This window comes from Phacochoerus africanus, chromosome 9 (assembly GCF_016906955.1).
Source record: "Phacochoerus africanus isolate WHEZ1 chromosome 9, ROS_Pafr_v1, whole genome shotgun sequence".
Classification (NCBI taxonomy): Eukaryota; Metazoa; Chordata; class Mammalia; order Artiodactyla; family Suidae; genus Phacochoerus; species Phacochoerus africanus.
This window is the reverse complement of record NC_062552.1, coordinates 117,214,446-117,358,624: the sequence shown is the minus strand read 5'-3', so window position 1 is coordinate 117,358,624 and position 144,179 is coordinate 117,214,446. Positions and strand designations below refer to the sequence as shown.

General features: G+C 41.4%; 4 protein-coding genes across 5 annotated transcripts in view; 2 read left to right on the top strand and 2 right to left on the bottom strand.

The window, feature by feature from the left end:
* Positions 1-101, bottom strand: part of LOC125135341 (cytochrome c oxidase subunit 8C, mitochondrial) — a 915-nt gene extending 814 nt beyond the window's left edge. Inside the window, exon 1 of the mRNA XM_047795366.1 lies at positions 1-101. This exon is cut by the window's left edge and continues 70 nt beyond it. Coding sequence (XP_047651322.1) covers positions 1-50 — 50 coding nt within the window. The 5' untranslated portion in view covers positions 51-101.
* A 51,012-nt stretch (positions 102-51,113) lies between these two features.
* BTBD7 (BTB domain containing 7) lies at positions 51,114-109,945 on the top strand. Of its 2 annotated transcripts, XM_047794682.1 has the most exons (10): positions 51,114-51,303; positions 52,020-53,099; positions 80,271-80,479; positions 83,324-83,399; positions 88,106-88,266; positions 92,674-92,817; positions 94,944-95,133; positions 98,580-98,758; positions 101,383-101,826; positions 104,647-109,945. In XM_047794682.1, exons 1-10 carry the CDS (start codon positions 51,222-51,224, stop codon positions 105,460-105,462), a joined length of 3,381 nt encoding a protein of 1,126 aa, XP_047650638.1. In that variant the 5' UTR covers positions 51,114-51,221; the 3' UTR covers positions 105,463-109,945. The 2 variants fall into 2 exon arrangements, with proteins under 2 accessions (XP_047650638.1, XP_047650639.1); XM_047794683.1 differs by lacking the exons at positions 80,271-80,479; positions 83,324-83,399; positions 88,106-88,266; ... (3 more) ...; positions 101,383-101,826; positions 104,647-109,945 and adding an exon at positions 58,079-58,788.
* A 9,466-nt stretch (positions 109,946-119,411) lies between these two features.
* Positions 119,412-136,787, bottom strand: UBR7 (ubiquitin protein ligase E3 component n-recognin 7). Its single transcript, XM_047795700.1, has 11 exons — positions 136,428-136,787; positions 132,828-132,961; positions 132,027-132,087; positions 131,206-131,301; positions 129,793-129,846; positions 129,478-129,583; positions 126,769-126,977; positions 126,443-126,592; positions 125,706-125,868; positions 124,474-124,535; positions 119,412-119,834 (listed from the first exon to the last, which is right to left on the bottom strand). The coding sequence occupies exons 1-11, from the start codon at positions 136,575-136,577 to the stop codon at positions 119,742-119,744; spliced, it is 1,278 nt and encodes a 425-aa protein (XP_047651656.1). The 5' UTR covers positions 136,578-136,787; the 3' UTR covers positions 119,412-119,741.
* On the top strand, positions 136,762-141,166 carry GON7 (GON7 subunit of KEOPS complex). Its single transcript, XM_047795701.1, has 2 exons — positions 136,762-137,042; positions 140,895-141,166. The coding sequence occupies exons 1-2, from the start codon at positions 136,832-136,834 to the stop codon at positions 140,987-140,989; spliced, it is 306 nt and encodes a 101-aa protein (XP_047651657.1). The 5' UTR covers positions 136,762-136,831; the 3' UTR covers positions 140,990-141,166.
* Positions 141,167-144,179: the final 3,013 nt, after the last annotated feature.

The following is a 144,179-nucleotide window of genomic DNA, read 5'->3' as shown; positions in this document are numbered from 1 at the left end:
AGGGTCACACGGCGGCGAGGCAGCAGGCAGACAACAGGCAGGCGCGGCATGACGGCTCCGGGGAGGTGAAGGGAGGCGAAGTCGCGAGGTGCTGCGAGACAGGTGAGGCGAAGTGAAGTGAGGCAACGCGAGGCTTCACTGTGTGAGCGCCTGAGCTGGGCGGGTGACTGGTCTGCGCAGGCGTCAGGGCCACGGCGGGGGGGGGGGGGGGGGGCTGCTCCCCTTCCTGCCGCTAAGCCCCGCCCCTGCCCCACCCCTTCCGCTCAGCACCCCACTATGTCAGGCCCTCACGGGAGTACCCTCCAGTGCGCGCGGGTCTCCTCTGGTTCCACCTACGGTATTCCCAGCCCTGTGCCTCTGGGCTCTGCTTTCTACCCCCCCACAATGCCTCCCGCAGGACCGCCCTACTCAACACCCCCCAACCCTACGACGGCGGTCTATCAATTTTCTGCTGAATAAGGCAAGGTACTGCCCACCCCTACACTTCCTTCCCTTTATCTTTCTTCCATACCTGTACCTCTCGGCATGCCATTACTTCTTGTTGGCAGAATTTATAGCATTTATACTCTGTTCTCTAATGTTTTCTGTTGCTTTTTAAAAAATTTTTTTTTTTTTTTTGCTTTTTAAGGCCGCACCTGTGGCATATGGAGGTTCCCAGGCTAGGGCTCTAATCGGCCTACACCGCAGCCACAGCAACTCGGGATCTGAGCCCTTGTCTGCGACCTACACCACAGCTCATGGCAAGCCAGATCCTTAACCCACTGAACGAGGCCAAGGATCTAAGCCCCAACCTCTGGTTCCTAGTCAGATTCGTTTCCACTGGGCCACAACAGGAATTCCCTGTTCTCTAATGTTAATTACATTTTCCATACATTGTGTATCACTTAATTCCCAACATTGAAAACCCCAAAGTATTTTCAGTGTGTTGATGATATAAAAATATGCATGGCAGGATGACATAGAGTGTTTGGATCCACTAAAACAGGTATAAGTATGTCACTAATCTTGTAGCTCAAAAGAAAATGGAATATATTGTGATTTTCAAATTTAATGCTATAATAAATGTCTATCCACTTTAAAATGGTCTAATCGCTTCACACTATTTCGTGTTTAGGCTTATGCCACAACTAGCTTTCTAGGATTTCTTTTGATTGCCGCTTGTACTTTTTTGGATTCCTATTTCATTTTGCTGTAATGCATCCTTAAGCAATTCTTTCAGAAAGGGTCTGTTGGCAATGAATTTCCTCAGTCCTTGGAAGTCAAAAAAATAATCTTGCTCCACACTTAAACGCTAATTTGGTTAGGTATAGAACTCTAGGCTCAAAATCATTTTCCTTTAGGAATTTTAAAGGCATTGTTCCCTTGTTTTCTAGCACACCTAGTGTAACTCATAAAAAGTGTAGTCCAGTATTTCCCCTTGTGCCTCAGCAGGTGATGAACCCAAATAGTATCCATGAGGATATGGGTTCAATCCCTGGCCTTGCTCAGTGGGTTAAGGATCCAGCCTTGCATTGAGCTGTGGTGTAGGTCGTAGACATGGCTTGGATCCCTCGTTGCTGTGGCTGTGGCATAGGATGGCACCTGCAGCTGTGATTCAACCCCTAGCCTGGGAACTTCCATGTGCCCCAGGTTCAGCCCAAAAAAGAAAAAAAAAATGTAGTCCAATATAATTCTCATTTCTTTGGTGTGGCCTCTTTTTTTTTTTTTTAAATCATTTTTGCCTTTGGATTTGTGAGGTTTCTTTAAGTTATGGCTAAATATAGTTCTTTATTCATATAGATCAGCAGTGGGTAAGATTTTTCACTTTGAACACTTGGATCTTTCTTTAGGTTTGGGAGATCTACTCCTATGTATTATTTATGTCCTTTCCTCTATTTTCTCCAGTCTGTCTTCTTCCTTGTAGGGTGGAAGGGGAAAGGGAGCTCACTGTGTTCTTTTTATAAGGCAGTAATACCATTCACCAGGACTCTCCTCTTTGACCTAATTACCTCCCAGAAGCTACACCTCCTAATACCAGCACATTGAGATTTAGAATTTCAACATATGAATCTGGAGGGAACATGAATATTCAGTCCATTGCACTTAGTAAGAAAAAAGAGTGCAAAACATCTCATTAATAAAGTTTTCGGGAGTTCCCGTCGTGGCGCAGTGGTTAACGAATCCGACTAGGAACCATGAGGTTGCGGGTTCGGTCCCTGCCCTTGCTCAGTGGGTTAAGGATCCGGTGTTGCCGTGAGCTGTGGTGTAGGTTGCAGACGCGGCTCGGATGCGCGTTGCTGTGGCTTTGGCGTAGGCCGGTGGCTGCAGCTCGGATTCAACCCCTAGCCTGGGAACCTCCATATGCCGCGGGAGCGGCCCAAGAAATAGCAACAACAATAACAACAACAACGAAAGACAAAAAAAAAAAAAAGTTTTCGTAGAGTTCTCATTGTGGCTCAGCAGTAACAAACCTGACTAGTATCCATGAGGATGTGGGTTCAATCCCTGGCCCTGCTCATTGGGTTAAGGATCCAGAATTGCCATGAGCAGTGGTATATGCAGATGCGGCTTGGATCTGGCGTTGTTGTGGGTGAGGCAAGGCTGGCAGCTGCAGCTCCAATTTGATTCCTAGCTTAGGAACTTACATACGCCAGGGGTGCAGCCCTGAAAAAGCAAAAACAGAAAAGAAATTAAAAAAAAATTTTTTTTAATTATAGAAAAAATAAAGTTTTAGTTTTTTCATTTATTTATTTTGCTTTTTTAGTAAAGTTTTAGTTCTTAAAAATTATCGCAAGAAAAAAAATTTTGTAGCTGTGTATGATAGCAGATGTTGATTACACTTATTGTAGGGATCATTTCTCAATATAGACAAATAATAAATCATTATACACCTGAAAATAAAATGTTATATGTCAGTTATACCTTAATTAATTTTTTTATTTTTACTTTTAATTAAGGTATACTTTTTTTTTTTTGTCTTGCCTTTTCTAGGGCCGCTTCCTGCGGCATATGGAGGTTCCCAGGCTAGGGGTCCAATTGGAGCTGTAGCCACTGGCCTACGCCAGAGCCACAGCAACGCGGGATCCGAGCCGCATCTGCAACCTACACCACAGCTCATGGCAACACCGGATCCTTAACCCACTGAGCAAGGCCAGGGACCGAACCCACCACCTCATGGCTCCTAGTGGGATTTGGTAACCACTGTGCCACGACGGGAACTCCTCCTGATTTTTAATATTACACTAGTTTCAGGTGTACAACATAGTGAATCAAAATTTTTATGGATTGTATTCCATTTAAAGTTATCATGGAGTTCCCGTTGTAGCACAGTGGAAACAAACCCAACTAGTATCCATGAGGATTCAGGTTCGATCCCTGGCCTCTCTCAATGGGTCGAGGATCTGGCATTGCCATGAGCTGTGGTGTAGGTCACAGACACAGTTTGGATCCCATGTTGCTGTCGCTATGGGATAGGCCAGCGGCCGTAGCTCCAATTTGACCCCAGCCTGGGAACTTCCATAAAAAGAAAAAAAAAGTTATAAAATATTGGCCGTATTCTTTGTGCTGTGTAATAGATCCTTGTTGCTTATTTATTTTATACGTAATAGTTTGTCCTCTTAATCCTCTACTCCTATCTTGTCCCTCACTTTTTTGCCCTCTCCCCAGGGGTAACCACTAGTTTGTTCTATCTGTGAATCCGTTTCTTTTTTGTTATATTCACAAATTTGTTTCATTTTTTAGATTCCACACATAAGCGATATACAGAATTTGTCTTTGACTTATTTCATTTAGCATAATGCCCCACAAGTCCATACATGTTGTTGGAAATGGCGAAATTTCATTCTTTTTATGACTGAGTAGTATTCCATTGTGCATATATACTACATCTTCTTTATCCTTCCACCTCTTAATGAATATTTAGGTTGCTTCCATATCTTGGCAATTGTAAATAATGCTGTGTGAACATTAGGGTGCATGTATCTTTTTTAATTTAGTGTTTTCATTTTTTTCAGATACATATCCAAGAATATATATCTGGGTCATATGGTAGTTCTAGTTTTAGTTTTTTGTCATATGGGTCATATGGTAGTTCTGGGTCATGTGGTGGTTCTATTTTTAATTTTTTCGAGAAATCGCTATGCGGTTTTCCACAGTGGCTGCATCAATTTACATTCCCACCAATAGTGTACAAGTCTTCCCTTTTCCTGCATCCCTGCCAAGATTTATTATTTGTGGTTTTGTTGATGATAGCCGTTCTGACAGGTATGAGCCATTCTGACAGATATATTATTGTGGGTTTTGTTTTTTGTTGTTGTTGTTGTCTTTTTAGAGCCACACCCGCAGCATATGGAAGTTCCCAGGCTAGGGGTCGAATGGGAGCTGCAGCTGCCGGCCAGTGCCATAGCCACAGCAACTCTGGATCCAAGCCACATCTGCAGCCTACACCACAGCTCATGGCAATGTCAATCCTTAACCCACTGAGCGAGGCCAGGGATCGAACCTGCATCCTCATGGATAACAGTTGGGTTTTACTGAGCCATAGTGGGAACTCCTCATTGTGGTTTTGGTTTTCATTTCTCTGATGATTATTGATGTTGAGCATCTTTTCATATGTCTGTTGAACATCTATCTGTATGTCTTCTTTGTAAAAATGTTCAGATCTTTGCTCACTTTTTAATCAGGTTGTTTCTTTTTTTGATATTGAGTTGTATAAAGTGTTTACATATTTTGGATATTAGTCCCTTATCAGTCATATAATTTGAAAATATTTTCTCCCATACAGTAGGTTGTCTTTTCGTTTTGTCAGTGGTTTCCTTTGCTGTGAAAAAGCTTTTAAGTTTAATTATCTGTATTTTTGTTATTTCCATTACTTTAAGGAGGTAGATCCAAAAAGATATTGCTGTGATTTATGTCAAAGAGTGTTCTGCCTATGTTTTTCTTCTAGGAGTTTTATGGTTTCCAGTCTCACATTTAGGTCTTTAATCTGTTTTGAATTTGTTTTTGTAGATTGTGTCAGAAAATGCTCCAGTTTTATTCTTTTACATGTAGCTATCCAGGTTATTGAAGAGACTGTCTTTTCTCCATTTTACATTTTTGCCTGCTTCGCCGTAGTTTAGTTAACCATAAGTTTGTGGGTTTATGTCTGGGCTCTCTATTCTGTTCCATTGACATATGTGTCTGTTTTTGTGTCAGTACTGTTTTAATGACTGTGGCTTTGTAGTATGGTCTGAAGTCAAAGAATGTGATACCTCTGGTTGTATTCTTCTTGAGATTTTTTGTTTGTTGTTGTTTTTTGTTTTTTGTTTTTTTGTCTTTTTGCCATTTCTTGGGCCACTCCCGTGGCATATGGAGGTTCCCAGGCTAGGGGTCGAATCGGAGCTGTAGCTGCCAGCCTACCCCACAGCCACAGCAACGTGGGATCTGAGCCACGTCTGCAACCTACACCACAGCTCATGGCAATGCCAGATCGTTAACCCACTGAGCAAGGGCAGGGATCAAACCCACAACCTCATGGTTCCTAGTCGGATTCGTTAACCACTGCACCACGATGGGAACTCCTAAGATTGTTTTGACTAATTATACCTCAATTTAAAAAGAAAAAGGAAGAAAGGAGTTCCTACTGTGGCACAGTGGGTTAAGATTCCAGCATTGTCTCTGCAGCAGCTCAGTTCACTGCTGAGGTGCAAGTTCAATCTCTGGCCTGGCACAGTGGATCAAGAATGCAGTGTTGCCACAGCTGTGGTATAGGTTGCAGTTGCAGCTCAGAATCAATCCTTGGTCCAGGAATTTCCCTATGAGGCCAAAAATAAATAAATAAAAAACTTAAAAAACAAAAAAAGACTATCAACAAACTCTGGCCCACAGCCTGTTTTTCTAAACCCTGAAGTTTTATTGAAACACACACAAAATAAGCTTTTACATCAATTGCATATTGAAATGATACAATTTTGGAATATCTGGTAGAAAACAATGCACTATAAAAAATAATTGTACCCAATTCTTTTTAGTTCTTTTAACATATTGACAGAAAGTTTGAAGTTACACATATGGTTCATATTAATATTTCTCTTGGACAGCTCTGCTCTAGTATCTTATCCCAACCAATCAGGTCCTGCATGAATGTGCCTGGCTACCTCCCTAAACTCATCTCCTTGTCTACACTCTCCCCTTTGATCATCATACTGAGTTACGTCAGTCTCTTGAATCCACCTAGCTTTGTTCTGTCTCACTTTCTGGTCCTTGCCTGAGACATCTCCACTGGACATTCCAACACTTCACTCCCTTACATCATTCTATTCCTGGACTACTCTGCAAATTAGAGCCGTTGTCCCATTCCCCATTGCTCCCTTTCCCCTTCTCTGCATTTTTTTCTTCATGGGCCATAAGGACCATCTAAACTTACACATTTTGTTTGGTAATTGTGTGTCTCCTCACTAGGAGGTGGACACTGCAAGAGCAGTAGTCTTATCTGAATTGTTCATCCCAAAGCATCACAAGGAGCACCTCAAACATAGTAGGTACCCAATAAATATTTGTTGGATGAATGAATAATGAATGCACACTTCTTTGTGCTTTCTTTTCCTTTCCAAACTAAAGACACAGTCTGGAGAGAGTATCTTCTCCCACATAGCAGGAACTGACAGCGTAGGCAAAGGAGGCACTAGATTATGAAAAAAGGAAATGAATGCAGGATGGCATGATTAAATGTAAGCTGTTTGTAGCCATGAGATTATGGGAAAGCACAGCTGGACAAGAGATATTCATGCATAATTTTTCCCAGACGTTTCTCTCCTCTATGCGCCAAAGAGGACTAGTTTTGCCTATTCAGTTTCTTTCTCTCCCTCACCCTTCAAGAGGGGGAAGTGGGTGTCAGAACTATCTCTTTGAACTTTTGTAATGCAGAATCAAGAGGAAACAGGAGAGGCAAAGGACAGGAAGCTCAAGACACCATTGGGTGCAATTTTCTGAAGCCTTGGAAAAAAAGAATTGTACTGTGTAAGGTAGAAGGGAAAATAAAGGGACATTTTGAAAAGGATTGCTGTAGTCTGTGTATCCTGACTACAGAATATCTGAAAAATTGAAATAAAAAACTTGAAAATTTGAAACTCTTTAGGAGGAGTTCCCGTCATGGCGCAGTGGTTAACGAATCCGACTAGGAACCATGAGGTTGCGGGTTTGGTCCCTGCCCTTGCTCAGTGGGTTAAGGATCCGGCGTTGCCGTGAGCTGTGGTGTAGGTTGCAGATGCGGCTCGGATCCTGCATTGCTGTGGCTCTGGCGTAGGCCAGTGGCTACAGCTCCGATTCGACCCCTAGCCTGGGAACCTCCATATGCTGCGGAAGCGGCCCAAGAAATAGCTAAAAAAAAAAAAAGAAAGAAAAAGAAACTCTTTAGGGGTTGTGAAAAGTAACATATGTCTTTTCTATCAAAGGAAGTCTTGGTTACTCCATTTTACTCCAGTTTCGGCTGAGTGGCCCTCCCAGGACCCCCTCCTCTTTACCTCTTCTCCCAGCCACAGTTTGTTTCAGTTAGCCAACCGAGCAGAATGTGCTCCCGAGAAGAATGTGCTCCCTGGATAAATAGGGAGGGTCTTTTCTTCCTCACGTTCACCCGCTTTTTGAATACCTGCGCCCTTCTGCAGAGGTAGAGCCTTGTCAAGACCTCCCCGTGTTCACGTGTCTCACTTTCCGACACTGATGATCCAAGCCAGAGCCATTTTTTTCTCCAACAGGGTGACAAATTATATATCCCAATTGATACATCTGGACCACATGATTGATGATGATATGTTTAGACCATTTATATTAAACATAAAAAAATGTAAGACGAGGCAAAGGTTGTCAGATTTTTAAGGGTCCAACTATATACTGCCTTTAAGTATCTATACTTATAGATAGACTAAAAGTAAAAAATGGAAAAAGATACCATATAAATACTAGTTACAGAAAGCTGGAGTCGCTGTACAATCAAGACAAAGTAAACATCTCACAAACAATTTTAGCATAGATGAAGAGAGACATTTTGTAAGGATTAAGGGATCAATTCATTAAAGGACATTAAATTCCTAAATGCTTATGCACTTTAATAACAAAGCTTCAGACTACTGAAAAAACTGATAGAAGCAAAAGAAAAAATAGACAAATCTAAAATTATAGTTGGAGGAGTTCCCGTCGTGGCTCAGTGGAGACGAATCTGACTGGAACCATGAGATTGTGAGTTCGATCCCTGGCCTCGCTCAGTGGGTTAAGGATCTGGCGTTGCCATGAGCTGTGGAGGATGTCACAGACTCAGCTAGGATCTGGCGTGGCTGTGGTGTAGGCCAGCAGTTGTAGCTCCAATTCGACCCCTAGTCTAGGAACCCCTATGTGCCGAGAGTATGGCCCGAAAAGCAAATAAAAAATAAAATTATAGTTGGAGAATTTAAAACTCCTCTTTCAGGAGTTCCCACCACGGCTCAGCAGGAGCAATCTGACTAGTAAGCAAGAGGACGCAGGTTCGATCCCTGGCCTCACTTAGTGGGTTAAGGATCTGAAACTGCTGTGAGCTGTGGTGTAAGTCAGGCTTGGCTTGGATCTGGGGTTGCCGTGGTGTAGGCCAGTGGCTACAGCTCCAATTCAACCCCTAGCCTGGGAACCTTCATATGCTGTGGATGCAGCCCTAAAAAGCCAAAAATAAATAGAATCTGCCTTAAAAATAAATAAATAAAATAAAACTCCTCTTTCAATAATGTTTGTTTGCAATAAAACAGGTAGACAGAAAATCAGTGACGGTATGGAAGACTTGAACAATGCCATCATATCAAAGTAACTGGTGTTTATTGAACATTCCATTTTGCAGTACCCAGACACACATTCTTTCCAACCAAGATATGACGATATATTCTGTGTTGTAAAACAAATCACAATAATTTGAAATGATTGAACTCGTACACAGTGCATCCTTTGACAACAATGGAATTAAATTAGAAATCACAACCATGGACTTGCCATCGTGGCTCAGTGGTTAACAAATCCGACTAGGAACCATGAGGTTGCGGGTTCGGTCCCTGCCCTTGCTCAGTGGGTTAACGGTCCGGCGTTGCCATGAGCTATGGTGTAGGTTGCAGACTCGGGTCAGATCCCGCGTTGCTGTGGCTCTGGCGTAGGCTGACAGCTACAGCTCCAATTCGACCCCTAGCCTGGGAACCTCCATATGCCATGGGAGCGGCCCAAAGAAATAGCAAAAAGACAAAAAAAAAAAAATCCTCAAATATTTGGAAATTGAACATTACACTTCTAAGTAACCCATGAGTCAAAGGAGAAATCACAGGAGACATTAGAAAATATTTTCAAATGAATGAAAATTGAAACACAACACATCAAATTTTGCAGGATGCAGCTGAAGCGGTACTCAAAGGGAAATTTTGGCATTAAATACATGTATTAGAAAAGAGGAGAGATAAAATTGAGCCTTTCATCTCTAATCGTGAGATGAGAGACTTTGTTTATTATCAAAGCCTTTCTTTCTATCTAGGTAGGAGACCATGTGGAATCTGGAAAAATATTGGACTTTACAATCCTAAGAATCTAAGTTCAGGAGTTCCCGTCATGGCTCAGTGGACATGAATCTGACTAGCATCCATGAGGACACAGTTTCAATCTCTGGCTTCCTTCAGGGTTAGATTGGTGGACCGTGGGCTGTGGTGTAAGTCACAGATGAGGCTCGGATCTGGAGTTGCCATGGCTGTGGTGTAGGCCAGCAGCTGTAGCTCCCATTTGACCCCTAGCCTGGGAACCTCCATATGCTGCTGGCGCGGCCCTAAAAAACAAAAATAAAGAAAAGAAAAGAGTCATTTCCTGGTCTTGCTATTTTTTGACTGTGAAAAAAAAATTTTTTTTTCAAAAAGGAGAACCAGGGAGTTCCCATCGTGGCTCAGTTGTTAACGAATCCGACTAGGAACCGTGAGGTTGTGGGTTTGATCCCTGGCCTTGCTCAGTGGATTAAGGATCCCATGTTGCCATGAGCTGTGGTGTAGATTGCACACGCGGCTTGGATCCTGAGTTGGTGTGTCTCTGGTGTAGGCGGGTGGCTTCGGCTCCTATTCCACCCCTAGCCTGGGAACCTCCATATGCTGTGGGAGAAGCCCTAGAAAAGGCAAAAAGACAAAAAAATAATAATAATAAAATAAATAAATAAATAAGGAGAGCCATGTAGGAAAAGTTGCTAACCTTTGATAATCAGTTATCAAATGGTTAGAGAAATTCAAACTACTGAATGACGTAAATTAAGATATATACCGCCCAAGTAATGAGATAATTTTTACCCTTGCACTTTCCTGACTTAATATGAAATCCTAGACATATTCATAACATCCTAGACAATTTTCTCTGATTGGTTACTTTTTGGTTCCGATGTTGTTGACATCTGGCATAGCCTGTGAACTTCTTTTTCTGGAAACTGCCTCTCCCTCCCTCATTTACATGATGGTGGCAGCAGTTGTTATTATTATAATTAGTAGTAGTAGTAGCAGTACTTAACCCTTCTAAAGCACCTATTATGTGCCCAGAACTGCTCTAAGCACTTCACAAAGTATTAACTCTCTTAATCTTCCCACCCCTAAGAGGCACTGTTACTGTTACTCTCTCCATTTACAGGTGAAGAAACTGAGGCATAGAAAAATCAAGCAAGTTGCACACAGTTACACTAGTGTTTCATAAACTTTTTTTTTCTTTTTTCCTTTTATGGCTGAGCCTCTGGCATATGGAATTTCCCAGGTTAGGGATCAAATTGGAGCTGTAGCTTCCAGGCTACATTACAGCCACAGCAAAGCAAGATCCACATCTTCAACCTAAACTGCAGCTTTCAGCAACACCAGATCCTTAACCCACTGAGCAGGGCCAGGGATTGAACCCATATCCTCATGAACACTGCGTTGGATTCTTAACCCGCTGAGTCACAGCGGGAACTCCCACATAAACTTTTTTAATCTCAGAAACTCCTTAGAGATTATTGATGGCTCTAAAGTGCTTTTGTTTAATAGGTTATAACTACTGTTTACTATACTAGAAGTACATAAATATTTAAAATATTTATTTATTAATTCACTTAAAAGTAGCAGTAACAAACCCATCACATACTAACATAAATAATATTTTTATGAAATACAAATACATATGTTTTTAAAGAGTGAGACAAGTGGCACTGTTTTACATTTTTTAATTTCTTTACTGTCAGGCTTAATAGAAGATTAAGCTACCTGGATGCCCGCATGTTTTTGTGTTCAATCTATTGTGATGTCCCATTTCATACAGTCTCTGGAAAATTCCACCCTACACTTTCCAGAGAATGAGTGAAAAAGTCAAATATCTCATTGTTATGAAGATAATTTTTTGTCTTTTGTCATTTTAGGGCTGCGCCCGTGGCATATTGAGGTTTCCAGGCTGTGGGTCGAATTGGAGCTACAGCTGCCGCCCTACGCCAGAGCCACAGCAACGCCGGATCCCTAACCCACTGAGCAAGGTCAGGGATTGAATCCTCATGGATGCTAGTCAGATTCGTTTCCACTGAGCCATGACAGAAATTCCATTATGAAACCAATTTTTGTTTAATTGTTTATTTTATTATTTATTAATGAAAATAATCCTGACATGGTGAGGCCCCTAAAAGCGTCCAGGGAACTCTAAATCTCCAGCATTTGAGCACTGTGGGTTAAGGAGTCCCATAAGAACTGACTTAATACAGCCTATTCTCATTTCCTGGCCACTGTGGATTGGTTTAAAATTCGGCTCCTGACTCAAATATTGGACCCAAGGGCCCCTCTCTAGGGACATTAGGCTTGGGCCCAGCAGGTTAAAACTTCGATTCTTTTATGTGATGAATCCTCTAACTTGGGAGCCATATTTTTTTTCCTACCCACGGAGAAAACCCTTCTTCCACTGTGAGTTAATAATGAAGCCAAGCTGTTGAAAGAAGCAGAGATAAGCAACAGAAGGACATCCTGACCATGTTCAAATCCCTGGTTCTCACTGTTCCTGAAGCTCACTTTCCTGTCCTTGAGTTCAGGGCCACTCTCTATTTTCTTTATAATAAATCCTGTTTTTGGCTTAAACTAGTCAGAGCTGGGTTTCTATCACTTGCAACCAAAAGAGTCTTAACAAAGACTATGTTCCTCAGGTCTTTTTTCCCTCAGGTTTTCCACCCCTTTTTGATTTTAAAAAGGTAGCAAAAATGCTGAAGTAAGCTTCTAAGAAAGAGCTGACTGAGAGACAAGCCTGACTGAGCTAATCCCAATCATGAAAAGTTTAGACTGGGGTGCAGCTGATGTGAGAAGCAAGCATTTTAGGTCGTTCTCTGTGACAAAAACCTTAAATTACTTTTGACAGTGTCAGTAAATCTGACTCCAAATTCAGCCACAACACAATTAAGTTCCCTGCCACCCACCCCTACCCCAGGAGGTGACACTTTTAGCTTCTCAAATTACAGGTACGAACAATCTTCCTCAGTTTAATTTCTCCAAGTCACAAAAGACTAGCACTGTTACCTCAGCCCTTTCCAATTTTCAATAAAGGGCTTAGTAGGCCCCGGATTCAGTGTATTCTCAGTGACCTACAATGTGGAACCTTCCTGCTGCCGTTATATAAAAGGGCATAATTAGAGCTACAGCCCAGAGATCAGGTTTTTGAGCTCTATGTATACAATGAAAAAGGCATGCTCGCCCACTTCTTTCTTTTTAATGTGATTTTTATAAACATTCATGCTCTAAATAAACTAGTGTTAGGGTTCTAGAAAATTATATAATGTATTAAGACTGCAGTACCTCGGGTTCCAACATCTCCAATTCTCTCCTCTCTAGAAAACACATGTAATTGCTGTTCAAGGACCAAAGGTCCTGGAGGAAGGCAGTGCCTCTCTCTGGGTCTATTTGTGTCTATCTTTACAATTGCTTGACCTCAAAGAGAAAGTCAAGATAAGCAAGCAGCAAGAGCAGAGTTGCAAAGGTGGGGAAAACATTCAGCGATATGCAGCTGGTAACATCAGTAACACACTTCTCAATTGAAAGCGCAATGCTAATGTAAGATCGAAGAAAAGCTGCCCTCCATTATTCCAAAGAATCCTGAGAATTGCCCTTCTGCAGTTTAGAAGATAATTTTGGTGTTCCAAGTCCACTCTTTTAAATTTGCACAACATTATTTTTTAAGTCTTCCTTAAAAATATGTAGACAGGTGACGAAAACGGTTTTAGCTCTCTCACCTCATTTTTTCATCTTTAAAACTGGCATTCCTCTTCCTCTCCTTAACTACATCCAGATATTCTTCAGTGGGTTTCTGTTATGCTGAAGTGAGGAGAGATTAGCAGTTGGAGCCAACAGATCAAAGGTCAGACCTCAGCACTATCCTTTACTAGCTACAGAGACTCAGACAAATAAAGTAAATATAATAATGCCTCTCTTAGAATGCTGATATAGAGATTATATGAGGTGGTAGATGTACAGCCTACAATTATTTTGGATAAATGTTTCCCATTCAGTGTTACAGAAAACCTAATAATAGATGAAATTGATTGAGTCACATAATTGGAAAGGCCAGAGGTAGGACTGACTTTAGGTGAAGCTTGATAAAACATCTCTAATGATGCCACCAGGGACTCATTTTTTCTTAGTTGTACCCTATTTTTTTCTTAGCCATACCCTAACACAGGCTCCCCTCTAGTAGTAGAATGGTTGCCAAGAGCTCCTGGGGCTACATTCTTTTTCAGTCATATTCAATAGAAGAAGGGACTCTTCCAGCATCTTCTGCAGAAGAGATTTTCTTTTTCTTTTTCTTTTTTTTGGCAACATATGGAAGTTCCCAGGCCAGGGATCCAATGTGAACCACAGCTTCGACCTGTGCTACAGCTACAGCAACTCCGGATCCTTAACCTACCGAAACAGGCTGGGGATTGAAACTGTGCTGCCACAGAGACAATGCCAGGTCCTCAACTTGCTGTGCTACAGCGGGAACTCTGAGATTTTCTTTTTCAGAAATCATAGCAAACATTTCACCACATCCTGGCTCTTGATGAATTTATATATCTTCCCCTGGATCCATCTTAAAATCTAGGAGAGTAGCAGTTGCTGAAATCAAATCAAGCAACCAAGTGTAAAATATGGAATCAATCCCACCCAAACCACTCAATTGGGAAAGTGAGGAATTGTGAGGAGGAAAGAAAGGGAAAGAATGGTTGAGGGACCATGACAATGTAAGAGAATGTGCCTTGGAGTAGGATGCTAAGTAAATTGAGTCGAATTCCATCTCTAGCAGTTCCTAAAGGATTAGGGTCTCTGGCCAGGACTGAGAATAAATTGACATAAACAGATTAACAAAGAACGACATACAGATTTTTACATGTGCATGGGAGTCCTTATAGGAAATCAAGGGCCCAAAGAAACAGAGCTAATGGCTTCTACACCAAATAGTACCAAGAGCAATAAACTGTGAAAATGACAAGACAATGGGGCTTGAGCCAGAGCAGATAATAATGGAGAAATGATTATGAAGATAAGGATTAGTTTAACAAGGTGCATTTGTAAAAGTTTCCCTCATCCAGAGTTCCCATCGTGGCTCAGTGGCTAACCAACCCAAGTAGTATCCATGAGGATGTGGATTTGATCCCTGACCTTGCTCAGTGGGTTAAGGATCCAGTGTTGCTGTGAGCTGTGGTGTAGGTTGCAGACACAGCTCAGATCTGGCGTGGCTGTGGCTATGGTGTAGGCTGGCAGCTACAGCTCTGATTCGACCCCTATCCTGGGAACCTCCATATGCCTTAAAAAACCATAAAAAAAAAAATTCATTCATCCTTGATTCCTGTCTCAGGTGATAAGACTCTTTCCTTCTGGTATGAGGAAGATCTCTTTCGCATCTTTCAAGATCACTGTCCTGGGCACTTTGACGTAATGTGTTTTCATTCCCTTCACTTTTTAAACTCCAGGAGTTACGGACAAATGCTTGGAAACAATATCATTATATGCAAAGCACTGAAGGAATAGAATTTTCCTTTTCTTTTTTTTTTATGTTTTCAAAAACCCCACTTTTATATTATATTTCCAGAAAGATGAGCCTAGAGAGGGATTTTGGTGGATGGTTATGGATGGTAGAAAGAGAAGGAACAGATTGGAGTTACAGAAAATGAAATACATAGTTAGCATAGAAAAGGACTCAAGTTTTCAGCTTAAGAGACCCGGTGGATGGGGTGACATTCACTGATGGAGGGAGCAAGGAGAGGAAGGACAGAACACAAATTCAGGATTCTTGTTTGCAAGTGGCTGAAAAACATACTGCTTTTATCCATCTCCAACAAGTTTAAGATGAAAAAAGGGGAGCTAGGACAACGTAATGGTTCATAAAACTGACAAAATCAGGGGTGGATTGGATTAAGGCACAGCTGTGCACAGGAGTTCAAATAATGCCACGGTTTCCCTTTTTTTTCTCACTTTCTCTGTTTCTCTCTACTTGTGGTCTCCATTTTCTCCTACTGCTCATGTCTTTCACCTCATAGCTAAGGAAGACAATTTTACATTGTCCTTTAAAGTTATAATTTCAGAAAAATAGATGAAGAGGAAACATCTCCTAGGATAGCCTGGCGTACATTTTCAGAATAGGTTCTATTAGCTGCCTTGTCTTCTTCCATATCTGTCTAATTCTGGAACCCATACTCTTCACCACTACTGAATATTATCTTAGTGTATTTTTTTTTTTTTTTTGGTCTTTTTAGGGCCGAACGTGCAGCATATGGAGGTTCCCAGGCTAGGGGGTCGAATCAGAGCTATAGCTGCCAGCCTACACCACAGCCACAACAATGCCAGATCTGAGCTGAGTCTGTGACCTACACCACAGCTCACAGCAACGCTGGATCCTTAACCCACTGAGCAAAGCCAGGGATCGAACCTGCATCCTCATGGATACTAATCAGATTCATTTCCACTGAGCCACAATGGGAACTCTCGCACTTTTTTTTTTTTTGTCTTTTTGCCTTTTTCTTGGGCCGCTCCCATGGCATATGGAGGTTCCCAGGCTAGGGGTTGAATCGGAGCTGTAGCCAACTGGCCTACGCCACAGCCACAGCAACGCGGGATCTGAGCCGCATCTGCAACCCACACCACAGCTTATGGCAACGCCGGATCCTTAACCCACTAAGCAAGGTCAGGGATCAAACCTGCAACCTCATGGTTCCAAGTCGGATTCGTTAACCACTGTGCCACAACGGGAACTCCTCTCGCACATTTTTTTAAAAATTATTTTTTAGTCTGTCTTCCTGGTAGAGTCTAAACTCCTCAGGAGCAAAGAATCATTTATTTTTTACTCCGAGTATTAAGCACTGCACTTGGCACATGGTTTAGATGCTTTAAAAAAATGTGTGTAGGACTAAATTGAAATAGACAGATCTAATGATATTTAAACTGAGTTAATTCAGTATCTCACATGTACAGTAAATGGTATAGTAAGAAAACAAATAAACAAAAAATAATAAGAAAGCACAAGGTAAATGAATTAAAGGGTAGAAAAAAATCATGGAACACTTACACATGGTTTCTATGAAGGTAAATCTCACCCAGTTAGTCCACTAGAGTTCTCCAAACGTGTAGACAGACAAAAGGACAAGGTGAAATCATTAGACCTTACTTGACTTTTCAAAAAACCTTTGATAGATTTCCACACCAAAAAATTTTAGAAAAATGGTGTTACCCTGGGATTTTATTTATTTATTTTTTATTTTTTTGCTTTTTAGGGCCACGCTTGTGGCACATGGAAGTTCCTAGCCTAGGGGTCACATCAGAGCTGCAGCTGCTGGTCTATGCCACAACCACAGCATCACAGGATCTGAGGCCACAGATCACAGATCCTTAACCCACTGAGTGAGGCCATGTATCAAACCCGCATCCTCATGGATCCTACTCCGGTTTGTTGCTGCTGAGCCACAATAGGAACTCCCTACCCTGGGATTTTAGAATGCTATTGTTGTTATTGTTTTAATTTCCTTTGTTAAATTGTGTCTAGGAAATAAAATCAAAAGTCAAGCAACGGAAGGTTAGGAATCAATTACCAAGTATAAATAGTGAGGACTGATCTTATTTACTGTTTAATAAATTATCAAGAGGTGGTTTGAGAGTTCCCATCGTGGCAAAGCCGAAACGAATCCAACTAGGAGCCATGAAGTTTCGGGTTCAATCTCTGGCCTCACTCAGTGGGTTAAGGATCCGGTGTTGCCGTGAGCTGTGGTGTAGGTCACAGATGGGGCTCAGATCCTGCATTGCTCTGGCCGTGGTGTAGGCAGCAGCTGTAGCTCTGATTGGACCCCTAGTTTGGAAACCTCCATATGCCACAGGTGTGGCCCTAAAAAAAAGAAAAAGAAAAAGGAGAAAAAAAAAAAGAGGTGGTTTGGAAAATGGAATTTTTTTTTTTATACGACCACACCTGTGGCATATGGACGTTCCCAGACTAGGGGTTGAATCGGAGCTGTAGTCTCTGGCCTACGCTACAGCCATAGCAATGCCGGATGGAAGATGGCTCCCTGGACAATGGTATTTTTAAATTTGCTTATAGCACCTCTTTCAGTTAATGTAATATTTAGTTGAAGACAAAGGCAAAATAATAGAAAATAATGGTAGGTTTCTTTTTCTTTTTTTTTGTACAACAATCATCACAACCCAATTCCATAGCATTTCCACCCCAAACCCCCGGCTCACCCCTCACCCCCCAACCTGTCTCATTTGGAAACCATGTTTTTCAAAGTCTGTGAGTCAGTATCTGTTCTGCAAAGAAGTTCATTGGGTCCTTTTTTTAGATTCCACATGTAAGTGATAGCATGTGACATTGGTGTCTCACTGTCTGGCTAACTTCACTTAGCATGATAATTTCTAGGTCTACCCATGTTGCTGAAAATGCCATTATTTCTTTCCTTTTAATAGCTGAGTAATATTCCATTGTGTATATGTACTACGTCTTCTTTATCCACTCCTCTGTGATGAACATTTAGCTTGTTTCCGTGTCCTGGCTATTGTGTATAATGCTGCAATGAACATTGGGGTACATATATCTTTTTGAGTCATGGTTTTCTCTGGGTAGATACCCAGGAGTGGGATTCCTGGATCAAACGGTATTTCTAATTTTAGTTTTCCGAGGAATCTCCATACTGCTTTCCACAGTGGTTGCACCAATTTACATTCCCACCAACAGTGTAATAGGACTCTCTTTTCTCCACACCCTCTCCAGCATTTGTTTGTAGACTTTTTGGTGATGGCCATTCTGGCCAGTGTAAGGTTGTACCTCATAGTGGTTTTGATTCACATTTCTCTAATAATTAGTGATGTTGAACATCTTTTCATGTGTTTTTGGCCATCTGTATGTCTTCTTTGGAGAACCGTCTATCTAGATCTTCTGCCCATTTTTTTGATGGGGTTGTTTGTTTTTTGGTATTGAGCTGCAGGCAGTGTTTATAAATTTTGGAGATTAATCCCTTGTCAGTTGCTTCACTTGCAAAATATTTTCTCCCATTCTGTGGGGGTTTCCTTTGCTGTGCAGAAACTTTTAAGTTAATTAAGTCCCATTTGTTTATTTTTGTTTTTATTGTCATTACTCTAGGAGGTGGATCTGAGAAGATATTGCTGTGGTTTATGTCAGAGAGTGTTTGGCCTGTGTTTTCCTCTAAGAGTTTTATATTATCCAGTCTTACATTTAGGTCTTTAATCCATTTTGAGGTGTTTTTTTGTTTTGTTTTGTTTTGTTTTTGTCTTTTTGACTTTTTAGGGCCGCACTCGAGGCATAGGGAGATTCCCAGGCTAGGGGTCCAATTGGAGCTGTTGCTGCCGGCCTACACCGCAGCCACAGCAATGCTGGATCCTTAACCCACTGAGCAAGGCCAGGGATGGAACCTGTAACCTCATGGTTCTTAGTCAGATTTGTTTCCACTGCGCCACAATAGGAACTTCTATTTTGAATTTATTTTTGTGTATCTTGTTAGAAAGTGTTCTAATTTCATTCTTTTACATGTAGCTGTCCAGGTGTCCCAGCATGATTTATTGAAGGGAATGGTAGGTTTCTTTAATTTAGAAAAGATTCAATTATGCATTTAGTGGAAGTGGAATAGGAGATGGGCACCCAGAGCCAAAACTTCGCTCCAACTAGATGGGCCTGTTTCTTTTGTATTTTCCATTTTTCTGTGCACTTCTTGTCTCCTGTCCATGCATGGTTGCTCAGTTGAAGAGACCTTTACCAGCTAGAGGGGATCCTTTTTCTTTCTTTTTTTTTTTTTTTGTCTTTTTTGCTATTTCTTGGGCCACTCCCGCGGCATATGGAGGTTCCCAGGCTAGGGGTCGAATTGGAGCTGTAGCTGTCAGCCTACGCCAGAGCCACAGCAACGCGGGATCCGAGCCACATCTGCAACCTATCCCACAGCTCACGGCAACACTGGATCGTCAACCCACTGAGCAAGGGCAGGGACCGAACCCGCAACCTCATGGTTCCTAGTCGGATTCGTTAACCACTGCGCCACGATGGGAACTCCGGGATCCTTTTTCAGATAAGAGAATGCTACAAGCTCTGCTCCAATCTCCAGACCTTCAAGGATTGGGGTTGGAGGGAGATGCATGGGATGAAAGGGGAAAAAATGAAATAATACAAATTGGAAAGAAATATCTTTCCAAGGAAGTAAGAAGGTAATGAATGAGTATAAGAAATATATGTCGACTCTGAAGAAAGTCCAGAGAAAAGCAACAATATATTCAGAGATAAAGTCCTCCTATTGAGGAGGTCCCTTGTGGCACAGAGAGTTAAGGATCCAGCCTTGATGCTGCTGTGTCATGGGTTCAATCCCGGGGCAAGGAACTGCCACATGCTTTGGGTGCAGAAAAAAAAAAAAAAAAAATCCTCCCATTGAAGGATGTAAAAAAAAGAGACAGAAATAAATAAACGTAAATCTTCCAATTAAATGGGAAATGTATGAAGTAATAAAGGACCAGCGTTCCCTAGAGGCTCAGCAGGTTAAGGATTCAGCATCGTCACTGCTGTGGCTGTGGTTAGTGCGGTAGCAAGGTTCCATCCCTCCCCTGGGAACTTCTGCATGCCACAGGTACAGCCAAAAAATAAAAATAAGAAATAAAATTAAAATAATAATGAAAGATGAAGAAATTTAAAACATCCGCAAATTAGAAATTGCTATTATTCTTTTAAGCTCAGAGGTAGTTTGAGAGCAATAAAAAGTCTCGGAATGACTTAGAAAACTTGTTTCTCAAAGAATGGGTAGAGATGGAAAGTGCAAATCCTTTAAAGAGGGTTTTAAATAAATTCCCAGAGGACAAATACATGAGGTATTGCCAAGGCCTGTCGGAGAACTGCAGGGGTAAGGTACCCGGTGACCAGGGTCAGAATGTCTGGGTTCCAGTCTCGGCTCGCCTTACTAATGCTGCATGTAAGCCCCGGGGCAAACGACTTAGTATTTTTAAGCCTATTTCCTTAGCTGTAAAATGTCGATAATAATACCTGTCCCGACTACCTCAAAAAGTCGTTTTGGTGTTCAAAGGGAGCCATGTATTTAACGGTGTTTTGCAAACTGTAAGGTGCTCCACAAATATGTGTTTTTGTTAGTGCATCGCTGAAATTATTGCCAACTCCCAGACTCCATCTAGGGAGAGCGATTTCACTCTCCTGTGTGGCGACTGTGTGTTTCCATCCATTCTTATCCCTCGTTTATGGGGGTATCTTTCCGAGGAAAACTTCTTATTGTCTTTTTCGGTGGCGTTTGCGAAAGTACTACAGAGACAGGGCTTAAGACAAACTGCTAAGAAGCCACCAAAACCCCAAGACTGTTTCAGCGGAAGCGCAGTCTTCGTTTTTTAGAAAGATGCCTCGTGAGCGATAATAGATGGGGATGCTGGCCGCGGAATATAAACATGAATTGGTAGAACTGGTCTTCAGGCAACCTAGTAATAATAATTCCATTCTGACATATTTAATGATTTGCCACAACTCCCTGGAATAAGCAGTACGCTACAACCTGCTTCAAACTCAGAGCGGGAATAATGCGCGCGCACCCGGCCCCGACCGCTCCCGGGTTCTCGCGAACGCGCCTCCCCTGCCAGCCCCAGCGCGCGCGCCCCCCGGCCCCCGCCGCCGACCCACGTGACCCCGGGCGCGGCGTCGGCCGGGATGGGCGGGGCTCGGGCCGGCTCCGCAACGCCGCGCAGGCGCCCCAGGCCCGCGCCGAGCCGAGCCCCTCCTGCTCGCTCTAGGCGTCAAAATGGCGGCGAGGGGCACCTGGAGAAGCCCTGGAGCCTGAGCCATTGACAAGAGCCGAGACGGAAGCGGCGGCGGCGGCGGCGGCTGGAGGAGGATGGCCGGAGGCGCTGGCGCCGGTGCGGACGGCGGTGCTGGTGGCGGCGGCGGCGGGGGCGACGGCCGCGGTCCCAGCGGCGGCAGCAGCAGCGGCGGGAGGAGCCTCTGGGGTGAGTGTCCCTCGGTGTCTGAGGCTGTGAGCGGAGGCTGTGCCCAGAGCGGCGCTGGGCGTCCCAGCGAGGAAGGCGGCGGGGGTGCAGGGCTGGGGCCGGGCCGCCGCGGGAGGCGCGGGGCGGCGGGCATGGACGGAACAGTGGTCCGGCTGAGGCGGCGGCGGCGGGGGCCGGCTGACCGGTCCCAGTGCGCTCTGAGGGGCGGGCTGGGCTGTGTGCCGCCGTCCGGGCGGCGGAGGCGCGAGGTGTGGCGTTTGGGGCGGGGAGAGCGGCCCGAGGTGGCCGAGGCGGCGGCCGGGCCGGCTCCCGGCTCGCGGCTCCAAGGGGCGGGACCCGCCGCTCCCAGGACGCCGGGAAACCCCTCCCGACACTCGGGCGCGCTTTTACCGGGCTGCAATCGCCCCGGGGTGGGCGTGAGAGCGGCCGGACGGAATTAGGAGTCGGGGCAGCGGGCCTGTGGATGTTTGCTCCCAGGGGGAGAAGTTAGATTGTCCGGGTAAGTTACTGTTTGGGGCACAGAATTGCGCTTTGACAGGTTGGGAGACAATACCGAGTGTTTGATAAAGGAGTCTGTGTTTGGAGTACTTGAAAGGCTAAAAGCGTGCATTTTTCCGTGTCTCATCATTTGCACAGCTGTTTACTAGCCTTACCCCGAGGATGAGAACTTTCTCACCGTTTGGAGGAGAAGCACTGAGTGTTGCTTCTGCTTTGAACTACAATAGCACCTCTTCACATGCCGGCACAGATAATCAGTGCTCGGGATTAGGCCTAATTTGCAGAAGCAGTCTTGGTTTTCTTTACCAGAGAACAGTTTCCTCTGCTAACACATCTTTCTGTAATGAGGAAATAGGCATTTGTACAGCATTACTTTGTTCAGCTAACAGAGTGTTTGGTCTCTGAATAGCATCATTTCTTTTAGATTGCTGAAATCAATTACTTTCTTCCGGAAATGTAGAAGATTTGAAATTGCCAAGAAGCGTACATGTTAAAGGCAGCTGTAATTAATCTTGTCCTGGAATTTTGGAGTCAGAAAAATCTTTAGCGATCTGGTGTGACTTGTTTTAGAGCCGGGAAACTAGGCCCAGGGAGATGAGCTACTACTTGCTGTGAGTCGGACAGCTGGCCAGGGATTGGACCAAAACTAGGATCTAGGCCTCTCTCCGCCCCATTTAGAGAGCTCTTTTCACTCCACTCCACTGATTGCACTCTTCACCACCAGTACGCATCCTCACCCCTGGGTCTTTGTGCAGTAAAGTTGAAAGGAGAAATGAGGGAGAACGCCTCTTTCTGACCTTTGACAGTTACTGTAAATTACCACAAGTAACTGATGAAGATTAAATTCAGTAACTGACCTGAATTTAATAAAAACTTACATTTCTTTTAGAGTTTTCATAAGTCTGTGACTGTATTTCTGTCCAGGTACGTAGCATTGCTCATTTTTGCATGCATTCAGTAAAAGCATAGGTCATTATTCTGTCCCACAAAACCTAACTGCTCTATTTGGTGCCTCAGCAGCAGCATTTAAACAGGTTCTTGGCATCAGACTCTAATTTTAGGATTTAAAACACCTGTGTTGTGTTGGCCAGGTTGTAGCACCTGATTTCCACAAAGCTACTTGAGTCACGGCACTTTTCAGTGTTGTGTCACAGGATAACCTTCAAAAATACAGTCGTGTCAAATGATTCTGATTTCATATTTTAGTCATTAAAACTCATACACCAAAAGCTGTACCTAGTGTTCATTTACACAGGTGATTATTGAAAATCTGCTTTGTATATTGCAGTAGTAGGTGCTACAGCAGAAAATAAGCAAGTGTGGTATGTAGACTTTGCCCTCAGGAAAGCTAAGATTTACCCCCTATGAGTCTGAAGAACAATAAATTAAGTTCTATCAATACAAAGAATGCTGTAGGTGTTCTGGTTAGACATGAGCAAGGCCTCAGGAGTCTAAAGAACTTCCTGGAACACTTGGGACTTGAGCTAGCTGCTGTGAGGGTTTAGATTTACAGAGAGATTGAAGCAGTTGACTGTGAGGTGAAAAGCAAGAGTATATTGTGGAGAGAGATAAGCTTTGGAGGAGGGGACTAGAGAGGGAAACCAGGATGAGCTGACAACTGAATTAACTTGGGAAGACATTAGGCAGTTGAAAGGATATCTGTCTGTAGAAGGGTTTGAGGAGATTTGGATTTTATCCTCTTGTGCAAGATACGCAGAGTCTTTGAAAGTTTGGAGGCCAAACATTAATGTGATAAAACAGCAAGACGCACCTGTCAGTGATCTATTGGTTGAGTTAGAAATGAGGAGAGAGGAGTTCCTGTCATGGCTCAGTGGTGAATGAATCCGACTAGGAACCATTAGGTTTTGGGTTTGATCCCTGGCCTTGCTCAGTGGACTAAGGATCCTGCGTTGCCGTGAGCTGTGGTGTAGGTCGAAGTTGCAGAAGCGGCTCGAATTCAGCGTTGCCGTGGCTCTGGCGTAGGCTGATAGCTACAGCTCAGATTAGACCCCTAGCCTGGGAACCTCCATATGCCACGGGAGAGGCCCTAGAAAAGGCAAAACAAAGAAATGAGGAGAGAGTGGAATGAACCAGGCCAGTAGTAGCTGTTGCAGTTACTTGGGTATGGAGAGATGGGGATATGGTAGGAAAGGTGCATACATAGCAGGTATTATTTTTATTGTGCTAAAATATGCAGAACAGGAGTTCCCGTCGTGGCGCAGTGGTTAACGAATCCGACTAGGAACCATAAGGTTGCAGGTTCGATCCCTGACCTTGCTCAGTGGGTTAAGGATCCAGCATTGCTGTGAGCTGTGGTGTAGGTCGCAGATGCGGCTCAGATCCCATGTTGCTGTGGCTCTGGCGTGGGTCAGTGGCTGCAGCTCCAATTCGACCCCTGGCCAAGGAACCTCCATATGCCACGGGAAGAGGCCCTAGAAAGGGCAAAAAGACAAAATAAATAAATAAATTAATTAATTAAAATAAAATATGCATAACAGAGTTTGCCATTTTAACCAGTTTTAAGAGTACAGTTCTGTGGTATTAAGTGCATTCCTACTGTTGTGTATCCTTCACCACCATTCAGCTCCAGAATTCTATTTATATCATCTTCCCCAACTGAAACTCTGTACCCGCTAAACACTAACTTCCCACTTCCCTTTACTCCTAAGGGAACCAGCAACCACCAGTCTACTTTCTGCCTCTATGAATTTGACTATTCTAGGTATTTCATATGAGTTGTACAGTATTTTCTTTATATGACTGGCTTTTTTTACTTAACGTAATGTTCATCCACATTGTACCATTTGTCAGAATTTCCTTCATTTTTAAGGGTGAATAAAATACCATTCCATGTATATACTACATTTTGTTTATTTATCTGTCAGTTGATAGGTGATATGCTTCCACTCTTTGGCTTTTAGAATAATGTTGCCATAAACATGGGTGTACAAATATCTGTTTTGAGTCCGTGCTTTCATTTCTTTTGAGTATACATATCCAGAAAATTTTACCCAGCCTGTGCAAGGGTTCCAGTTTCTCCATATCCTCACCAGCACTTGTTATTTTTATTATTTTGATAACAGCTGTCATGATAGGTATAAAGTGATAGCTCACTGTGGTTTTCACTTGCATTTCTCTAATGATTAGTGATGTTACCTTCTCTTGTGCTTATCAGCCATTTCTGTATTTTCTTTGAAGAAATAATCTATTTAAGTTTTCTGCCCATTTTTTAATCAAGTAGTTTGGGGTTTTTTTTGGTTGAGTTGTAGTTCTTTTTATGTTCTGAGTATCAATCCCTTATCAGATATATGATCTGCAAATATTTTTGTATTGCCATGTGTTCATTGCCTTTTCATTCTGTCTAGTGCACTTTGATGCACAAGAGTTTTTATTTTTATTTTTAATTTTTAAAAAATTTTTGGCCGCCCCATGGCATATGGAGTTCCCTGGCCGGGGATCAGATCCGAGCCACATTTGCACCCTAAGCTGCAGCTGTGGCAATGCTGAATCCTTTACCCACTGTGCCAGGCCAGGGATCGAACCCGTGTCTCAGTGTTCCTTAGATGCCACCGATCCCGTTGTGACACAGTGGGAGCTCCATGATGCACAAAAGTTTTTAATTTTAATGAAGTTGAGCTGATCTAGTTTTTCTTTTGTTTGGTGTCATATCCAAGAAATTATTGCCAAAATAATTATACATTTGGTGTCATATCCAAGAAATTATTGCCAAATCCAGTGCCACGAAGCCTATCCCCTTTAAAACTCTTCTAAGAGTTTTCCCCCTAAAAAACTCTTACCTTTAAATCTTTGCATGTGGATATCCAGTTTTCCCAATACCATTTGTACAAAGACTCTTTTTTTCATTGAATGGTTTGGCATCCTTGTCAAAAATCACTTGATCATACATTTGAGCGTTTATTTCTGAACTCCCTGTTCTTTTACAATGGTCTAACTAACAGTCTGTCTTTATGCCAGTACCATACCATTTTGATTACTCTAGCTTTATGGTAAGTTTTGAAATCAGAAGTGTGAAGCTTCCAACATTGTTCTTTTTCAAAGTTATTTTAGCTATTTGGGGTCCCTCGAGATTCCAGATGAATTTTAGGGTAGATTTTTCTGTTTCTGCAAAAAAAATGCCATTGGGATTGTTTTTGGTACAGGTTGCATTGAACGTATAGATTGTTTGGAATAGTGTTCACATGTCTTCCAGTCCATGGACCCCAGATGTTTTTCTTTTTGTGTTTAATCTCTCCTGTAACATTTAGTAGTTTTCAGTGTAAAAGTCTTTCATCTCTTTGGTTAAGTTTACTCCTCAGTATTTTATTCTTTTTGGTACTATTGTAAATGGGATTGATTTTTTTTAATTTCTTTTTTCATATTGTTCATTGTTATTGTATAGAATATAACTCATTTTTGTGTTTTCATTTTGTGTCCTGTAATTTTACTGAATTCATTTATTCTAACAGGTTTTTTTAGTGTGTACATAGAAACTTTAGAGTTTTGTGCATATAAGATAATGTTGCCTTTGAAGAAGGATAAAATGTACTACTTCATTTCCAATTTGAATACCTTTACTTTCTTTTTCTTGCCTAATTGCTCTGGCTAGGACTTCTAGTATTATACTGGACAGAAATGTCAAAATACACATTTCAGAGGGAAGGCTTTCAATCTTTCACCATTGAGCATGATGTTAGCTGTGGATTTTTCATATATAAGCTTTATTATGTTGAGCTAGTTTCCTTATATTCCTGGTTTGTTGAGTGTTTTAACAGATGTTTTGAGAAAAAAGTACAGTTATGGGTTCTAAGTTTCTAACCTGGTGAAAGAAAATTCTTGTGTCATTGGCACATTAATATTTTATTGTCAAGTTGATGTTTTAGGCATCATCTTTGTTTGCAGTCATGCTTTGACTGAAGAAAAATAGTGCTATAGTTCTTCAATGGGGAAGACTGACACTAATCAAATAATCCCACAAACATGTGCCTTAATAACCATAGTACAGTTCTGCTTTCAGTATCTAAGCATAGTGCCAGGCCCATAGGTACTCATTAAAGTTATTAATTGAATTTAGAAGTAGAAGCCTAAGATTTACCCCAATAAGCTAAAAAGTATATTATTTATAATTTTTATTTAAAAATTTTTTTCTTTTGCTTTTTAGGGCTGCGCTTGCAGCATATGGAAATTCCCAAACTAGGGGTCGAATTGGAGCTGCAGTTGCTGGCCTACACCACAGCCACAGCAATGTAGGGTTCAAGCCTCATCTGCAGCCTACACCACAGCTCATAGCAACTCCAGATCCTTAACCCACTGAGCGAGGCCAGGGATCGAACCCTCATCTTCATGGATACTAGTCGGGTTTGGTACTACAGAACCACAACAGGAATTACTATTTACAGTTTTTAATGGAAGGTGTTTATTCTCTTTTAAACCATCTTCCTTGTTAACCCAACCTTGGTACAAAGGTAATAAAACTTCTCCATTCTGAGAAGAACAAAACAAAACAAAAACATGCAAATGGCTTTTTCTAAAACAAGTATCTTTTTAAAAGTGAGATATTTTTCTTTTTAAGTTGATGGTAATGGAAGCTGGTTATCAGAATCTGAAATTTCAGAGGGAGTCATAATTTAAAAGAAACACCATAAACTGGTAAGGGATTTCAAGTCTAAAGCCTTACCTAGGAGTTCCCGTCGTGGCGCAGTAGTTAACGAATCTGACTAAGAACCATGAGGTTGCGGGTTCAGTCCCTGCCCTTGCTCAGTGGGTTAAGGATCCAGCATTACCATGAGCTGTGGTGTAGGTGGCAGACGCGGCTCGGATCCCACCTTGCTGTGGCTGTGGCGTAGGCTAAAGCTCCGATTCGACCCCTAGCCTGGCAACCTCCATATGCCGCGGGAGCGACCCCCAAGAAATGGCAAAAAATTTAAAAAATAAAAAATAAACCCTTACCTAAACGCTGCGTTTGCAAGGTAAGTGGTGAATGGGTACATGGTCAGAAAAATTATTCGGAGGCAAAATTTCCTTCCTTCCTGATACAATTTATTTATTTTTATTTTTTAACTGCCAAAGTTTTGGTGTTTAATAGCACAATTGACCAAGGTCCAAGATATGAAATTACCATGTTCAGGAAACACGGGGGGTAGGAGAGAGGTCACTGTATAAACTAACTCTGTAGCATGTGCAAGAAAACTGCACACTAGTGGTTACCAGTTGTGGGGGGCATATAAGAGTGGAGAAGTGGGAGGTACAGATTATTTGTAAGATAGCTATAGGCATGTGTTATACAACATAGAAAATATAGCCAATATTTTGTAATAAGTGTAAGTTCCGTGTAACTTTTAAAAATTTTATAAAAAATTAAATTACAAACTTTAAAATGAAAAACAAAAGGAAACTTAAAAAATTTTGATGCAGGAGTTCCCGTCGTGGCGCAGTGGTTAACGAATCCGACTAGGAACCATGAGGTTGCGGGTTCGGTCCCTGCCCGTGCTCAGTGGGTTAACGATCCGGCATTGCCGTGAGCTGTGGTGTAGGTTGCAGATGCGGCTCGGATCGTGCGTTGCTGTGGCTCTGGCGTAGGCCGGTGGCTACAGCTCCGATTCAACCCCTAGCCTGGGAACCTCCATATGCCGCGGGAGCGGCCCAAGAAATAGCAACAACAACAACAAAAATAAATTAAAAAAAATTTTTTTTGATGCAAGTTTCAGTTTTTTTATTTTTAAAATTTTGGCAGTCTAAATTAGACATTACAAATTGATTTTTCACATCTTTACTATCACAATACAGAAACTTCAAAAATATATGAGATACTAAGTTTTATAAGTTGACATTAAATCCATATAATGGACATTAAGTTAAAGTTGGAATAAATAAGAATCACTTTAATTCAATGCGTAGAACATCTTTTAAATCGTAAGATTCAAAAGTCTCCTTTTTTAAGCATTGTTGAAGTTTTTAGATACAGTTGTGATATAATAGAAAACTGGAGTAGGAAGCAAACTACTATTCAGATTCTGATTACAATGTATAGTCTTTTTGCCTTTTCTAGGGCTACTCCCTCGGCATATGGAGGTTCCCAGGCTTGGGGTCGAATCGGAGCTGTAGCTGCTGGCCTATGCCGGAGCCACAGCAACACGGGATCTGAGCCGCGTCTGCAACCTACACCACAGCTCATGGCAACGCCAGATCCTTAACCCACTGAGCCAGATCCCTAACCCACTGAGCAAGGCCAGGGATCGAACCCGCAACCTCACAGTTCCTAGTCGGATTCGTTAACGACGGCGCCACGATGGGAACTCCCACTGTTTACAGTCTTGCAATCTTAAGCCATTTAACCTGTCTGAGGCTTAATTTTCCTCATCTGTAAGTGGGAAAAAAATGTACACGTGATGTTTTACATAGCAGCTTTACCACCTTGTATTCTTTATTCAATTCTTTCCCTCCCAATTACCACCTCCTTGCTAGTCTGGATACTTATTGAACAGCCTACCAGTTGAGTCTCTCCCTTTTGTTCTCCTACTTTTCCTCTCCTCTATATTGCTACCACACTTTTTTTAAAAATCCAAGTGGAGCATGTTACTTCCCTACTTAAAAAACTTGTGTTGACTTCCCATTGTCTGTTGAATAAAGTCCAAACTCAAAAAAGTTTGTAGACTGCGTCGAACTTTAGATTTCCCATCACTCCAGCCCTACTAAGCCGTTTCTTATTCTCTGTACTTCTGTTTATCATGTGTTTATCCCAGTGCTTTGAGTTCTCCTTATTCTTTGCCATTTGGGAGACTGAGATGACTCATCGCCCATTCCAGGAGTAAATTTTACTTACTCCAAGCCAGTCAGTTCAAGGCATTTCCCTGTAAACTATTATTTGTCCCAGTTAGATAAAAAAAGGAGACGTTCTATTTCTGAGGGAGTGGATTTTTTTCCCCTATTGTATGTGAACAAGAGAACATGTAGCCCCAGTTGCCATGTGCAACTGTCTTTTGGCAGCATGCCCTGAAGATGGCACAAGAAAGAGGTAGAATGGACCCATCGTGAACCTTGGTAAGTCCATGATAACATGATTTAGACACATTGTACTGGGCCTTCGGCTTTCCCTACTGTGGGATTTCTCCTCATGAATAAATTCCTATTGTTTAAGCCAATTCCTTGGAGTTATTTGCCATCAAAAATCTCCTTATTCCCATTGTGGCTTAGCAGTAATGAACCCAACTAGTAGCCATGAAGTTTCCATCCCTGGCCTCGCTCAGTGGGTTAAGAATCCAGCATTACTGTGATGTGTGGTGTAGGTCGCAGGCACAGCTTGGATCTGGTATTGCTGTGGCTGTGGTATAGGCCGGTGGCTTCAGCTCCACTTCAGCCCTAACCTAGGAACTTCCATATGCCACAGGTGCAGCCCTAAAAAGACAAAAAAAAAAAAAAGAGAGAGAAATCTCCTTATTTTTATAGTCATCTTTATTTTTCAAGACCCAGTTCAAAAGTTACCTTTACTAGTAGTCATAAACTCACTCTCTTAGTACTTTGGACCTTTCTTGCAGCACTTATTATGCTGTTATCATAGCTTGCTTGTAGCCTGACCCCTCCACATAACTCTTTGTACTTTGAGTCAAAGCCTACAGGATATAGCACAGTGTCTGGTACACTATAGATACTTGGTAAGTGTGTTGTTAGGATGAAATAATAACATGAGAATGTGCTCTGTAAATTTTTAATAAATTTGAGGTATGAAAATGTATACATGTATGTGTAACTTGGTCCCCATGCTGTACAGTGGAAAAAATAAGAGAAAGGGAAAAAAATAATAATAAATTTGAGGTATGTTATTGTATTTAAAACTAAAGTGAAATGGAAAAATCAATTAGATCAAGCATGCAAAGTGTTCTTTGCTTGCCCTTAATTGTTTTCTAAAAATATTCATTTAGATAAAAAGTTCGACACTCTCCTCTGGCTACAATCCCTTAAATTTTATGAACAATCTTACCTACTAAAGCAGGAATTTGGGGAGGAACGGCAATGACTTGAGGTGTTACTATGCAGTTGCCTTCTTCTTTAGGCGGAGACTGAATGCCAGAATAACTTCAGGTATGGTGTGTGTCCTTCTTTTCCCCCCTATATTTTGAAATTATACATACTAATTTCTTTTTTATCTAAAACTTGTGAGTTCTTTAGAGAAAAATTCCATAATGTGCTTCATAATACTTAGTTTTTCTTTCCCGAAATATTTCTTGCTTGAGACGAGGCATAAGAATTTTCTGGTAAGCAAAAAAGCTTTGTGGCAGAGCTAGATGAGTTTGTAGTGAATGTTGGTAATAGCTTATGACAGAGAGATCTCATTATAGCCCTAATTACAAAGTCATAGTTCTGCAAATGCTTCAACAATAAAGTCTGACAAACAGGGAAGGATGTTGGGAGTTAAAATTCCCAACTCAGTATACTTCATTTCTTGACTTCAGTCAAATAAAACTTTGACTTAGTAATTTGTAGTTTTTTGTTTTTTTTTTTTGCCATTTCTTTGGGCCACTCCCGCGGCATATGGAGGTTCCCAGGCTAGGGGTCGAATCGGAGCTGTAGCCACCGGCCTACGCCAGAGCCCCAGGAACGCGCGATGTGAGCCGCGTCTGCAACCTACACCACAGCTCACGGCAACGCCGGACCGTTAACCCACTGAGCAAGGGCAGGGACCGAACCCGCAACCTCATGGTTCCTAGTCGGATTCGTTAACCACTGCGCCACGACGGGAACTCCTGTAGTTATTTTTAAAACAAGGTAAAGAGGAATACAGTACACACACACACATTAAATATTATGAGGAGTTCCCGTCGTGGCGCAGTGGTTAACGAATCCGACTAGGAACCATGAGGTTGGGGGTTCGGTCCCTGCCCTTGCTCAGTGGGTTAAGGGTCCGGCGTAGCCGTGAGCTGTAGTGTAGGTCGCAGATGTGGCTCGGATCCCTTGTTGCTATGGCTCTGGCGTAGGCCGGTGGCTACAGCTCCGATTCAACCCCTAGCCTGGGAACCTCCATATGCCGCGGGAGCGGCCCAAGAAATAGCAAAAAGACAAAAAATAAATAAATAAATAAATAAATATTATGATATCATGTATTGGGATGATTATGAAAAGCCACATTTGTCCATGATGTTGCCTTCTTTTCTGATGTCTAGTTATTTGTTCCTTTTGTACTTTGGACAAGGTAACCTTCCTGTACCTAAGTTTCCAAATCTGTGAAAATGAATAGTATCACCCTCTTTAGGGTGATACTGTTAATTTGATTACTTTGATTAATTAAGGTAATCTATGTGAAAACACAATATAGTGTTCCAAATATAGATGCTCAGGTATTCCTTTTTTCTCCATCAACTTTTCTAGATTAAGTAAATGCCTTAAATTATGTTTGGATTTCAACTTTTGAGAATTTGATCCAAGATCTCTCGTCTATACATGTGCATTCTTTCTGTCTTGTGGGCTTATTAATTCCTCAATGAAAAGAAGCCTGTCAGTTCACAAAGGTTTATGTGTGTGTGTTAATTAAACAAAAAACTATCTAGAATAAAGTTCAAACTCGCTTTCATGGATCATATGACTTTTTGTTATTTAGCATCTCCTGCTTCTCTGAGCTCATTCCTTTCTACTGCCAAACTCTTCCCCCTACACTTTGCATATAAAATTGCTTTTTATTTATTTGGTGAACCAGGTTTTGTTCTTTCCTTGGACCTTCATGTTTAGAGTTCCCTCTGCTGTTGAGAGTATTATTTTGGCATCCCAACCCTTCCCCCCATTACCTTCACCAAGAGAAGAGAAAAGTTCACACTTACTGTCAGTCTTTGATCTTATCTCAGATGTCACTTTCTCAACAACCTCATAAGGTAAATACTTTTATTGTCATCAGATAGGGAGAAGATAAACAATTTGCCTGAGTCACAAAGCTTCTAAATGGCAGAGCTGGATTCAAACCTAGACATTTTGGCTGCAGAGTTCATCTTCACTAATCTGTGCTTCCTCTGCATTGTAATTGTATTTACCAGCTTGTCCGTAAGCGATTTAAAAGCAAAAATTATATCTGTCTTATTCATTGTTATATCCTCATGTGCCTATTATTAGCACATAGTAGGTGCTCATAAAATGTTTAAATGAATGAAAATTCTTATTTGAGAGCAGAATATTTGATCAGTTCTTCTCAGTAGCTTTCACTAATACACATGTCAGTAAATAGTCTTTTCATGCTTATGATACCACATGAAATTTATAGATCAACTTAACTGTGGCTTTGAAATACATTGCACTACTAGCCAGAGATAGTTATAGCCCTATTTTTATAAACACTGTTAGCTACTTTTAGTCTTTTACAACAATATTACTTGGCATCTTAAACTGATGCTTAGGGGGATGATAATAGGGGGACCATGTGAAAAGTAGGCCTCCTTTTCACATGGTTCCCCTATTAACTGTTAAAATATAGGATAACTGGTTTCTAAAAGGTCCATAGGAAATTTTATAAAATAAAATTACACTAGTATGTGAACTTTGATCGTTTAGTAACTTTTTAATGGATGTGATTACTGTACCTATATGGAACTTAAAAAAAAAATTGAAGTACCCACGTTTAAACTTTGACGGTATCCCAAAAGATAAACGGTATATCCATATCGAATAGTCACAAGGTAAATAATGATTTAAGGCATGCATATTATTTTTCATGTTTACAGGAGAATTTGGAATGTCATTATATTTCAGTACAATTTTCAAATGAGTAATGCCTTGAAGCTACTTCCAGCATCATGCTGTAATCAGGGTCAGTAGGTTAGAGAACCAACAAAGTCTTCCTCCTCCATGAATGTTCTCACTTTGCCAAAGACTTTGCTGCTTTGGTTAATCATTCTCTCTCTGTATTCCTTATGCTGTAGTACATAGTTTCTCGATTTTGGCACTATTGATATGTTGAGCCAGATAATTCTCTGTTGTGGGGGACTGGCCTGTGCATTGCAAAATGTTTAGCTTTTACCCACTGGATGCCAGGAGTAACTTTCTTCAACCCTAGTTGTGGCAACCCAGAGTATCTTCAGGTTTTGCCAAATGTCTCTAGGGAAGCAAAGTCACTTGGTTGAAAACTGATGCCTTACCACATCATCCCTATTCATTTGTTACAATATCTCCCTCTCTTTCAGACACACACCTTTCCGCACTTTCACATCCTCTCTACTATTGCCTCACTTCTCCATACCTTTTTGCAGTATTTTGAGCAGAGTTTTAGGAGTTCCCTGGTGGTTCAGTGGGTTAAGGATCCAGCATTGCTGCTGTTGTGGCAAGAACTTCTGCATTCTGCATACTGTGGGCAATTCAAAAAAGAAGAGAAAAAAATAAAAGAATTATAAAACATTTGTTCTCTCCAAATTTTTACTTCAGTTTCCTCTCTTTCAGTTCTCTGAGATCACATTTTTCTGATTTTCCTTTACATCTCTGGTTGCTCCATTTTGGTCTCTTTAACAGCTCTATGCACTTGGACGTGGCATAATCTTTGCTTCTCTCTTTTTCTTATCTAGACAACTTCTGTCTGTCTTACCTCATTTCTTTGTATATTTCCCTTATTAATTCTTAAGCTGTTCTCTCTATTGAAATGCCCTCACCTATATTTCTCCAAGTTTAAATTCTAACATCCTTCAAGAACCAAAGCAGATATCATCTTTCCATGAAAGCCTTTTCTAATCACCCTGCTCTAACTTTGATGCCATGTTACTCTTCTTTCTCTCTGCATTCCACTTGCAGTGTTGTTTATGTATTGGAATATGTCCTGTACCAGACAGTAAGTGCATTTTTGTATCCCTGACAGTACCTGGCTAAGTTTCCTGCACATAGTTGGGGTTTAGATAGTTGTTGAAGCAATGATGAGGAGGTAGCAGTAGTGTGGAAAGGATTTAGTAAAAACAGGGATGACTTGAAAGGTTGCTAAAGGTAGGGAAAAAAGAAAAATCAAGAAAATTTAGAACTGATCATGGAAATCTTTACAGTCTTTCCTTTCATGGTTTCTGTATCAGCCTTTCCTGATTTCATTCTCCATTTCTCAGTGCCTTATTTATTAAGGACCCATTATGAGCCAGGTATTCTTCAAGGCACTTGGAACATATAGTTACTGGAAAAGAACAGTTTCCGTATTTTAGGAACTTAGTCTCTTTGAAGATGTAGAAATCTTAACAATTAATTGCCCCTTTAGAGTGATAAGTACTGAAATTCAAGTGTATACAAAACTTTCTGGCAGCACAGAGGAAAGAGGTGACTTCTCAATTTGAAGTAAACCTCATTCAGTTGCCATTTCTTACATGCAGCCTGTTCTGGTCACTGCCCAGCCTGATTATTGTTTTCCATGCTTTCCATTACTCAGTTCTTCTCCAACTCCCAAATCATAAGCATTTCCTGTGCCTCACTACTGAGCCTTCCGTTCATTCTTTTACATCCTTTTCTTTAGGAAATGGATTTAGTTTCAAGGCTTCAGCTGACAACTTTCAAATCTGTACCAACTACAACAAAACATTTTTTGTTGTGAAATAATACACATGCAAGGAAGCATATTAAACAAATTAACTGATTTTTTTAACAAATTATTTTAAAGCTGACACCGCCTTTGTCATGAAATAGAACAGTATAAGCTTGCCCAAAGCCCCACTTATGCCTCTTTTCCGTCACAACTACCCTCTTTTCTCCTCCCTTAAAAGCCACTACTCTGCTTTTTACAGTCTTCTAAGATTAAAAAAAGAATAGCTTCTTTATACCTGAATACCAACTAGATGTTTATTCCAAAATAATGTAGTTTCATTTGGGGAAACTGAAAGACAGAGGTGGAGGAAGACATTACACAGTATTCCATTTTGTTCTTGCATTGGAATCCCCAAGAACATCCCCGGGTTTGCTAGGAGGACTCACAGGACTGAGCATGTAGTCATACCCATGGATATTATTTATTACAACACAGGATACAGAGCAAAATCAGGAAAGAAAAAAGGCGCATGAGGCAAAGTCCAAAGGAAAACGGGCAAATTTCCAAGAATTCTCTTTCATTGGAATCTCGCAGGATGAACTTAATTCCTCCAGCATCAACTTGTGATAGCACAAATGAAATGTCTGCTAGGGAAGCTCATAAGAGACTCTGCACCCAGGGTTTTTACTGCTGGCTAGTTACATAGGTATCTACTACCTAACATGCATTAAAATTCCAGACTCCCAGAAGGAAAGCAAATATTTAGTATAAAACATAATTGTTTGCACGAATGGTTTAGGTACAGTGAGCTATCCTTATCAGTTAAGGAATGGTAAAAACACAAGTCCAAGTTCCAAAAGACCAGCCAGGGCCAACCTGTCAAGCAGGCTTTCTAAGGATAATAATTTCAGGCCTGCTCTGCTAACTTTATTCTGTGTAATCCTTTTTTCATTCAAAACTTAAATAAAAGCTCAATTTTCACATTGTATTATTTTCTCTATGTTATTTTCACATCGTGCTATTTTCTCACAGGCACTAGCCAAGCGCAAACCTTCACTTCACACCTCCTATCATATGACTAAAAGTGTGTTCTGTGGAGTATGGTGCATGGCCTGTTACTGATTTTTCTTATAAATGTTCTCATGGTTAAGTGTGAAAAGACTGAATTAAGCAAAGTTAAGTTACTTAGCTGCAGGACTCTCGGCCTTTTGCAGTGATTTGTGTGAGCTGGTTTCCACCTACCTGTCGTGCCTCATCTTACATTATCTTTCTTTTTAGCCTCCCCTCTTACTCTACATCAGCCACCTTGGTCTTCTTGCTGTTTGTAGAATTGGCTAAACTGTTGACTATGCCTTAAATTCCCAGCATTATGTCACTACCACCTCTGTCCATAAATAAAATCAAGCATTATTTATGTTTATGTATTATTTATTTTTATGTATGTGTTTAAGAGCTCTCTTCTGTGTACTTATTATTTATGTCTTATGGGCTTATTAATGTCAATAAATCAGCTTATTCTTTCTCATAGTAGCCCATGCTTTTCATGGCATGTATCCCAGTGTATAATTTTATTTTTGTAATTATTTATTTAAATGTCCATTTCTCTCACTTGATTGTAAGCAGCATGAGAAACAAAAGGGTTTTTTTTTTTCTTACAACTGTAACCTCAAACACTTAGCATAAAGTGTTTGGTCCTCAATATTAAGTTGGTACTCAATACTGATTTAATGAATAATATAAATAATTTTACAAAACTGGACTATAGTAAGTGGTATTTCCCAGACTATCCAGGATTCTTTTTTTAAGACTCATTTTATTATGGTTTGCAAGGCTGATGTTCTGTAGACTACACTTTGGGAAATACTGATATACTTTAAAGTGTAAAGTTTGTGGCTAGGAGTTTGTACTTTATTGTGTATTCTTTGTTGTTGTTGTTGTCTTTTGTCTTTTTAGGGCCACACCTGTGGCATATGAAGGTTCCCAGGCTGGCAGTCTTATGCAGGCCTACACCACAGCCACAGCAACACCAGATCCGAGCCACGTCTGCGACCTACACCACAGCTCCTGGCAGCACTAGATCATTAACCCACTGAGCGAGGCCAGGGATCGAGCCCGCAACCTCATGGTTTCTAGTTGGATTCATTTCTGCTGTGCCAAGACAGGAACTCCTATTGTATATTCTTGATTGAACTTCTGTTAGGAAGATTAATTCATTGTTGGTGTGCTGGATGAATTAGACTGGAAGCAGAGACCAAGATTGATTTTGTGACAACTCACGAAAGAGGTAATAAATAGTGACTTGGTCTTAATGGTTTGCACTGGGATGAGTGAACCAGTTTGATATAGAGGAGAAGGATAAGGGAAAGATGCCTGCAGTTTTGGCCCTGGATGCCTAAGATGTCTTCAGCAAATGACATTTGAATAGACTGGACTAATTAAGTTTCTTCTCCCTGAAAGCATCCTCCTGTTATCTGGAAATAGTATCCATCTTGTTTCCAAGCAACACCAGATAATTGAGTTACCTTCATATTTAGGAATTAATAAAATTTTAAAAATTAGCACACTGAATTATTTAATAATAACTATGCTGTAAACTCTTTTAACTGATGTCAGCTTTCTGCTGTGGCTGAAGAGTGTGTTTATCTACATAATCTGATTTGGAGACTACAACAAAAATTAAGAGAACTTTTTGGATAGTGTCCTAATTACTTACATATTTATATGTAAATATGTTTTCTGATGTAAGAGTGTTCATAGCAGCATGAAACCCAAACACTACAAAAGGAAAAGACTCACAGGATTGATTACATAAAAAAACTAAACATTTTTGAGAAAAGCCATCATAAGTTTTAAAAACCTAATATGAATATTCTCCCTTAGTATTTTAATATTAATATAAAAAGTGTCACAAATTAATAAAAAGAACCATCACATAGAAAAAAATGGGCCAATATTATAAAGGATTAAAAGATAAAAAAAAAAACATAATAGTTGAATATTTAGGGATTTAAAATTCAACAAAAGTTTATTCTTTTTTTTTTTCTTTTTTTTTAAACGACTGCCCCTGCAGCATACAGAAGTTCCCAGGCCAGGGGTCAAATTGGGGTTGCAGCTGAGGCCTACTCCACATTCACAGCAATGCTGGATCCTTAACCCACTGAATGAGGCCAGGGAGCCAACCCACATTCTCAGAGAGACAACGTTGGGTTCTTAACCCACTGAGCCACAGTAGGAACTCCCTGACAGTCTCTTCTTTATGCAAAGGAAATGTAAAGATATGGAGAAAATAATGAGATTAATAATTTGGATTCCTGTAGCTAATCATCACATTTGGAAAAAGCCCTCTAAAATATTGTCCTTAAATTCAAACTAATTCATTTACTTGATGTCTGTCTGCCAGCGAAAGATGTGTACTGTGGTTTACTCTTTTTAATTTTTTTGATTTTCGTTTTGTTTTTGTCTTTCTGTCTTTCAGGGCCACTCATGCTGCAAATGGAGGTTCCCGGGCTAGGGCTCCATTCGGAGCAATGAGGGATCTGAGCTGCATCTGCAGCCTATACCACAGCTTATAGCAGCTTTTTGTTTTTATTGATTATTTACACTAAATGTTGCCATTTCTATTCTTGGATAGAAAATATTGGATACTTAAATATTGATATTAATTTTACATTTCGATACACATCTGAATGCATAATAGCTTTCAGGTTTAAGGTTAAATGTACATTTATTTTTCATAAATAAGAAAATTACTATATTTAAAGATTACTTCTAATAGCTCAGTATCTCTTTTAATGATTCTTTCACTGTGTTTTTTTTTTAATCCTATTTAGAAAAATGATGATCACTAGTTCTTCCTAGTAATTAATTCCTAGGTTGTTCATAACTCCTTGGAGATTATCTTTTTTTTTGACGAGTCCACAGCATACAGAAGTTCCTGAGCCAGGGATCAAACCCAAGCCACAGTAGTGATAACACTGAGTCCTTAACTGCTAGGCCACCAGGGAACTTCATTAGAGATTATCTTTCTAAAATCATTTAAAGAACTAAGAGAACACATTTCAGACCATACTAAATATGCATTAATAAAGCTCATATTTTATTTAAGAAGTATTTTATAACTAGAAATATTAAGAATATCAGGAATATATAGAACCTGCACTATAGCCAGAGTTCTAAGAACCAGGCCCACCTCATATATCTGCATTTTCCCCCTCATTTTCTATTTTTAAGAATTCTAATGGTTACCCTTAATGCTGCATGGACTGGTGGAATAGGATGTACTTTTAAAAATACTCTTTTAAGAATGCGTTTTTAACAGGAAAAAAAATAGCAGCAGGAGAGTGACAACTGTTATGAATTATAATAGGTTATATTAGAAAAAGCCCACATGGACTTAATAAGATTCTCCTAAGCAGAACTCTTAACAATTAATTTCTATTTGCAGTCATTCAATTTAATTTTATAGAAAAATGCAATTTAAAAGATATCTTTAATATGAATAAAAATGTTTTCTGGCTTGCCTTTTTTTGGTGGTGGGTAGGTAAGGGAAATACAATTCTTTTTTGGCCAGGTGTAGGGGGAGTAATACTATTCTTATACATGATCTTGAGCTACTAACTATAGGACCACACTCTCTTATTTATAATTTGAAACTCTAAAAATTCTTTTTTTTCCTCTCTCTCTTTTTAGGGCCACACCTCTGGTGTATGGAAGTTCCCAGGCTCAAATTGAAACTACAGCTACCCCTGGAAGTTCCCAGGGGTCGAATCAGAACTATAGCTGCTGGCCTATGCCACAGCTTGCAGCAATGCTGGAGATCCTTAACCCACTGAGCAAGGCCAGGGATCAAACCTACATCTTCATGGATACTAGTTGGGTTCTTAACCTGCTGAGCCACAATGGGAATTTCCTGAAATTCTAAAAATTCTGAAAACCGCTATTAGGGAGACTCATGTGATGCCATGTGATATGACCTGAATTCATTGGCAACAAAACCTGACCTGAACTAACATAGCTTAGTCTAAATATTTAATATGTTTTATTGCAAAATACGGAGTAATATGATTAACCTCACTGTGGGTGCTTACATAGTATATAATAAATATTTCTTATACTATACTACTTTCTTTTAAAAGAGCAAGAGGGAGTTCCCATTGTGGCACAGTGGTTAACGAATCCAACTAGGAACCATAAGGTTGCGGGTTTGATCCCTGGCCTTGCTCAGTGGGTTAAGGATCCAGCGTTGCTGTGAGCTGTGGTGTGGGTCGCAGATGTGGCTCGGATCCCGCGTTGCTGTGGCTGTGGCGTAGGCCAGTGGCTACAGCTCCAATTCGACCCCTAGCCTGGGAACTTCCATATGCCTGAGAGGAAAGAGGGAGGGAGAGAGAAAGAAGAGTGAATTTTAGAATATATCTAGCTCCAAAGGATTCTGCCGAATAAAAGATTGTGGGCTTATATTCTGGATAATACTCTTAAAATGGTACTTTAAACTGGTGATGAACATTAAAATTTTTATTGGTAGAACTAAGATTGAGAGACAGTATAGTATGTAAGACTTTGTTTAATTCTGTAGATAGTTTAATTCCTTAAAATAGGAGAATATATGAAAAGCAGAATAAGCTCACTGATTACTTTATAGGTATCAACTATAAATAGAAATATATTGCTTAAAATTAGATACTGGATAGAGTTCCCATTGTGGCTCAGTGGGTTAAGGACCGGACATAGTCTCCATGAGGATGTTGGCTTGATCCCTGGCTTCATTCAGTGGGTTAAGGATCTGGCGTTGCCACAAGCTGTAGTGTAGGTCGCAAATTCAGCCTGGATCTGATGTTGCCCTGGCTGTAGCGTAAGCCTGCAGCTGCGGCTCCAGTTGGATCCCTAGTCTGGGAACTTCCCTGTGCCATGGGTGCAGCTGTAAAAAAGAAAAGAAGTTAGGTACTGGAGGAGAGAGATGAGAGGAAGGAGATACTAGGTAACTTTAGTATTAAAAGAGAGAATTTGGGGATGTTTCTTTGTGGCACAGCAAGTTAAGGATCCAACATTGCCACAGCTGTGACACAGGTTCAGTCCCTGGCCTGGGAATTTCTGTGTGTTGTGGGTGCAGGTCCCTCCCCCTGAAAAAAAAAAGAGGAAATTTGGAGTATTATATAAAAATATTAACAAGTTACCTGTGGGGGTAGAGAGAGAGTAGGTTAAAGTAGAGAAGGGGAGCGACTAGTCTTTGAATATATCTTATTTTGTGGTTTTGACTTTAGACTCATCTAAGTATTTTACAAAATTATGTAACAAAGTTAATTAAAAATGCAGTACCTAAAAATCAAAAGTGTACTTGCAGTTAGTGATTTAATTACCTAGATCAAACTGTTCATACACAATAGTTTGTAGAATATCTTTTTTTTTTTTTTTTGTAGGATATCTTGAGTTGGATATATCCTAAGAGTAAAAAGAATTGGAAAAAAAACCCAGAAATTCCCGTCATGGCTCAGTGGTTAACAAAACCGACTAGGAACCATGAGGTTGCGGGTTCAATCCCTGGCCTTGCTCATTGGGTTAAGGATCCAGCATTGCTGTGAGCTGTGGTGAGCCCGAAGATGCAGCTTGGATCTGGCGTTGCTGTGGCTGTGGTGTAGGCTGGCGGCTACAGCTCCTATTAGACCCCTAGCCTGGGAACCTCCATGTACTGCAGGTGCGGCCCTAGCAAAAGACAACAAAAACAAAAAACAACCCAGATTTTTATTTATTATATTGTTGATGATAGTGTTGAAATTTAAATTTTTGCCTATTGTGTATATATTATAGGGTAAAGTAAATGAATAATTATGTAGGCTGCATTTAGAATAGTTTTGGCATATGAGAAGGGAGAAACAGGTGTTAAGGTTAATGAGATTAGGTAAAATCCCTCTAAACCTGAATTTGAATTGGAAGCAGTAATATAAACTCGTAATATGTGTGAATGTATCTACATACACATTTGTATAAAATTTCCTATCTCTTTGTACTGAAAAGGTAGTCAGCACCCCTACCACCCAGATTGTGGGGGTTTTTTTATTTCTAATACATAATGACTTTTATTTTTTTCCATTGTAGCTGGTTTACAGTGTTCTGTGAATTTTCTACTGTACAGCATGGTGACCTAGTTACACATACATGTATACATTCTTTTTTCTCACATTATCATGCTCCATCACAAGTGACTAGACATAGTTCTCATTGCTTCACAACAGGATTTCATTGTTAATCCATTCCAAAGGCATCTATTAACCCCAAGCACCCCATCCATCCCACTCCCTCCCCCTCGGCAACCACAAGTCCTTTCTCCAAGTCCATGATTTTCTTTTCTGTGGAAAGGTTCACTTGTGCCGTATATTAGATTCCAGATATGTGATATCATATGGTATTTGTCTTTCTCTTTCTGACTTACTTCACTCTAGTTCCATCCATGTTGCTGCAGGTGGCATTATTTTGTTCTTTTTTATGGCTGAGTAGTATTCCATTTTGTATATATTACCACCTCTTCCTAATCCAGTCATCTGTCAATGGACATTTGGGTTGTTTCCACAGATTCTGGTTTCGAAATACCATTTCCCACTGAAAGATATTAGGGCTCCTTTAAAAAGATAGCTGATTACAGGCCTAAGGCAAGAAAAATACAAGATATACCTAGAATAAAAAGTAACCCTAAAAAGCAGAGTAGGATTGTATCATAATGTCTCAACAGCCAGTTTGAATAAGCTTCTACTGTCAAATATGGAATAATTTGAACCTTAATGGGGCAACACCCATTCTTTCTGTCTCTGATTTTAACTGCTCTAGGTACCTCATATAAGTAGCATCATATAATAATTGTCCTTCTGTACCTAGATTTTTCATTTAACATAGTGTCCTCAATGTTAAAATTGTGGTACCATATCCATAACACAGTATTTACCATCTTAACCTTTTTTTTTTTGTCTTTTTGCCTTTTGCTAGGGCCACACCTGCGGCACATGGAGGTTTCCAGGCTAGGGGTCTAATCGGAGCTATAGCCGCCAGCCTGCACCACAGCCACAGCAAGACCGGATCCTTAACCCACTGAGTAAGGGCAGGGATCGAACCCTCAACCTCGTGTTTCCTAGTCAGATTCATTAACCACTGTGCCACGACAGGAACTCCCATTTTAACCATTTTTAAGTATATCTTTCAATGGTATTACATGTATTTGTACTGTTATGCTTCTGTCACCACCATCCATCTCCATAACTCTTCATCTTTCAAAACTGAACTTCTCTACCTGTTAAACAGTGACTTCCCATTCCCTTCCTCCCCCGATTCTATTTTCTACTACTAGTAGATTTTTACTACTCTAAGTGCCTCATGGAAGTGGAATCATGCAGTATTTGTCTTTTTGTAACTGACTTATTTCATTTAGCATAATGTCTTCAAAGTTAATCCATGTTGCGGCCAAAATCAGAATTTCCTTCCAGAGTTCCTGCTGTGGTGCAGTGGGTTAAGAATCTGACTTTATCTCTGAAGAGGCACAGGTTTGATCCCTGGCCTGGTGCATTTGGGTTAAGGATCCAGTGTTGCTGCAGTTGTGGTGTTGGTTGAAACCGCGGCTCAGATTCAGTCCCTGGACCTGGGAACTTCCACATGCTGTGGTTGCAGCCAAAAAAAGAAGAAACAAAACAAGAGTTTCCTTCCTTTTTAAGGCTGAATAATATTCCATTGCATGTAGTTTCCACATTTTGCTTATTCAGCAGTACGCAAAGTTTCTAGTTTCTCCACATCCTTGCCCAACACTTGTTAACTTTTTGTTTCATTGATAATAGCCATCCTAATAGGATCGTGATAGGTTTAAGGTGATATCTCATTGTGGTTTTGATTTGCCTTTCCCTAATGTTATCTTCTCATGTGTTTATTAGGCTATTTGTGTATCTTTGGAGAAATGTCTATTTGGTTCTTTTTCCACTTTTGAATCAGGTTGTTTTGTTGAGTTGTAGGAAACCTCTATATATTCTACATATTAATCCCTTATCACATACATGATTTGCAAATATTTTCTCTCAGTGTGTGGATTTATAATTTCACTTTCAAAAACAAGATTGACCAAAGTAAAATTGAAGTCCCTGTCAGCTCCATGAGTCTATCTTCTCTGCCTTGATAAATATATTTAATGGAACATAATTTTGCTTTAATGTTTTCTGTCATTAATGTTCTGTGTCACTGGAATGAATAGGGTTTGCAGTGCTGGGTGGAGGTCATCTGGCCCCAGGAGAGACATGTGAGCCTAGTTGGTGGCTAAGCTCCTTTTTAATCTAATCTAATATATTTGAAGATGCCTTCAAGAGGCAAAGGTGGAGTTCCCGTCGTGGCACAGTGGTTAACGAATCTGACTAGGAACCATGAGGTTGCGGGTTCAGTCCCTGCCCTTGCTCAGTGGGTTAAGGATCCGGCGTTGCCGTGAGCTGTGGTGTAGGTTGCAGACGCGGCTCGGATCCCGCGTTGCTGTGGCTCTGGCGTAGGCTGGTGGCTACAGCTCCGATTCGACCCCTAGCCTGGGAACCTCCATGTGCCGCCAGAGCGGCCCAAGAAATGGCAAAAAGACATAAAATAAAAAAAGAGGCAAAGGTCTCTTGTTGACTGCTTCTTATTCACTGTTCACAATCTCTTTTTGTTTTGTTGGTCTTATAATAGATCCAAGGATAAAACTGAAGGTCACAATAATATCTGTGACTTTAAGCAAGTTCCTAACCTCTCAGCCCTATCAATTAAAAAAAAAAAAAAAAATTCCCATCATGGCTCAGTGGGTTACAAACCCAACTAGTATCCATGAGGACGTGAGTTCGATCTCTGGCCTCGCTCAGTGGGTTAAGGATCCGGCGTTGCTGTGAGCTGTGGTTTAAGTCACAGAGGTGGCTCAGGTCCCATGTTGCTGTGGCTGTGGTGTAAACCAGCAGCTGCAGCAGCTCTGATTCAACCCCAAGCCTAGGAACTTCCATATGCTGCAGGTGCGGCCCTTAAAAAAAAAAAGACCAAAAAAAAGGTATTTGGAGACTTAAATAGTCACCTTAAATTTGGCAGGAGTGAGGTATTACTATGGTTTTGCATTTCTTTTTCATTATGTTTTTTTCATATTCACATATGCTCCATATTCTTATCCTTCTACAATTAACCCTAATAATCGGACTAAGTGGAAAACATGTTTAAAATCCAAAGTCTGGCATTCCCATTGTGGCTCAGTGGTAACAAACCCAGCTAGTGTCCATGAGGAGGATGCAGCCTGGCCCTGCTCACTGGGTTAAGCATCCCACGTGACTGTGGCTGTGATGTAGGTCCACAGCTGCAGCTCTGATTCGACCCGTAGCCTGGAAACTTCCATATGCCACAAGTGCGGCCCTAAAAAGACGAAAAGTAAAGTCCAAGGTCTAATCGCCTTTTTTTCCCTCTAGACTAACATTTAATATGGAAATAACTCCTTTCCCCATCTTAATTTTCCAAATTGGTCTTAACAGCTTCAAAAAATTTTAGGAACCCCATTTTGACATATTTTACAGATGATCCATGCATCTCAGTTTCTGTTTATAAAAACTAATAGTCATGGAAGTTAAATGTAACTTATCTGTGTAAGTGGTATGAAATTAGTGACAAGAGAGAGAACCTGACACTCATTGTTCTTTCTATTCCCCAAAACAGTAACAAGTATTTTTATAGCAAAGGTCAGAGTTTTCAAAAAAAATATTGGTCAAATCCATTCCTTTAATGCTCTCTGCGGCAAAGGAGCTCCTTTAAATTATGCTGAATTCTTCCTCTTGGAGGTTCACAATGCACCTTAGCACTTCTGAAGTAAAGAAATATATCAGGCTTTGTTTAATACTACGTTTTCCAAACATCGGGAAAACACTTTGAAAATGCTGGCCTAGAAATTTTTGCAAGGAGAGGTTGATTTTTGTTTAAAAAATTTTTTTTTCATTGAGTTGTTAATTCTTTCTGTTGCATTCAGCATGATTTTTTCCCCTTTTAATTGGATCTGCTACAATCCCTGAAGCTTATTTTAAGCCATTTGGATCATCTGATTGAGATTGGTAATGTCAACTCTTAACGGAAGGAGTTCCCCCAGAAAGGTGATTCTGGGGAAGGATTTATCAGCTTTCTAGGGCCATTTGCATCCTGTGGGCCTCTCCCAGTCCCATAGACCCTTTCTCTCTTTCCTTTCCTGTTACATCATCCAAGATTAAGTTTTATCCTATTTTATATAGGAGGCAGACAAAGCTTTCCTGGAATGAACTCTGGAGAGAAAAGACTGTGACTAACTCACATCCAGTATCTAAAGGCAGCAGATTAGATTAAGAAATAAATAACATAATACTGTGTTCCATTTGGCATGGGGTTTTGGTTACCTAAGAAATAAATTGTTCCCTGAGAATTTTGAGAAATATGGCTTTAGTGCTAGAACTGCTTTGTCAGGATTCCCCCAGGATTTGCAACTGGGGACACAAGGTGGACTTAAGGGCTCTATCCAATCCAGAAAAATCTCGCCCACAAAGTCTTTCCAAAGCCTATGTTTATTTTAATATTAGAGCAATAGTAGGAGGTACGAATGTCATCCAAATCAGTTCATCTTGAAAGGGATTTCCATTGACTAGGAACTACCAAGAGACTCTGTTGCTAAGTCCCAAAGACATATTTATTTCAAGCCACCACGCCAAGCTGAGATCTCAGCTGTCCCTTGTGGTTCTAATTGTGGTGGCAAATAGTCAGCCATCTGTATCTCAGCTGCAACTTCTTTAGTGCTTGCTACATGGGGCTGATGATGTCTTCTAACCCTTCTGTGGTTGCTTTGGAATATCTAATTGTGCTCATCATAAAATTGAGGGTTTTTTTTTTTTTTCTTTAAAAGGCATTTTTGGCATGGTTTAAATCTCAAACAGACCAAAATTTTCAGATGAAGATAATTAGTGTGTGTGTGTGTGTGTGTGTGTGTGTGTGTGATGAAGTGAAAATAGTTAACTCTGCCCACTTCTGTGGACACTGACTTCTTCATCTGGAAGCACTGCATCATTCTTCCTTTGTTTCAACAGCATACTTCGTGTTATGGTAGTGATTTTACTATGCAATCATTAGAAATCAAAAGGCTATAAAACAACAACAAAATGGAAGCAGTATGGAACTTTTAAGATTGAATAAAAGAAGGAAGTGAGAAGACTACCATAGGAGTGACACTTTTTAATTTTTTTTTGCTTTTTAAGACTGAATTCACGGCATGCGGAGGTTCCCAGGCTAGGGATTAAATCGGAGCTAGAGCAGCCGGTTTACGCCACAGACACAGCAACTCCGATCAGAGCTGCATCTGCCACCTACACCACAGCTCACAGCAACGCCAGATCCCCAACCCACTGAGCAAGGCCAGGGATCAAACTTGCATCCTCATGGATACTAGTCAGATTCATTCCACTGTGCCGCAACAGGAATTCTCTGGAATGACACTTTATTTTATTTAAATTTAAATTAATTTTAGTCTATTTTGTCTCTTTAGGGCTGTACCCACAGCATATGCAGGTTCCCAGGCTAGGGGTCGAATCAGATCTAAGCTGCATCTGCAACACCAGGGTCTAAGCTGCATCTGCCACCTACACCACAGCTCAAGGCCAGATCCTTAACCTACTGAGTGAGGCCAAGGATTGAACCTGCATCTTCGTGGATATTAGATTTGTTTCCACTGAGCTATGACGGGAACTCTTTGAGTGACACTTTAGATAGAAATACTTTACCAGCACTTTCCACCATCCATTGTTACTTCCAGGTTCAAAGCTTATCTTTTTTATCTTTTATTTCCCCTCATTTTGGTAAAGGCTTTTATTTTGTATGTTTTAATCCTGAATTTTTCTTAACGTATTTCAAACTTGTCTTTTTTTGGCCGCAGCTGTGGCATGTGCAAGTTCTCAAGCCAGAGACTGAACCTGTGCCATACAGTAACCTGAGCCACAGCAGTAACAATGCTGGATTCTTAACCCACTGAGCCACCAGGGAACGCCTCAAACTTTCTAAAGAAAGTATCGTCTGTGCTGCTCTTATGTTTTAGTTCCTGTTGTGGATCAGTGGGTTAAGAACCCAGCTAGCATCCATAAGGATGTGGGTTCGATCCCTGGCCTCTCTCAGTGTGGTAAGGATCCAGCATTGTCACAAGCTGTGGTGTAGGTCACAGATGCAGCTCAGATCTGGATTTATTACGGCTGTGGCATAGGCTGGCAGCTGCAGTTCTTATTCCCTTCCTAGCTTAGGAACTTCCATATGCCAAGGGTGCGGACCTAAAAAGAAAAGGAAAAGAAAATACAAGTCTTTAGTGACCGAGAATAGGATTTGACCTGTAAATGAGGCCATAGATTTGACTTCTGGGACTCTATTTTCTTTTCTTTTTTTTTTTAAGTATTTAGCTACAGTTGATTTACAGTATTAGTTTCAGGTCTACAGCTTCAGATTCTTTTCCACTATAGGTTGTTGTTATTACAAGGGATCCAAGCCGCCCCTGCAACCTACACCACAGCTCACGGCAACGCTGGATCGTTAACCCACTGAGCAAGGGCAGGGACCGAACCTGCAACCTCATGGTTCCTAGTCGGATTTGTTAACCATTGCGCCACGACGGGAACTCCTATTATTTTTTAAAGACCCTATTTTCTTTTAAAAACTATTATAAATGCCTGATAAACCTTGAAGCTTTTAAGAAGCTCAATTTGAAAACTAAGATTTATTATTTAGACTTACTGTTTTTTAACTTTAAACTCAAATTAACACAGATTTAGTTTGTTTTATAAAAATTGACAACATTCTAAATGAATTACCAAAAAAATGCTTTTTCTGCATTTCTAATATCTAAGAATAGAAAACTGAGTTTACTTACGCTAAGCATCAAACTTAGTGTAAATTTCCAGAAAAGTGACTTTTCTGGAAGAAGTAATTTTCTTGACCATTTAACATTCACAAAACAGTCAGTATATTAAACCCTCTGGGTTCCTTGTTGGGTAGTTCTTAAGAGAACGCAGTCACATCTCTGGCTGCCATGCATCAATAGCTTGCACTAATGTAAAAAGTCTAATGTGCTGTGTTCTCCTAGGGTAGGCAGGTAAATTTCAAATAGGAAATTAGACAGAAGCCCTTTCTCTCCTTCCTCTTAGTCCTATTAAATAGATATATCAACCCCTATCTCCAGCAATTTAGAGAGCCTCTTTGAACCATCTACATGCTTGTGAATAAAACTTGTTTTCTTGTCTCCTGTTTAAAAAAAAAAAAATAGGAAATCAAATTTAATCACATGAATATATGATTTGATTGAAGCTACTGCTACTTTGCATAATATCTAATTGATAGGAAGTTTCCCTATCTTTTCTTGAACTTGATAGGTAGATATTTCTATACTTAGGTAACAAATTTCCATATATTTATAGTGGGAAAAGATTGAAGGAAAGCACAGATGTTGAGTGATTTTTCTTACTAAACTTGAATTCCTAAGGTTACACTGTGTAGCAGATATGAAAATAAATTCCAAGAATCTTGACATAGTTCTATTTTCCATCAGTTTTTTTGTGGGGGTGTGTGTGTGTGTGTGTGTGTAATTCTATTTGCTGCATCATTTCATCCTTCATTACGAATCTAGATTAATTGCCTACTGGTTGGTTTCCTAACAGTTCCAGCAATCGATTTTAAATTGTGTTTTCTCTTAAATCAGTATCCATTTTAGTCAGATAAATTTTACATATCCAGATAGTGTAAAGATGTAAAGAAGTATTCCTATTAACACTCTTCTATCTTCTTTTTGCCCTTCTGTCTCCTGCTGGCAGCTCTGAAAATTAAGGTTCTAGGGTGTGGAATTTATTTTATAATTGTTAAAATTATCTCTTGATGTACTGCCCTGTCCATGTTAAGTCATAGTATCAGGTAAAAGAGAGTAGTGTTTTTATTTCAGGGCTCTTCCTCAGGGGAGGATGGATAAAAGTTTTGTTTTTCCTTGTGTCTCCTCATTATATTTATTATAACTTCTCTCAAAATTGCTTATAGAACAAGCAGCCTAAAGATACTTAGTTTTAAAGTTTACCTTTCCTTCCCCCTCTTTCAGTAAAATGCCCAATAAAACAGATTAAGGGTCAGTTTAAACAATTTTATCTAAGGTAGAGAAACAGAACAAACCATTCCATTTATCTGATCTTTGTATGTCTGCATCAACACACATGTATTTGTAGTACTGGTATCAACCTCTTAAGTGTTTATGAATTATGTAGAATGTTAGACTTGTAACTGCCTCTAAGGATTAAAAAAAATTTTAAAGCATTTTTTTTATTATTCAAATGAATTTATCACATCTGTAGTTGTATAATGATCATAACAATCTGATTTCACAGGATTTCCATCCCGCAGCCCAAGCACATAGGATTAAAAATTTTTTGAAAAATTTCTTTGTGTCTAAATATTTTCCCATGTGATTTGAAATACTTCCTATAACTATATTTAAGTCTGCTATTTACTTTTTACTTTCTTAGAAAGTATATAATTGGTACATTTTATGGCTCAAAATTACAGCTAACACTCACTCATAATTAAAGTTTATATGTTTATATTTTATGAAATATTTACATGTGAACTTGACAGCATGTCATTATTTGCAAATAAAAGCAGTTTTCAATAGATTGCTTTTTTTAACTGTGCTATTTGAAGTACATTTGAAAAAATAAAATTATTTTTGTTTCATATCAAGAAATGGATGAAAAGAGGCTACTGGATCCAGGGTTGAAAGTTCGAAAAGGCCTCTGGGATTATACTCTGAAGAACGAGCAGATGGAATGCCTGAGTGACTGAAGAAAATGGGTGCTAATGCATCTAACTATCCTCACGCATGTTCCCCGAGGGTAGGGGGAAGTTCTCAAGCCCAACAGACTTTTATAGGTAATTGTTTCAGCTTTTATAATTTCATTTTCTTTTGTGAATATAAACAGAATTGTGTTTTCAGGGGTCTTTTTGGATGAAAAGATGATTGAGCTATGGAAAAAGTTATTATAGATAATATTCTTCAGCATCCATATATTTTCCCAACAAATTAAGTCTGGCTTACATGATTTTTATCCTAACCAAGCAGCTGTAGCACAATTGATCTTTTCTTTGGTTGTGTTAACTGTAATTGACAGTTACCCTAGGAAAACTAGCAATCTCCATTGGTGTGGAAGTGGCAAAATATATTTCTTATGTCTTGGTCTATTTATTTTGCCCGTACAGATGTAACCTTGGTAGTTAAGAAAAAGAAACATTTCACAGTTTTATGCAAGTAATATTCCTAATTTGCAAATCTGCCTCTTATTTCCCAAAAATCCATGATTACAGTGTGTGACATCTGGTCCTTGATAGCCAGAGAACCAATAGCATTTTTATCTTTATTTTTTTCTAACAGCATTTTTAGAATTAAAAATCTGCTTTGTTTGTCACATGTTCTTATTTAATATAAAAATGAGTTTATTTGAACTTTTTAATCTTCCTTTATAAAAACAAAAGTCAATTTTATTTCAGTGGTTCAGAAATGTTTGTAAAAATGTTTCACACAAAATATGTATTAATGTTGAAAATGTTAAGAAAAAAACAAATTTTCATTTGTTTAATTTCCTTCTTAGGGACATCTTCCTATTCTCAGCAAGGCTATGGTTGTGAATCAAAATTATATAGCCTTGACCATGGCCATGAGAAACCACAAGACAAAAAAAAGAGAACCTCTGGCCTTGCCACCCTCAAAAAGAAGTTTATCAAGCGTCGAAAATCTAATAGGTCTGCAGATCATGCTAAACAGATGCGCGAACTCCTCTCTGGGTGGGATGTTAGAGATGTCAATGCGTTAGTGGAGGAATATGAGGGAACTTCAGCCTTAAAGGAGCTTTCTCTACAAGCCAGTTTGGCTAGACCAGAAGCCCGGACATTACAGAAAGATATGGCCGATCTTTATGAGTACAAGTATTGTACTGATGTAGACTTAATATTTCAAGAAACTTGTTTTCCGGTTCATCGTGCCATTTTGGCAGCAAGATGTCCATTTTTTAAAACACTACTTTCTTCCTCACCTGAGTATGGGGCAGAGATCATAATGGACATCAACACAGCTGGTATAGATATGCCCATGTTTTCTGCGTTGTTACACTACCTTTATACGGGAGAGTTTGGAATGGAGGACTCAAGGTTTCAAAATGTTGATATCCTCGTTCAACTTAGTGAAGAATTTGGAACACCAAATTCCCTTGATGTAGATATGCGTGGACTCTTTGAATACATGTGTTATTATGATGTTGTCCTTAGTTTTTCTTCAGACTCTGAACTGGTTGAAGCTTTTGGTGGAAATCAGAACTGTTTAGATGAAGAGCTCAAAGCTCACAAGGCTATTATTTCAGCACGGTCCCCATTTTTTCGAAATTTATTACAAAGGAGGATACGGACTGGTGAAGAAATCACAGACCGAACTTTGAGGACTCCCACAAGAATTATATTAGATGAGTCCATTATACCAAAAAAATATGCGAAAGTTATATTACACTGTATGTATACTGACATCGTGGACCTCTCCGTTTTGCACTGTAGCCCCTCTGTGGGGAGTCTCAGTGAAGTTCAGGCTCTCGTTGCAGGGAAGCCAAACATGACCAGGGCAGAAGAAGCCATGGAACTTTACCACATAGCACTGTTCTTGGAATTTAACATGCTTGCACAAGGTATGAAATTCTGACTTTTAATCTTGATTTCTGGAATTACATGTTTGTCTTCCAAATTGAAAACACAGCCAGTATGTTCCATGATTTCAGTGTTTGGGATGTGACAGCGTCAGTTTCTTCAAATCTTATAGCTACGACATCTGAGACAGAATTAAGGGTTAGTATTAATGTGACTCTTCATTTGGTATTAAAACCAAGCATTCAATCTTAGTGATTAAGTGGGAGTTCCCCTTGTGGCTCAGGGGTTAACGAATCCGACTAGGAAACATGAGGTTGCCAGTTCGATCCCTGGCCTCGCTCAGTGGGTTAAGGATCCGATGTTGCCATGAGCTGTGGTGTAGGTTGCAGACGCGGCTCAGATCCCTCATTGCTGTGGCTGTGGCATAGGCCGGCAGCTACAGCTCCAATTGGACCCCTAGCCTGGGAATCTCCATGTGCCATGGGAGCAGCCCTAGAAATGGCAAAAAGACAAAAAAAAACAACAACAACAACAACAACAAAAACCTTAGTGACTAAGCAATAGCTGAGACTTGAGGCTCTTTCATCCCTAATGTAAGATGATAGATGTGGGAATATATAATCACCACCCACCAACACCCTGTCTGCCCTTGAACTTTGAGCTAGCTCCATTTTCCAGATATCAGGGTTACTCTTGCCCTAAGACTCCTTGGATAACTTAGATTCTCATACTTACACTCAATGCCTTATTGATTCATTACAAAAATGAAGCTCGTCCCATTTGGAAACCAATTTCTTTGAATCAAAGAATTGGGGGCAATGTTTCTGATTTAAATGCTAAAATATTCTGTCTTTTCAAGTTCAGCTTGTACATCAAGCAACAGTAGGGTACAAGGCACAGTTAGTGCTTAGACTTGTGTACCTTCTTCATTTAATTTAAAATTTTTAAGTTAGAGCAGCACTATTTTTGTGTATAGGCAAGTAAACACATGGAAGTTATATTAAAAGAATTTGTATAGGGAGTTCCCACAGTGGTGCAGTGGGTTAAGAATCTGACTGCAGTGGCTCAGGTTCGATCCCCTGCCCAGCACAGTGGGTTAAAAGCATCCAGAGTTGTCACAGCTGCAGCTTAGCTTCAGTTCCTGGCCTGGGAACCTCCATGTGTCATGGGTGTGACCATTTTTAAAAAATGTATATCTGTTGGTAAACATTAGCATCTTAACACTTCAGAGCTGGAAAGAGACCTTCCATGGGAGAGCAAAGGGAGTTTGCTACCTTAACAGAATGCACACTCAGCTTTCTGTGGCCGTTTATTAAAAGAAAACAAGCTATGTGACATGAAATTAATTGAGAAATTTAGCTGATGAGTATTTGCTAAAAGAACATTAGAATTTACCACTTGGAATGTTAATGATTTGGGTAACAAATGTTAATTTAAATAAGAAAAGCTCAGCACATTTTTCTAACTTAAAAATAATGTATACCATGTGGCTAAATCAATAGATTAATAGAACTTTGAGAAATAAAAGCCTCAGTTAAATAACAATGTCAACAATAAAATAGTAGAAATAAATTATCAGAAGACATTGATAAACATGAGTGAAAAAAGTTGAAATTTCTGTTACATAAAGAATCTTTTAAAATCTTATCTTGGAGTTCCCGTTGGTGACTCAGCAGGTTAACTCAACATAGTGTCTGTAAAGATGTGTGTTCTATCCCTGGCCTCACTCAGTGGGTTAAGAGTCTGGCATTGCCACAAGCTCTACGGCATAGGTCGCAGATGTGGCTCAGATCCAGTATTGCTGTGGCGTAGGATGGCAGCTACAGCTCTGCTTCATCCCCTGGTCCAGAAACTTCGATATGCCACAGGTGCAGCTGTAAAAAGAAGAAAATATTATTTTACCATTGTCTGTGTAGTAGTAGTACTAATTTTGTTTTATTCAAAACATCATTAAAATATTTTCTTATTAAACCAAAAATTATTAGTAATAGTAGACTATTTAGACATCAAACTATAGGAAAATATGTCATGAAAGATAACTTAGCAGCTTGACCTTCATTCTGTAAAACCAAATTTATCAGAAAATACCTTTACAGAAAAATTTAAAAGTTGCAACATTATCAAAAAGGTCTAATAATCTCTATTTTCTCGAATTGGTTTTATTTTTGATAAGTTTAAATAATAAGAAATCAATGTATATTGTAAATACTTTGGTGTTTTTAAATAATGGGAACGCATCCCTTAATATAGTTTTGTTTTGTTGTTGTTTTAAGTTTTCAATGGAAAGTAAAACGGTAAGCCAGTTCTTGGATCTTGGATGATGCTTAATCTAGAGTTCTTTTATGTTAAGTGAGTTAAACTTTTTATATATATAATTTACCTAGAAATTGTATTTTTTGGAGCACATTTAAAGATATAAAACAACACTCCTTGCAGTACCTTAATCTTGTTTACTTAAAACAAGCAAACAGGTATTTCCTTAAATTTAGGTGTGCATGGCTCTCTGATTTCTTTTATTATTCAAAATATAGAGTTTGGGTTATTTGGTGTTTTGTGGGGTTTTTTGGTATGTCATGCAAGCCTTTACCTTTTTCCCATACCCATTATACTGTTCATACTAGGGTTTATAACAGACCATAACTTCAACAAAATTTTTACCTTATTCCCATGGGAAAGAGAATATTTAATCACTTGGGGAGGGATTTTATACCATAAAGCTTAAGAGCTCAGGCTCTGGAACCAGACAAACTGGATTTGACTCTTTTACTATCATGTTCTAACTTGTTTGACCTTAAAGTAAGTCATCTCCCCTAAGCCCCTGTTTTCTCATTTGTAAAATAAGAATAGTACCCCTGTAAGGTAGGATTACCAAGATTTAAGAAAATGATAAGGAAACGCTAAGTGATCTGAATAGTGCCCAGTACTAGTAAGCATTCAGTATGTGTTAGCTACTATATAATAATCATCACAACATGTATTGTTCACTACCACAGTCTTTTCTAAAACTAACTTAAAATAATTTTATAATTATATTGACTAAACAATGTATTGAGAATATTTTAAAGATTTTTTCCAAGTAATTACTGTTTTTTAAGATTTTCTCATAACTTTATCACTAGTGAGTTGGTGCATACCACTTATCAGACTATTTTAAGTATCTGCCTGTCACTCAGCAGTTGGTTTTTCTCGGAGTTCTGCAAGCAGATTAATCCTATGATACTCTTAAGGTTTTGATTATGAATGAATAACGTAATGAATTGGCATCTCTCCCATGCATCCAGCATGGTACTAGTTATGTGCCATTTTAGAGAATTAAGAAAATAGTCACTGAAATAATTTTCTGTGTTCTGTGATTCAGACAAGGACTCCCAGTTAAGAAAGGCTATAAGACAAGATTGTTTGGCACCTTGAGGGTGGGACCATATTGTTTTCATCTTTGTGTCCCCAGGGCTGGGGCAATGGAAGGCACTCAGTAAATGTTTATGAATTAATGACTGTTACCTTTTATTCCAAATTAGATATAACTTTAAAAATGAAAGCCTAGGAGTTCCTATTGTGGCTCAGGTCCCCTACTATTATGCATGAGGATGCAGGTTCTATCCCTACCTTGCTTAGTGGGTTAAGGCTCTGACATTGCCATGATCTATGGTGTAAGTCACAGATGCAGCTTGGATCTGTCATTGCTGTGGCTGTGGCATAGGCGGGCAGCTGCAGCTCCAATTTGACCCCTCGCCTGGAACCCTCCATATGCCACAGGTGCAGCCCTAAAAGAGCAAGAAAGAGAGAGAATTTTAAAAGGAGACACATTCCATCAAGGGAGGCTGAGACCTTGAGACTACTATATATGCCCTTCAAGGTGGAGAGGTGATTTAATAGTTTTAAGAACATCATAAAAAAGAGGCAATATAGGCAGACAGCCAGAGTGGTTTGGCAGGTGGATACAAGGGAAGGATATCTGGCTTGCATTGAGAATGTATTTTATTCAGACAAGTAGGCAGTCACTATAGGGAGGTGAATTAATAAGTAATGAGGCCTCAACTTACTGACCTGGCATTTTAGGACTAGATTTAATTTTAATTGATTTCCTACACTACAGAGTGAATATACTTTTTTTTCCCCCTCAAAGCCCTAATATTATAGTAAAGGAATAAAATATGTAAGCCCTCAAGGACGAAGATTCTATGGAGAAGACAACAGTAGAAGAAAGGATATTAAAAATTTTTGGAAGTAGGAAAGCAGATAAAGAACTGATTATTGACTTACCAGAAAGGAGAGCTTGTAAGGGGGTCCTAAGGAGAAGAGAGTCAATTAACTTCTCAGAACTTCTGAGTGGTTCAGGCCAGGAGGTAGTAAGTACTCTGGAAAGAAGGGATAAGCATGGTATAGAACTAAAAAGAGATTTGATTTTTGAGTCTGAATAGTGATTGTACCTTTTCCCTGACTCTGGAATGCACCTTGATATATAGTTTTGGAAAAGATGTGGTTTTGTTTTACTCCACATAGTAAGCTGGTTTTCTGAGTACCCTCTATTTAACAATCCATTTCCCTCCCTGATGTGTTCCACCCTTTATTAAGCTCCCATGAATGCAGAGATTAGTACGTTTTCGTTTTTGTTTCAATGGCCCATTTGTCTGTTCTTGAATTAATATAACTTGCAGCCAGGTGGCAAATCCTGATCTGTTCTCTCAATTCCCTCCTAAACACAAGAGACATAAGGTTTGTTTTCAAAGAAAGTGAACTAGAAAGATTCCAAATCTGGAAATAGCTATAAAGAAGGTTGGGGCTAAGGCACAAGGTTAAAATCCAGAATTATGCGAAAGCCTCCAAGCTAAATGGTAAAGTCACTCCCTGACCTTCCCCTGCCCTGGTCCAAGTCCAGACAGATACAAAGCAATAAATTGGAGCTCCAGAAGTGGTGAATAGCCCAAGAGCATATAGACCTGTTTTAAGGTTTCATGATGAAATCATGCTCAGGAGTTGTACAAGGAAAAAGCCAGTTTGCCTTCCAGTTGTTTTACAGAGAAGGCTACAGTCATCAAACCTGCTTGTGCAACAGAGCTTTCAAATAGCTGTTTACTGCCTCAGTCTTGAATATAAAAACGCATCCAGGGCTCACTGGGCATTTGAGGAAAGCTTCCAAATTGAGAGAAATAAGAACAAATGCTAGAAGAAACAGACACTGAGGAGAGCAGAAGAAAACATCAATAGAATCAAACTATCCTTATATAAAAGAACATTTTATTAAAAAATGAGACATATATAGGATTCTGTAAAAGTAAAAGCAGGAGCTTCTGCAAGTAAAAGCCATAATAGAAGAATTGAAAGGTAAAGTTGAAGAAATCTAGGAAGTGAAACAACAGAGAAGAACGCAGGAGAGACAGATAAAACTAGAGTATTCATCCAGAAAGTGTAGCATCTTAAATAATGGTTTTAGAAGTATATACCAGAGAGAATGGAAGAGAAGACAGTATCTAAGGAATAATGTAAGAAATACTGCCAAACGAGAGGATTTTTTCTCCCTCTCGCTCTCCCTCCCTCCCTCCTCCCTCCCTCCCTCCCTCCCTCCTTTACTTTCTTTTTGGCTAAAGGAATGTCTGTATTAAAAAGTTTCATCCCTTTCACTAGGAAACACCAGGGAAAAAGAAGATTCTAAAATAATACAGAGAGGAGTTCCCATTGTGGCTCAGTGGAAATGAACCCAGCTAGTATCCATGAGGGCACCGGTTCGATCCCTGGCCTCACTCAGTGGGTTAAGGATCCAGCATTGCCATTAGCTGTGGTGTAGATCACAGACGTGGCTTGGATCTCAGTTGCTGTGGCTGTGGTGTAGGCTGGCAGCTGTAGCTCCGATTTGACCCCTAGCCTGGGAACCTCCATGTGCTGCGGGTGTGGCCCTAAAAAGCAAAAAGTAAAGTAAAATAAAATATTGATACAGAGAGGAAAGGATTTGATTCCATCCAAGATATGGAATCAGAATGGTATTGAACTTTTCAGTACCAGCAACTGAGTACTATGTAGTACCTTCAAAAAAACTGATGGAAAGTTATTTTAAACACACCAGTCTGTATTTAGCCAAACTCAATCAAGTGCTGGGCTAAATAAATGCATTGTTCAGTCCTGCCTTAAAAAACTTACCTCCCCTATACCCCTGTTCAGAAAGTTGCCAAGAATGTGTTCCACTAAATGTAAATGACGAAGTAAACCAAGAACGAAGTGTGGGATCCAAAAAAAAATGGGGTCTAACACCAGAAAGAAGAATGGGGAATCCTGGATGTAAACTGTGCATTAGGTGTAGTGGGCATCTAGTCTAAACTGGCCTAGGAGGAGGAAAGGGTTCAAGAAGGAGATATATAGGAAGAAATCAATTACCTGAATATTTGAACATTAAGTGGCAAGTGACATTGAAAGAGGTGTTACAGATGTTTTAGTTCATTTATGAGGAATTAGCCATAGGTTTATAGAAAATGAAGGAAGTGAGAAAAGAGGAAATTAATAATGTTTCCAAGAAAAATTACCATATGGAAGAAAATATAATTCTGATACACATCTTGGCTCAGCAGTAAGAAATATTTAAATAGTCCTAATTTTAACACTGAAAGTTGATTTAATGCAATTTATAAAATTTTACTAAAATCATAAAGAGAGAAATAACAGAAGAAACAACCAAAGACTTGTGTGGTTGCCTCTGGGAAGCAGGACTGAGTGGAAGAGAGATTGTTAGGGTACTTTGTTGGTTGCTGGTACTGAAAAGTTCAGGAGGTTTCGTTGTTAGGGTAAGCTTTTTATAGCTGCTAAGAATAAGACTCTTTAAATTACAAGCATATACTGCTTTGATTACAGAATTTTTAAAATAAACATGACATCAGTGCACGGACGAACCAGAGATACCTACATTGGCCACAGTCTGAAGAACTGGAGAATTTATCAATGAGATCATGCTTAAAATTTTGGTCTACAAAGGGGCCATTACTGTCCTCTCATTTGGTTATCCTGACAACCCATGAGTATGGAAGGGCTGAGAGATTAATAACTAGCTTTTTCCCAAGCTTGTAAGTGATGAAGTTATGACTCATACCAGCTCTTCCAACCCCAAGCCTAGGAATTTGGGTGTTGTGAGCTGAGGGAGCAGCGTGAGAACCACTTTCCAGGTGTGGTGGTGGGAGGCCACAGAGGCCTAGTTGTAGGAACAAATCAGCAGGCTAGCGATAGAAGCATTAACTCATAGGAGTCTCTCAGCTATGAGCCTGATTCATGGCTGAACCTTTTGGGGAGTGGGACTAAGCACATATGTGTGGGGGAATTGTGAGCCAGCTAGAGGATTAAATACCTGGGGAGGTCACCACTCAGACTTTGCTTCAGAGCACTTAGCCAGAGAACAGAGGGCTTTATAGCCAGTGGACCATTCTTTCCTAAATGAACAAGTGTTTTTTTTTTTTTTGCTTTTTTTACCACCACCCCCCAGGCTAGGGGTCAGATCGGAGTTGCAGCTGCCAGCCTACACCACAGCCACACACGGGATCCAAGACACATCTGCGACCTACACCACAGTTCACAGTAACACCAGATCTTTGACCCACTGAGGGAGGCCAGGGATCAAACCTGCATCTTCATGAAATACTAGTAGGGTTTGTAACCCGCTGGGCCGCAACAGGAACTCCTGACAAGTGATCTTAATCGGTTATTTGATTTTTTTCAGCTGCCCAGAGTAAAGAACTCCTTCATAGTTTTGGGAAATACCTCACTGTCCATAGGTCTTGATAGAAGGCAGAGCCCACCTCCCAGTGTAAAAACTTCAAAGGTCGGGTATTTGCTTTCTCAGCCTTCTCTGTGATTAGGGCTTCGGCACACGACCTAGGGGCCCCCCCCCCCCCCCCCCCCCCCCCCCCCCCCCCGCCTTTGCCTTTTTAGGGCCACACCCACGATGGCATATGGAAGTTCCCAGGCTAGGGGTTGGAGGAACTGCAACTCCACATCCTCAGATATACTACTCAGGTTTGTTACCACTGAGCTGCAACAGGAACTCCATGACCTAGGCTTTTCGAACCTAGAGTTGACACAGAGAATTGGGGAATGTAGATAATTCTTTCTGAAACCAGGGTCGGAGCAGCAACATTTAGTGGAAAAGAAGAAAGTCATTGGCAGTGCTGCCAGTAACAGCAAACACTGCCGAGTTCTTAACCTGCTGAGCCACAGGGGGAACTCCTCTATGGTTACAGCTTTGAAGCCTAGTTCTTAACAGTACCTATAGTAAAAAGACTAGCGTATAAAATTCCGAAATAGGTAGTTGGTTAGATTGGAAGAGCCTCAAAAGAAGGACCGGGTGTTTGATCACTGACTTTGCACAATAACCTTAGCATGATACACTGTGTAAACCTCTGAAAATGTGAGAACAATGAGAATATACTATTGATTTATAAATTATTTTAGTAAAAATCCACTCTTTAGGAGAACTGTAGGTTTTCTCGTGGACTTTAACAACCCTCAGGTCTATAGTAAGAACTGTTTACTTGTCATAAATACTGTTGACCTCAGAAGAAAATAGCCCAGAATTAGCACCAACATCTACACACATATTCCAGTCTAGGATGTTTTACAGAAGTGTGCTTTAAACTGCAGGTTTTATTTTTTCATATTGATCAAAAATGCATTTTCAGTCTTTGAAATATTAAATTTATTTATAATTTTAGTTTCAAAATGGACTCCGAAATTCATTGCCCATATTTTTAGTTACAGTGCATGTGATTATATTTTATTGAATTAAAATCTAACAGAGAAATAACTGAAAGCAATAACCCAATTTTTTTCCCTTAGCAACTTGGTCAGATTCCAAGAGTGTGTGACTTGAAACAAATGCAAAATAGCAAAGATGATTGATTGTCTGCCCCACTCTAATCCCTTCCTCTCTCTTCCCATCCTCTCCACTGTCCCCATGTTAACATTCTTCCTTGGGTCTTGCTTTGGTTGAACTGGCAATTCATTTTGCTTCTGCCTGTAATTGTTTCCTCTTTAGCAAATTAGTCTGGATATACTTCTGAGAGAAGTAATAGAGCTAAGTTAAAGACCATTATCAGCAGATCAGAGTAGTAAATATAGATTTCAGTTAAACATGCCACATAGGTGAATTAATCTGCTTTAGGAATGGCGTTCAGGTGACTAAAGTTACACGTCTCTAACAATAATGAAATTTAGTGCCTAAAAAACTTTGAAATTGTTGAGTCTAACATGTAATATTTAAAATATTTAATGGCATATTTTATTTTGGAACTTAAATCGTTTTTCGTATAAACTCTAAATTCCTCACCTCTGACTCTCTGCTCACACTTTTCTTTGGTCTTGTAATATTTTTGACTTTGATCATTAAATGTCCAAATTCTACCCTTGTCTTTAAGACCAAACTCACATACTCCTTCCCTTGTTTTGTCTTAAATGCTCTAAATTTAAAGTATTTTCTGCAAACCTCTCAAACACGTTTCATTATTCTTTTAGTTTTCTACATATTCTGACTTGTTTTGAAATTAACCTATGTACATGTTTCACTTTTTTCTACCAACCAGTATCAACTCTAAGACAAAATCAAAAGCGGGGTCATATTTGAATCACTCAAAGAACCTAGCACAGGGTTTTGCTCTTGGTAGACTCTCAGTTATATATTTTGGATTATCTTTAATACCTATCAAAACTAAGTAACTTTTTCCTTTAAAAAAGGGGAGGGGTGTAACAAATGTTTAACCCTGAAAGTTACAAATAAAATGAGAACAGTGACCCTCAATGGAGATAAGTAAGATTTACTTTTATATTTATAAATTTAGATGTGGTCTAAATGCTGTATAACTCTTTACTGTTAAACTCAGTTTAAAGTTAAGTTTCAAATAAAATTGTCTTATCAACTCTTTCCTTTGTTGGTCCATTGCTATGAAGTAGAATATCAGTCGAATTTAGAATATTCTTAGAAGCCAGTCAAGGTTATTAATCTTTTGAAACCAAAAAAGTTTAATCAAGGGATAATTTTACCTTTTGTGCTAATTATAATTTAGACCAAATAACTAAATTACTATTTTATGTATCTAAAATTTCATTAATAGGGAGTTCCCATCATGGCTCTGCGGTAACGGACCTGACTAGGATCCCTGAGGACATGGGTTCGACCTCTGATCTTGCTCAGTGGGTTAGGGATCCAGCGTTGTGAGCTGTGGCATAGGCTGGGAGCTAGAGCTTCGACTTGACCCCTAGACTGGGAACCCCTATATGTTGAGGGTGTGTCTCTAAAAATGAGTAAATAAAATAAAGTTATGCAGAGTTTAATTAGAAGCCTTTTCTCAACAATAAGTAAAACTTTTTCTGTGATGCTAAAATTCCAAGGATGCCGCAGTGGAGGGAAATGAAGTAGAGGAAGATTGGTGTGGTTTGGTGGGGTTTTTTTTCCTCTTTCCAAGTTGTGTGTTTATTATAGTCAGGATCTGAGCAATTGGATTTGAACCTCACAGACACAAATATAATCAAATAAAAGATGAAATGCTGCACTCAGGTCAGTATGGATATGAACATAAAACTTTGAATGACATAGTACCACTTCTCTGGGATAAGAAAGAGCTGAGGAAGCATTTATACTATTTAAAGAGTATGTTAAACTCAGGTCACCATGAGGTTAACAGATAGCATCTGCAAGGATGCTGCCTGATGCAACATATTCTGAAACAGAGGGCGACTTGTTTTCAAGTTTTTGTTTTTTGAACACCATGGCTCTACAAAGTGCAATGCCAGAGAGAAGAGAATTAAATAGTTTTCAAATGCCTCCATGTACCTAGCAGGCATTTCACATATGTTGTTATCTTCACAACAACCCCGTGAAGCTTGGAGAATGGGTTTTCCATTTGCTCAGAGAGGTTCAAAGGTAAATAACAGTGCCCAAATTTGATGGTATGTTATAAATGTGAAGTCTGGGGTTAGATGTGTGTTCTAATCCTGCCTCTGTCACATATTAACCGTTTAAATTCTATCTGGGTTCCTAAACTTGATCTGATTTCTTCTTCTTCATAGAAGTGTAGGCACCAAGCACTATGTCTGGCTAACATCTGGGCTTTAACAAATGTTTTTAAAACTTAATAACATGAACTCTTTTTTTTTTTTTTTTTGCTTTCTAGGGCTGCTCCCACAGCATGTGGAGGTTTGCAGGCTAGGAATTGAATTGGAGCTGTAGCCACTGGCCTACACCACAGCCACAGCAGTGTGGGATCTGAGCCACATCTGCAGCCTACACCACAGCACATGGCAACACTGGATCCTTAACCCAGTGAGCGAGGCCAGAGACTGAACCCACAACCTCGTGGTTACTAGTCAAATTGATTTCCGCTGCACCACAGTGGGAACTCCTACATTAATTCTTTAGTGGACAATTTCTGAAGATAAAAAAATGAGTTCTTTTCCTTATCATTTGAAAGCACAGTTCCAAGTTCCCAAAGTCCAAAAAAATTAACAGATTCAGAATTTTTTTAAACAATGACACAGTTAGAGGGCGCATCCAATGTTAAATGGCAAAACAGAGCTTTCATGGTGCCTGGGGTATTTGGTGTGAACTCCCATTTTGCTTGGATTCTATAAATTATAGCCCTTTTCTCTTAGAAACACTAAGAAAAATGGCCTAACTTGTTGCCTTTTCCTAAAGCCCCAACTTACTTTTATTTTTCTAACTGCTGAATTCATATTTTGACTACTTTTCTTATACCTACTATTGCCAAGGAGTGCAGAAACTAAGGTGCAGGTTATACCAATGCAAGGAAAATAGGATTGGGAGAGGGCATTAGTGAGTGAAGGGGGGAAATGACAGAGGAAGAACCTCTTTATTGTGTAAATATCCTGGCTTTTCTAACTCAGTGTTGAGATACAGAGTTGAAGTTTCTGTCTTAAAGCAAATATTGTAATAAACTCCCAAGATACCCAGAGTTGGACAACTCTGGCCAGACATAAGCATTTTGTCTGCTTTTGGTTTTGGAAGTGGCTGGAGGAAACTATTCCAAGAATTAAGATAGATTAAAAAGGAGTTCCTGTCGTGGCTCAGTGGTTAATGAATCTGACTAGGAACCGTGAGGTTGCGGGTTCAATCCCTGGCCTTGCTCAGCGGGTTAAGGATCCGGCATTGCCGTGAGCTGTGGTGTAGGTCGCAGATGCGGCTTGGATCTGGCATTGCTGTGGCTCTGGCGTAGGCCGGCGGCTATGGCTCCGATTAGACCCCTAGCCTGGGAAGCTCCACATGCCGCAGGATCGGCCCTAGAAATGGCCAAAAAAAAAAAGATAGATTAAATTATTTAGCTATTACTGTGTGTAAGACATCGGGCTAAGCTTTTTTGGTGTAAGACCTTCTTAATCTTTACAGTAGTTCGCATAGTAGTTGCTTTTATGCTGTTTCAAAGAAGAGATGAGTAACTTGTTACCTCTCCAAGGCCACTAATACTGATCAAATGAAGGATTTCAAAACAATTTACTGAGCACCTAATCTATACTCAGTAGCTAAGCTTCCTTTATACTTTATACTTTAAGATTTTAGACAGCATGTTTGGTAACATAAATAAACCATTCCTTGTAATGTCTTTAAATTTGAATGAATTTATTTCAAAAGCAGTTCATGCTCATTGTCAAAAAAAAGTAGCATGGGAGTTCCTGTTGTGGCTCAGTGGTTAACGAATCCGACTAAGAACTATGAGGTTGCGGGTTTGATCGCTGGCCTTGCTCAGTGGGTTAAGGATCCGGCGTTGCCGTGAGCTGTGGTGTAGGTTGCAGACACGGCTCGAATCCCGCGTTGCTATGGCTGTTGCATAGGCCAGCAGCTGTAGCTCCGATTGGGCCCCTAGCCTGGGAACCTCCATATGCCGCATGTGTGGCCCTAGAAAAGGCAAAAAGACAAAAAAAAAAGTAGAATAATACAGAAACAGAGACCAACATATATTTTTACCTACTACCACTCCTTTCCCCACATCCTTGTTGATGACATACTTTGAACTGTTTGATGAGTATCCTTACACACCTTTGAATGTGTATATTTCACATGCATATGTTTACTGTTCTGTTGTAATATAGTAGTATTGCACTATACATGTTATTCTGTGTCTTATATTTTATGTACGTAATAAACTTTGAAAAAAATTATGTCAGTATATAATATTTTATTTTAATAACTGTATGTTTGTTTCTGAAAATGTAAGGGATGCTTTGGAAGTGCCCTAGTGATGCAGTGGGTTAAGGATCCAACATTGTCAGTGCTGTGGCTCAGGTCACTGCTGTAGTGCAGGTTTAGTCCCTGGCCTGGGAACTTCTGCATGCTCTGGGTGTGGCCAAAAGAAAATATATGTGTGGGTGTGTGTATACATATGTGTGGGTGTGTGGCCACCCCCACAGCATGCAGAAGTTCCCAGGCCTTATATATATGTAAGGGATGCCCTGGTTGGATATTCAGATAATGCGGATAATACAAAAGGTGTTTAAGAATGCTTCAGACTCAGTCCCCAGTGAAAAACAGTGCTAACAAATAGTACCTTTTATAAATATCTCCTGAAGACTGTTAGTTTGGAGAGTATTTATACCTGCTGAAACATTCACGGAATACAAAGTGACAAGAAAATTCTTGCCTCCAACTATTTTTTCATACATTTTGATGAAAAGGAATATCAGGTCTCTGTTATAACTTAACATAGCCTAGCCATGTTAATAAATATGTCTCCACAAAGGATGTAGCTTTGATATATCATGTTTTTGTCCTCTCCACTAAAACATCTTTATATGCCTCATACTTAGAACTGACATGTCCATAAAACTTGCGATAAATGTTTTTACATGTCAAGTACTTAAAGGTGAAATATCCACACATCTAAAAGTATTGTCAGAAAGCTGAAAACACTGTTTGCACACTTATATGTCTTTGTTTTTAACCACGTTCCTCTTTAGCCATAATAGGCCTTTTTTGAAGTGAGTTTGTTTTTGTTTCATTTAAAAATTTTTTTAAAGTAGTGGATTTACAATGTGTTAATTTCTGCTATACAACAATGTGATTCAGTTATACATTCTTTTTTATATTCTTTTCCATCATGGTCTATCCCAGGAGATTGGATATAGTTCCCTGTGCTATACAGTAGGACCTTGTTGTTTATCCATTCTCAATGTAATAGTTTGCATTTACTAACCCTGATCTCCCAGTCCATCCCTCTCCGCTGCTCCCCTCTGCCCTGCCCACTTAGCAACCACAAGTCTGTTCTCTATGTCTGTGAATGTCTTTATGTTTCATAGATAAGTTCATTTGTGCCATATTTTAGATTCCACATAAAAGCAAAATTCTCTTTCTGAATTACTTCACTTAGCATAATAGTCTCTAGTTACATCCAGAAGTGGGTTCGTTTTAATATAAAGCTTTCATTGTTAGTGTTCCTTCCTAGTGAAGTTTACATTAATGAATAATGCTGAATTTTGGCATTATGGTGCTATGATTCACTAAACTATTTCTAGAAAAAGCATGGACATCACATTGGTTTTCTAACCTGTTGATATCTGTGTTTGTATCTAATTATGAGAGGTTCGGAAATGTATGTTAAGTAATTTCTTTGTGGAGTTCCCATTGTGCCTCAGCGGAAACGAATCTGACTAGTATCCATGAGGACGAAGGTTCGATTCCTGTCCTCCTTCAGTGGGTTAAGGATCTGGCGTTGCTGTGAGCTGTGGTGTAGGTTGCAGACAAGGCTTGGATCTGGCATTGCTGTGGCTGTGGCATAGGCTAGCAGCTACAGCTCTGATTCGACCCCGAGCCTCGAACCTCCTATATGCTGCAGGTGCAGCCCTAAATAAATAAATAATCTCATTTTTATACCTCATCTTAAATTCTAGATTCATAGTTTTTTATTTATAAGTAAATAAAAATATTAAGTGTCTAAAATATTAGTGATGTGAGCCCCCAACCTACATTTTGATATCAAATTTTTAGAGGTACTACATTAAACAGAAAGAGATGGATATAATGTTGTAAACCTGATCATCATAATAGCCTGAGAGAATAGCAGCTGCCTGAGTTTTTAAGCAAATAAAGGTAAAAATGGGACATTGCAGGGGAAGGAAGGAATATAACCTGTTGATTCAAATGGACCCTTGGTATAGAATTAATACTGTGACTCTTATACTTTATTCATTTAGCAGATACTTATTGAGCTCTTACTGTATGCTAGACCCCGAGATTAAAGTAATGAATAAGATAGTGTAGTGGCGAGTACCAATAGGCAGTTCTAGTGTAAGTGCCCTAATAAAGTAAAACACTAGAATAGCAGGGAGCACAAAGAAAAAGGAAGCTCCAAACCTCAGTGTAAGGAGTTAGGGAAGGAGGGACAGTATCAAGAACTTTATAGAGAAGTTATGATCCAGAGAATAAATAGGAGTTAAGTAAATAAAGACTGGAGATAAAGAGGCACATACCAGGCAGAAGGAAGTGCAGAGAGAAAGGCCTAGAGATAAATGAGAGCAAGGCACTTATGGTTGGAGGGTGGGGCTGGTAGGGGTTGCAGAGAGACAAGAGGTATGGTATGGCAAGAAATGAGACGATAGCAGCAAGCAGAGTTGTTTAATAAAAAACTTGGACGGAAACAACCTATATGTCCATTGATAGATGAATGGATAAAGATGATGCTTAATAAGTGTTTGCTAAGTGACCTGTGAGGAATACATTTAGATTGTCACCATTTCTGTTCCTTTTATGATCTTTGACTTGCTCTGATCTCTTGAAATTATGTTCCATTCCTACCCTCTCCTACCACATGCTTGCTTTTGAATTAGAATATGTCAGCAGTGCAGTGAGTGTGCTCTTCAAGGAAACTTATAGAAATAGCTGCCATTTATGTAATGTTTATTCTAAGTTAAACAGCATGCTAGGTGCCATGTGTATATTTTCTTATTTCATCCTGAAAATAATCCAATGAGATAGATTTTTAGGGTTAGGAAACATTGCCTGATGAAGAAACAGGCAAAATTTCACATATCACGGGGAATCAGGATTGGGTCTCAGATCAGTGTGACTGTAGTGGAATATCATGCATCTCTTCCAGTAAGATGCCTGCACATAAGAACATGTGTTCGATTTCAAGGAGTTCAGGCATCCTGTAGGTCTCAGAATTAGATCCCCCTGTGTTTTAGTTTAGCAGAAGCTTTTTTATATAGTGTCTGTGTCCAGAGAATAGACATGCTTTTCCCTTTCATTATGCTGTTCTTACCCACCGCCCCGCCTGCCCCCCCTCCCCCGCAGCAAAACCTCCGACTTAAAAATGTTGGAGTTCCCATTGTGGCTCAGCGGAAATGAATGTGACTAGTATCCACAAGGACACAGGTTCTATCCCTGGCCTCACTCAGTGGGTTAAGGATCCAGCATTGCCATGAGCTGTGGTGTAGGCTGCAGATGTGGCTTGGATCTGGCGTTGCTGTGGCTGTGGTGTAGGCAGGCAGCTACAGCTCTGATTTGACCTCCAGCCTGGAAACCTCCATATGTCACAGGTGCAGCCCTTAAAAAAAAAAAAAAGTCGTATCCGAAAACTTTATTTTATAACATAAACATTAAAGAAATATAAATCTATATTCAACTAAGTATCTTAGGGATTTTTAGTCTTTTTTTTTTTTTTTCCTTTCACGGTGTAAAGAGAAATCCTTAATCTTTTATTAGTTGTTGTCTGTGTGCTTTAGCCTCCTCCTCTAGTTACTAAAGTTTTCAGCTTCTTTCCTATCTTTATCTTTTTTTTCCCCTCACACAGCTTGGCATTTTCACACACAAGCAACATGAATTTCAGTGATTGTGTCTTTCCCATCAGAAGGGAGTAATGTTCTCAAAGCAGAGACCCTTCTGGTTTCCTTCCCAGTATTTTCTTGGATTTGGGGGTCAGTGATTGATTTTATGGTGAGCACTGAAGGAAGGAACTTCTGGCACCTTCCATAGCCTAGTGTTTTTTGTTATTTTTTTAATCATCTGATTTTTTGAATAGATAGTACATTCAAATGGAATAGAATTCAAAAGGTACAAAAGAGTACTCAGTGAAAGCTCTCCTGCCCTCCCAACTTTTTGTCCCCCAACCCCTCAGTTCCCCATCATAGAGGCACCCATGTTATCAGTTTCATGCATATCCATCCAGATAGACAATCCAGAGAGTGTGTTAGAATATAACTTTTTAAATGTATTAAAAGGAAATATAAAAAGATATGTGAAATGTAAGATTAGTAATGCTCTCTGGCATTTAGCTATTGCTTAAGAACTGGATGCAGAGTGGAGGAGAGCAAGGACAAGCTAGAATCCACAGGCACCTCTGTGTCTGCATGTCACTGCTCTAGTTTCAGTGACTTTCAGAGAGTAATGGCTGCTGCTTCATCCTTTCAAATCTCAAACATTTCTCTTCTGGCCAACTTTAACATGGAACCAGACAGGGAGGGAGATTGTGGAAAAGATTTCTGGCTCAAGCCAGTTGAAACAGTCCAGATCAGCATAGTCTCCCTCTTCTGTCACTCAGCCTAAATCTTTGTCATGCTTTGCCGGTGTTTGAGCAGGTCTAGATAGACCTTCATCCCAGAAAGTACCTGAGCACTTAGCTGCTGATAAAAGTGGCTGCAGTTGCCTAGCCTCTTTTATCATTGAGCAAAGAAGCACCAAAAGGTACTGTAGTTGAGTCCCTTGGATTCCAGAACACTGCCTTGCTCATGTTATACTGCCCCAAACCTAGCACCCTGGTCCAGCACTCTCAATATCCACTCCCACAAGTGGACCTGCCAATGTATTTATCCAGGTCTTAACAATTAATTCTTCAGATGTGTATGCTCTTTCTTCCCAGAACAGGGACTGTATTTTCTCACTCAGACTGTGATTATGGTTGAACAGATCCTTATTATTGGTTTGGAGCAAGTGAGAGGAGGCAGGAGCAGATCTTGAAGAGGACAAGCATTGTCTTTGGGTGGGGGCTGTGCCCATGGTATGCAGAAGTTCTCGGGCCAGGGATCAAACCCAAGCTACAGCAGTTTCAACTAGCCACAGCAGTGACATTGCCAAATGCTTAACCACTAGACCACCAGGGAACTCTAGCATTGTCTTCAGGTACCTTCAGGATCTCCTGATAAGGCTGCTGTCCTCTAGCAAAGGGTTGGGGGCCAAGGGGTGCTGCTGTTCCCAGCTTAGAAAGTAGGTGAATCTTGGATTTTAGCATTCCTAGCTCATCTACCCTTTTCTCTCCCTTCCAGATTTCTGTGTCCAGCAGTTCCTATTGGGACCTGGATTTTGTTACAGATTTATCCAGGCTTTGCTCAAATCTTCTTTGTAGCTCTGATATCCTTAAAATTAAATCTTGAGCCTGAGTTTTGGCAGTCATTTCTGGAGCTGCAGGAAATAAAGGTCTTTGAACATTGACCTAGAAGTTTTCTGATTTTGAAAGAATTCTTAGGCTTCAGAGGTAGCTATCATTTTCTTTTTCCATAACTTGTAAAGCTGTTAACTAAGCCAGCCAACATCAGGTCCTCAGAATTACTAATGTTCTCATTCACATGCCACCACTACTGCTGAACTCATACTTCATTTAGCAAAAAAACTTAGTGTTGTCCTGCTGCTACATGCAGGAGTTATTGCCGCCCCACTTGGCACTAGGAATGGTCCTTTTTGCCATCTGACCAGTGAGTGATCTAGTTCCAGAATCTCACTCAAGAATCTTATTTTCTAGGGCCACTTCTCACTGTCATTGTGTGGGTGTCTCTTCCCATTCCCCTACAGCCTGTGCTGAAGCAGCCTAAAACAAAGACTTGCTTGTAGGTAGTTTATTCCAAGTTGTTTACCCTCTGAGGATAACTGAGTGTTCTGTGCTGTAGAATTTCCATCTAGCATGAATTTCTTTCAAGGGCTGGCTCAGAGGTCGTGACTTCTAATGCTAATACCCCATCTGGGGGCTACAACCCACCAGGGAAGGAAGATGACAGCCCTGTGCCTGCCACTGTACTCAGCACTGCACAGCATTTATAGCCTCACAAAAGTCCTGAAATGTCCCCCTCTACAGAGAAAACAAAAATACATTTGCAAAATACATTTGCAGAACAAATCACAAATTAGCATAAACAACACACATACACATAACAAATTCTGAGTAAAACTTTGAACTAGAGTCAGCAAGGGTTACTAGCAGCCTTCCCATGGGACATATTCTTAAACTAACCTAAGTAATCTCATGAGCAAGAGTGAGAATTGAGGGGAAAATGAAACTGGAGGAGGGAAAGCATAAGAATGGGCTGTCGTCTTGGTCATCACTGGAGCTACTGGGCTTCATTCAGTCCTGCCAAGATCCTCTTTGGAGCTTTGTGGAATCCTGTTCAGAATGGTCCTCCTGAGGAATAGCAGAGAGGAGCATTTATCCAGCCAACTCTCAGATGTTGCAGAGTCCAAAGACTAGCAATGAAAAACACCAAGGCAGATTGCCGTGTCTTCCAACCACGTGTGTGATGCTCATTTTCTGCCTTGGATCTGAAATTCTGGTTGCCTTTTAAAAATAGGTGTGCAGGGATAATGTGTTGATAATGGTGTTTGAGAAAACAAACCTTACAATGGCATAATCATTATGCATTGGAATACTGAGGGGATGGAAACAGTAGGAAGCTTTTCTATAATTCGTGAGGTACTGAAGATTTGGACCAAGATGGTGGTAATGGGAACAGAAAATGTAGTCCAAGAGCATTTTGAAGGAAGAATAACTAGGACACATTTACTAGGTATATATATACATATGTGTGTGATAAATGTCTCAAAGGAGGGTGAGCTGACATGGGTCATTTAAAATTTCTTACCTGGAAAAAGCATAGTGTTAATGGACACATTGGCTCCCCAGTATACTCGGAAATCTGATAGGATTATTTCATCTTATATATGAGGAAATGATTTTAACAGAGGGTGTGCTTTGGTCCAGCACAGGGTGATAAGTGAGAGAGTCAAGATTTAGTGATATAATTACCTGAATTCAAAGCCTATGTGCTCTTTCTGCTATTTCATGCTGCCCTCATTTCCCTCTTCATAATTCCTTTCCTTAGGTTTTGAAATCAGACATGTACAGGTTTGTAGGACAGAATCGAAGCAACTTTTCTCTCAAGCCTATGTGCACTTGAAGTCTTAATTCTAACTCTGGTGCCAATGAAGAGTCACTATGCCTGCTCTAAGGCCACCCTTCCTCTAATCTTATTATGTAGTTTTATGTTGTATGGCAAGCTGTAACCTCCTCCATAATTCCTTTTCTTTCTTCCCCCACCTCAAATCCAACATGAAACTAAATCTGGAAGCAGCTCATACATTTGGATGGATATGAGACAATGAAAAGATTTCCCACAGATATCAGTGAAGCATGCTTAAGTGTATACTTAGGAATAACAAAGAGTATGAGGGTGGGAATAAAGACAGATCCTGACAGTACTCAGGAAGTATGTCAATGAAGTATATTTTAATTATCAGAGGAACATGAAGAGGAGAAAAATAAAAATGTTTGTAATAAAAACTGAAATTGATCATATTTAACATGCAGCAATAACAATCATTTGTATTCCTAAATGTCAAATTAATTTGTTTCACTTCTTTATATTTCGGCCTTGATCATTCATGGTAGATAGCTCAAATTTTCAAAGGGATTTTTGTCCACATTAAGGATTAGAAAATATTCTGGTGAAAGAGAATAGAAGAAAGGATTAAATAAGTAGGAGTTGGATCTGTAAGATGGAGTTATCACTCAAAAAGAATTGTAAGATATTTTCTTCATACTCAACAGCATCTTTGAAAATCTGCTACATGAGCAGAATACATGAGCATCTTTAAGCCATTAAATGTCTAGGTCACAAATAAGTTTTTCTGTTACAAGGAAATTGTTAAAAGCTTTTGTGTTTATCTAAAGTTGTATGGTTTATTAGTCAAACATTGCTTTGTAGCAATAACCAGAGAACCTCAGTAGTATTTAACAAAAACCAAGCATTTCTCACAAATTTCCAGGTTAGCTGAAATTACAGATTTAAGTTTGCAGCAGTTAGGGTTACTCCGATTACCACCGTCCTTTAGTAAGACCAGTGGCTCTATTCCCACTGCTGCTCATTTTCCTCCCAGGACCTACAAACTAGCCACAGTATGTTCTTACTGTGGCAATGGCAGAATTCAAGAGGGCAAGCCTAGTTCCCCAAAGTATTGAAGCCTTTTGTCACATCACATTCACTAACATTTAATTCATCAAAGCACATCTCATGGCCAGTTCCAAAAGTCTTGGAGCAAGGAAATACACTCTGTCCATGGGTAGGGAGGTGGGGTCAGAAGGCTGGTGGTAGTGAATATGTCTAAACAGTAATCTAGGGAGTTCCCGTCATGGCTCAGCGGAAAGGAATCTACTACTCATAGACTAGTAACCATGAGGACGCAGCTTCAATCCCTGGCCTCAAACAGTGGGTTAAGGATCTGGTGTTGGCATGAGCTGTGGTATAGGTCACAGACGTGGCTCGGATCTGGCGTTGCTGTGGTTATGGCACAGGCCAGTGGCTACAGCTCTGATTAGACCCCTAGCCTGGGAACTAACATAGGCTGTGGGTGCAGCCCTAAAAAGACATACATACATACATAAAATAAACAGTAATCTACCATATGTAGATAATAATAGTCTAAGCTCTGAAAGTCTAGTTTAAAAAGATAGTCATAAATGTGTCATTTAGTTGTCTTTAAAGAAATATGAGACATGCACTATTTCATCTGTAGTTAGAAAATGGAGTCAGTAAGCTCTATAGGGGACAAAAAAAAGAGAAAGAATGCCCTCTAGAAGTTAATACCAAATGGGAGGAAACAAATTTGACTTCCATATGTTCTAAAACGGGCAAAGGGAAAGGGATTTTAGATAGAACAGTGCTAGTCAAAGTGTGTCAGTAGTGAGATAAGTACAGAAATTGAGTAGTATTAAAAGCTTTTGTAGTGGAGTTCCTGTTGTGGCTCAGCAGGTTAAGAATCTGACTAGTATCCGGAGTTCCCGTCGTGGCGTAGTGGTTAACGAATCCGACTAGGAACCATGAGGTTGCGGGTTCGGTCCCTGCCCGTGCTCAGTGGGTTAACGATCCGGCATTGCCGTGAGCTGTGGTGTAGGTTGCAGACGCGGCTCGGATCCCGCGTTGCTGTGGCTCTGGCGTAGGCCGGTAGCTACAGCTCCGATTCAGCCCCTAGCCTGGGAACCTCCATATGCCGAGGGAGCGGCCCAAGAAATAGCAACAACAACAACAACAACAACAAAAAAGAATCTGACTAGTATCCATGAGGATATGGGTTTGACCCCTGGCCTCTCTCATTGGTTAAAGATCTGGTGTGGCTGTGGCTGTGGCTGTGGCATAGGCCAGCAGCTGCAGCTCTGCTTCGACCCCTAGCCTGGGAACTTCCATATGCCACAGGTACAGCCCTAAAAAAACAAAAAAAAAAGAGAAAAGAAATTCATTAAAAACTTTTGTAGCAATTTGACATTGCCACAATATTCAAATAGTGTTTTTTAGTGAATTTTACTCAAGGATAGGTCCATGGCATATGTGAAACTTAAAAAGGCACAAAAAAACTGTTCTGTGACCCAAGATATTTTGAAAAAAGCTAAGATAGAATATCCTTTTGTCCACTAGAAATGAATACCCGCACTGCACATAAATGGACCTTTTGATTTATGTATTGGTCTTTTGGGATTTGGGTTATTACCACTTTGTCAGCGAGAATCTTAACATCAGAGTTCCTGTTGTGGCTCAGCGGGATAAGGACCTGACATTGTCTCTCTGAGGATGCACGTTCAATCCCTGGCCTTGCTCAGGCTAGGGGTCCAATTGGAGCTGCAGCTGTGGCCTGTGCCACAGCCATGGCAACACCAGATCTGAGCCATATCTGCAACCTATGCTGCAGCTTGTAGCAATGCCAGATCCTTAACCCACTGAGCAAGGCAGAATATGATGAGGGATGGGGCTGGATAAGTTGGCAAAGGCCGTATCATCCCCAAAAATATGTGGTCTGCATTTTATCTTGAAGTCATTTGAAAGGTATAGAATAATTTGTTATATATAATGTAATTTACATTTTAAGATCATTCTGGCAACAGTATAGAGAAGGGTTTGGAAGGGAGAGAGAGATGAGGATTTCTTTTTTTAAGGCTGTTTAAATAATGTAGGAAGAAAGTATCAGATTCTGAAACAGAGGTGGTAGGGGATAGGTTTAAAATAAAAATAGAATGAACAGCATTTGATTGTAGATTGGACGTGGGCTTCGGGATAAGGAATCAATAATAGTACTCAGATTTCTGGCTTTGATGACTGGATAAATGAGATAATTTTCTCTAAAACAAAGATTAATATGGTGGGGGAAGTTTGAAAGGACTAGATTTTCCAGAAGAAACAAAATTGACTTTTGGATTTAAGATGTCTAAAGACATTATATCCATGTGGGTCTCTAGGAAGTTTAAAGAATTGAGTCTGGATGTCAGGAGAGAGCTCTAGGTTCAACTGTAGACTTGAAAGACATAAGGATACAATGGAGGTTAAAGCCATGGGAGCAGGTGACATCCCCCAGGAAAGTGTACAGTAAAAGAGCTTTGTATTTATAGCAGCTAGGTACTCCAAAATGTTTGAATGAATGAAGAATATCAATGGTACAGTGTCATTGAAATCTCAGAACAACTTTGAGTTAGGAATATAGTCCCAGTTTTACTGATGAAAACATTTCAGATTCAGAGAAGTTAAGTGATTTGTCCAAAATGACTTTGCTGCTGAATGGCCAAGCCGGGGTTTCAAGTCAGTCTCTCTGATTTCAAATTTTTCAACCTCTTTGATTTTTCCATTTTTCCTACCATGTCTCACTTCTTTGTAAATTTCAGAAGTTTAAATAGATGGTGTTATCTTTAATTCTCTTTCTTTACCTCTGCCAGTATTCTGGTTTTAGTAGTGGCTTTTAAATAGCCACTTTTTCTGTAATTTGCCCTGCTTTGTCCCCACATACATCCATCAGATTGCCTTTCCTGTCATGTTGACCTATCCTACCCGACTCTCCTCTAGTGCCTTCTTTACAACGACAGACTGGCAGAAGTCCTCCACTGGCAACTGGGTGAGGCCTGCCCTCCTCAGCTTGGCACTCAAGGTTTACCATAAAATCATGAGAATTGTTCAGAACTTTTCCATATTTCCCCCTCTCGAGCATTTTCCATGCCTTTGGGTATCAATTACACATAGATTTCATGTATGAGGATCTCATTTTAATGCTTAGATTAATCTTTAGAATTAATTACTCTTATTTTTAATTTTTTTTTTATTTTTTGTCTTTTTGCTATTTCTTGGGCCGCTCCCGCGGCATATGGAGGTTCCCAGGCTAGGGGTCTAATCAGAGCTGTAGCCACTGGCTTACACCAGAGCCACAGCAATGCCAGATCCGAGCTGCGTCTGCAACCTACACCACAGCTCACGGCAACGCCAGATCCTTAACCCACTGAGCAAGGGCAGGGACGGAACCCGCAACCTCATGGTTCCCAGTCGGATTCGTTAACCACTGTGCCACGATGGGAACTCCTAGAATTAATTACTCTTATGCTTACTCTGTTATTTCTAAAAATGACTATCTTTGTAATCAAAAAGCTTTGATGTCATCCTACCTTAGCTCCACATCCAGTATAAGGGTTCTTGGTACTCTTTCCCTAATGTGATGAGCTAGCCTCTAGAGAGACCCTTTTTTTTGAAGAGAAATAAGGAGACCAGTTTTAATTGTTACAGATTTCTTAACAGTGAGTCAGATCTCTCTTCTCTTGCCATTTATTTGTTTCTGAGGACTTGGGCCTAGAACAGCAGAGAATCAGTCATTTTTCCTCTGCCTCAGACATTTAAAGAAAACTCTTATGTCACTCATCAGGTTTCTCTTACATAAGCCGATCATAATCTTGTTTGTTCAGAGCTCTTCTTCTGTGACAAGTCTCAAACTCTCTGCTCTTCTTTTGTCTTCCTCTGAGAATTCTGGAGTTTTGTCAGTGCCCCATCTAAAACACAGGACTTGGAACAGAACACAGCTCCCCAAAGGAGAGCAGTGTAACATTATTCCTTCGATTAGAACTCCATGCTTGTATCTTAAAAACCCGAGATTGCTTTAGCTTCATAGCAGCCGTGTCACATTTTCATTCATTAACATACCCAGATATTATTTTTATGTACGTGATATAGTTACGCTAGCTCTCTCCTATCATCTACTATGCAGCTGATTTTCTCTAAATATAGAACTTTCTGATTTTTTAAATTATATTTCATCTTAATTTTGACCCATCTTTTTAGCTAATTATGATCATTTTATCCAGTGTATTTTTAACTGTGTTTCCCAGTTTTAAGTCATCTGGAAACTTTGAAGCATACTTTTCACATCTTTGTTCAAATTCTTTTTTTTTTCTTTTTCTCTTCTTTTGCCAGGCCCACAGCATGCAAAAGTTCCTGGGCCAAGGATCAAACTAGCACCACAGCAGTGACAAACCCCAGATCCTTAACCTGCTGAGCTACCAGAGAACTCCCTAAAATCTTGATAAACATGAAAAATTTAAAAAAATAAAAATAAAAAAATAAACATGAGTTCCCATCGAAGCTCAGCGGAAATGAATCTGACTGGTATCCATGAGGATGCAGGTTCGATCCCTGGCCTCACTCTGTGGATTAAGGATCCAGTGTTGCTGTGAGCTGTGGTGTAGGTCGCAGACCTGGCTCACATCCTGATTTGCTGTGGCTGTGGTGTAGGCCAGCAGCTGCAGCATCAATTCGACTCCTAGCCTGGGACCATATGCCTCGGGTGCGGTCCTAAAAAGACAAACAAACAAATAAACAGAAAAACTCCTCAGAAACTCTCCTCCATCCCTGGAGTTAATCAATGCTACTTACACATGGTTCTCTTAAAGCCACTGTCAGTCATCACTCTATATCTTTTCATCTTATCTCTATATCTTATTTCGTCTTATCAAAGACCTCATATGTACATTCAACAAATTTTTATATTTAATGTCTACCTTGCCTTGGAGTTGACAATCTAGGGATATCATAAAGTGTTTTGTTAAATGCTTTGCAGAATCAAGTTACACCATTCTCTCTGATACTCTTCTTATCTGGTACCATATCAGAAAAGGGGAGGAGGTATTATTTTTCACAAACTCTGTATTGACTTTTAATGATCATATATCACGTGCAAATGGAATCATCATTTTTCTCTTTTCACTCTTCATGATTTCACAAGAATTTTGAGCTTTGGAAGTCTCTGTGGTTCATTGCTGCCCTTTCTTTTTTGAGTATGTCTTTTAAAGTTCTGAGCTCATTAGAGAGCATCCAGTTGAGCCACATTTTTGTTGGTGGTGGTGGGTGGTATTTGAACACCCCCTCCCCATTATCAGGATTCTTTTTTATTATAGTAAACTTATTTGTGAAGAATTTCTGTCTAACTTTAGCCATTTTCCCTTCCACAATCTTCTGTTACTTATATTTTATCTTTGTCTTTTGAAATTCTTTCCTAAGGAAAATAGTTGACCGTTCTCAGATTTCCTTCTTCTGTTCTCTGAATTCTTAAGGTACCGTGGTTACTTTCACCAGAATCCTGGTCCTTTTCACTTAAACCACTTATTTCTTTTTAATTCACCAGATGAACCTAAAACTGCAATATTTTGTCTGCATCTTGAGGGATTAAACTATCAACAATGCAAGGTATTTTTTAAATTAGAATAATACCAAAAACATGTCCTCGGGTTCCTAGAAAACAGCCTACCTGTCTTAGTCTCTAGTGTGCATTCTCTTTATCAGTCAGGTGTCGTCCATAGCCTTCCTCTTCTGGACAGTTGCCACAAAGGAATCATTTCTACCTGCTCTTCTTTCTTTCCTCTTTGATCCAGTACTTCTCACTATACTGTCCAAAACAAATTGTTGAATTGCACATAGGTATTTATTTTCTTAAATAATTGTGAGGATTCCCTGACTTTTTCTATGGATCTCTCTTTATAGAACAGATTTCCTATAGATGTCATAATCTATTATAGTTACCAGTTGTCACCCCATCCCACCAAATCTTGGTGATTCCTGTGAGATTTTATTTATCTCCTTGTTCTTGTTTACTGTTGCTACTTTTAAGTATAGTGTTTAACACTCTACTGTTCAATAAGTAATATTTATGATTAATCTCAAGAAGTATTTGCCTTCTTTTTTAGGCTGTGAGGATATCATTGCTGAAAGCATCTCATTAGATACCTTAATTGCCATCCTCAAGTGGAGCTCTCATCCATATGGCTCTAAATGGGTACACCGACAAGCTTTACATTTCCTCTGTGAGGAATTTTCCCAGGTCATGACTTCGGATGTTTTTTATGAACTCAGCAAAGACCATCTGCTTACTGCTATCCAGTCTGACTACTTACAGGTAATCATTTATACACCTTTCAAATTCATTGTCATTCATATGTGCACCAATAGAGTCCATCTATACTCTATTATTCTCCCATCTAGGGAGATCAGCCCACCCAGGAATGTACTCTTCAAGTGTGTACAACTAAAGCCTTCTAGCTCTCTGGCCGTTTGTGCACACCGCTGCTTTGACTCAACGTTGTGAACCATCCCAGGTCCTAACCAACTACACCAAAGGGGTTGTGCAGTAGGAACGGTCAGAAGCATATTCCACTGGTGATTTTCTTGGCTTCTGTTAATAGTAAATTCACCATAATGGTTTCTTATTTTTGGAGAAGTATCAGAAGATAATGAGACTTAAGCAACACAAATTAAGAATAATACTCCAGGAGTTCCCGTCGTGGCTCAGTGGAAATGAATCTGACTAGCATCCATGAGGGCGCAGGTTCCGTCCCTGATCTCACTCAGTGGGTTTAGGATCTGGCGTTGCCATGAGCTGTGGTGTAGGTCGCAGACACAGCTCAGATCTGGCATTGCTGTGGCTGTGGTGTAGGCCAGCAGGTACAGCTCCAATTGGACCCCTAGCCTGAGAACTTCTATATGCCACGGGTTCAGCCCTAAAAAAAAAAAAAAAAGAAAAGGAAAAGAATAATACTCAATTTCTGACCTACTCAAATGCTTTTAAAAACTCAGTGTATGTGTCCTGCCAAAGTCATGTCAACTACTTATTTTTAATCAAAAGTAGTTTTAAGCAAATTGTTGTGTCCTTGACTTCTATGTCATTTATAATTAGATAACTTAAACTAAAAATAGATTAAAAATATAAAAAAAAACTTTTGGCTACAGTATGTTCAAGCTTCTTTTTCTTTGCTTGGCCATATGAATTTTACGCTAGAAACTGTCCAACAGCTTTAGTGTTATGAAGGCATCAACTCATTGAACCATTTCCTATGTCTTCGTATTCAAAGGAAAATTATTAAATGCTTCCATCTCAGTCAGAAATGTAGTGAAGAGTTAAATAATCCAGTTGGCATCTGTGCTTTCCTTCATACATTGCTTTGATTGCAGTACAAATGTTGTCATGATTGGTTTTGATTTATTTAGGATCTGTGTTCATTAACCTAATTTCACTGTCCTGATACAGACTGTGTGTGTTATGAGAGTTAGGATTTGTCAGTTCTCTTGATTATTGTCTTTAGAAGCTTTGCATTTCTTCTTAGAAAGTAAAAAATTGGAGAGGAGCCTAGATTTGCCTTAAGATTTTAAAATACAGAGAAATGAGAGGCTCACTGCCTTTTCAGATTGTGCTTGAAGTGTCCTTCACTAATCAGTAGCATATTTTATGGAGATTGTAGTTTTTTTTGCCAAAACAAGTTGCCATACTTGTTTTTTGTTTGTTTGTTTTTGCTTTTTAGGGCTGCACCCACAGTATATGGAGGTTCCCAGGCTAGGGGTCAAATCAGAGCTACAGCTGCCAGCCTGCACCACAGCCACAGAAACATAGGATCCAAGCGACGTCTTCGACCTACACCACAGCTCAGCTCATGATAATACCAGATCCTTAACCCACTGAGTGAGGCCAGGGATCGAACCTCATGGTTCCTAGTCAGATTTGTTTCCGCTGTGCGACAATAGGAAGGAACTCCATACTTGTCTTTTATATCAGTCACAATACATCCTTACACTTTTTTTTGTCTTTTTGCTATTTCTTGGGCCGCTCCTGCGGCATATGGAGATTCCCAGGCTAGGGGTCTAATCGGAGCTGTAGCCACCGGCCTCCGCCAGAGCCACAGCAACACGGGATCCGAGCCGCGTCTGCAACCCACACCACAGCTCACGGCAATGCCGGATCGTTAACCCACTGAGCAAGGGCAGGGACCGAACCTGCAACCTTATGGTTCCTAGTCGGATTCGTTAACCACTGTGCCACGATGGGAACTCCCATCCTTACACTTTTATTTTCACCTGTTTATCTCCGTCTTGTCCCAAAAAGGATTTAAGCCAGCTGTATAGAAACCATGTAGTAGATACATTTAAAACAGGCGAAGAAAATAGGATAAAGAAAAATTAGGAGTTCCCATCATGGCGCAGTGGTTAACGAATCTGACTAGGAACCATGAGGTTACAGGTTCGGTCCCTGCCCTTGCTCAGTGGGTTAACGATCCGGTGTTGCCATGAGCTGTGGTGTAGGTCGCAGACGCGGCTCGGATCCCGTGTTGCTGTGGCTCTGGCGGAGGCCGGTGTCTACAGCTCTGATTTGACCCCTAGCCTGGGAACCTCCACATGCCGCGGGAGCAGCCCAAGAAATAGCAAAAAGACCAACAAAAAAAAAAGAAAAAAATTAAAGATGGAAATAAGAACAAAAATTTAAGGAGTTCCCTTCGTGGCTCGGTGGTAATGAACCCAACTAGTATCTATGAGGATGAGGGTTCAATCCCTGGCCTCGCTCAGTGAGTTAAGGATCTGGTGTTGCTATGAGTTGTTGTATAGGTCACGGACGTGGCTCAGATCCTGTGTTGCTGTGGCTGTGGCATAGGCCTGCAGCTGTAGCTCCAATTCGACCCCTGGCCTGGAAACTTCCATATGCCATAGGTACAGCCCTAAAAAGACAAAAGAAAAAGAACAAAAATTTAATTAGCACCAAAAGTGAGGTTATTGAACAAAAGCACATGTAATAAGTCTTGTGTATTTGCCGCTGATGTACCATGGGTTTAGCTCAGACATTTGAAACAGCCAGTGAAAAAAGTGAAATGTGGCAAGTAGCACATTGTATTTACTTTATGACCTAGAAAAAGTCATTAATGAGATTAAATATCTATCTGATTTCACTAAAATAAATATAAACCATTTTTTATTATAGGCAAGTGAACAAGATATCCTTAAATATCTGATTAAATGGGGTGAGCATCAATTAATGAAGAGAATAGCAGACAGAGGTAAGCTCAGAAAACTAGCTTGCAACCATTAGTGTTTCCCAAAAGTTACTGAAGTGCATGCTGCACGTCAGTCTTGATGGTAGCCACTGTTGCCTGGTGAAAACAGAAATTTTTACAGTGGGAAAAATCCTATAGCAGAGAGTATACTTTGTTAGAATAAATCTAACAGAAATTTTAATTTTGCAACTTTAAAAGAATACTCAGTGTTATTTGTGTGTGCAGTAATATATGTTGACTAATTTATGAGAGTATTACAGTGAAATTTTTCATTTGATGATGATTTTCATTTGTGTTACAGAAAGCACATTGTTGAAGAAAATGTTCTAGAATCAGATAGTGATGATGGTTAACAACATTGTAGATGTGCTAAAAGCCCCTAAATTGTGTACTTTAAAATAGTTAAAATGGTGAATTTTATGTTATATGAATTTTACTTCAATAAAAAAAAATGACTCCAAATAAAGCATATTTTTTATTTATTTTAAACTTTTGTGGAAGGAACAAGGAGAAATATTTTTGTTGTTTGTTTATTTAATTATTTGCTTTTTAGGGCTCCACCTGTGGCATATGGAGGTTCCCAGGCTAGGGGTCAAATCAGAGCTACAGCTGCTGGCCTGCGCCACAGCCACAGCAATGCGGGACCTGAGCTGGATCTGCGACCTACACCACAGCTCATGGCAACGCCAGATCCTTAACCCATTGAGCGAGGGCAGGGATCTAACCTGCAACCTCATGGTTCCTAGTCAGGTTCATTTCCGCTGAGCCACAACGGGAACTACGAGAAGTAATATTTTTGAATGGCCTCCAGCTGGGGATACTGCAGCAGAGATGGAAACACCATATGTAGAAGATGGGCTTTCAACTCTCAAAGCATATGATTCTCTAGCAGTCTTCTATTTATATCTAAGGTTAGCCCACCCATCTGTGCTCTTTCCTTTGTGTTCTTCTATGAAGTGAAACCAAATCAAAATATTTTCATTGGAAAAAGTAAATACAGGTTTCTTTCCTGTTATTTATTGACAGCTTATGTAGATATAATTTACATCCCATAAAGTTCACCTATTTATGTGTTCAAGTCAACATTTTTTAGTAGACTTTTTAGACTTGTCCTGCCACATTTTAAAATATATTAAAAATCAGGTTTAGGAGTTCCCACTGTGGCACAGTGGGTTAAGGATCTGGGTTTGATCCTGACCCTTGTACAGTGGGTTAAGAATCTAGCATTGCCACAGCTGTGGCATAGGCAGTAACTTCTGTTTGGACCCAATCCCTGGCCTAGGAATATGCCATGGGTGTGGCCAAAAAAGGAGGGAAACAAAAAAAATCAACCTGAACCTGCCTTCAAGTATTTTTATAGTGTCCCTTTATACTACTACCCAAACACTACAAAATAAAAGTAGTCCTCCTGTTTTATTTTTTTCTAATTTATTTATTTCGGCCTGTAAAAAGCAATTTCAGATTTGCATTTTTTTAACTGTAAAAACCACTACTATTAATTTGGGACATTTTTGAAATGCTAGTATAACACTCTATCCTCCTTATTTGCAGATTCTGTATTTGCAAATTCACCTACTTGCTAAAATTTATTTGTGATCCTCAAACCAGTACTCATGACATTTTCATGACCATTTGCAAATGTGCAGAGTGATAAAATTTTAAGTTCCCTGAAGCACATGTTTCCAGCTTAAGGTGGAATAAGGTGACACTCTGCCTTCTTATATCAGCTCTCATACTGTAAACAAGTATCCTTTAATCTGTGTGGTGCCGTGTTTTTCACATCTTTGTGGGTTTGTCTGCTGATCTCACTGTCTAAAATGGCCTTTGAGTATAATACTTAGTGCTCTCTAGCCTTCCAAAGCCCAAGAAGGCTGTGATGTACCTTTTAGAGAAAATCTGTGTTATTAGATAAGCTTTGTTCAGGCCTGAGTTACAAATGTGCTGTCGGCTATGGGTTCATCGTTAATGAATCAACAGTATATACTAATAAGGTGCTTTAAACAGATAAAACAAGTTACGTCTTTGTTGATTGACAGAAATGTGACCAGAGGTTCTCCTGAGCCTAACCCTGCGTTTCCCTTAGGAACAGTGGTTCAGTATTCACTAATTGCTTGCATTGGCGCTGCAGAATAAAATCATCCCAGATAACAAGAATTGATTGTATATGCTGTTACATAATCATCATAGGCTTGTTTGTTGATACAAAGCTGATGAAGATGAAATGTCATATTTATTGGGAGCACATAACGCTCCTTAAAACAGTTTTGGAGTCTCTTGTGGCTCAGTGGATTAAGGATCTGGCATTGTGATCCTTTAGTGGCTTGGGTTGCTGCCATGGTCTGAGTTCAGTTCCTTGCCTAGGAAATTGCACATGCTGTGAGTGTGGGCAGTGGGGGGGATGTAGTTTTCGGACTGGGTTAGAATGGAAGCTTCTTCCACAAGGATGAGAGGTAGCACACCCAGGGCTGCAGCTTTTGTTTCAGTCCACCTTTATGGATACAATTTCTGCCCTTACCTGTTCCATTTTTGGGAATTTCATGTAATACTTCATTTGAAAACAGAACACTATTTTGAGAAAAAATATTAACTATTTTTGAAAAAAGTGTATAAGTATTGAAGCCAAAACATCGTAAGGCAAAGAAAAAACCCTCTTTTCCACATACTTGGCAACAGTTTTATTTTGAGTGACTCCAGAAAAAGCTTAGCCTCTCAAAAACCATCTTTCTTTATCACATGATTTAAGGAAAATACCAGTTTGCCTGTAGTGTTTGCAAAAAATCCAGCATTTATTTATATTGTGAGTGATAAAGATTTTTATTTATTTATTTATTTTTTTAAGAAAAAGTAATACAGGGAGTTCCCATTGTGGCGTGGTGGAAATGAATCCAACTAGGATCCATGAGGATGCGGGTTCGATCTCTGGCCTCGCTCAGTGGGTAGGGAATCCAGCGTTGCCATGAGCTGTGGTGTAGGTCACAGACTTGGCTCAGATCCCGCATTGCTGTGGCCGTAGCATAGGCCGGCAGCTCAGATTCAACCCCTAGCCTGGGAACTTCCACGTGCCTCAGGTGTGGCCCTAAAAAGCAAAAAGAAAGAAAAAGAAAAAAAGAAATACAGTCTGCTAGTTTAAAGATGTGATTTAAAAATCCCCAAATTTGGTAAATTCTCTTCACCAAATTCTTGTGGTGCAGCAATTTATGGATCCAGTGTCGTCACTGCATCCGCTTGGATCAATGCTGTGGCACAGGTTTGACCCCTGGCCCAAGAGCTTGCACGTGCTGTGGGCATGGCCAAAAAAAAATGTCCCCAGTTTATGTAATTTTCCTTCTCACCTCAATATCAGAGCATGTATGTACTTCAGATCTTCCTCTTTCTCCAGTACCCAATGAAGAAAACATTTATTCGCTGCTCTGAAAAGTGAAAATATATTACATTTCACCGATCAAAAGGTTTGCTTTTATGCAGTAACATTCCCATATTATGGAAATTTAGGAGACTCATAAAAATCTTAAAGTTAGGAGGAGTTCTACCTGTGACTCAGTGGTAACGAACCTGACTAATATCTGTGAAGATTCACCCCGCTCAGTGGGTTAAGGATCCTGTGGTGCTGTGAGCTGTGGTTTAGGTCGCAGACACAGCTTGAATCCTGGGTTGCTATGGCTGTGGCATAGGCTGGGAGCTACAGCTCCTATTCAACCCCTTGCCTGGAAACATCCATATGCTGCAGGTGCAGCCCCCCACACCCCCCAAAAAGGTCTTAAAGTTAAATAGAGTGTACATTATGTTTTGCTGCTCTATGATACCAGGTGGTTTAATTTTAGATACTCATTAAATTGCTGTTAAACATATAGTAGCCTAATGAGCATATTGATAACCTGTAATAACTAGAAGATTGCCGTTTTTTCTCCTTTGAGTTAGTATGTGGGAAAGAATTCTGTATTCTTTAGTACAGAACAGTCGTAAAAAATGTTACTGTACTATTGATACTATGCTTTTTCTTTGTCCAAGAACATCTGTATTAGGAAAACTTCTTGGCGTTCCATTGTGGCTCAGCGGAAACGAATCTGACTAGTAACCATGAGGTTACAGGTTCAATCCCTGGCCTCACTCAGTGTGTTAAGGATATGACGTTGCTGTGAGCTGGTGTAGGTCGCAGATGTGGCTCGGATCCTGCACTGCTGTGGTGTAGGCCCGCAGCTGTAGCTCCGATTGGACTCCTAGCCTGGGAACCTCCATATGTCTTGGGTGCAGCCATAAAAAAAAAAAAAAAAAAAATTTCTTAAGGAGTTCCAATTGTGACTCAGCAGTAACGCACCCAGCTATAATCCATAGGGATGCGGGTTTGATCCCTGGCCTTGCTATTCAGTTAAGGACCTAGCATTGCTGTGAGCTGTGGTATGGGTCGCAGATGAGGCTTGGATTCCACGTAGCTGTGGCTGTGGTGTAGGCCAGCAGTTGAAGCTCCAATTTGATCCCTAGCCTGGGAACTTCCATATGCCGTGAGTGCAGCCTTAAAAAGCAACCAAAAAAAAAAAAAAAGGAAAGAAAAAGAAAACTTATTAGAACATAAAAATAATTTATAATCCTTTTTAAAGCAGATGTACTTAAGTATACAAAGTGTTGCCAGAAGTGTGCTAGAGAAGAAAAAAAGCCTTTCTCTGAAAATTTCGATTTGGTTAGAGACTTCTCATTTTCTGTCTCTGTCATAGAGCCAAACTTACTGAGTGGCACTGCTCATAGTGTGAACAAGAGAGGTGTGAAAAGACGAGACCTGGACATCGAAGAGCTTAGAGAGATCCTTTCTTCTCTCTTACCTTTTGTGCGAATTGAACACATCTTACCTATAAACAGTGAAATCCTAAGTGATGCAGTAAGTGTCTTTCTTTCTTCATTTATCCCTTTCATGAAAAGAAAATGCCTCTCTCTTTTTAATCATTGTAAATAATTTCTACTAATGGAGTATCGAGAAACTAAATTCCGTGAGAACAAAGGCAGAGGTCTGTCCTGTACTACGTTGGGTCCCCAGTATGGCACATGGCACAGATGTTTGGTGGATGAGAGTTGAGTGGTTATATCAGTCTTACTTTTGCAAGAGGGTAGTTTCTAGGGGAGTTAATCTAGCCATTTATCGGTGTACTTTAAAAGGGGAGGGTAGAAATTACCTTTGGAGACTCTTTAAGGACAGCAGTAAATGAAAGAGCAAGAGAGAAGATTAGTTCAATGTAAAAGGGGTGAATGAATCTTATGATTGTATTTCAGTCAAAAATTGATAGAACTGGAGTTCCCGTTGTAGCACAGCAGAAACAAATCTGAGTAGTATCCATGAGAATGCAGGTTCAATCCCTGGCCTTACTCAGTGGGTTAAGGATCGGCCATTGCTGTGAGCCATGGTGTAGGTTGCAGACACAGCTCAGATTCTGTGTTGCTGTGGCTGTGCATCTGCAGCTCCGATTCATCCCCTAGCCTGGGAACTTCTATATGCCAAGGGTGTGGCCCTGAAGAGCAAAAAAAAAAAAACAAAGAGCTAACTGATCATGTTACTTTCATAATTTTTTAGAGTATTAAAATTGCTTGAATTAATGGATGGGAAAAATAAATACTCTTCACATATTGGTTTATAATTTCAATGTTATAAACATCATAATTTTTTTTTCAGCTGCACAGAAACATTATAAAAGTCATCTGGAAAAAAACTGATAAGAATTTTGTGAAAGTTCTCTAAAAAATGAAATCCCCTTATGGCGCAGTAGTTAAGGATCTAGCATTGCCTCAGCTGTGGTGTGGGCTGCAAGTGCAATGAGGGTTGATTCCCTGGCCTGGGAATTTTCATGAGCCATGGTGCAGCAAAAAAAAAAAAAAAAAAAAAAAAAAACAAAAAAACTCTAAAAAGAACATAATTAAGAAGGGATAATCTTTCATAATGCAAAATATGTTTTAAAACTCTAACATTTAATCTCTGATGCTGGTATAATAGAGAAGACAAAATAGCCCAGAAAAAGATCCTAATTAATATAAGAATTAAACATATAATAAACAGGCTGTCACAAATCAGTGTTGTACTGCACTAATGCATCAGTGGAAGAAGGAGGAAATGTGCTTAAAGTTCACCCTCATTTCACTTACACACAGAAGTGATCTCTTTTAGACTGAAGAATTAAACATTAAGTTGAAACATGGAAAAACTAGAAGAATGAAATTAAATATTTATGGAGTCTCAGGTTAGAAAAATGTTCAGACTCACTAGTAATCACACACACACCAAAGAAAGCAAAATAAAGGTTATTTTTTCATGTACTAGGTCAGTAATTTTTGAAATAATATTACTGTCACATAGCGGAAGTGTAGCTGGTATATTCTAGCATTGTCATTAACTCTACTCTTTGGAAGTTGGAGTTCCTGTTGGTGGCTCAGCAGGTTAAGAACCCAACAGAGTGTGTTTGAGGATGCGGATACAATCCTTGGCCTCACTTGGTGGATTAAGGATTTGGCATTGCCACGAGCTGCGCCTCAGATCCGGTGCTGCTGTAGTGTAGGCCGGCAACTGCTGCTCCGATTTGACCCCTGGCCCAGGAACTTCCATGTGCTGCAGGTGTGGCCCTAAAAAGAAAAAAAATTTTTTTAGAAATAGGCTAAATGCCTAATAACAGGGAAAATAATCTATGGCATGACTACTCAACAGAATATTTTGCTGCCTTGAACAATGGTTGTAAGACTAATGTAGCAACAAAGTAATAATATATAATTTTAAAAAGAAGGACCCAAAATGTGTTCTTTTTTTGTTTTGTTTTGGGTTTTTTTTTTGTTTTTTTGTTTTTTGTCTTTTTAGGGCTGCCTTTTTATACATCTGTGGCATATGGAGGTTCCCAGGCTAGGGGTTGAATCAGAGCTACAGCTGCCAGCCTACACCACAGCAGGATCTGAGCCGTGTCTGCAACCTACACCCTAACTCACAGCAATGCCGCATCCTTAGCCCACTGAACGTGGCCAGGCATCAAACCTGAAACCTCATGGTTCCTAGTCAGATTCATTTCCACTGTGCCCCAGCAGGAACTCCCAAAATGTGTATTTTTATGTATTATAAATTTAGGTAAAAATTCATTTGAAAAAGACTGAAAGGAAATATATCAACATTATTACAGTTATAACAAACTAGAGTTGTGAGGTTTTTTTACCTGTTTTCAAAATATGTCTAATGCTATATTTTAAGTTAAAAATATATATATATATTTTTTGTCTTTTGTTGTTGTTATTGTTGTTGTTGTTGTTGCTATTTCTTGGGCCGCTCCCGCAGCATATGGAGGGTCCCAGGCTAGGGGTTGAATCCGAGCTGCAGCCACCGGCCTACGCCAGAGCCCCAGCAACGCGGGATCCGAGCCGCGTCTGCAACCTACACCACAGCTCACGGCAACGCCGGATCGTCAACCCACTGAGCACGGGCAGGGACCGAACCCACAACCTCATGGTTCCTAGTCGGATTCATTAACCACTGCGCCACGACGGGAACTCCTAAAAATAATTTTAACACAGCAATTGGATGTTTATTATATTTAAAGGAGTAATACTGGAGAAACCAAATTTGGTTCTACTTAGAACCTTAAGACTCAAACCAAATTGATCCCTGAATTTAGTTTAGAGAAGTATTTTAGAACTTTCATTTAATATTCACAGTATTTAATTTATTAAATATAATTCCATGCCTAACACATAAATCCCCAGTAAAAGTTTGCTAACAATGGCTGTTAATGCTGTTTTTGTATATGCTGAGGACTGTGCCAAATGCTTTTTATCTTCCTTACCTTCATTTAATCTCACATCCACCTCTTGGGCTCTAAGTACTTGATTTATATTCTCCTAAAAAAGATGTGGAAACAGTGGGGCCACCACGTTTGGTTAGTTGTCTGAAGTGTCCCATCTCCAGGGCTATCTAGGGGCCCTGAGGTAAGGCCCAGCTAAAAAAAGATGTCTGTGGTTGCATGTCTGTGAAAAGGAGCATTAGGGCTTGAGCCAGGTTCTCCTTCCGCTAGAGCCCTGCCTGTAACCACCATGCAGACTATCTGTATCTTCAAACTAAAGATAAAGGCCCAGGAATGTGCTTCTTTTGTCTTGTGGACGAGGGAGGAATCAATTCCTAGATAAGTAAGGAAAAAAACAGAAATTGGTTCTCATTTAGAATTCTGAGGGAATTCCTATTGTGGCTCAGCAGTAACAACTCCGACTAGTATCTATTCGGATTTAGGTTCAATCCCTGGCCCTGCTCAATGGGTTAAGTATCTGACTTTGCTGTGAGCTGTGCATTAGGTCACAGATATGGCTCAGATCTTGCATTGCTGTGGCTATGGCCAGCAGCTGCAGCTCTGATTTGACCCCTAGCCTGAGAACTTTCATATGCTGTGGGTGCAGCCCTAAAAAGCCAAAAAAAAAAAAAAAAAAAAGCTCTGAGGGAGTTCCATAGGGACCTAGCATGTTAAGGATCTTGATTTGTCACTGCTGTGGTGTGGGTTCAATCCCTGGCCTGAGATTTTTCACATGCTGTTGGCATGACCAAAAAGAAAGGAGTTCTGAAAGTTAGTCTGACTTCTTATTTTTAATTAATATATAGCTCTTGTTTTTAAAACAGCATTTCTCTACTTAGAGAAAATGGGAAATTATGGTAGCTTTTTATGGCTTCCAGAATCCTTTAAATGTTATTAAACATTTGAAGTTTTTTTGGGTTTTTTTGGTTGTTGTTTTTTGTTTGTTTTTTTTTTTGTCTTTTTGCCATTTCTCGGGCCGCTCCCATGGCATATGAAGGTTCCCATGCTAGGGGTCGAATCGGAGCTGTAGCCACTGGCCTGCACCAGAGCCACAGCAACTCAGGATCCAAGCCACCTCTGCAACCTACACCACAGCTCACGGCAATGCCAGATCGTTAACCCACTGAGCAAGGCCAGGGATCGAACCCACAACCTCATGGTTCCTAGTTGGATTCGTTAACCACTGAGCCACGACGGGAACTCCAGTTGTTGTTGTTGTTGTTGTTGTTGTTTTGCCATGCTCATGGCATGCAGAAGTTTCCAGGCCAGGAATCAAGCCCACACCACAGCTGTAGCCAGAGCCACAGCAGTGACAATGGGTCCTTAACCTTCTGAACCATGAGGGAACTCCTGAAGTATACATTCCTAAATTTGTGTTTAAGTGGTAAAGTTTAAACATTTTGATTTATAGGTATAATTATTTTTATCTTAGTAATATTGCAGTGCTACACAAATCTCTATCTGAAAAATAATTTTTTTTCAAGATGAAAAGAGGCTTGATTAGTACTCCTCCATCAGATATGCTTCCTACAACAGAAAGTGGAAAGTCAAATGCCTGGTTACGACAGAAAAATGCTGGAATATATGTTCGTCCTCGACTGTTCTCTCCCTATGTGGAAGAAGCAAAGGTAATAAAAACCATTTTAAGATACTAGGCTACTTTATTACAAACTATAAACACAAAGATATTTATTGTAGTATTATTTAAATATTTGGAAATAGCCTAACTGTCCAGTAATAGTGAAAGTGAAAGCAAATTCTAGTTTGATTTCTCACCAAAATAGTTTTCCTAAATGTTTAATTATCAGGCATGTATTTCTTTTCATAACTTAGGTCATGTTAAATTGTATTTTACATTTTTCTCATCTTGGTTTTTCTTGCAAATTGTTAGCTTGGGAAAAAATTGTCATTTTCCTGAAATGATCATCAGTATCTTATAGATCTTCAGAGTGGGAAAAATGTTTGAGAGACAGTTGCACACATATCTTCTTCCTTTTGTAAACTAAAAAAATGCCATGACTTCTTGTAACATATTTCTGTAGTGGCTGACTGTTGGGAATTGTGTTTAGTTTTAGAATAAGTGTACAAACCAAGACAGAATCTTAGGCCTATTTTGTAAAAAGTTGGCATTGTGTACATTTTAACATAAAGAACTCTCCAAATGGAAAATGAAACATTGAAATTTTTATTTGATATGTTCAGCCATAAGAACTTTGGGGTGACCTTTTGAGGAGACTGATGGTCTTTGAAAGTCAGAAATCACCATTAAGCTTAATGAAATAGAATTAACAAGCAAAACAGTATGTTTGGGTATAGAAACAGAATTACCTTAAAATATCTCATTTTTATTGTTGGACTTCGCAGCTTAAAATACATATGTGGGAGTTCCCGTCGTGGCGCAGTGGTTAACGAATCCAACTAGGAACCATGAGGCTGCTGGTTCGATCCCTGGCCTTGCTCAGTGGGTTAAGGATCCGGCGTTGCCGTGAGCTGTGGTGTAGGTCAAAGACTCGGCTCGGATCCCGCGTTGCTGTGGCTCTGGCGTAGGCTGGCAGCTACAGCTCCAGTTCAACCCCTAGCCTGGGAACCTCCATATGCCGAGGGAGCGGCCCAAGAAAATGGCAAAAAGACCAAAAAAAAAAAAAAAGATACATATATGAAAGGATTTGTGAGAGGTTTATTTTATTGACTAGGTTGATAATCTACTTTTTATTGAGTCATTGACACTTCAGCTAGTTGTAAAACAGAGGAAAAAAGCAGAAGGTTGGGTCTGGCCTTTCTGAAATAAGTTCAGCGCTTAAAGTCAGTTGAGGCCTCTATGGAAGGTTGAGTCTGGTGATAAAAGGTTTGTGATAAACTAGACGTATCCTTCCTTCTGCTCTATCTCAAAATGGTATAGCATTTAAAAGCTGATCAGACGATCCTCCTGGAGCATCCCTGTTTCTCAGGGTGGCTGTACCTGTGCCTAAGTAGATAAATGCCCCAGTAAATGTGGTAAATGTTTTTACGTTTTATCATTTTGGCTGTTCTGCAGTTCGCTGAGATAGGTTCATCTGAAACTTATTTAACAATTGGGTTTATATATAGGTCTGTTAAATTTAATATCAATCTTACATATTTTGTATTTTGATCATTTCTTGTTGGCTCTGATATTTAGTCCATGCAGCCATTTTTTTTTAGTAACTTTATATATAATTTACTTCTGATTAACTTTATATCCTGTCTTCAAATTTCAAATACTTCAATTAAAAGCAACTTTTCAGAAAATGATTATTTCTTTTCAAAGGTGCTTCAAAAAGATTGTTTAAAATTAAAGCAGTAGGGGAGTTCCTGTCGTGGTGCAGCAGAGACAAATCCAACTAGAAACCATGGGGTTGCAGGTTGGATCCCTGGCCTCGCTAAGTGGGTTAAGGATCCAGCATTGTCGTGAGCTGTGGTGTAAGTTGCAGATGTGGCTTGGACCCTGCGTTGTTCTGGCTGTGGTGTAGGCTGGCAGCTGTAGCTCTGATTCGACCCCTAGCCTGGGAACCTGTGTATGCCGTGGGTGCAGCCCTAAAAAAAGCAAAAAAAAAAAAGTAGGAAAAATGAAAGAAGTTGGAGTATTTTCTCCTTCCACCACTAATTTTAATCGCCATGCACTGGAAATAGTAAATTCCCTTTTTATATGATGATGGCAGTAATCTTTCTCTAAATGTGATGTCACTAACGAAGTGAGGGGTTGACTAATTCTATTAATACTGAATTGTTGTTTCAGTCGGTGCTAGATGAAATGATGGTGGAGCAAACAGATCTTGTGCGTTTGCGAATGGTTAGAATGTCCAATGTGCCAGACACGCTTTACATGGTCAGTAATGCCGTGCCACAGTGCTGTCACATGATCAGCCACCAGCAGATCAGCAGCAACCAGTCAAGCCCTCCCTCAGTTGTAGCAAATGAAATCCCAGGTAAGGCAGTAGCTTTGTGTCGGGCATTTATATTTAAATCAATAATTGATCATTTTTGTAACCCTTTTATATATTGCCAATTCTTTCCACCTTCTAATACCATTAAGGTTTGTTCTCATTAAAAAAATAAGGACTTATAGGAGATCCTGCTTTGGTGCAGTGAGTTAAGAATCCAACTGTAGGAGTTCCCATCATGGCTCAGCGGTAACAAACCCAACCAGGATCCATGAGGACTAGGGTTTGATCCCTGGCCTCGCTTGGTGGGTTAAGGATCTGGCATTGCCATGGCTGTGGTGTAGGCTGGCAGCTGCAGCTCGGATTTGACCCCTAGCCTGGGAACTTCCATATGTTTCAGGTGTGGCCATAAAAAGACCAAAAAAAAGGAATCCAACTGCAGCAGCTCATGTTGCTGCGGAGGCATGGGTTCAATCCCCGGCCCCATGCAGTGGGTTAAAGGATCTGGTGTTGCTGCAGCTACAGCTTGGATTCAGTCTTTGGTCCGGGAATTTCCATATGCCACAGGTATGGCCATGATTTTTAAAAAATAAAGTACTTATAAGCTCAATTTTTTTTCATTTTTTAAAGTTTTACTGAAGTATAGTTGTTTTACAAAATTGTGATGATTTCTGCTGTACCACAAAGTAATTGTTATACATTACATATATCCATTCTCTTTGTATAAACTCAGTTTTTTGTTTTGTATTTTATTTTACAGTAGCAAGTGTATACAGTTTTCCAGCTCAGCCCAGGGCTTCTCAGCCTTGGCTCTCTTGACAGTTAGAGCTAGATGACCCTTTCCTTTGCATTGAGGGTATTCAGCAGTACCCCTGGCCTGAACTTACTAGATACCAGTGGTACATGTGTGTGCTCGTGTACATGTACACACACACACACACACACACACACACACACCCCTTTGTGGCAGCCTTATGGAAATATTTTTATGTTTTTAGACATTGCCAAATGTGCATTGTAGGATAAAATTGTTTTCTGTTGACCACTGGTTTAGAGAAATTCAGATTTTTCATAACCATATGGTATATCTCACATTATAAGACCTTTGGGGAGAGTATTATAAACTTGAATCTTCAGGTCTAGCTATGTCCCCCCAAAATGTGATTACCATTGTTTCTAGAGATCCAGTTTCCCAAGATCTGCTTTTTGAATTTTATTGTAATGCAGTCTTATGACTTTGAGGGAATTGGCCATAGATAAAGGTATAATTGTCATGTCCAAAAGCATCTGAGTCTCAGTCAGTACTGACCTTAACCAAAGGGCTGTCATGTCCATTTCTAAGGTAAGAAAATCTACAGAGATCTGGAGATCAGAAAAGTATAGCTCTTGCCAATTACTGTTGCAAGATTCAAAAAAAAAAAAAAAATCAAATCATTACTGGAAATGATGCCATGCATTTTTTGCTTATATGTCTGTTTCACTTAAGGATAAGTAAAAGACATAATGACAGAGCTTTTAATGGAACACATTTATTTTATTCTGGGATTAATATCTGATCAGTTGTTGCCTCATCAGATTAGATCTCTGTGTTTATTTAATAAAGTATACATTAGATAACAGTATGAAGAGGAATATTTCTGTAGCTGCATTGTGCAGATTTTGAAGTTTTGGTAATTAGCATGTATATTCTCGGCTTTAGTTAATCCAATTGAATAACAGCATGATTTAATCTTAGAACTGAATCTCAAAGGCTCAAAGAACATTCACTATTAAGTATGCTCAGAACAATAGGACTTGTCTTTCTTTTATTTAATGAAACGTTGCCCTATGCTAGTGTCATCCTGATTCTCTCTTCCTTGCCCACCACACTAATAGGTATCTAGCTTATTGAGAAGAATCTGTGGCTCATGTCTTTGCTCTGCCACTTTATTGTACACCTTTGACAAGATATTTACTTCCCTGCAAAAGGGGGATAATATCTCCTTTCTAGGGTTGTTGTGAAAACTTAAGGAAAAACTGTGAATGATAGGCTTAGGAATTTGGCACAAAGTAAGCACTCAGTGACCAGTAGCTCCTCTTTCCCCAAAAATAATCAGTGTTCACTGTAGTCAGTTTGTCTCATAGATATTTATAGACTGTCCTCTCTTTTCCAACCCTGTGCTGCAGCCTTAGTTCAGGACCCGTATTCCTGCCTGTTACCTTGTTCCCCTTCTGGCCTTTATGTCAGCTCAGCAAACATCTTCTGTGAAGGGCTAGATAGTAAATATTTTAGCCTTTGTGGGCTATGCAGTCTCTATTGTAACTACTAACTGCTTAACTTTGCTTTTGTAGGCCAGAAGCAGCCGTAGGCATTACCTAAATGAGTGTGTCTGTGAGCTGGTAAAATGTACTTACAGAAACAGGCAGCAGACAAGATTTACCTTACAGGCCATGGTTAGGCAGCCCCTGCTTTACACTGCCCTCAGAGTGTACTTATTACACAAACCTGATCCTCTCCTTCCCCCGCCCAGGTGACTACCTGTTATACACAAGATACAAATTAAATCCTTATCGTGACTTAAAGCATTATTCATGATCTGCCCCCACTCATCATTCTAGCCCTCTCTCCTAATGCTCCCCCTGCTTGTACCTTTGTTGGGTTTTTTTTTAATCTTTATTTTTTAATTTTTTTCGTTTTTAGGGCCACTCCTGCAGCATATGAAGTTCCCAGGCTAGGGGTCAAATCGGAGCTACAGCTGCCAGCTTACACCACAGCCACCCTACTTGCACCTCTGAACCATCAGTTCTACTCTCTATGCCATCTGCTTGTATCGTGTTATCTCTCGCATGCCTGGTCCTTCTGGTCAGAAAGCCTCTGCTGTACTTTTTTTCACCTGCCTAGATTTCTCTCATTCTTCAGGACTCCATTCAGGGTTCACCTTGTCTGGGAAGCCTTCCCTGCCCACCTCCAGTCTGGATGGGAGACCCCTTCCTCCAATCCCAAAGCCCTTTGCGTATTTCTTTCTGTGATCCTTTATGGCCCTGTCCTGTGCTGATTTACATAGTTTACTTCTCTGAAACCAGAGCTTCGTAAGAAAAGGGCTCACATCTTTTGTTCTGTGCACCTGGTACCTGAGTTGAATTTCTGGTGCATAGTCAGGACTCAGAAAATTATTTGAATAAAAGAGTAAATATATTTAAAAGACTTTTGAAATATCCTAAGATTCAGAAGACAATATCTATATATGCAAGTAAAATTTCATTTAGGTTGTAAACTGATAATGCAGTTCAAGAGCTGTTTGGTTTTGGGCACGGTGAAATTTAAAACCTTAAAAATAATTAGATGTGTATAAGTTACTACCTTTCTAGGAAATTAAAATACTGTCAAAAATTTATGAGACGATTCTGCTTAAAAGCACATGCTTTTTTTGTTATATTCACCAAATGGTCTTTGGCATAGGTCTTTTATGTAGCTCAGGTATTGTGCCTATAAACCGTTTGTGTTCTTCCAGTTCCTCGTCTCCTCATTATGAAAGACATGGTCAGACGTCTGCAGGAGCTCCGACACACTGAGCAGGTGCAGAGGGCCTACGCGCTTAACTGTGGGGAAGGCGCCACAGTCAGCTATGAAATTCAGATTCGAGTATTGAGAGAGTTCGGGCTTGCAGATGCTGCTGCAGAGCTCTTGCAGGTGGGAAGCAGCATTAGACTGTTTAAAATAGGGAATCTTTGTTAGATTGTCAGTTATTAATAATGGAAATATTATGGGATTCTTTTGGATTTTTGTGATGTTTGTGTTATTTGTTGTATTTTATTTTATTTTGTTTTATTTTATTTTTTGTCCTTTTGCCTTTTCTAGGGCCGCTTCCCGCGGCGTATGGAGGTTCCCAGGCTAGAGGTCTAATCAAAGCTATAGCCACCAGCCTACACCAGAGCCACAGCAACATGGGATCCAAGCCGAGTCTGGGACCTACACCACAGCTCATACAACTCCGGATCCTTAACCCACTGAGCAAGGCCAGGGATTGAACCTGCAACCTCATGGTTCCTAGTCGGATTCGTTCACCATTGCGCCATGACGGGAACTCCTATTTGTTGTATTTTAAAATTTGCAATTTGTATTCTCTGATTCTATATACTCAGTTTTGTACCTTAGAAAAAGAAATAAGGAGGCTTGACTGTGATTTTAGACATTCTAAGGCGCCCTCTAGCATGTGTCTCTTTCTTTGTATGGGCTCTCTCAGTGCCCCTAGTGCCTTGGATGACCTGAAAGCCCCTGGTGAGAGGTAGTGTGGAAGAGTGGACGGGACCCACACTCTGGAGTGAGAACTGGGTTTATGCTCTGCTTCTGCTGCTTACCAATTGGTTAACTTGGACCAAGTCCCTTAACTACTCTAAGCTTACCTGTAAAATAATTGTTGTGAAGCTAAGAGTTGCTGTATGTAGAACAGCTGCATCTCTTGTACATAATAAGCAAATAGGTGGTGACTGCTAAAGCTCGTGGCATGTACCCCAACAGAGGTGGAAGAGAAGGTAGAAAGTTCTGAGCCTCCAATGCTTTCTCTCCCTGTCCAGTCTTAGATTTTAAGTTTGGGCCTGCTGCACACTTAGCAGATCTTCCAGATGCCCTTCTTTTTCGCTCTCTCCTCCCCCTTATAAAAATTTTTTTTGCATGATGGTTCAAACTCTTAGAATCAAGGAATGAGTGGTTTTTTTTTTTTTTTTTTTGAACTAGCAGGAAGAAACCCATTTCTAACAATTATTTGGTACAAAAACAGTAGTTTGTTTTTTTTGTTTTTTTGTAAAATATGTAAAGTAGTCTTCACAGCAACTAAAGCAGAGCCTAAAGTAAAATTTAATTTCATCTGGTCAAGCGTTTGAATTGTTTTCTTGCCACTGGCTGCAGAGCATTTTAGCCTGAGTTTTCAAAGGGAAACATGGCATGGTTCCCTTAGGCAAGGAGCAGGTCATTTGTAGGTTCTTGATTTTCAGTTTTTACTGTGGTTTCCATCCCTGAAATAGTCTTGTTACTGTTTATATCTACTCTCTTTGCCATTCTAAATTGTATCTTAATTTGAATCTTAAATTGTATACATTTTAGGAGTTCCCGTCTTGGCACAGCGGAAATGAATCCGACTAGGAACCATGAGGTTGCCAGTTCGATCCCTGGACTCGCTCAGTGGGTTAAGGATATGGTGTTGCCATGAGCTGTGGTGTAGGTCGCAGACAAGGATCAGATATGATGTTACTGTGGCTGTGGCGTTGGCCGGCAGCTGTAACTCCAATTAGACCCCTAGCCTGGGAACCTCCTTATGCTGCAAGCAACCCTAAAAAGCAAAACATAACAAACAAAAAAATTGTGTACGTTGTATAATTTAAATATTCCCATATAATGTTTATCAAAATATTAACCAAACTTGTTCCAATATGATAGGTGAGGAATAGTATTTTGTAATTTTTATTTCAAACTGAAAGCATACAGATGTTTTATCAGAAAGTTCTAGGAGGAGGAGTTCCCATCATGGCTCAGTGGTTAACGAATCTGACTATGAACTATGAGGTTACGGTTCGATCCCTGGTCTTGCTCAGAGGGTTAAGAATCCAGCATTGCCATGAGCTATGGTGTAGGTCACAGATGAGGCTCGGATCCCAGGTGGCTGTGGCTGGTGGCTGGTGGCCACAGCTTCTATTAGACCACTAGCCTGGGAACCTCCATATGCCATGGGTGTGGCCCTAGAAAAAGACCAAAAAAAAAAAAAAAGTTCTAGAGAAGAGCCTCCCTTTTATGCCTTTTTCTCCCCCCCCCCCCTTTTTTTTTTCTTTTTAGGGCTGCACCCATGGCATATGGAAGTTCCCAGGCTAGGGGTCAAATCAGAGCTGTAGCCACTAGCCTACACCACCACAGCCACAGCAACACCAGATCCTTAACCCACTGAGCAATGCCAGGGATCGAACCCAAGTCTTTGTAGATACTAGTCAGGTTCATCAACCAATGAACCACAGCAGGAACTCCTCTTTTAATTTTTAATAGTAATTTTCTTAGCAAAGACATATTTGAGTTAGGTTTTTATTTCCTGTTTTCACATCACCTTGCGAGAGATTACTGACCCCTTTCTGAAATATTCAGTCATGCAGCTGTCCTTGATAGCTGCGTTTTTCCGTAGGCTTCTGGCCCAGGAAAATATGTTGTGCCTTTTACTATTGCTGAATATATAGCATCTTTACGTACTCACTTAACCCTCTCAGCCTGTACATTTCTGTGTAGGAAATCTGGTAATAAATATCCTAACTTTTTTTCCCCCCATTCTTTCTTAGAATCCTCACAAGTTCTTTCCTGATGAACGTTTCGGTGATGAAAGTCCACTCATGACCGTGAGACAGTCTGGGAGATGTCGAGTTAACAGTACCCCCACTGCAGAAACCATGTTTACAGATCTGGACTCCTTTGTGGCCTTCCATCCACCCTTGCCCCCTCCACCACCTCCATACCACCCCCCAGCTACCCCCATCCATAACCAGCTCAAAGCAGGCTGGAAACAAAGACCCCCCAGTCAGCATCCTTCTCGTTCATTTTCTTATCCCTGTAATCATTCACTGTTTCACTCCAGAACGGCTCCTAAAGCTGGCGCCCCTCCAGTCTATTTGCCAGGTGTTAAAGCTGCAGCACCTGATTGTACCAACACCACAGCACTGGGGAGACAGACGGTAGCTGCTGCCGCTGCCGCCACCTCAACAGCAATAGCATCTGAGAAACAAGTGGTAAGTTAGCACCTCCGTAACTTACCTAAAATTAAAATTTATGGACTATTAAAAATTATTTCCTTGACTCCAGAAGCCCTCCGGAATTCAGCATTGCCCAGAAGTGCTACTGACAAGATGAAAGCATAGACTTAAGGGGTTTGGAAAAGGGAGAGAAAAAGAGAGTCTAGGTGGATGAGAAGGGACAGAGAAGAGAGACGAGGTGTACATGGTGGGGTTACTGAGCAGTACAAACAGTATTATCACTTTCATAGTGTGCTATTCAGCATGTGTCTAGAGTCTGTCCCTGACTTCTCTGCTGTAGAGCCTACCATTCTGCCAGAGGCTTTGACGGAGCAAGAAGAGGAAGCTCCTTAGAGCTGAGTATGCCATCAGGAACAATGTGGCAGAAGACTGCCCATTCATAAAATGGGCAGAAAATTAATCCTCCTGCCTGTCTCTGCCTCTAGCAGGCTATTCCATCAGAGCACTCATTTGATTGGGAATCGCAGTTACTAGAGCTAGTAGCTAGTAAACGAAGCAAGAATTCTTTGTTTGATTTTGCCCTACATTAGAGGTTGAATTTCTGTTTTTTATATATATATATATTTTTTTTTTGTCTTTTGTCTTTTTTGTCTTTTTAGGGCCGCACCTGCGGCATATGGAGGTTCCCAGGCTAGGGGTCCAGCCAGAGTTGTTGCTGTCACAGCCACAGCAACGCCAGATCTGAGCTGCATCTTCAACCTACACCACAGCTCATGGCAGCGCAGGATCCTTAACCTACTAAGGGAGGCCAGGGATCAAACCCCGATCTCATGGTTCCTAGTCAGATTTGTTTCTGCTGTGCCACAACGTAACTCCTGTTTTATGTATTTTTAAAAAACAGTAATGATTTTTAAGTTTTCTTTGCTTAGTCACACGCTATCAGTGCAGTCAGTATGAGAAAAACATTCCTATTGTGAATCAGCAGGTTAAGGACTTGACGCTGTCTCTGTGAGGATATGTGTTTGATCCATGGCCTCACTCCATGGATTAAGGATCTGGTGTTGCCGTGGCTGTGGTGTAGGCCTCAGCTGCAACTCTGATTCAACCCCTGGCCAGGGAACTTCCATATGACACAGATGCAGCTGTCAAAAGAAAAAAATAGAGAAAAACAAAAGATATATATATTAGGTCAGGAATCTTCATTAAAAGATGGAATCTGTGGACTAGTATATACCTTGGGTTGAATTCTGATCCTGCCTCACCTTATATCCTTCTGCCAACTTGCCCTGCTGTCCCCCTCAAACCCCCCCCAAAAGATGAAACAACAGAGGTTGATAGTGTTAGATAAACCAAATTCCCATCTTATTGGCCTGGCCCTCAGTTCTACAGCTATAGAAGTTCTACTACTTTATATATTAAGTAAAACTCAGAGTTCCTGTTGTGGCTTAGCAGGTTACAAACCCGATTAGTGTCCATGAGGATGTGGATTCAAACCCTGGCCTCGTTCAGTGGGTTAAGGAACTTGCTTTGCTGTGAGCTGTGGTATAGGTTGGGCAGCTGCAGCTCCAATTCATCCCCTAACCTGGGAACTTCCTTATGCTGCAGGTGCAACCCTGAAAAGGATGTAAATAAATAAATAAATGTCCCTTCAGAGGTAATTTATCTGTATGTTCATTACACTCTTTTTTAAGCTTTACTGAATTGTAGTTGATTTACAATGTTGTGATAATTTCTGGTTTCCGTTATATACATCTATACCATATATGTATCCCCTTTTTTTTCCAGATTATTTTCCCATGTACATTATTACCGAATATTGGGTAGAGTTCTCTGGGCTATATGGCAGGTCCCCATTGACTATCCATTTCATATACAATAGTGTGTATGTGCCAGTCCCAAACCCCTAGGCCATCCCTCCCACCTTTCATTACAGTGTTGATTATAGTAATGAAAAATTGGAAGAATGGTTAAGAAGTCATGCATCACAGAGTTCTCTTGTGGTACAGTAGGTTAAAGATCTGGTGCTGTGGGCTGGGTTCAGACCTTGGCGTGGGAACGTTCACATGCTTTGGGTATGGCTGAAAAAAAATTTTTATTAAAAAGAAGGCATTCTTCATCAATACAGTGGAGTAGGGGAGTTTCCCAGTGGTCCAGTGGTTAGGACTCGGTGCTTTCCCCACTGCAGCTTGGGTTCGGTCCCTGATCTAGGAACTGATATCCGACATCAAGCCACTGTATGCTACGCCCCCCACCCCAAAAAAGACACTGGAACAGTATGCAGTAATTTAAATAGCAATCTCAAAGAAAAGTGGCAGCATTATTTATACACTAAGTTTTATGAAAAGTAGTATGTGTACAACATATCAAAGGTAAGAGAGCTACCCTCAGGATGCTAAAAACAGTGGTTACTCAGTCAGGAAAGTTAGGCTTTTGTGGGGGGGTTGCCTTATAGTTTTCTATATTTTTATCATGTTTAAAAATAAGTATGTGTTATTTTTATAATGAAGAAGCAAAATCAGTGAACATCATTTTTAAAAGAGGGACTTGGGAGTTCCTGTCATGGCTCAGTGGTTAACAAATCCAACTAGGAACCAAGAGGTTGCGGGTTCAATCCCTGGCCTCGTTCTGTGGGTTAAGGATCTGGCGTTGCTGTGAGCTGTGGTGTAGGTCGCAGACATGGCTCGGATCCCGTGTTGCTGTGGCTGTGGTGTAGTCCGGCAGCTGCACCTCCGATCAGACCCCTAGCCTGGGAACCTCCATATGCCACGGGTGCGGCCCTAAAAAAAGACAAAAAAAAATTAGGGACTTGTGGGCCTTTTGCTTTTAACTCTACCCCTGTTTCATTTCTATTTGCAGTGTACACAGCCTGTGCTAAATGATCTAATGCCAGATATTGCCATGGGTGTGTCCACACTGTCACTGAAGGACAGGAGGCTCCCAGAACTTGCTGTAGATACAGAATTAAGCCAATCAGTTTCTGAAGTAGGACCAGGGCCTCCCCAGCATCTCTCGTGTATTCCACAGAGGCATACACACACATCTCGAAAGAAACATACCCTAGAGCAAAAAACAGATGCTCAAGAAAATCAGCAGGAATATCCAGATTTCTATGACTTCTCAAATGCTGCTTGCAGACCGTCTACTCCTGCTCCTGGCAGATGCACCCCTTCCCCTTCTCAAGGTGGATATTTTGGTCCTGATTTGTATAGCCACAATAAGGCATCACCAAGTGGCTTAAAGTCAGCCTACCTACCTGGCCAGACCTCTCCTAAAAAGCAGGAAGAAGCTAGGAGAGAATATCCACTTTCCCCTGACGGGCATCTACACAAACAAAAGAATGAGCCAATACACCTCGATGTCGTTGAGCAGCCTCCACAGCGTTCAGACTTTGCTTTGGCAGCCCCAGAAAATGCCGGCAATGGTCCAGCCCATGTCAGGGGACGAACAGCAGTGGAAACTGACTTGACCTTTGGGCTGACCCCTAACAGACCTTCACATTCTGCATGTAGCTCTGAAGCTCCAGAAGAGAGATCTGGTAGAAGACTAGCAGACAGTGAGTCCCTGGGCCATGGAGCTCAGCGAAATACAGATTTGGAAAGGGAAGATTCAATAAGCAGAGGAAGGAGGTCACCGAGCAAGCCAGACTTCCTCTACAAAAAGTCTGCCCTCTGAGAGCAACCTCCAAGTCGTCTGTGCCTGAGATGTGAAGCATCCCATTTTTTGATGTAACCCAACAACTTAGAGACCAGTTTATTGATGCCAGCTGATAACTCAGTTTCACATTATTTGATTCTAGTTTTTGTATATACATGTTTATTAGACATGGCATGCTAAGAGGGTTATTTTGAATGCTGCATCTGTCTATTTTGTGTTTGAACAGTTGTATGGGGAAGCATTTTTAAGAGCAAGCAAGCTGGCACTTTTTTTTCTCTTTACACATGATGGAATTTTTTTGCACTTGTACCTTTATTTTATCTGTATTGGTTTTATATCAGTATGTTAAACTTTATTGCCACATTTAAAGGACTGTATTTTCATACTTTTTGCATTTTACCTTTCATCTACCAATTTCCACGTGCATTGGATTGCACACTAAGATGTATTTTCTTATGAAATAGTTCTGTGTTTATTTTTTAATTATAGAAATTCCAAAGAACAGCACATCAAAATGCTCCTCTCTTTTCAGTAATTGTTTTAGTTCAGAAATCTTCCTGCTCAGTCTCCATAAATCTGATGTCATACTTTTTAAATAAGTCTTGGGAGCTGGTCTTCATTCCTCCAGTGGGGGTCCAATCAGGATCCTGAAGTTTCCTGGTTCAAGAAAGAACAGGAAGGAGAAAACCTTTTGTGTCCAGGCTAAAGCTATTGCTTTGTTCACAGTGCAGACGCTGTTAGAATCCCTGCAAATTCTGGTAATGTGGATTAGAGTTTCACTAGTTGAGGTTCTGAAGAGAGCAGCCTCCTTGGAATCCTAAAGCAGTGGAAACAGCGAAGTATCTTAAGCTTGCACTACGGGATCAGGATCCCTGGCTCTGCACATCGTCGACTCTCCAGCTGAGGGGGGATGTGACTGCTTGCTGCCTTCAGTCGTCTTGCTGTCTGTGGGGGGAAAAAAAAAAAGCAAAAGGGCTTCAGTCTTACGGATGTCATTTGTTGTTTATGAGCATATATTCTCTTTTAAGTGTTTTTCAAAGTGTGTCTGAATTTTGGTGTTCTTTAAAAAAATTGTTGTATAATGCATAATGCTTTGTCACCAAAAAAGAAAAAGACTTTTTTTTTTTTTCTTTCAGTGAAACACTACATGTCCTACTTGAACTCCACTGGGGATGCTGGTTTGGGATTTTACTGAACCACTGAGCACATGGGATCTTTTAAGATCCTCTCCCTTGGAAGGGCAATGTGTGAGCTAAGGACTGTTTTTTTCTTACTCTTCAATGTAAATATATTAGTATTTGAGTTTTTAAATCACTTCAACATTATCGAGCATTCACTTTGTATTTTTACACATACACATACAGCCGTAGCACTTAGAAGGAAAGAGACTCTCTGAACCGTCCCCCACATGAAGGATGTTTGGGAGCCTCTTTTCTGTGTATGTATAAATATATATATAAGACTATGAATCACTCACACTCACTCTAAAACTATGCAGGGCTAGGGAGCCTTTACAAGCTACCATATAAATGAATTACATGCACTTTTAAGTAAATAGGTTTCTATTGGGTGTCAACAACTCTGATTTCTCCCGTTACAATCTTTTCCTAATTTACCCTGTGGATATACACTCAGGAATAATCTGACATTTAAAAAAATCCTAACAGTAGATAGTCTCAAGAGGGGAACACATCAGTTTATCTGTCTACACCGGCAAACCGCTGCCACCCGCTCTGCTGCTTGGCTAGTTAGCTGCTGCCTGTGCAGCCCTCGAGGTCGGCCAAGCTGCACACCAGCTCCAGGCCTCCCAGAGTCAACACCAGGCTGCTGTGAGGTCGGCTACGCATCACCGCCTTTGAGGCTCCTTTTTTTAAAGATGAAAAACATAGGACTCTGTTCTCATTTTTAGGAGGTTTGACTCTTTGTAATAGATGACAATGTCTTTTGAAACCAATCTCAGTCTGTTTCTCTTCATAAACAAAAAGTGTTAATTCCATCATATTACTTAAAGTGTATTTTATATGTGTTGACATGATTTAGTTTTAAATTTCACTTCTGAATTCAGACTGTGCTGTGCTGGTCTGCAAATAAGAGTGAGTAGAGCTAATTGGTGAGGGGAAATCTTTCTCATCTCCCACCTTTTTTTTTTTTTAAATTAGGCAAGAGCTATTGATGCCACACATGCAGTTTTCTAAAAATTTATTAACTATCATAGCCCTAAAATATAAAAGAAGTGGCCACTGTTCATAATTTTATTTAATTTATGAAGTTTACTTTTAATAATTTAGTAGCGTACCTGGCTAAACTATATGTATAGAGAGAAACGTGCTATGGGATTGTGGACTGCTGTGACCTGCAGAAGGTAAACAGATGTGGTTTTTGTGTTAGGATAGGTGCTAGTGGACTTTTAATGTATCTTGTAAAGTATGGTCAGTAGGGTAGGTTGAATAGCTGTGTGCCTCTGGCTTTTGAACCCATCTGTTCAGTCTTTTTCAGTGCTTACTAAGCATTAAAATCTTTGAGTGCTGTACTAGGATAAAATGTGAAGTCTATGAGTAAGATTGCTCTCAGAAAAAAAAAAAATGTATACTATAAAATTTAGGCCACAGGACCTCACATTTTACTTCGTATAGAAATTTCACGGAGAACCAAATCTCAGCGTACCAGATCTCCTCTTGAGGCCACAGACAATCAGGCCGTTAGACAATCGCCGCCTTTGGTGCCCGCCATGTTGAGGCTAGAGAATTCCAGTTAGATCCTGGAGCGGAAGGAGAAGACCCACGTTTCTTCAAGATGCTGTGGTCTTTTTCTTATATTTTTGTTTTACTTTTGTGATTTTGATGAATAATTATAAGTTAGGCACCTGTGACTCCTAAAGAAAAAAGATAACAGCATGAAAGGCGAACTTTATTCTTGAAAAAATAGTTGTTTGAATTTTCTGTGTACCGGACATTCCCTTTCTCACATGCCCCTCTAGCTTTTCCTAGGCACTCCCCAGACCTCAGCTCTCCTGACATTTTGGTCACCAGGTAGATTTTAAGGATTTTAAATGAGTTCTTTATATTTGAGTTTTTTTTGTTGCACTCTCTCTGAAACTTTCGGTTTTGCTTCCTTAAAAAATTTGACTAACTTTTGGTCTTGCTTCCTTAAAAAAATTGTTCTTTCTTGGGTTTTCTTTGGACTTGTTCAAATTCTAGTAGCAGTAGGTAGTACTTGTCCATTTGGATTGATGTGGTGACGGAGGGAAAACAGAACGTGCAGCATCAGCAGTCGGGCAGAGAGGACCCCAGGGCTCAGTCTCTAGAGGCGAAGGATGAACACTTCTTAGTAACTTCTCAGCAAAATATGTATTTTAATAATTCATAGTCCACATTTTAGGGGAAAATGTGTTTTGTGAAATACTTGTAAGATACTTGTTTTGCAAACTCTAAGGCATTTATTTACATTCTTAATCTTAGGACTGAACTCAAAGGGAAATGTTTGTTTTTTTGTTTTTTTGTTTTTTTTTAGTTATTTGGTTGACTTTCAACTTACTGTTGAAAGCTACTCATAAAGCAGCAGTGATGGGTGCTATTCCCCGTTCTGCACTGGTTTACTTTGTCTCCTAAGGAATTTACTTTCAAACTTCATTATAGATAACCTTACTAAAAGAATTAACCATCAAACACTAAAAGATATTTTGCTATTTTCCATTAACACTGTTGTACGAACAATATTTTATGAAATGTTGACTTTTTGTCCTATAGGTTGCAGTAGCTGTTATGTAATTGTACTGGTAGGTCTTTTGATTTTTTTTTTTTCCTCTAGAAAACCCTCTGACCAAGAGTCAATCGTCCATATTCTGAATATTATAATGCTGTGCCCGTTTTTATGGAAAGATTACTTGCAAGTGTGTCTTGAAAATAACCTCTTGTGTTTGTGTGTTTACGTGGGTTCTAAGAGATGAGATGAGCTCTGGAAGCATCATCGTGTACCTGCACGTGACTGTATCTGGGTTCCATGGGCAGGTGGGACAGAAATCTGCTCTTAGGTGGGGTGGCTGAAAGATAAAGATTCCTGAATTCTGCTTGCTGTTTATGTCCTACGTCTGTACTTCAGAGAGGTGGTATCTTCTACAACACTGCATTTCTTGTGGTTGTGCTGTTACTGGTATAAAGTCAAGTGCCTTCAATGCTAAAGGCTCAGAAATTTTCTTAAACTGATTTCATGTCCTATGCAAGTGTTTTCTACAACCTGCATAACCAGTACTTTGTAAAACTTGTTTACGCTTCAATTGTACATAGTGTTTTTTAAAGAAATATATAGTATCTTTATTTAGGTACCTCCAAACTTGAATTCGTCTGTGTGAAGCATTGTAAAACGATACATTTCTCTTTTGAGTATCATTACAGTTGTACAAAGGTTTTCACTGGTTCTATTTTTCTACTGTTACTGATAAGCATGTAACACTGACTTTATCCTACATAATAGTTGGCGTTTCAAATAAATGGCTTGGATAGAACCCACTGAGTTGAATACAGTCTGTTTTAGCAGGTAGCACACAGTCCTCGGTTCTAGAAGGAATTTTGTCACCACCTCTAGGGTAGAAGGGGATGTTTTTAGGTTAACTTCTGACTCTAGGATTTCAGTTTTTAGGTGTTATGGATTTCTTGGAAATACCATGTTTTCATTTGAATCACGTTCAGAATTTTTAATGATTTCACTGAGGCATGACTGAGAGATTGTATTTTACAATTTAAGCAAAAAGTCACTTACACAGGCATTTCCCAGAGGAAGTTCAGCATTCCATCCACATGGACCCAGCGCCTGGAATGAGTCAGTACCTGACAGGGTCACCAGTGAGACCCAGACATAACCCCAGCATTCATGGGCCTCCAGGTCAGACACCTGGCTTAGATTCAGATTCAGAGGCATTAATGTTTTTCAATTTGAAAGGGAAACAGAGTCATGATCTAGAGTCTAGTTTTCTGAAAAAACATGCAAAGTAGAAAGTTTTCCAATTTCCATTTTTAAAAATCACTATTTAGGAGTTCCTGTTGTGGCTCAGTTAGAAGGACCTGACATTGTATCTGTGAGGATGCAGGTTCAATCCTTATCCTTGCTTGCTACGTTAAGGATCCAGTGTAGCTGTGGTGTGGGCTTTAGCTGCAGCTCCAATTTCAACCCCTGGCCTGAGACCTTCCATGTGTTGCAAGTGCAACTGTTAGAAAAACAAACACTATTTGAAAGTTTTACTTTAGGAGTTCCCGTCATGGCACAGTGGTTAACGAATCCGACTAGGAACCATGAGGTTGCGGGTTCCGTCCCTGCCTTGCTCAGTGGGTTAAGGATCCGGTGTTGCTGAGAGCTGTGGTGTAGCTTGCAGATGCAGCTCGGATCCCGCATTGCTATGGCTCTGGTTAGGCTGGCAGCAACAGTTCCAATTCGACTCCAAGCCTGGGAACCTCCATATGCTGCGGGAGAGGCCCTAGAAAAGGCAAAAAAGACAAAAACAAAACAAACAAAAAGAGTTCCATCCTAGCATTTCACCCTTTATGCCTCACTATGGCAATTCTCTTACATTTTGTGACCATCTTAGGTTCAACTGCAGAGTGTCAAGATAAAGCCTCGGTTTTCTGGTGATGAACTTCTTAAAAATCTAAAACAGGAGAAAGTGAATACGTCAACTTGCACTTCTGTTCTTAGAGATTCCTCTGGAACAATGAGTCTGGGCCAGCTTCCCCAGACCCTTTAGGCCTTAGCTCTCTTTGGTGCATTAAGGAATATTTCCTGAGTCCACTCTTCCCACAGTTTGGGAATATGGAGCAGCAGACAAAGCAGATAGGATACCTATTCTCAGAAACTTAAACGTAGCTAGAGAGGTAGAACAGTGCATATAGCCATCGAGGTTGACTGTGGCCTTGGGGCTGGCTGGCTTGATTTGGCCCAGGACTGAATGGGAGGAGAAACATGCTGGATCCAGTGCAGAGCAGTATATTACTTTATTCCTGTAATCAATGGAGTAGATACTATTTAATTCTCTGTGAATCACAGGGGTGACATTCATTTGTTCAAACATTCATCCAATAAGCAATTTTTTTTTTTTTTTTGGCCGCTCCCATGGCACATGGAAGTTCCTTAGCTAGGGACTGGACTTGTGCCGTAGCAATGACTTGAGCTGCTGCAGCGGCCATACCAGACCCTTAACCTGCTGCACCGCAAGAGAACTCCCGATTAAGTAAGCTTCTAGCTGCCAGACCCTGCTAGGGGTAATGAACAAGACAGTCACAGTACTACCCATAAGAATTTGAGGGTCTCAAGGGAGAAAAGACATTGAATATACAGAGGTAAGACTGGGGTGGGGGGGCTAATGGGTCCTGGAATTGGGAAGGCTTCCAAGTAGGTGAAGGAAGAGTTGGGGGCCGTGGAGGAGTGAGTTTCCCGGAAGGGCTTCCAGGATGAGGCAGACCCTGAGACAGGAAGGCCTAAGCCCTGGGGAAACCAATGTGAGCTGGGAGGTGGGTGGATCCCAACAGGAAGCTGCTCCAGAGGCGTAAATGTAGGCAGATGTGCATGTTCCATGTCACTGGACTGAAGAGGAGGAGAGCGCATGAGGAAACCAGGCAGGGGCCTGGCGCAGCCAGGGAGAGCTCGAATAGCTAGCAGAGAAGAGAGAAGCAATTCTGAATACAGTTAGGGCGTAATACCTACAGGACGTGGTGGTTGCTGGGGCGCGGGAGAGGGCAGGGGTCAGATCCAGGGGAAAGACAGGAGCTTAATGTTGGTCATGTTCACTTGGTAATTCCATGTAACTTAGGAGGAAAGTTTAAAGATGAAAAGAGGGCCCAGGAATGAACTTCGAGCAGCTCTGCACTTTACAGGTCAACTTGAGGGAATTGCTGGCCAAAGACAGCCTACCCGGTGGAGAGAAAACCAGTGTGGTACTCAGAAAGCCAGGTAGGGGCTGTTCAAAAAAGAAAAAGTAAAGGAAATGAAATACAAAACGGAGAAGACGAGAAGAAGGAGCTACATAATAAACTTGTATATTCATCAGAATGTCTGCAAAGACCTATGAGGATGTCTTCAGGGCTGTGTCTGGAGCAGGGCGTGGTAATCAGGGCGGGGGGACTTAATCGCATACTTTCTGTAATGGCTGAATGTTTAAGTTACAGGCGTGTATTCCTTTTTGAAGTTAAAGGTTAAGAGATGAAGGATCAATTCCACCCCTCCCCAGAAGTTAACTCAGTGGCTGCTGCACAGAGATTTTGCAAAGTCAGACCCAAAAGATGCTTTGGGCCAGCCCCAAGGAGAAGGTGAGTGAGGTTGGCAAGAGCAGTTTGGTGGGAGAGAGAAGCCAGGTGGGGGCGCATGCTCAGGTGCACCCCGGCCGGGGCGGTGGGGGGGGGGGGGGAGGAGTTTACCACCCACCCTGCTTCCACGAAAGAGGAGGCCAGCTCAGCATAACGTGCTCTTAAAAGACTTCCACATCACAGCTACTTCTTCCAGGCCTCGGAAGTCATTCAGCAGTAGGAGGAGGTTATCTTAGAATCCTCTAGGGGACACCTGTGAAGGTCCCAGTCCTTCGTTACCAGAATTTACCACCTCTGATGTACAGAACCACATTTAGTCATTTGTACAATTGACCGTAACAGGATGCTTCCCCGGAAGGGACCCTCAGGCTCCCCAGACCCTCCCGGTCTCCTGCCTCCACCTGCTTCCTTATTCAGGATGGGAGGGTGTTTTCCCTAAGCCTGTACTAACTGTCCCCACTCCAAACATGCTTTACACTTGACACTGACAATCACATTGGGATCATGGGCCTCACCTTGGCCTTGACTTCAATGACCCACAGACACATCCCTTGTCTGCATATCTCTTGCCTATGGTCCCTTTTTTATTTGGTCTCTAAAAACCCCGGGGATCACCCCACAGACTCAGACATCAGGGGGAAGACACCCTCCTCCAAAGCCCTCCCAGAGTGAGCTCATATCATGCTGACCCTTGGGCTTGGGGACCAGGGTCACTTGTCTCTAAATTGGGAGATACAAGGCTGGCATCCACCACTGCTGGATGATGGCTGAGCTTGGGAGAGAGCGAGGGGAAGCCAAGGCCAGAAACCCTGGGGTAGGAAGGGCTGTGTCCCAGAGGGGGCTCGCCTCCTGGGAACTGTCACTGAGGTGCCACCTGGGGCTGTGAGTCCTCCTCCTTAAATGCCATAAGGCAGTTCACTGAGGGAGCTGTGATTATGGACTATTGTATTTTGCCTCCTAACTCTGAAGGCATCCAGAGTCGTCATCTTCCCATTCTCTAGTAAAGAATTTCCTCAACACCCTGCAGGCCTGCTGTGTCTGTGGGTGGCCATTGCCTTTTGCACTCCCCTGAAATCCCTCACCTGTGTAAACATACTCCATTTCTGGAACCTTCCATCAGGTGTACCAAAGACCTCCCCACCTCTGTGACTGCACTAAAAGTATCTTTTCATTTCTCCACGTTCCAACAGATCCACCCACACCTCTGAGCACTCTGGTTGGTCCAGGTGTGGGTGGCCTGAGAGGCCCAAGTGTCCCCACTTCCCACTTGCACCCCCCTCCCCTGGGGCTGCCGGGCCCTTGCTCTTTGCAGTGCTGTGGTCAGCTGTCCAGCCCCTGGATTCCTCCATGACCCAGCCCCTCCTCCGCCCCCCTCCCTGTTCCCCACCCTTCCTCCACCCCGGCCACCACCTGCCCAGTGGCTCTTCCTCTCCTGCGCTCCCCTCGGCTGAGGCCCTGCCCTCCTCCCTACCCTGCAGGCCTCTCCTGAGAACACCTGAGGGTCAGGATGGGCCCTGTGTGACGGCCTCCCTCTGTCACATCCCAGCACCTCAGCAGCTCCCACCACCTGGCTGTCCTACTCTCAACCTTGTGACTGTCACCCTGTCACTCCTTTCATACATACCCTGAGGCCTTGGCTTAGCCTCTCTGTGGTCCTCTCAGATCTAGGCCTGGCTGTCGTCCTGGGGACTGTCTCCAGCTACTTGTGCTTCCATTCCTGCCACTGACACTGTGACGTTTTCCCTTGTCCCCTGAAGGGCTCCCCGTTTGAAACCTTAGTGGGGGGCACATGTACCAAGCAAACCAACTCACAAATGTATCCTGGATGACAGGGCTAAGTGCCTTACAAAGGGCAGTCACAGTTTGGATCTTAGCCACACCACCGCGTCTCTCCATCCAGGGGGTGTGGGGGGAGGCCAGGCAGGAGAAGGAGCTGGAGAGCCTCAGTCAGCAGCAGCTGACCCCAAAGTGGGCCGAGAGCTAAAGCTGGGGGGACCTGCGGCTGAGTCAGCAGCTGTGTGAAGACGCCCGCGGGGAAGGTGCGTCCTGGCTCTCAGCCCTGCCAACCACAGGGGCCGCTGTTTCATTCCCAGTGCCAGGCCTTCCAGCTGCTGCCCGCCTCCTGAGGGAGCAGACAGGGTGCCGTGACGCCCACACGGTCACCCCACCGCCCTGGGCCTCAGCTGGCCTCTGACATCGGAAGCCATCTGAGTGGCACCTGGAGCCCGAGAGAATGTGAGAGCAGCGGTGGCTGCCCCCTCCAGACCCGAGGCGGCTGCCCTTAGTCCACAAGCGCAGCTAGGGTGGAACAGGACCAATAACTGGGTTGGTTGTGATGGGTAATTTTCTGTGGCAACCTGACCGGGTCATGGAATGCCCAGAAATTTGGTTAAACACGATCCCTGGTGTGTCTGCCAGAGTGTTTCTGAGGGAGATTAACATGCGTATCTGCAGCCTGAGGAAAGCAGATGGCCCAGTGCCCTGGGCATTAGTAAAGCTGCTGAGGGCGTGAATGGAACAAAAAAGCCGAGGGAGAACTCACCGTGCCTGTCTGAGCTCAGACCCCGGTCTTCTCTGGGACCTGGACTGATGCTCTCATCTGATCTCCCCTGGCTCTTGGACCTTCCAGCCTGGACTGGAACCACCCCACTGTCCTTCCTGGGTGTCCAGCTTGCAGATGGCAGGTCATGGGATTTCCCAGCCTCAATACTCAAGCGAATCAATTTATTTTATAGGAAATATGAATATTATATATACTATACATAATATAGTATTTGATTATATAAAATATAGATGTATATACGATTATATAGCCTATATGGGTCTATGATAAATTAATATATCATTAATATATAAATAAAATATATTTTATAGAAGGAGAGAGGGAGAGATGGTTTTCAATTTGGCTCATTCAACCACAGCTCAGCTGCATCCGGAAGCCTTGAGGCCTGAGGCAGAGGCAAGAGAGGGGAGCCAGGAGACGGGGCAGTGAAGCGGGAAGACACAGAGCAGCACAGGGCACGGACCCCACAAGGGGGGGGGGGGGTAGCGATGCTGAGGAAAACCCAGGCCGGAGTCTCCAGGTGGGGGGGAGTTGAGGCAAAGCTAAAGCAGGGGCTGGGGGGCACCAGGAACGCCCGCCTCCTGCCAGGGAATCCCTGGGAGAAGCCCAGAGCAGAGATTCGGGTGGAAGGCCAGGGGAGACGTCCAGAAGCGTCCAGCCCTTTTCCACAGGAAAGACGCTGAGAGCGGCGACTAGGGAAGGAGCGCCCTGGGGGGTGGCGAGCGCCCTGTCACTGGTTCTCAGAGGCGGACCCTGCGGAGCCGCCGGGGTGTCCTCTGCGGTGGAAAAGTCTACGCGCCACACAAGCTCCAGGCAAGACTACGGCCTGAATCGCTAAAGGCTGATTTTCCTCTCCTCTCTGCCTTCCAGAGTGTGGCTTCCTCCTCGTCTAGTCCCCAGTGCTCACAGCATTGATGCCGGCAGCTGCGAGAGGGGAGAGGCCAAGGCCCCGAGGTGGAGAAACTCGGGCTCTTCCCGAGTAGCTGCCACGTTCCGGGCAGGGGTGGCACAGCAGCTGCGTGAATGACAGTAACGCACGTGCATGGCCTAGAGTGACGGCGACACCCTTCTGTAAATAACATTTTGGCGAATGGCCGGCTCTGTTCTGTCCTGGTGTAAAAGGCAGACGGAGGTTCCCCAGCGCCTTGTGAAGCCAGTAAAGGGGTGTCTGACTTACCCACGGCTTCCCAGCTCATCTTCTGGTTGCCGAAACCAAACTGAGCCTGCCTGGTCCCGAGAGACTACAGAACAACACCCCCCCGCCCAGGTCACCTGGCAGGAAAGGGGAGGCGTGGAAGCCAGGTGGCCAAGACCAGCACGGCTGCCGTGAGGATCCTGAGGGAGGGGCCTTGCCCCAGGAGGGGAGGCTGGGTGACCTCTCCAGTCCCTTCCAATCCGGCGGCTCTGTGGTTCTAAGTATGGAGCACACACAGGCCTAAGGCCCAGGGCTTCGGGGGCACAAGTGAGATACAAGCATGCCTTTGGGCTGGTGCCAGATGCTGGATGCCCCTCAGACCAAGGCTTGCGGCTGGCAGCTGCTTAAGGTGACCGGACTGGGCAGCAGCCTTGCTGGCTCCTGGGACCTCTGCTGGGTTGGCTTCCCCAGAACAGACTCCTCCTCCACGGGAGCCAAACTGGGTCACTGCCAAGGTCGGGTGATCACTGGGATGCACTCTGTTTTCTTCCTCTCCACTCGGGTCCTTGCGGGAAGCTGGGAGAACCGCTGTTTTCCTGGTACCGCTGGTTATACAATCCTGAGTTTTCGGCTAGAGGGCAGCTCCAGGGCTGTCGAGAGCACAACATGCACCCGAACTTAACTCATCACAGGTGAAGAGGGCCCCGTGTGAAGACTTTGCAAGGAAGCCAGAGCTGGGCGGAGGCCAAAGATGGGCCTCTCCGTCAGCTTCTCGGTTTGTTCGCCCGTTTACTGTTGAAATGACGGCTACCATGTAGGTGGCTCTGTCTCCCTCGGCCTCCGGGCTCCTGGCCCGCTCTCCCGCACACCCACTTCTCTGTTCTCTTAGGCCCTGGCGGGAATTATAGACCCTCCCTTCTCAGAGGTGTGGTAACGTCAGGGGTGAAGAAGTCCTGCAGGTGGGACCTCGGATCAGGCCACCTCGTGAAAACAGCAGGAGAGGCAGGAAGCAGTCCCTCTGCTGGGGCAGGGACCCAGGCAGGAAGAGCTGAGGGAGCATTCGTGTTGTATTCGCTTTCTTATAACCTGCAAGGGAGGTTATATACACTGAAATGTGACTAAAAGCAATCTTAAAAAGGCAATATTTTGAATTGGTTTTATTTAAATTTTACAGAAACCTGATTAGAGTTAAGTATATAAGTCCAGTAACAATTCTACAAAAATGCACATACAATGCCAGAATTCCTTAAAAGCAACTAATATCATATTCTTGTTCTGCATAAAACATGCATTAATATCAACTGCCACATGTTGGCCAAAATCAGTCTCTACAAGAAGAGACGGTCCAATACAGTCAATAAGAAAACGAGTTGTGAACAACAGATTAAAAAAAAGAGGTTTCCTGGTTAATGTAAAGGAGCAGTACTTTCCTAAGACAAGCCCTTCGGCACCGGGTCCTCTGTTACTCTTCTGCACGGTAATGCATCGCCTCCCAGACAGGTCCTGACCTGTCCTAAGAAGCAAGGAACTTTCTGGGAGTTATGTCAAATGTCTGTGGAGATAGAAACCTTCAGGCCACAATGGTACACAACTAGCACCACCTTGCAGAGGGGTTCAAAAAATTCAAGAATCCTCAGACTTAGAACAGAGTTCCTAAGCCAGAATGTGAACCATTTCCAAGATGCCCTGGGCCTCTCGCCCTTCCTCCAAGGCCGGCTCAGGGCACACAAGCATCTCCTGTGGCCACGAGACCTGCCAGCTCCACACATCACTCTTCGTGAGCATCTTTAATTGGGAGGGTTGATGCAGAGAAACACGGGCTGTACCAGTTCTTTGAGGCCCTGACTTTCTGTAGGCCTAGTTCACCTCATCCAGGGGTCGGTGGGCACCTGCACGTGACTGCTGGGCACACAAAAAGTATTAATATACACTTGCGGCCCCAAGGCCTCAAATGCTTATAGTCACGGACCTCAAAGTGTGTGGTCTACGGTCAGGAAAGACCACTTTGCTCTAGAGGGAGAGAGCAACAGAGGGCTCTTCATTTACATCAAAAGGTGTTTTCCACATGGACTGATTTAAAGAGATTTCAAGCTACCTGGAAAGGCTTCCCCTCAAGTGTGGGGAGTTACACAACATCCTATGAGGTTCTTCCAAAGAAGGCCTCCCGGTCCCTAGGGACTCCGCTGTGGACAGGACCATTTATATACAGAAAGCTCATCACTTGCGCAGCCCAGGGCCTTGTCCGCCTCTCCCAAAGCAGGGCGCTCGCTGCCCTGCTTACCACAAGTAGGCTAAGCCATTATCTTTTTTCTTCAGTACAGATGTGAGGGGAAAAATACTAATTTGGGGGAGTTCTAATTACATTTTCTTAACAAAACACTATCAAAATAGGTCTGCTTTTAATATACGCTTATGAATATCCCTGATACTATAAAGAAACCCAGAGGACTTTATAAACAGCCCAGATTTCACAGGGTAGTACCTGGTCTATTTTCGAGGCAGCAGAGAAGAACTAGCACAGCGGCAATTTCCTGGAGGAAGCCCTGCGAGCACGACAGTACTGACGCCCTAATGTGAGTGCCAGTAGAGGGCGAATGAAATCTTCACTTCAAATTGTTTAGTAAAATTTGTAACAAAGGTTGGCTTGCTCAAACCCGCCATCAGCCAATCTCCTGGCCGGTGACAGCCATCGAGGCCAGAAAGCCATCAGTCCTGGCTCCTCAGGAGGGGAGGCCCGGAGGCAGCGAGCTCAGACACCCCTTCTGGGCCATGACGAACCTCGCTCGGGAAGCGGGGATGTGGCAGAAGGAGCAGACCGGGCTTGAGGAGGCTCTGACCCAAGGCACCGCGATCAGGGGGGCGCGGGGGTCTAGGGAGGGTGGAGCTGGAGGCAGGGAAGTGCAGGGCCCCGCAGAGCAGGTCCTGGAAGACGGCGGCTCTGTGGCGGAGCAGACACATTTGGGAGCTAAAGAACAAATCATCGGGAAAAAATAAACTAGTTTACTTTCTCAAAACCAAATCAAACATCTTAAAGTTACGAGCAAAGAACCCCGGCTAGACAGGGGTGGGGGCTGGACTCTGTGGAATGGGCTGCACTTAGCTGAGTCAGAAAGAAGAATGCTGGTTATGAAATCAGCACAAACACTGTGGCTACTGTTGTTAAGGAGAGTGAAGGAAGCTCGAGGCTGGAGGAGGAGGCCTCTCCAGGGAGAGACGGAGAGAGGACCAAAGGTGAAATACGCCTCTTTTTATTCCTGGGCCAGTAAGTGGCATCTTCATTGGCCTGGATGAGAAGGTGCCTTGCTCCCCTCTAGCTGCAATAATACTGCATCCCATCCACTCTTCTTCTCTTTTTTGACTGAAATTCTTCAAAGAACTGCTGGATGTCTTCTCTCTTAACCACCTATTGATGGAAAGTGAAGATTCAGGAAACGAACCACATTACAGAACAGCAATAACTGGTTGTAACATGCACAATCAAGCCCAACAATATTGCTGACGAGGATGAGTTTAATGGGTAATTAATGATCCTATCTCCATTGCCTAGACCAGCTCTTCCAGGCCCACAGAGACGGCACCTTGGGGCCAAGCCGGGTTCCACCACCACCTCACCATTAAGTGAGAAAAGCAGCAGGCACCTGACAGGATCATTTGAAGAGCAGCTGAGACGGACTGCCTATAAAAGGCTGCCTGGCACAGAGGACGTTCTGAGTACAAGCCGAACAGAAAAGCGGTAAAGCCAGCACGAAAACTGCGGGACCTCAAGGGCTCCCGAGGCCACTGCTCTCCCTCATGACACAGCTGTCTTGGGAATGACCTTCAGCTCCGCAGAAGCAAAGTCTGCTTTTTGTGAGATTCATGCTTTCTCCTTCACCGAAAAAAAAGGAACCCCCAAATTCTTCCCTCTTCCAGAGCCCCAAATTAAAGATGTTTACTATATAAACATAAAAATAATTGGCAAAAACCACAGAAGCATAATTCTCTGTAAATGAAATAACCATGTTATACATTAAAAATGAGAAATTTGGGAGTTCCTGTTGTGGCGCAGTGGTTAACAAATCCAATTGGGAACCATGAGGTTGCGGGTTCAACCCCTGGCCTTGCTCAGTGGGTTAAGGATCTGGCGTTGCCGTGAGCTGTGGTGTAGGTCGCAGATGCAGCTCGGATCCTGAGTTGCTGTGGCTCTTGTGTAGGCCAGTGGCTACAGCTCCGATTAGACCCCTAGCCTGGGAACCTCCATATGCCACTGGAGCAGCTCAAGAAAAGGCAAAAAGATTTTAAAAAAAAAGAGAGAGAGAGAGAAATTTATCCTATATTTTACTGGAAAAAAAGGATTACAGCATCATGCAAAAGTGTTCATGATATCAGCAAAACAAAATATCCAAAATACGAAAACAAGATGAAATGGAAATTTGGATAAAAAAGTAAATGAGGGAGTTCCTGTTGTGGCTCAGTGGTAATGAGCCTGACTAGTATCCATGAGGACACAGGTTCCATCCTTGTCCTTGCTCAGTGGGTTAAGGATCCGGTGTTGCCGTGAACTGTGGTGTAGGTTGCAGACGTGGTTCGGATCTGGCGTTGCTGTGGCTGGGGTCTAGGCCAGCGGCTCCTAGCCTGGACCCCTAGCCTGGAATTTGATCCCTAGCCTGGAAACCTCCGTATGCCGCAGGTGCGGCCCTAAAAAGCAACAAAAAAAGTAAATGAGCATGAGCCCTGCTTGGCCCAAGAGTGAGTCTGTACCAGGACTGACAGGTCTGTTAATCTGGTTTTTCATGACAAAGGTAACACATTCTTATTTTTACGAAGGAATAAAGGTGGGACGGAGAGAGAAAGGGAAAGAGAAAAAGAAAGCATTGGAATGCAGTGAGCAATGGGGAGAAAGCGAAGAAGTAAGAAAGGACAAACACTTGCATGTAGTGAAACCCTCCCACCTTGAATAACTGGGGGGACGGCGGGGTGAGAGGCGGGACAGACTAAGCTCCAGACGAAGGAGCTTCGAGTTCTGTCAGGGCCCTACCCGACTGGGAGCCGATACACCAGTTTCACAGGCACCAAGAATAAGCAGGGGGGCAACGAGAGAGGAGGTAGAACCCCCCCCCCCCGACACCCGAGTCAGGCTGGAGATGGCCAGCCCCCTCCAAGGTAACTGCGCGCACAGGCTTGGAAACGTCCCCTTATAAATGCCAATGCCCAGGATCCTTGGGGCTGCCATGTGCAGGCTCTGTCCCTAGACTGGATCACAAGCATTAAAACCCTGAAAGGCAATAAAAGGAAATCTTTCCCCAGCAAGGACACAGTAGGAGGGTGTCGGGAGACATGTCTCTACAATTTTTCTTAGCCTCTTTGCTTCTCTTGTCTCTGTTAAAAACTCCGTCTTGTCCTGCTTTACCTTGACCCCATCTTCCTGCTTGAAGAACAGTCGCAGTGCTGGCGAATGACTGAAGCTTAAGGACAAAGACCTAAAGACGTAAGTTATTCATGTGGTCAGCTGAATGAGGACATAACACGTTGGTCTGGGCGGGCCGGGGGGCCTGTGCAGATAGGCATGGTACGTCCTCTTAAGAATAAGAGGAGGATGAGCCTCATGGCCCCAAGGGGTCTATGAGGGGTCTTTAGCAGGATATGCATTAGCAAGGAGAACCAAGGTGCAAACCTAGGCACGCCGTCTGCAGCAGCACCATGGTGATTCTCTAGATGCTATATGTAGATAGCTGACGCCAAGCTTCCTCAATGCCAATGATGGTTAAATGCCTAAAGGGCAGAATAAAAGCTTGACCAGCTACCAACTAAGTGACTTTTAAAATAATTAAAAAAAAAAACAAAAACAAATCCTACCCCTATAGCCCCTTCCTCACTTAATCCTAAAGAGCACAATAAAAGCAGTGTAGTTTCTTGAGGCAGCACTCTTGGTCCCTGAGACCTTGAGTTCCCCAGTTCCCACCTTTGATGAAGAGAAATAGAGACATTTCTTGTTTTATGTTAACTTTTTTCTTAAGTTTCACAGCACCCATTCTTCAGCCCTCACCCGCTGAGCTGGTCTCGGCAGGAGGGGATCTAAAAGCACACAACCACAGCGTGTAATTTTTAGGACAACCACAGCCATGAAAAGAAAAGCCTTGTTTGACATCTGTGTTTGGAGGATAGAAAAGTATTTTAGAAGAAAACTCCATCATGAACGTATGAGTAGTAAAGGGCTACAAAGTATTTTTAAATTCATCCGGAAAAATTTATTTTATTTTTTGGCCACACTTGAGGCATGTACAAGTTCCCAGGCTAGGGATCAAACCTGAGCCACTGCAGCGACCAGAGCCACTGCAGTGACAATGCTGGAACCTTAACCTGCTGAGCCATCAGGGAACTCCCGGAAGACTATTTTAAACTCTACACACTGTAGAGTTAGTGTCATCTTTAAAAGTATACAAACCCTAGGAGTTACTGTTGTGGCTCAGTGGGTTAAGAACCTGACTAGTATCCATGAGGATGCAGGTTCAATCCCTGGCCTCACTCGGCCCCTAAAAAGGGGAAAAAAAAGTTTATATGGACTTGCCTAACCAACAAGATAAATGTTTTAACCTCCTTTACTCTCAACTATAGAACCCAAAATCACAGAAAAGGGACCTGGCTTTAATTTTTTTCTGCTTTGTCACTTTTCCTTCCTCCTCCGAGGATCCCTGCCTGAAGCCCAGGACCAGGGAATCAGCACGGCTGATCCAGGGGCCTCTCTGAGGCTCTGACCACCCTCCCCATATCCTGGGAGACAGCGCCATCCCTCATTCAGAGGATCGGGAAGGACTGCTGAGGTGGCTGGTCTTTCGGTGTTTCAGGACCCCTTACTGATTCCCTTCCCTCTGCCTGCATTATTGAGCTCTCAGTAATCTTTTCCATCAAAGAAAATAAACTATGGAAAACAGTATGAAGGTTCCTTAAAAAATTAAAAGCAGGAGCTCCTACCGTGGCTCAGTGAAAACGAATCTGACTAGGATCCATGAGGATGCAGGTTCAATCCCAGGCCTCACTCAGTGGGCTAACAATCCAGCATTGTGGTGAGCTGTGGTGTAGGTCACAGACACAGCTTCGATCTGGTGTTGCTGTGGCTGTGGTATAGGCTGGCAGCTGCAGCCACAGCTCCAATTCAACCCCTAGCCCGGGAACTTCCACTTGCTGCGGGTGCGGACCTAAAAAGCAAAAAACAAAACAAAACAAAACAAAAAACCAGAAACCTAAAAGCAGAACTACCACATGATCCAGCAATTCTACTTCTATCCAAGAAACCAAAAATACTAATTTACAAAGATGCATGCACGCCAGTTTTCACTGCAGCATTATTTACAACTGCCAAGATATGGAAGCAACCGAAGTGTCTGTCACCAGATGAATATTTAAAGATGTTGTTGTGCCCCCCACCCCCCCCACACCATGGAATATTGGTCATAAAAAAAGAATGAAACTCTGCCATTTGCAACAGTATGGATGGACCTAAAGGGTATTATTATGTCGGGTAAAGCAGGTCCGACAGAGAAAGACAGATTCTGTATGTTATCACTTATACGTCAAATCTAAAAAATAAAACAAATGACTATAACAAAACAGAAACAAACTCACAGACACAGAGATCAAACTAGCGGTTACCAGTTAGGAGAGGAAGGGGGAGAGACAAATTAGAGGTAAGGGATTAAGAGGCATAAACTACTTTGTGTAAAAAAAAATAAGCTACACGGATAGATTGTACAGCACCAGGAATATCGCCAATATTTTACAGTAACTTTAAATGGAGTATAATCTATAAAAATATTGTATCACTATGTTATACACCTAAAAATAATATAAACGCTATAAATTAACTACAATAAAAAAGAAGCTTTACTCAAAACATACAGTGCTATGATTAATATTCTTTTTTTTTTTTTTTTTGGCTCTGCCTGCAGCATGTGAAAGTTCCTGGGCCAGGGACCCAACCTGAGGCACAGCATCAACAACGCCGGCTCTTTAACCTGCTGTGCCACGAGGGAACTCCCTGATTAAAATTCTTTAACTCAACTTACTGTGCCTTCATCAGCAAATCTCTTGAGATAGTCTTTAAGTTCAGTCTTCAAGTCATTGTATTCTAAATCAAAACAACAAAAATGGACAAATTTTAGATAAGCTATTTGCATTTAGAAACAAAACATTTCTTGACCACAGACATTTGTGGGTGTTAATAATTTATATTTTTCTTTAAGTGAAATCTGCATAGAAATTTGTTCTCAATTTCTCTCAAATTCCTTTTTCACTTAAAAACCCTCAAAAAACAAAAATACCCTCACTCCCAAAAAGATTAGGAATTTTTAAAAAGGTTCCCCATCTCTCTGGACTAGTGCCTGAAATACCTTGGACTTGTCAAAATTAAGTTTTAAAATTTATGTGACAGTTTATATTACATAGCAGGCACCTTGAGGGCTACAAAAATCTTTAAGATGCAGCCTCCATCCTTGAAAAACTTTTAGTCTAATAAAGGCAAAATGAAAGTAATCAAATAGTTACAAGACGGAAATAATCAATGTCAAAAAAGGGGCACGAAGGTGGTGGCATCCGAGCAGAAGCTGGCTATGATGGAAATCACTGGGCAAGCGGGGCGGGGGGCGGGGGGGGGGAACCATGTAAAAGCCTACAATTAAGGGTTTGAGAGTATCTTCCCCTCTAGTGGTTTCCTGTGAACCAGTGACACATCCTGGAGAACTGTCAAAAAGATGGCACATGCTGTGCTCCAAAAATGACCTGTTATGTTCAATGAAAATTATTTCAATGGGTGGAAAAAGAAATTGATTTCCTATTATTCTTTACTCATACATCTAGCCTTAATCAAAACAGCATGTAGAGTTTCTCAAGCATATAATTATTCTAGCACATAACCTTGATTCAATGGTAATAGCAGCTAAATACCCAGCAACATTACAATCAAGCCAAGTGTAGGTGAGGCTGACTATACAATTCCAAGTTTGTTTGTTTACTTTGCTTTTTAGGGCTGCATCTGAGGCATACGGAGGTTCCCCTGCTAGGGGTCTAATCAGAGCTGTAGCCACCTGCCTACGCCACAGTCACAGCAACGCCAGATCCTACACCACAGCTCATGGCAACACCGGATCCTTAACCTACCGAGCGAGGCCAGGGGTCGAACCCACAACCTCATGGTTCCTAGTTGCATTTGTTTCCACTGCGCTACGACAGGAACTCCTACATAATTGTTTTAACAGTGAAGGAAACTTCATGAATTTTCATAAGCAAACAGTACAGTTACCACAAATAAGTTCCACTTGCTGGACTCTGTTCATGCTGTTAAGAGTGTCCATTAAAGGGTCCCTCCTGTCAGCTGCCTGGTCAACCTTGCCTTTGTTTTCATAAGCCAGAACTGTGTCATATTCATCTGTCAGGAACAGGACATCTAGGTCGCCATACATTTTCTTTAAAAAATAAAACCAGGATCCCATTAGAATTATGTATCAGTCTCTGAAAGTCAACCTCATGAGAATCACTAAAAATTGATTTAATTCTTTTCAGTTAATATCTAGAAAAACCCAAGTCTTTTAGCACAGAACTGCTTGAATGATTCATTATTCTTACCGAAATCTCTTTCAGAAATCCCCAAATTTCCCAGTAGATGTTGTATGATCTAAGAGATCTTTATTTAAAAACCAATAACTTTCTATAACTTTTAAGCAATTTGTGTTTCCAAGCAATTCTGCGATATAAAAAAGATCAGCTGTTTTCCATTGAAATGAAGATAAGTAAAAAGTACAGCATAATTCTTAATTTCTTCCAAAGCACTCAGGCTGCAAATACTGTTTCATGAATTTGCTTAATAAAAAAGAATTAAGAAGTTCTTAATAAAATAAAATAATATAAATAAGTTCTTAATAAAGAATTAATAAGTTCTCTATATTGTAATATCAATGTCATAAATATACTTTTCAGGTGTTCTTATTTTACACATCAGTCCACAAAACACACTAATATTGAACTTGATCAGCTACTTACCGTACAATCATTGCAGGTACACAACTTGCTACGCCAGTTCACGGGCCAATAGGTGGCAGTGTCTTTCTTTATAAACTGCTTAGCTTTAAACTCCTGAAGTTTGCAGCCAGACTGTGATTCTGTGTTGAGATGTTGATTCTTAAATGCTGTCTGAAATTAAATTAAGTTTGGAAGTGTTTTTTAAACTATCATAGTTTCCATAGTTTAGATTTTGTCAAAGGATTTCTTTAGGCAAAGGGTACAACTGAGATCCAAAGCTGCAGGGGTTACAGAATTCATTTTGCTTAAGTTTTATCTCTTTCATAGCTCAGGATTTCGTATGTTACCTGGAGGTCAGATTCAGAACTAGAGCTGGTGCACGGTTCGTTCGTCGGCCCTGCTTTCAGTGCCCTCACAGCCGCCTGTCCATGTTCGGAAACATCCTCTTTAAGGGCACCATCTTGATGAGCCCCGTTTTCAGGCTGGAGAGCTTCCTGATCTCCTACTCCATCAACATTCAATACCAACCCATCCTCTTCCGCAGTTCCTTTGGTTACTGCAGGTTCAATGAAACACACACACACACATCCACAGACCTATTAGACAATAAAATCACTTAGTCTAATTAAAAAATACTTCAGAACCTGGAAAAGGAGAAAGTCAACCTTAATCTCTGGAATAATGAGAAAGGAAATAACACCTTTTTAGGTTATACCTGCCTAATCCAAAGTGTCAAATAACTGAACACATTGTTTAAAAATATTAATCACTACTTAAATACAAATACTTCATATTTACATAGAAAGGAAAACAGCATAAATACTAAAGACAGAGGGATACCTCAAGCAACAAGAGACAGTAGAAAAAGATTTAACTGCAAACATAGGTGGAAGGGTAATTTTGCTAAAACAGCAGCTTTTCTTAATGAGAGGAGAAAATCAGAAAGGATGGGTATAGGAGCTCCTGTCGTGGCTCAGCAGTAACGATCCCAACTATCCATGAGGACTCGGGTTCGATCCCTGGCCTCACTCAGTGGGTTAAGGATCCAGCATTGCCGTCAGTTGCAGTATAGGTTGCAGGCACGCCTCGGATCCCTCATTGCTGTGGCTGTGATGTAGGCTGGCAGCTGTAGCTCCGATTCAACCCTAGCCTGGGACCTTCCATATGCCGCAGATGCAGCCCTAAAAAGGTAGAAAGAAAGAAAGGAAGGAAGGAAGGAAGGAAGAAAGAAAGAAAGGAAGGAAGGAAGGAAGGAAGGAAGGAAGGAAGGAAGGAAGGAAGGAAGGAAGGAAGGAAGGAAGGAAGAAAGAAAGAAAGAAAGAAAGAAAGAAAGAAAGGAAGGAAGGAAGGAAGGAAGAAAGAAAGAAAGAAAGAAAGAGGAAGAAAGAAAGAAGAAGAAAGAAACAAAGAAAGAAAGAAAGAAAGGAGGGAGGGAGGGAGGGAAGGAAGGAAGGAAAGAAGGAAAGAAGGAAAGAAAGAAGGGAGGGAGGGAGGGAAGGAAGGAAGGGTATAGAGAGAGAAATATTGCAAACAAGAGAAATGATAAGGGAACTCACAGTGCATGATGGCATTTCACTTTAATAGGAATGAAGCCATCTGCTGACAGGGAAGGAAATGAAGGCGGGGCAGAGGGGAACATTAAGAAAACCCAAGGAAAGAGAAATAGATTCAGGTCCAGCAGTGAGATGTCACTGGAAAGGGTATGAACAGAAAGATGGAGCACCCCGTTTAAGAACTCTGGAACAAATCAAAAACGTAGGATGCTTCTCGTGGTTTGTACGGTGAAGTGTTTCCTAAAGGTGAGAAGGGCAAGAATTAGGAGGCCAGAGCAGCCACTATCTGTACACGCCACTTTAAAAATACACACACACAGTATCGATAAAATGAAAGAGTTAATGCCTCAAGACCATTCATTCCTGATTAGTTGTTTTGGGCCAACTTCTTAGAGTAAAATAAAAGCACTAGATGATAAACTGTACCACCACCCCCTTCCCAACCAACAGCATGTCTTACATTTAAGAAAAACTTACGATGCTCCCATTGCGGCTTAGCAAGTTAAGAACCCAACATAGGAGAGTTCCGTGGTGGCACATTGGAAACGAATCCGACTAGGACCCATGAGGACGTGGGTTCGATCCCTGGCCTCACTTAGTGGGTTAAGGATCCGGCGTTGCCATGGGTTGTGGTGTAGGTAGCAGACATGGTTCAGATCTGGCATTGCTGTGGCTGTGGTAATAGGTTGGCAGCTGTAGCTCCAATTCAACCCCTAGCCTGGTAACTTCCACATGCTGTGAGTGTAGCCATAAAAAGAAAAGAAAAATAAAAGGGACCCAACATAGTGTCCATGAGGATTCGTGTTCGATCCCTGGCCTTGCTGAGCGGGTTAAGGATCCGGCGTTGCTGCAAGCTGCAGCACAGGTCACAGATGCGGCTCGATCTGGTGTTGCTGTGGCTGTGACATGGGCCTGCAGCTGCAGCTCTGATTTGACCCATAGCCCAGAAACTTCCACATGCTGCAGGTATAGCTATTGAAAAGAAAGAAAAGAAAAACAAAATCCCATTCAAAACTGCCTCTTCCATTTCGTCTATGGTCTCAGCTATACTCTGCATCATGCCATTTAAAGACAGATTTGCTCTTGGTAGTTTACCAGTCAATCTATATAAGCACCTTGTGGAGAAGGAACAGATCTTGTACTTTTTTCTATACTTCAGAGTCCAGTTAAAAACAGTTGCTAAAGGAGTTCCCTTCGTGGCTCAGTGGTTAACGAACCCAACTAGTATCCATGAGGACTTGCGTTTGATCCCTGGCCTTGCCATGAGCTGTGATGTAGGTTGCAGATGCGGCTTGGATCTGGTGTGGCTGTGGCTGTGGGCTGTGGCGTAGGCCGGCAGCTACAGCTCTGATTCGAGCCCTAGCCTGGGAACCCCCCTATGCCATGGGTGTGGTCCTAAAAAACAGACAAAAGGACAAAAAAAAAGTTGCTAAAAATTCTGTACTGGTCATACAATTTCACAAGCACCAGTTAGTGGCACACCAACTCCACAGAGACACCTACCGGCCAGCTGCGCAGCATAAGCCCACAAGAATGAACAGCGTTTCATGCAAGCCTGGCACACCATCTCCTGGAAGTCCCCGCTCTCAGGGGGGGCGGCACCAAGATGCTGTTAACACAGAAAACCAATGATCTTCCTTGTGACACCAAGAGGTCCAAAAAGCTCATTATTTTATGAAATACTGCAATGGTACACTAATCTTTACAGTATATTTTTACAAGAGTAACCGTTATGTAAAACAGAATACAATTCCAAAAGACAAGACCTTTTTTCTTTCTGTAAAGACAATGGCTTTGAAAGGAAGACGCTCTCCTTACCCTTCCATGGAACCAGTCTTCACAGACTACACACTGGATCATCTCATCGGGAATCTAACACAGAAAAGCAGTTCATTTGTTATCGATAACGGCCAATTTCTGGGACACAATACATCTGGCTCACATTAGAATTAGCTATTCAATAATTCTCTTACCAATTCTGTGAGACCACTATCCACATGCCAGAGGTCAAGGGGACAGGGAGAAAGGGCAACTCAGGAGCCCCAAGAAGTTCGCCGGTGTCACAGAAGGATTACATTGAGATAAGCGCTTTCTGAGCAATTATCACAGCTTTCCTATCAGTTCCTTGCTATCTGATTCTCACAAAACTTTATACATAAGTAATATATTCTCATCTCATACATACATACACCCAGGCTCAGGGAGGTAATGTGAACCGATCACTGTAAAATATAAGAACTGGGCTTTTCACACACCATTCGGCCAAGCAACCGCAAAGTCAATGTTACAATCTCTTGACAATCTGGACAGCAACAGTTCTTGGACTTAAATAAATTAATGAAATGCTGGACCTAGGAAAATTATATACTGACTGGCGCAGACTACTTTTAGAATGATTTTCCTTTTATTCCCAGGCTTCCATATTCTACTGATTTAATATTCTAATATTGTCCCATTCTTTCCACATTATGGCTTCTTAAAGGGGGGAAAAAAAGCATAAGCACATAAAGCAGTTTTAGTCTTCCTTCTGTCTTGATCAATTTAGTCACATCTTATTTTTTGTCTTTTTTTTTTTTTAACTTTTTAGGGCTGCACTCGCAGCGTATGAAGGTTCCCAGCTAGGGGTCTAATCGGAGCTACAGCTGCTGGCCTACACCACAGCCACAGCAACGCAGGATCTGAGGCGTATATGCGACCTACACCACAGTTCATGGCAACACCGGATTCTTAACCCACTGAGCAAGGCCAGGGGTCGAACCCGAAACCTCATGGTTCCTTGTCAGATTCGTTTCTACTGCACCACAATGGGAAGTCCTGAGCAATTCTTTTTTTAGTTTTGTGTATACTTATAATTGAAAATTTTAAGAGGAACCAATTTGTACATCTTATTTTTTCCTTCCTCCCAGGGAATGTGAGAAGTTGAAGGTCATTTTTTAGAATGTGTTCGGGGGAATGGAGCAGACAGGCAGGCAAAGAGAGAGAGGAAGGGCAAAAGTTCTGGTCTTGAGAAAGTCCTGTCCAATAGTTCATTCTCACGATGAAGAATGAGAAGAAGGGCTGGTATCTGAAGAAGTTATAGCTCCAGCCCCGACTCATAAGAAGGGATAAATCTAGAATTCTTCACAATCCCCAAATCCCCCCCTGAAGAGCTAGAGGCCCAGATATGAGAAGAGGCTGAGAAGTGAAGGCTAAAGATGACACGGTTCCAGAGCTAACTTCCAGGCCTCTTACCTCATCCTCAGGATCAGGATAAGGTCTCTTGCAAATGCAGTACAATCCAAAAAAGTTGTCATTGTACTTATTGCTAGAATTTATCTTTGCTTTATCCTGAAAGATATTAATTTCAACATATAATACATTCTAATTTTAACTAGAATTTCAAGCATCATAAAATTTATTCATTTAGTAAATGTGTGCTTTAATATCTCTCCCCCCACAAACTGGTCTTTAACTTTCAAAGGACAAAGAAAAAAAAATTCATTCCTATTAAAGAGATGCATTTTCCAGGATACAGGGAAAAAAATAAAATTTATTTTCTATATTTTCTTTGTAGCAATCGGGGAAAAACAAGTCATAAATATTAATTATCAACCTATATAAATTGACATTGGCTGAGAATTTCAAAATATTTCTTAAAATCCCCAGCTGTGATATTTTCTTTTACTTCTATTACTTCAGTGAAAGTTATTGTATAAGCACAGTTTTTATTAAGAAATTTAAAAAAATTCCTGAGTGCACATAACCTGTGCTCATTATTAGTAAGTTTTATTTATTCAGTTTGATTTAAAAGCCTTAAAGCATAAGCCTAATCATGCTTTAGAACATTCCCCCCAAAACCTTCCATGTTAATTAGAATCTATGCTGCAGGCTCTTTACACGTTACTTAGTTTTCCAACAAGTAAAAAATGAGATACAGCCTAATAGTGATTTGCCCATTTGCAAAGAATAAGCATAAGAATTCCCTCTTTGGAAAATATTTGTTTTTTATCCACTTGGACAAATATCAGTCTCAGCTACTTTTCATGCATTTATAGTTTTCAGTGCTTACTTACAGGAAATAATTTGCATTCCAAATTTTTAAACTTGCTGTTTCCACAATCACAACGAAAATTTCTGAAACAAGGAAGACACAATTTCAGTTGTTTTTCTTTTAAATCTGATGACTTACTCTATAAATTCATATCACACCCTCTTCCCTTTCAACTTGCTTCTAAGATCTAATTAGTGGCCTTGGTTATTGTTCACGTATCCAATCCAGAATTTCTCCAAACACATGACAATAAAAGATTTAATAATTCTAGAAATTAACACGCGTAGACAAATATCTGTATCACACACACATGCATAATGGCAGAATAGCATGAATATGAATAGTTTGAGTTTGCACTATTCTATTTTAAAAGGTCCTTTGGAAAAACTATTTTCTCCAACTATAGTACATAAAAGTTACATTAAATTTTGCCAGTGCACAACCACTTCGATGAAAAAACAAGATTAAGAAAAAATATGCAACTGTGAAAGAATCTAAACATTTAAAAAGTATTCAGGGCAGGGGGAGTGAGATCGACTGGGAGTTTGGGGTTAGTAGATGCAAACTATTGCACTGGGAGTGGATAACCAGTGCGGTCCTGCTGTACAGCACAAGGAACTATATCCAATCACTTGGGATGGAACATGATGGAGAATAATGTGAGAAAAAGGAGGTGTGTATATATACATATATATATATATATGTGTGTGTATAACTGGGTCACTTTACCATACAGCAGAAATCGGCACAACACTAAATCAACTATCATAAAAAAAATGTTAATAAAAATAAAAAAAGCATTCAGCGCCAATCTCTGTTTTACCTTTTTGTGTATAGCTCAAATAGTTTATGACTTCCATGACATTCATAACTGCAAGCTAGGCAAATTCCTGCTGGTTCTTCTCCCTCTGGGGTGCAAGTACTACAGGCATACAGTGCTTGTCTCTTTACTGAGCCCTAAAAGACAGCCCCAAAATGGAAAAAGAGAGAGAATAAATTGATGAGATAAGCCTAATACCCATACTATGATCTGAGAAATTTTTGCAATCAGATTATCTGTGGTCAAGATCTTCCTGTAAAAATCACTGGGACTAAAAAAAAGCTTATACAACAGAGTACCAAACACTGTTGCACATTTCATATACTAGTGTGTGTTTCTGTATAATTTTTTCTTAAAGCGATAGAACTTTAAGGTTTTTAGTCAGCTGTGAATTAGCTAGTCTGCTTAATCACTTTAATACGTGAAAATGTATGATAATGGGAGTTCCTGTTGTGGCTCAGTGGGTTAAGAACCCAACTAGTATCCATGAGGATGCAGGTTTGACCCCTGACCTCACTCGGTGGGTTAAGGATCCAGCATTGCTTCAAGATGCAGTGTAGGTTGCAGATGGGGCTCCAATCCCGTGTCTCTACGGCTGTGACGCAGGCTGGCAGCTGCAGCTCTGATTTGACCCCCAGCCTGGGAACTTCCATATGCCGCAAGTGTGGCCCTAGAAAGAAAAAAAAAGAAAATGTAGGAGAATGTGTGTCAGTTTATATAAGTAATAACCATACTTTAATTTTGGAAAATGCTTGTGATTCCACCAAAGAGAAAATCAATGCATTAAAGAATCCCTTCAGAGTTCCCATCGTGGCTCGGTGGTTAACAAATCTGACTAGGAGCCATGAGGTTGCAGGTTTGGTCCCTGGCCTAGCTCAGTGGGTTAAGGATCCGGCATTGCCATGAGCTGTGGTGTAGGTCCGCAGACGCGGCTCGGATGTGGTATTGCTGTGGCTCTGGTGTAAGCTGGTGGCTACAGCTCCGATTAGACCCCTAGCCTGGGAACCTCCATGTGCTGCGGGAGCGGCCCTAGAAAAGGCAAAAAAATACAAAAAAAAATCCCTTTGATTCTTAGGATGTATGCTGAAGTATTTAGAAGTGTAGTGTCACGGTCTGCAACTTATTTTCAAGTGGTTCAGAAAGAAAAAAAAGGAAAAAGAATTTACAATGAAAGGGGGAAGGGTAAACAAATGTGGGAAAATGTTGAAAAGTGAATATATATAAAGGTACACAAGTGTTCACAGTATTATTTTTTCAACTTATCTGTAGACTTAAAATGCTATGAAATAAAAACCTGAGAGAAAAACAAGTGCAACTTTTAGAAATCCTGATAATGGTCACCCTCTTCTGGGAAGGAAGGAGAGGGACTCATGGAAGCTTCCGGGATGCCAGGAATACTCTATTTCCTGATCTGGATGGTACGTATGTGCGTGTGTTTTTGTTTTTGCTTTCCCAAGATTTATACAAGGTTTGTGCAATTTTCCACATGCTCCACTACAATTAAAAAAATATTTTTTGGAGTTTCCGTCGTGGCGCAGTGGTTAACGAATCCGACTAGGAACCATGAGGTTGCGGGTTCGGTCCCTGCCCCTGCTCAGTGGGTTAACAATCTGGCGTTGCCGTGAGCTGTGGTGTAGGTTGCAGACGCGGCTCGGATCGCACGTTGCTGTGGCTCTGGCGTAGGCCGGCGGCTACAGCTCTGATTCAACCCCTAGCCTGGGAACCTCCATATGTCGCAGAAGCGGCCCAAAGAAATAGCAAAAAATATATATATATATATATATTTTTTAAGGAGTTCCTGTTGTGGCACAGTGGTTAACAAATCTGACTAGGAACCCTGAGGTTGAACGTTCAATCCCTGGCCTTGTTCAGTGGGTTAAGGATCCAGTGGTGCCATAAGCTGTGGTGTAGTTTGCAGAAAAGGATCAGATATGATGTTGCTGTGGCTATGGTGTAGGCCGGCAGCTACAACTCCAATTAGACCCCTAGCCTGGGAACCTCCATATGCCGTGGGTGTGGCCCTAAAAAAACAAACAAAAAAGTGTTTTTTAAGGAAGTCTGTTTTAAAACCTAACTATATTTCAAAAAATAACTTATGCACAGACTTAAAAAAAAAAAAAAAAAGGGAAAGCACAGGAGTTCCCACAGTGGCGCAGCAGCAACGAACCCAACGAGGTTGTGGGTTTGATCCCTGGCCTTGCTCAGTGGTTTAAGTATCCGGCTTTGCCATGAGCTGTGGTGTAGGTCACAGATGTGGCCTGGATCCCGCGTTGCTGTGGCTATGGCATAGGCCAGCAGCTGTAGCTCAGATTGTACTCCTAGCCTGGGAACCTCCAGCGGTCCCTCCCTAAAACGCAAAAAACAAATGAACAAAAGCACAGAGAAGTTGTTTCGGGGGTGACCAAAGGTTTTAGAATACCAGCCAACATTAAATACATCTGATACCAGGTGTATTAAAAAAAGCCCTACCCAGTAGTTCCTGTCATGGCTCAGTGGTTAACGAATCCGACTAGGAACCATGAGGTTACGGGTTCGATCCCTGGCCTTGCTCAGTGGGTTAAGGATCCCACGTTGCTGTGGCTCTGGTGTAGGTCAGCAGCTGCAGCTCCGATTCGACCCCTAGCTTGGGAACCTCCATATGCTGTGGGAGCGGCCCAAGAAATGGCAAAAAGAAAAAAAGAAAAAGAAGAAAAAAAAAACCCTAACCATTCTGCAGTGTAAATTCAACTGGTCAACGATGACAACTGGTATTATGATCTCAGTCCACACCACACAATGACCCTAAGTCTCTCTCCTCACCCTCCAACGTTCCGCTCCACACGCCCCCCCCCCAAGGAACCTTCCTCCTACCAATTCTCACCTCTTATTAGTTTTCTTCTACCCACCTTTCTCCATTTTTGTACCTAGAATATAGGATGAGTCACCCAACACTACATCACACCCCCTCAAAGCCTTGTTCACAACATCTTCCAAGTGCTCGCTCTCCTCCCCTCCCCCCCCCCTTCGCCAGAGCCACCAGCTGTTCGGGTTCCGGTCTATCTTCCTGGGTAGCAGACTGCACAGAGACATGGTACTTGCTTCCTCTCGCCAAAAAACCAGATAGCACTTGTCAAACTAAATTGCAGAGGACCAGCTGTCCAAGTGCCCAGCCCACATGGGGAGATTTTCAGATCCAGAGATCTCTCCTTTATCTCTGCTTTGACTCCCACCTGGTTCCTAATAAATACTAAGGATGGGAAAATTAGGGACAAAGATGTCTGGATTTGAGAGGACACGAGGATGGTTTCGTGAAAAACACCCGGGGCACCGAGAAGAGACGGGAGAGGAAGGAAAGGCTGCTCCAGGGTCAAAGCCTAGAGATCCTGGGGGGTCGGAGGAAAACCGAGGGACGAAGGGGGCCCTGCAGGACACAAGCAGAGGAAGGGGGCTCACGAGACTAAGGGTAAAAGGGCGGCTGGGCCTGGGATGGGGAAGCCTATGACAAACAGTGACCCCGGACCACCACGGAGGTGCCGGCCTCGGCAGGCGGGAAGAGGGAAGGTAAGTCCGGGGAAGAGAAGGTCCAGGGGAGCCGGGGGAGGTAAGGCCCGGCCGCGCGCCCACCTGCGAGTAGGAGCACTTCTCGGAGTCGCTGCCGCCAAGTACGGCGCACGCCTCATTCTCCAGCTCCTCGTCCTCCTCAAGTACATCGACCAACGATACCACGGGCTCCAGCTCCGACTGCCGCCCCGCGGTCCCCTCGGCTCCAGCCATCCTCAACTGTCACCCGGACCGCCGCTCAGCCCCGGCGGAGGCGGGAAAAGCGGGCGCGAGGGGCGGGGCCGGAGGAGGCGGGGCCGGGGTGCCTGGAACCAATCCCAAAGACGCCGAGAGAAGGAAGGGGGAGGAGCGACTTCCGACAAACGGAAGTTACTCCTCTTCCTTCTCCCGCCTGCGCCCGCGCTGGGCTGGTTTCCGCTTCCGGGTGGTGTATCCCTGTGGCGCGTTCTTGAAGCTCAGCGGTCGCCATGGAGCTGTTGGGAGAGTACGTCGGGCAGGACGGGCAGCGGCAGCGGCTACGAGTGCCCTGTGAGGCGCCAGGCAATGCCGACCATTTCCAGGGCTTGCTGTCGGGCGTGGCTCGGATGAAGGAGCTGGTGGCCGAGCTCTTCGGTTCCCCGGTACAGGGGGAAGCGCAGGACCGGGTGGCGGCGGCGGCTCCAGAAGAGGCCTTGGACGGTGAGCTCTGGGATGGTGCTGGAGCGACCGGAGGGAGGGCAGGGGCGCCCCGGGAAAAATCTCAGGGAGCCCGTGTAAAACAGCAGACTGGAGAAAACTGGAGGAAGAAGGATTCCTACTAAAAATTGTTAGCACCTTCCGCCAACTCTAGGCCTAACCTGGGCTCACCTAGCAGGGCTGTTTTCACGACTCTTTTCATTTATATCACACACACACACACGCACACACAAAACCAAAGAAAAGCGGGCCGAACCCCTTCTGCTCTGTGCCAATCATTGGACTGAGCTCTGAAGAAAGAATGAGGGTGAATGCGGCTTAGTTCCTGTCGTTGCGGAATTTTGATGAGTGATTAAACAAGTAAACGCACTCATTAAAGAGTGGAAAGATGACCCTAGGGTCCTCTATAACTATTCGAACCTAGAGAACCCAGGAAGACCTAATAGTGGGCATGTCTGGCTTTTAAGCTGGGTGTTGAAGGATGAAAAGGAATTCTCCCAGCTGTGAAATTACGTTTGGAAGACTGCGGTCCGTCGCAGAATAGGAGCGAGTTCCTAAGATTGGAAGAGATTTCGGATAAACAGGTGTTTACTCTCAGGGACTCCTTTCCTTTCCCGGTTTTGTAGGTGCAGTTTGAAAGTGGAAACGGGAGATTTAACTGCATTAGTTTTGGGGGGGGAGTTGTTTTAAGTCTTGTCTTGAATAGGTAGTTACATTTTGATTGCCTTAAGCTTAAGAACCTAAGCATTAAATATTGGAATCAGGACTTAACTCCTCTGTACAGGCTCTTAAACTAATAATGTGAAGGAACCAATTCAGAATATTACACAAACTTCGGACAATGGATTGTTTCCGTGAGAGTGAAGTCCTGTTTCTTGACTCCAAAAGTTCCTCTTTAATCAGTTGCAAATTTTATCGTTGGAATAAGGACAGGTATAGGTAGAGCCATTGGGGAAAAAAAAAAAAGTGGGAGTTCTCATCATGGCTCAGTGGAAAGGAATCTGACTGATATCCATGAGGACGCAGGTTCCATCCCTGGCCTCGCTCAGTGGGTTAAGGATCCGGAGTTGCTCTGAGCTATGGTGTAGGTTGCAGACGTGACTCAGATCTGGCATTGCTGAATTGCTGTGGTGTAGGCCAGTGGCTATAGCTCCAATTCAACACCTAGCCCGGGAACCTCCATATGCCTCAGGTGCGGCCCTAAAAAGACCAAAAAAAAAAAAAATGGAGTTTATCTTTATCTTGGATGAATTCTTTCTTTTTTCTCTTCTCTTCTCTTCTCTTCTCTTTTCTTTCACGGCCACATCTGCAGCATAGGGAGGTTCCCAGACTAGGGCTCAAACTGGAGCTACAGTTGCCGGCCTACGCTACAGCAACTCCGGATCGGAGCCATATCTGCAACCCACACCACAGCTCACAGCAACACTGGATTCCCAACCCACTGAGTGAGGCCAGGGATCAAACCCACATTCTCATGGATATTAGTCGGATTCTTTTCTGCTGCACTGCACCGGGAGCTCCTGTTGTATGAATTATATCTTAATTAGCAATACAAAATTTTCAGAAATAACAATTATGAAAGAAAAGTGGTAGAATGCAACACTAAAAAGGCAAATAGTGATCATTTTGTAACGTCTAGAAATATCGAGGCACTGTGTGGTGCACTTGGAACTAACGGTGTTATAGGTCAGTTATACTTCAATGAAAAATAAAATCCTCATGTTGATGAAAAAAGACAGTCAGTTACCAAATACGCAGAAGACTTGAATAGACAGTTCTCTAAATAAGATAAACAAATGGCAAATAAGCACATGAAAAGACGCTCAACATCATTGGCTTTCAAGGAAAGGCAAATCAAATCACAATGAGGTTCCATGTCATGTCCACTAGGAAGGCTGTAATCAGAAAGAACACTAACAGATGTTAGCTAGGATATGAAGAAATTAGAGCCCTCATGTGTTGCTGGTGGAAATGCAAAATAGTGTACCTTCTTTGGAAAGCCGTTTGAAGTTAAAGTTATCATATGATCCAGCAATTCTAGGGATTCTTTTTTTTTTTTTTTGTCTTTTTGCTATTTCATGGGCCGCTCTCGAGGCATATGGAGGTTCCCAGGCTAGGGGTCTAATCAGAGCCGTAGCTGCCAGCCTACGCCACAGCCACAGCAACGCAGGATCCGAGCCGCATCTGCGACCTACACCACAGCTCACGGCAACGCCGGATCGTTAACCCACTGAGCAAGGGCAGGGATCGAACCCGCAACCTCATGGTTCCTAGTCGAATTCGTTGACCACTGCGCCACGACGGGAACTCCCAATTCTAGGGATTCTTAATTCCATCCCTAGTTCTCCCAAGAGAACTGAAAACATGTTCCCATAAAAACAAATGCACAAATGTTCATAAGCAGCATTATTCATAATAACTAAAAAGTGGAAATAAGACAAATTACAGCAGATATTGTCAGAACATTGTAAATCAACTATACTTTGATGAAAAATTTTAAAAAAACACACAAATGTCCATCTACTCAAGTGGAGAAACAATATGTATATCCATACAATGGAATATTATTTAGCAACAAAAAGGAGTGAAGTACTGATAAATGTTACACTTCATGAATGAACTTTGAAAACATGGTAAGTGAAAGCAGACAGACACAAAAGCCCATGTATTTTGTGATTCATTCACATTAAATGTTAAGAATAGGCAAATCTAAGAGTTGGGAGATGATTCCAGTAGGTTAGTGGCTGCCAAAGGCTGAGGGGAATGGGAAATGACTGCTAATTGGTGTAAGATTTCTTTGGGGTTGATGAAAAGTGTTCTAGAATTAGTGGTGATGGTTGGACAGCCTAGTGAATATCTAAATCAGTAAACTACACTTTTTTTTGGGGGGGGGGGGGGGGGCCCACCTGTGGCATACGAAAGTTTCCAGGCTGAGGATAGGATCTGAGCTGCAGCTACAACATACACGGCAGCTGCGGCAGTGCCAGATCTGTAGCCCACTGTATGTGCTTCTGCAGCCACATGAGCTGCTATATTCAGATCCTTAATTCACTGTGCCACACACAGCAGGAACTCCCGCTGTGAATTTTAGGAGTTCCTGTTGTGGCTTAGCGGTAACAAACCCGACTAATATCCATGAGGATGGGGGTTCGATCTCCAGCCTCCCTCAGTGGGTTTAAGGATTTGGCGTTGCCTCAAGCTGTGGCGTAGGTCGCAGACATGGCTCCAATCTGGCATGGCTGTGGCTGTGGCATAGGCCGGCAGCTGTAGCTATGATTCAACCCCTAGCCTGGAAATTTCCGTATGTTTCACCTGTGGCCCTAAAAAGAAACTGTAAAAATAAAAGTGAATTTTATGGTATATGAATTGCATCTCTAAAAACTGTAATAGGGAGTTCCTGTCATGGTGCAGTGGTTAACGAATCCGACTAGGAACCATGAGGATGAGGGTTCGATCCCTGCCCTTGCTCAGTGGGTTAAGGATCTGGCATTGCCATGAGCTGTGGTGTAGGTTGCAGACGAGGCTCAGATCCCATGTTGCTATGACTCTGGTGTAGGCCGGTGGCTACAGCTCTGATTCGACCCCTAGCCTGGGAACCTCCATATGCCGCGAGAGCGGCCCAAGAAATGGCAAAAAGACAAACAAAACAAAACAAACAAAAAAACCAAAACTGTAATAGAAAAGAAAGGTTCTAAATGCCAAAATTCCTAAGTCTTTAAGCACGCATATTTCCTATTTGATATATGCATTGTTTTATTAATCCCTAAAGTGAAGTGGTCTCATCAACTGTTTTAGCTATCTATATTTATTTCAACCACTGAACGTATTGTCATACAACAATGTTTATTTTAAAAGGTGATGATGAAGATGATGCAGAAGATGAAAATAACATTGATAACAGAACTAACTCAGATGGACCAACTGCAAAACGGCCAAAACCACCATCTTAACAGTGGCTTTTACGAAATTTAAAGACTGCCACTGTCTTATCACATACTGACATTTAAGGAAGACTTATGTTCTAACGTGGAAAGCATTCACTTTGTTCCCCTGGAACTGTTTTGTCAAAGGAGAAACCCTTCTTCTGTTCCCAATGAAGAAAAATATAATAAATGTTTAGAAATGAATCTCTCTTCTTGATTAAGAAGTAAGTTTCAGACCATGGAAATAAAATAGACACTTAATAAGGTATAAAATGCTAGGTTGGCAACTGAATTCTTATTGAATTGTGTCATGTCTACCTCTTTTTAGCTTCTTTTATAAAAAGTACATGTTACAGTTCATGGACAATAACATGTCAAAGAATGATGAGCAAGTGGCAAGAACTGGGTATTTAAAAATGACAGTAGGAGTTCCCATCATGGTGCAGCCGAAACAAATCCGACTAGGAACCATGAGGTTTCAAGTTGGATCCCTGGCCTCGCTTAGTGGGTTAAGGATCCGGCATTACCATGAGCTGTGGTGTAGGTCGCAGACGTGGCCCGGATCCAACGCTACTCTGGCTGTGGTGTAGGCCAGCAACTGTAGCTCTAATTCGACCCCTGGCCTGGGAACCTCCATATGCCGTGCGTGCAGCCCTAAAGAGAGAGGAGAAAAAAAAAATGGCAGTAGAAGGTAAATGGGAATAGAGAGAAATACTGAAGAGAAAGGAGAGCCCTTGAGAGAAACCCAAGGAAACTTTGAATCCACACTCACACTCAGTTTACAGACATCTGGAGACAATACTACTCAGTGGATATGTCTATTCACCTTGTACCTTAAGAGAGTCAAATGGGCTGGGCTTCTCTGCGGTGATGTGCTAATAAGTAAACACAAATAGAGGTCTTTTAAGCAACCAGTGCTATGACTTAGATATCTCCTCTTATCCTGCTGCCAAATTTTTATTTTGCTTAACAAAGGACTAACAAATCCTTTAAATATATATATGTGGGGGAGCTGTATTCTTTTTCTGCTTGGCAGTGGGACTAAGGCATTTTTTATTTACTGTGCATGTTTCCTGATTCATTCAGATAATTAAACTGCAAAGAAACCAAGTAGCATGTACCTGTTGAAACACAAGTAGTCATAGAATTTTAGAGTTGGAAGTAACCTTACAGATTATATGATCTATTTTGGAGGTGATTTGAATCTTAGGTGCTTGCCCTGAGTTACAGAACTTATTGGTGGAACTGGGTTATACACATAGCCCTTATTTATTTTTTTGGCCACCCCCCTGGCATGTGGAAGTTCCTGGGCCAAGGATCAAACCTACACCACAGCAGCAACCCTAGCCACTGCAGTGACAAACACTGGATCCTTAACCTCTGCACCACAAGAGTACTCCACATAATCTTTAAAGATTACTGTAGTACTTTCCTGTTACACATTCTGAAATCTATAGCTTACAAAGTACATGCTATTAAGGAAACTGAATTTCCCAGGCAAGGGCCTAGGAACTCCATATGCCATGGGGCATCAGAAAAAAAAAAAAAAAAAAAAAAAAAAAAAAAACTAAACAGACCAACCAATTAGAGAAAGCTTTTATTTATCTTTTTCTAGCTATATCCATGGCATATGAAATTTCCCAAGCCAGGGATCAAATCCGAGCCGCAGATGCGAGCCACGCTGGATCCTTAACTGGCTGCACCACAGCAAGAACTGCCAGAGAAAATTTTTAGGTGGTCAGAAAGTACCTTGTTTGTTTAGTTTGTGATAATGTCTCTAATGTTGGGAAATTCAGCTCAGTTACTCACAATAATCTTTTATCTTTTTTTTTTGTCTTTTTTTTGCCATTTCTAGGGCCACTCTTGTGGCACATGGAGGTTCCCAGGCTAGGGGTTGAATCGGAGCTGTAGCTGCTGGCCTGCACCAGAACCACAGCAACGCAGGATCTGAGCCACATCTGCAACCCACACCACAGCTCACGGCAATGCCGGGTCCTTAACCCACTGAGCAAGGCCAGGGATCGAACCCGCAGCCATTCCTAGTTGGATTCGTTAACCATGATGGGAACTCCCAGTAATCTTTTATCTTTATACAGTCCTTAAAAAAAAACTTAACCTGTATACAAATGAACCTATCAAAAAAAAAAAAAAAGAGTTACCATCATGGCTCAGTCAGTGTTAACGAACCCAACTAGTATCCATGAGGTCAGGGGTTCAATCCCTGGCCTCGCTCAGTAGGTTGAGGATTTGGCGTTGCTGTGAGCCATGGTGTAGGTTGCAGACGTAGCTTGGATCTGGTGTGACTGTGGCTATGGCATAGACCAGCAGCTACAGCTCCACTAGCTGTAGACTGGGACCCCTAGGCTGAGAACTTCCATATGCCTGGGGTGCAGCCCTTAAAAAAACAACAACAAAAACCAAATAAACTTATCTACAAAACAGAACAGACTCACAGATATGGAGAACAGACTTGTGGTTGCCTAGGGGGATGGGGAAAAGAGTGGGAAGGACTAGGAATTTGGGGTTAGTAGATGCAAACTATTACATAGAGTAGATAAGCAATGAGATCCTACTGTATAGCACGGGAAACTATATCCAGTCTCTTGGGATAGAACATGATGGAAGACAATACAAGAAAGGGGGAGTTCCCATCATGGCTCAGCGGTAATGAATCTGACTAGTATCCATGAGAATGCAGGTTCGATCCCTGGCCTTGCTCACTGGGTTAAGGATCCGACGTTGCCGTGAGCTGTAGTTTGCAGATGTGACTTGGATCTGGCGTTGCTGTAGCTGTGGTGTAGGCCAGGAGCTGCAGCTTCGATTTGACCCCTAGCCTGGGAACCTCCATGTGCCGTGTGTGTGACAGAAAGAAAAGACAGGAAAAAAAAAATTACTGCAGTAAGATGCATACATAGACATCCTGAAAATCTAGGCTTTTTAACTCAATTGTTGATCACTGTGTTATGATAGAATAATTACAAGAAATTCTTGTTTGAACTTAACTCTGGTTGGTAGCTGAGCAGAGTTCAAAACTGTTATAGTTTTATAATTTTTTAACTGATAGTTACAAACAAAATTAACGTGTTTGGGGAAATAGACTATAATCATGTATAAATATAGCATCTTGTATATTTAAGTATATAGTAAGATTAGAGTATAAAATTATAGAAGTTGGAGAATATTTGTACAATAACACTTTCATAAGCAAGATTTTTAG

Excerpts from the sequence above, each read along its gene's own strand:
- GON7 (XM_047795701.1), top strand. The coding sequence starts at position 136,832 with ATGGAGCTGTTGGGAGAGTACGTCGGGCAGGACGGGCAGCGGCAGCGG. Across the intron at positions 137,043-140,894 it reads TCCAGAAGAGGCCTTGGACG|GTGATGATGAAGATGATGCA; the intron begins GTGAGCTCTGGG and ends TTATTTTAAAAG.
- UBR7 (XM_047795700.1), bottom strand. The coding sequence starts at position 136,577 with ATGGCTGGAGCCGAGGGGACCGCGGGGCGGCAGTCGGAGCTGGAGCCC. Across the intron at positions 125,869-126,442 it reads GTACCTGCAATGATTGTACG|AAAATGTATGGCGACCTAGA; the intron begins GTAAGTAGCTGA and ends TATTTTTTAAAG. Across the intron at positions 124,536-125,705 it reads GCAAGTGGAACTTATTTGTG|AATACAATGACTTGAAGACT; the intron begins GTAACTGTACTG and ends GTTTTGATTTAG.
- BTBD7 (XM_047794682.1), top strand. The coding sequence starts at position 51,222 with ATGGGTGCTAATGCATCTAACTATCCTCACGCATGTTCCCCGAGGGTA. Across the intron at positions 51,304-52,019 it reads AGCCCAACAGACTTTTATAG|GGACATCTTCCTATTCTCAG; the intron begins GTAATTGTTTCA and ends TTTCCTTCTTAG. Across the intron at positions 101,827-104,646 it reads TAGCATCTGAGAAACAAGTG|TGTACACAGCCTGTGCTAAA; the intron begins GTAAGTTAGCAC and ends TTCTATTTGCAG.